This window comes from Platichthys flesus, chromosome 2 (genome assembly GCF_949316205.1).
Source record: "Platichthys flesus chromosome 2, fPlaFle2.1, whole genome shotgun sequence".
NCBI lineage: Eukaryota > Metazoa > Chordata > Actinopteri > Pleuronectiformes > Pleuronectidae > Platichthys > Platichthys flesus.
Window position 1 is genome coordinate 17,086,108 of NC_084946.1, and position 119,569 is coordinate 17,205,676.

General features: G+C 40.7%; 9 protein-coding genes across 12 annotated transcripts in view; 6 read left to right on the forward strand and 3 right to left on the reverse strand.

Annotated features, from left to right (window-relative positions):
* LOC133967225 (myosin heavy chain, fast skeletal muscle-like) overlaps nucleotides 1–460 on the reverse strand; it is a 16,926-nt gene extending 16,466 nt beyond the window's left edge. The window contains exon 1 of the mRNA XM_062402533.1: nucleotides 357–460. The gene's annotated coding sequence lies outside the window, so the exon portion shown is untranslated. The remainder of the gene's footprint in view (nucleotides 1–356) is intronic.
* A 3,057-nt stretch (nucleotides 461–3,517) lies between these two features.
* LOC133967246 (myosin heavy chain, fast skeletal muscle-like) lies at nucleotides 3,518–15,297 on the forward strand. Its single transcript, XM_062402566.1, has 40 exons — nucleotides 3,518–3,638; nucleotides 3,921–4,133; nucleotides 4,397–4,540; nucleotides 5,319–5,475; nucleotides 5,569–5,596; nucleotides 5,692–5,800; nucleotides 5,882–5,974; nucleotides 6,075–6,138; nucleotides 6,225–6,323; nucleotides 6,419–6,522; nucleotides 6,962–7,100; nucleotides 7,233–7,351; nucleotides 7,588–7,737; nucleotides 7,897–8,067; nucleotides 8,164–8,470; nucleotides 8,588–8,658; nucleotides 8,763–8,850; nucleotides 8,936–9,053; nucleotides 9,137–9,260; nucleotides 9,349–9,485; nucleotides 9,595–9,850; nucleotides 9,933–10,175; nucleotides 10,267–10,443; nucleotides 10,523–10,668; nucleotides 10,967–11,057; nucleotides 11,188–11,577; nucleotides 11,664–11,790; nucleotides 11,895–12,013; nucleotides 12,130–12,326; nucleotides 12,409–12,592; nucleotides 12,685–12,850; nucleotides 13,144–13,268; nucleotides 13,352–13,660; nucleotides 13,745–13,948; nucleotides 14,033–14,158; nucleotides 14,252–14,422; nucleotides 14,513–14,617; nucleotides 14,731–14,826; nucleotides 14,911–15,042; nucleotides 15,150–15,297. The coding sequence occupies exons 2-40, from the start codon at nucleotides 3,933–3,935 to the stop codon at nucleotides 15,168–15,170; spliced, it is 5,808 nt and encodes a 1,935-aa protein (XP_062258550.1). The 5' UTR covers nucleotides 3,518–3,638; nucleotides 3,921–3,932; the 3' UTR covers nucleotides 15,171–15,297.
* A 1,407-nt stretch (nucleotides 15,298–16,704) lies between these two features.
* LOC133967252 (testis-expressed protein 264 homolog) lies at nucleotides 16,705–47,558 on the forward strand. Of its 2 annotated transcripts, XR_009924027.1 has the most exons (5): nucleotides 16,705–17,119; nucleotides 23,036–23,257; nucleotides 40,330–40,495; nucleotides 42,555–42,924; nucleotides 45,765–45,884. XR_009924027.1 is itself a non-coding variant. In XM_062402579.1 (4 exons), exons 1-4 carry the CDS (start codon nucleotides 16,865–16,867, stop codon nucleotides 46,043–46,045), a joined length of 924 nt encoding a protein of 307 aa, XP_062258563.1. In that variant the 5' UTR covers nucleotides 16,705–16,864; the 3' UTR covers nucleotides 46,046–47,558. The 2 variants fall into 2 exon arrangements, 1 of the variants encoding a protein (XP_062258563.1); XM_062402579.1 differs by lacking the exon at nucleotides 42,555–42,924 and having other exon boundaries at nucleotides 45,765–47,558.
* Nucleotides 47,559–55,430: 7,872 nt separating this feature from the next.
* Nucleotides 55,431–81,510, forward strand: grm2b (glutamate receptor, metabotropic 2b). Its single transcript, XM_062402598.1, has 6 exons — nucleotides 55,431–55,777; nucleotides 59,415–60,036; nucleotides 73,539–74,376; nucleotides 74,844–75,907; nucleotides 79,004–79,196; nucleotides 80,401–81,510. The coding sequence occupies exons 2-6, from the start codon at nucleotides 59,533–59,535 to the stop codon at nucleotides 80,472–80,474; spliced, it is 2,673 nt and encodes an 890-aa protein (XP_062258582.1). The 5' UTR covers nucleotides 55,431–55,777; nucleotides 59,415–59,532; the 3' UTR covers nucleotides 80,475–81,510.
* Nucleotides 81,511–81,686: 176 nt separating this feature from the next.
* rrp9 (ribosomal RNA processing 9, U3 small nucleolar RNA binding protein) lies at nucleotides 81,687–87,839 on the reverse strand. 2 transcript variants are annotated; one of them, XM_062402610.1, is made up of 15 exons: nucleotides 87,639–87,839; nucleotides 87,394–87,488; nucleotides 87,195–87,307; nucleotides 87,039–87,106; nucleotides 86,760–86,801; nucleotides 86,122–86,248; nucleotides 85,887–86,011; nucleotides 85,680–85,772; nucleotides 85,471–85,571; nucleotides 85,252–85,386; nucleotides 84,445–84,507; nucleotides 84,192–84,349; nucleotides 83,905–83,984; nucleotides 83,710–83,783; nucleotides 81,687–81,834 (listed from the first exon to the last, which is right to left on the reverse strand). In XM_062402610.1, the coding sequence occupies exons 1-15, from the start codon at nucleotides 87,717–87,719 to the stop codon at nucleotides 81,732–81,734; spliced, it is 1,458 nt and encodes a 485-aa protein (XP_062258594.1). In that variant the 5' UTR covers nucleotides 87,720–87,839; the 3' UTR covers nucleotides 81,687–81,731. The 2 variants fall into 2 exon arrangements, with proteins under 2 accessions (XP_062258594.1, XP_062258603.1); XM_062402619.1 differs by having other exon boundaries at nucleotides 84,204–84,349; nucleotides 87,639–87,836.
* A 154-nt stretch (nucleotides 87,840–87,993) lies between these two features.
* Nucleotides 87,994–91,590, forward strand: LOC133967279 (uncharacterized). Of its 2 annotated transcripts, none has more exons than XM_062402640.1 (6): nucleotides 87,994–88,267; nucleotides 88,589–88,758; nucleotides 88,865–89,021; nucleotides 89,935–90,104; nucleotides 90,296–90,524; nucleotides 90,812–91,590. In XM_062402640.1, exons 2-6 carry the CDS (start codon nucleotides 88,603–88,605, stop codon nucleotides 91,012–91,014), a joined length of 915 nt encoding a protein of 304 aa, XP_062258624.1. In that variant the 5' UTR covers nucleotides 87,994–88,267; nucleotides 88,589–88,602; the 3' UTR covers nucleotides 91,015–91,590. The 2 variants fall into 2 exon arrangements, with proteins under 2 accessions (XP_062258624.1, XP_062258616.1); XM_062402632.1 differs by lacking the exon at nucleotides 87,994–88,267 and adding an exon at nucleotides 88,275–88,442.
* A 1,010-nt stretch (nucleotides 91,591–92,600) lies between these two features.
* LOC133973871 (probable G-protein coupled receptor) lies at nucleotides 92,601–97,029 on the forward strand. The gene is made up of 2 exons (XM_062411956.1): nucleotides 92,601–92,799; nucleotides 95,155–97,029. Exon 2 carries the CDS (start codon nucleotides 95,262–95,264, stop codon nucleotides 96,534–96,536), a length of 1,275 nt encoding a protein of 424 aa, XP_062267940.1. The 5' UTR covers nucleotides 92,601–92,799; nucleotides 95,155–95,261; the 3' UTR covers nucleotides 96,537–97,029.
* A 5,129-nt stretch (nucleotides 97,030–102,158) lies between these two features.
* Nucleotides 102,159–105,610, forward strand: cav4a (caveolin 4a). The gene is made up of 3 exons (XM_062402652.1): nucleotides 102,159–102,493; nucleotides 102,679–102,866; nucleotides 103,857–105,610. The coding sequence occupies exons 1-3, from the start codon at nucleotides 102,266–102,268 to the stop codon at nucleotides 104,005–104,007; spliced, it is 567 nt and encodes a 188-aa protein (XP_062258636.1). The 5' UTR covers nucleotides 102,159–102,265; the 3' UTR covers nucleotides 104,008–105,610.
* Nucleotides 105,611–107,390: 1,780 nt separating this feature from the next.
* oxtrb (oxytocin receptor b) lies at nucleotides 107,391–112,366 on the reverse strand. The gene is made up of 2 exons (XM_062411404.1): nucleotides 111,439–112,366; nucleotides 107,391–107,753 (listed from the first exon to the last, which is right to left on the reverse strand). Exons 1-2 carry the CDS (start codon nucleotides 112,364–112,366, stop codon nucleotides 107,491–107,493), a joined length of 1,191 nt encoding a protein of 396 aa, XP_062267388.1. The 3' UTR covers nucleotides 107,391–107,490.
* Between the last annotated feature and the right edge of the window lie 7,203 nt (nucleotides 112,367–119,569).

A 119,569-nucleotide genomic window follows, 5' to 3' on the forward strand; every position in this document is an offset into this window, starting at 1 on the left:
TGGTTATTTCATCCACAATATCTGAATTATTTGTTTTATATTTATTGATTTGATTAGTATTGATTTCCCTGCATTTTGCACGTGTCTCAGTTTTGTATTTAGTGATATTTTCATTCATATATTGAAATGTTTCTAATTCTGATTATTTTTGTCTCCCACAGGTCAGTGGTTCCAACACAGGCAGACAAACAGGTATCTAGTTCTTCACTTCAGTTCGGTGCTTTTCCATTTCTTAATCATTCACAAACTGCATAATGATTTGTAAATTAAATAAACCTTATGCAAATAAAGCCTTCTTGATTGTTTGTGTTGATTTTGAATATCATTTCCAATAACAAATATAACCAGTATCATACCTGCAGGTCAGTTTAACATTTCTGTGATGTTTCCCTCAGTTGATGTGCATTAGCAGATAGTCCTTTTCACTGAGGTCATCTTTCTTCTTCTTCTTCCACTCCCTCTGTAGATCAGCGACAGCATTGGTTAATTGTTTTAGTCAGTTTTTGTTATTGTTAATTGCTTTTATTAATGGGAGCGTGTGTTTTGCTTTTAAACCAATTATTTTATCGTCTACTTAGTCATTAGGAAATGGTTTGTTTACATGAACACTCAACCTATTTTACACAGGGTTTGACAGAAGTTGGAATTTAGGAAGCAAGAAGATAATCCATTTGGAGATGATTTTGAGTTGCATGATGGGAAAAGTACAATAGAACCACGCTGGGGAGTAAGTAGGGGCATCTTGACATATATACACCTTCTCAATATGCATCTTATCGTATCAGTTACCATTGTGAACATAATGCATTTTCAAATTTGAGAAATCTGCAGAACCTGTATAAACAGTTACCACCCATGAGTAACTGCAATAAGTCAAGTGAATGTGCCCACTTGAGGCAGTGTTTGTCAAAGTCATACCTTGCATACTATTGGTTGGGGAATTTTGACGGGGTCATTGCACTAAGACCTAAGAGCGAGAGTGGAAATCTGAGCGCGGAGGATTTACAAGTTCACAGAAGCAGCTGGAGCACAAGACGTTTTTCAACAGCATATCTGAGTGAAGGCAATCGGTTTCATTGTCTACTGTTTCTTAATCAGATAATGATAAAAATGTTAACGAACAGCATTACTGTCAATAAGACACATTTAATTATTATTGACAAAGAACACATATGACACAGTAGTAGTACTAAAATGAAAACAGACACAAACATGTCAACACCTCCAGTAAAAACAGCAGACAAAGTCACATATGTACTAAAACATTTAAAAATTAAAATAAATTGTTTAAATGTGTCATACCATATTTTAAGATGAACTGCGTCTTCCGTCCAATACATGGTCGGATAAAATCCAACAATTCCTCCGTGACCCTGAAGGGGAACAAGCGTACCTTGCTGTTAACCAACCACATTCTATTTAATGCCCGTCATTGTGAGCAGATGGTGTATTATTAGGAGAGCAGAGGAGGATGATGATAGAGAATCTGGTAATATAAGAAGCTTGTTTGCACCTTTTCAACTTGAGGCTCCCTCTGGTGTTTATAAGATGCCGGTGACCCCCCCACCACCAACTTCAGTAAAGGTCCTTACGACCAGCAAGCACTAAACCTCATCAAAAGCTAAACGTTTTCTCTCTCCGAAGTGACAAGTGATACAGTTTAACAGGAGCACACATTAAAATGTTGAAGGGCAGTGTGACAATTTACGACCTAACGCATGAACAGAGCATTTTCAATACAGACGTAAAGGAGGAGCTCATCCTGGAGGTCAAGGACCTAGTCAGTGTGACATTTGCATCATTCCAAACACATTGGCGCTGAAATGTTATAAATATTCGCAGTTATATAATAACCATAACAACATGTCTAGATAGTGTGAATGACACAACATATGATCAGTCTCGAGGAAGAAGTTTAAAGAGTCAGTCCAAAGATGATCAGTATTAACACGTAACTACTAGTGTGGGTTTAGAACCAGTGGGCAACACACAAACCTTCAAGTCGAAAGTTTATCTCTGAAAAAAACACGACAAATATAATACAGAATGCAGAAAGGCATAATTACATTTCACAAATACAATAAAAGTGTTTGTGTCCTTTCAAGGTTAAACATGGATGCTACTGTTATTGTGAATGTATATCCATGTTGTTTGTGGCGAGCCAGTGGACTGGAATGTCCCTCACCTTGGTTTGTTATCCTGAGCACAGTTGTTGCTGCTTGACAAATGAAGAAAGTGACAGACGGAGTTCAAAGGCCATAAAAACACAATAAGCCTCCTGAGCATGTGGCATTTGGCCCGAGGACCGGCACAAGCCTTGTGCTATATTTGAGTTTTGCCCTAATAAGACAGAAGATTTCCAAGCAGGAATCATGTAACCCACACGGTTGCTGAAGACAGAGGCTCATTTTATCATGTTGGTAACCACTTTAGAATTTCTTCTTCCTATTTGATGGGGTAAGAAGAGCCAATAGAAACAGAAGCTAAAGGCGCTCTAAACCCACTGTTCAGGGTGAGGTGACATTCTTGGCAAGAATGGTAAACTTGTCATCTGTGACATCTCCTCACCCTATCTAATGAACAATAAAGCTTCATAAGGAATGTAACGTTAAACATCCTCATATTTTATGTGCATTAAAACAAATCTTTGCAATAAGGGTGAGGAGATTTCTGAAACATTGAGGAAGCGGAGCCGGGGTCCATCACTCAGTCGCTCTACATTTAGGGACGGTCCCCCTCTCCCTTGTGTATGCCTTCAGAGCAATAATAAGAACAGCTGTTGGCACTGTTGTGAGAAATAATCCCTTGGCAATCCCTCCTTTCTTTTCTTTTTTTTTTTAAAGGTCACTGGCACTCAGTTCTTTTCTTTTTTTTTTATAATATCTGACTTGTAAGGAGTGTGAAACACTATATCAGTGACTTTTTGAAGCTTCTCCAAGGCATAGCACAGGGTCACTGCTGTGCAAGAGCACTGTTAAAAAGCTGCATTAGTCACATCTTTGGGCTGTAGGCAATTACTGACTTAAACTTCTGCAAGAACTGAATCGACGCACACATGTCCCTTGTTTAAAAATATGGTATCCACAATCAGAACCACCCTCTCATCAATTTGTCTTTAATTCACAACAATAAAAAATATGTATTATGACAAAAATATGTTCTCATCCTCACATCAGACAACCGATGCTAAAGACATCACAGCATCCTGATGTCCAGGAATACTGGAATATTATACAATATTTCCAAAACCCCTAATTCCCAAAAATTTGGACGTTACTCAACGACCTGGCATGGAAACATCGATAAATTGTGTTATGTTGCACCTAGAGGTCAGAAACTACTGCACAAGCACAATGCCAAGAAACATGACCGAATACAGCATGTGATTGGTCATCACATGTGATAGGCTCTTATCACTCTATATAAACAGAGCCACAAACCACCACAGGGGACAGGCACCCAAAGGTAAGTCTCACATAGTGTGTCACCACATACAATACAATACATGCTTCTTATCAAATATTTGGTTTAAATCGTAGAACTATTACATAAACATGTAACCCTTGTGAGTGATAACCTTTGTGATCATTCTTCTTTTTCTCTGCCAGAAACCCTCTGCTTACCTGGAGTGCTTCAAGGTAACACACAGTTTACCTGAGCTACTGTCCAGGACACTAATAACTTTTACTAATAAGTTTACTTTAGTAACAGTGTACATTTACTAAACTCATAGTACCCTATCAACATCAATGTTTTTTTTTGTACTTTGCCAAGCCTTGTAGCTACCATACCTCTTTATACCAGTTTTAGACCATTGGTAACAACAGTATTATTAGACACTGCAGGCGGCATCAGTAGCGCATCTTTCTATCTACTAGAATTCAAAATAGATGACTTTTGTCTTGTTCCATCACCTGCAGTAAACCGTCAGCATGGGCGACCAGGAAATGCAGTGTTTTGGCCCCGCGGTCATTTACCTGCGGAAGCCAGAGAGAGAGCGGCTTGAAGCTCAGAACACGCCGTTTGATGCTAAATCAGCATACTTTGTGACCGAGCCGGCTGAGATGTACCTCAAGGGTAAACTCATCAAGAAGGAGGGCGGCAAGGTCACAGTGGAGACTCATTGCGGGAAGGTGAGAATGAAAACACTTTAGTTTTGCTTTGCTTTACATGTTGTAGGCTCTGCACTATATTGAGAGGGTGAAAATATGTTTTGAAAAGTAAAAGATAAAAATGAGTTAGAGATAAAATGTCCAAATGAGTTTTCGAAAAAAATGTAATCTAGAATTTGTGATTAGAAGCGAAGAGTTTAAAATCTGATGATTAATTTGACACGACAACAAGAACGCTTGTTGGTAACTAATTTATTGCTGTGCCTCTTCTGTCTCTTTGGCAGACTCTCACTGTAAAAGACACTGAAGTCTTCCCCATGAACCCTCCCAAGTATGATAAGATCGAGGACATGGCCATGATGACCCACCTAAGTGAGCCGTCTGTGCTGTATAACCTCAAAGAGCGTTACGCAGCGTGGATGATCTACGTGAGTTCTTTGGAGAGGGGAGATTACTTTCATATCGTATCCATGCATGCAGAAGTTTCACCAGCCTTTTGTTAACTTAGAAATTGGGATTCAACACAGTTACTGTCACAGCTTTTGTGATTTTGACTGAAGAGCTCATCTTTCCACTGGACGTCTCTCAAAATGTCTCTGGTGTATCCAGATGATGGACTGCCTATTTTAAAGCAACACTATGCAACTTTTTCACCTCCAAATATCAGCTTTGAATTTAGTTGGATGGTTCACTGACTTAGAACAGGCAAAATTATGCTGCTTTCATTCCCACTCCTCACCCTGAATGCAACTTTGGTGAGTGGGTAGGCATGACTAACTGTCTGTAGCAGCTTCAGTTGTCAGACCCAGTAGGTTCAAGAGTGATGATGAACTGCAGATCAGTTAAAAATATGTACAGCTCATTAAAAACCAATGTTCAGCAAAGAAACGTTCAGGAAATCTGAGATAATGAGGAAGAGCCACCGTTGAGGTTTTTTTTCAATTCAATGCAGTCAGATCTTTCTCTCCACATGAAAACCTTGTAATTGCTCGGAACACAGAGCCCCACAGATATAATCACAAATGTGGCTGCAGAGGGCGCTGTTTCTCAATAAGGGTTACATAGAGATGCTTTAAATATCTTTTTGTGATGAGGTCATAGGTAAGCTTTAGGGTGGTTTTTCTCCTGACGCATGCACTTATAAAGAAATATATTCAATGACGATGGGAAGACATGTGTCAGTCAGAATACCGCCTGTCTCCACAGACCTACTCCGGGCTCTTCTGCGTCACTGTGAATCCCTACAAGTGGCTCCCAGTGTATGACTCAGTGGTTGTAGAAGGATACAGAGGAAAGAAGAGGATTGAGGCTCCACCCCACATATTCTCCATATCTGATAATGCCTATCAGTTCATGCTTCAAGGTATTTATGCATTTTTTAATTACTATGTCTCCATAAAAGCTGCTGTACTTACAGTGGAGGAGTAAACTTGTATATTGTTTGGCTATTTTACAGACAGAGAAAACCAGTCAATTCTGATTACGTAAGTGTGAACAGTAGTAAAATAAATTATAAGAAGTGTTTTCTAATGATAATAAATTGATATTTATAATACTTTTTACACATCTTCAAACCCAGCGGAGAATCCGGTGCAGGAAAGACCGTCAACACTAAACGTGTCATCCAGTACTTTGCGACAATCGCAGTGGCTGGAGGAAAAAAAGAACATGCTGCTGGAAAAATGAAGGTTTGAGAAGTCAAACAATATTTGAAATCTAAAATCATGAAAAACTGAGTAAAAAGCCTACCTAATTATTTTTATGTTTAGGGGTCACTGGAAGATCAAATCATTGCCGCAAACCCTCTGTTGGAAGCTTATGGCAATGCCAAGACTGTGAGGAATGACAATTCCTCTCGTTTCGTAAGTGTTTTTCTAATCAAACTTATTGTTTGCTGTTTAGAGACAATGATCATTCAACGAGACAGAATTTAGATTTTAATGTTAACCTGTTTCTGCACAGGGAAAGTTCATCAGAATTCATTTTGGCTCAACTGGAAAGCTGGCTTCAGCTGATATTGAAACATGTAAGGTGAAAATACATATTTTCATTGTGTGGTCAACTTCTTCATGGGTGATGTTCCTTAATTGTTAATAACTTAAACCCACATAGATCTGCTGGAGAAGTCTCGAGTGACGTTCCAGCTGTCTGCTGAGAGGAGCTACCACATCTTCTACCAGCTCATGACGGGTCACAAACCTGAAGTCATAGGTGTGAAATCAACTTTTATTCTTTGTCTTCCTAGAGTGATATTGTATGTGTTCTGATTTATTTTTTATCAACCATTTTTATTTATTTTTCTGCAGAGGCTCTGCTGATCACCACAAATCCATATGACTATCATATGGTCAGTCAGGGTGAAATCTCTGTCAAGAGTATCAATGACATTGAAGAATTCATTGCCACTGATGTAAGGATGACTTTACTATGATTTTCAAATTTACTTCTATAACAAATCAGATTTATGATCACTTAAATGATTCCTGTTTTTATTCCTTACACAAAGTTACCAATTCATTACAGCAATGAATCCTAGTTTTAATAAGCTTTGTAGGTTGTTCTTTTGTCATTGAGGGTTTGATCCCATTAAAAGGTCATGTTTGAGTCTGTTACCGATGCTAGGGGGAGAAAGACATGATAAATCCACATATGTCTTTATTTAGAAAAACTGTAAGTGTGTTCACCTTGGAAGTCCAGATGTGATTTGTGTTATAAGGGATTACATGTACCCTGTGATGTTAGTTTTGACAAAGCTTTGCTAAATATTTGTGGAGGCAGGGGGCAGCAATGAAAGTTTATTCTAAAGAACAACAAAAGCTTTTGTTCCAAACCTTCTCTTTTTATCACAGACTGCCATCGACATCCTGGGTTTCACTTTGGATGAGAAAAACGGTATTTTCAAGCTGACTGGAGCTGTGATGCATCACGGAAACATGAAATTTAAGCAGAAGCAGCGTGAAGAGCAGGCTGAGCCAGACGGCAATGAGGGTAAGAAACCCACACACCATGAGCTTCTATAGTGTAGCACAGGTTTTGATTAGTGAATGAATGAATAGGTACATTGACGACGTAACCTCACTATTATGGATTTTAACCATTACTTGGTGATCTGTTTTTTAGTGGCAGATAAAATCGCCTACCTCATGGGCCTGAACTCTGCTGATTTGCTTAAAGCTCTTTGCTATCCCAGAGTGAAGGTTGGGAACGAGTTTGTGACCAAAGGTCAAACTGTCAATCAGGTAGGTGGAAATAAAAAGGAGGAAAGAGGAGATGAAATTAACTTAGATGTCACAAATATGTTTTTCAAATATCTCGGGTCCTCTTTTATGCTGATGATAGTCTTCTTAATTAATGTTGAGAAAAGCCTCTTATTAAAGTTCTTTAAGCGATATCCCTTGCTTTATCCAATAAAAGCATGTTTTGTTCATTTTAACAGTATAATTCTTAATGTTTTACAATTCTTTTGTAAAATCAGGTCAACAATTCCGTCAGTGCTCTCTGCAAGTCTATCTATGAGAAAATGTTCTTGTGGATGGTCGTCAGAATCAATGAGATGCTGGACACCAAGCAGTCAAGAAGCTCTTTTATCGGTGTCCTGGATATTGCTGGCTTTGAAATCTTTGATGTAAGTCTGTTTGGCTGATGGGACAAAATCTTACGAGGCTTCATTTTAATCATTTTGATCAACATTTTCATATTAAAGTCAAAATGGACCAAATCTAAGATAATTCATATTTTGATATTCATTTTGTTTTACTTTTATTTGACACATTCATCTGTTTAGTACAACAGCTTGGAGCAGCTGTGCATCAACTTCACCAATGAAAAACTGCAACAGTTTTTCAATCACCACATGTTTGTCCTGGAGCAAGAAGAGTACAAGAAAGAAGGAATTGAATGGGAGTTCATTGACTTTGGTATGGATCTGGCCGCCTGCATTGAGCTTATTGAGAAGGTGAGGAACTTGCTTTATATTCACAAATATAAAAAATCTGTCTGATGACTCAAAGGTTTTTTGTTTTAAATAATAATAATAATTTCTTCATTACAGCCAATGGGCATCTTCTCCATCCTTGAAGAGGAGTGCATGTTCCCCAAGGCGTCAGACATGACCTTCAAGAACAAACTGTACGACCAGCATCTTGGTAAAAGCAAATCCTTTGAGAAACCAAAACCTGCCAAAGGCAAAGCTGAGGCCCACTTCTCACTGGGACACTATGCTGGCAATGTTGATTACAATGTCACTGGCTGGTTGGAGAAGAACAAAGACCCCCTGAACGACTCAGTGGTTCAGCTCTACCAGAAGTCTGGAGTCAAACTGCTGGCTCATCTCTACGCATCACACGCCGCATTAGATGGTAAGGATCATGTCTATAAGAACAAATCTGGAGGTGTCCATTTGTCGACAGCTTAAGACAGTCCAAGACAAAATACTTGTTGATGTATATTACTGAAATTCTATTTTCATGTAACAGCTGAAGGTAGTGGTAAAAAAGCCGGGAAGAAGAAGGGTGGGTCTTTTCAGACAGTATCTGCTTTGTTCAGGGTAAGAACCACAATTAACACCCTAAAGACACAAGTGAACAGCAATATGTGAACCATTATATTCCTGAATGCTACTAAAAAGGTTCTTCTTCTTCTGTATTTCAGGAGAATTTGGGGAAGCTAATGACTAACCTGAGGAGCACTCATCCTCATTTTGTACGTTGTTTGATTCCAAATGAATCAAAGACTCCAGGTAATACCACTATCAGGATTAATTTATGCATTTAAAAAGACTCCTGTCACATGTGACACCGAACTGGATTTCACATGTCTTTAAGGTCTTATGGAGAACTTCCTGGTCATCCACCAGCTCAGGTGTAACGGTGTGCTGGAAGGAATCAGGATCTGCAGGAAAGGTTTCCCCAGCAGAATCCAATATGGTGACTTCAAGCAGAGGTGACTACTAATGATAAAAAAAAAAAATTAATTGATTGTCTCATAAGAAATTATTAATTAATGATCAATTTCCCTCAAATAAGATACAAAGTATTGAATGCCAAAGTCATCCCTGAGGGACAGTTCATTGACAACAAGAAGGCTTCAGAGAAACTCTTGGGCTCTATTGACATCGACCAAACTCAGTACAAGTTTGGACACACAAAGGTAATCCATTCATCCGTTAAGGGTGTTTTTATTTACAGCAAACCTGATTCTGAAGAAGAACATCATGTAAATTAATACTATATTACAGGTGTTCTTCAAAGCTGGTCTTCTGGGAACTCTGGAGGAAATGAGAGATGAAAAACTTGCTATTCTGGTCACAATGACTCAGGCGCTCATCAGAGGTTTCCTCATGAGGACAGAGTTTGTCAAGATGTGTGAGCGCAGGTGCTGTTGACATTTTTACTTTTATTACTTAATTTTTTTTGTTACATATTTGTTTGCTGAATATTAAATTAATATTTTAACTTTTTTGAAACTCCTTTGATCTTCCCAGGGAGGCAATTTATGCTATTCAGTACAACATCCGCTCATTCATGAACGTCAAAACCTGGCCATGGATGAAGGTGTACTTCAAGATCAAGCCTCTGCTGAAGAGTGCAGAGACTGAGAAAGAGATGGCCAACATGAAAGAGGACTTTAAAAAGACCAAAGAGGAGCTAGCGAAGGCTCTGGCTAAGAAGAAGGAGCTGGAAGAGAAGATGGTTTCACTGCTGCAGGAGAAGAATGATCTCTTGCTTCAAGTGCAGGCTGTAAGTATGATCACCATACTCTTTGTGTCTCTTTCTAATTAATATCTTCAACAATCCCCTACTTGCTTGATTTTACTTTTAGGAAGGTGAAACCCTCGCAGATGCTGAAGAAAGGTGTGAGGTGCTCATTAAATCAAAGATCCAGCTTGAGGCCAAAGTCAAAGAGACGTCTGAGAGACTGGAGGATGAGGAGGAAATGAATGGTGAGTTGACTGCAAAGAAGAGGAAGCTGGAGGACGAATGCTCCGAGCTGAAGAAAGACATTGACGACTTGGAGCTCACGCTGGCCAAGGTGGAAAAGGAGAAACATGCCACTGAGAACAAGGTGATGGTCATAACTTCAGTCTATTAAACAATGAGCATTTTAGATGCTGTGTAGTTTGATCAAATATTAACAATTTATTAAAACCCTTTAGGTTAAAAACCTGGTGGAGGAAATGACTTCTCAAGATGAGACCATTGTAAAGTTGTCAAAAGAGAAAAAAGCCCTCCAAGAGGCTCATCAGCAGACCCTGGATGATCTGCAGGCAGAGGAAGACAAAGTCAACACTCTGACGAAGGCTAAAGTGAAGCTGGAGCAGCAAGTGGACGATGTGAGTTATAATAACAAACTGGGATTTCAGTCTTCATGAAAAAGAAATAAGAATTAACCCCAATTCTCGCTTAAAACAGCTTGAAGGTTCTCTGGAGCAAGAAAAGAAGCTTCGTATGGACCTTGAACGAGCCAAAAGAAAGCTTGAGGGAGATCTCAAGCTGGCCCAGGAAACCGTCATGGATCTGGAGAACGACAAGCAGCAGGCTGACGAGAAAATAAAGAAGTGAGTGAAATAGCAGTCATGTAAACAGTGAAGTCGTGTTTGACCCAACTAGGTTTGTCTGGAGGTACTGAAGCAATAGTAAAATTCTCCTTTCATCAAAGAGCACAAACTCAGAGTACTTTTTAGATGCTCTTCTACAAATTTAAAGGATACTACTTCATTATGAAAACTGATTTTATCAATGTTTATACGATTAATAGCAAATCATGATCAGAGTCGGTAGAAATCTCATTTCCATGTTGTACAATTTGTTTAACTATTTTTTTCCCCAATGTTTATGAAATGTTTATCTTCACAGGAAGGACTTTGAGACAAGCCAGCTTCTGAGCAAGATTGAGGATGAACAATCTCTTTCCGTTCAGCTTCAGAAGAAGATTAAAGAACTTCAGGTTGACACAGTTTTTCAAAAGCTTCTAACACTGACTGCACCCTGCTGACGTCAGATGGCCCAGGTGTGCTTGACTTGTGGAAAGGATATGAGAATATGGTTGTGCTCATCTGTGTTTTGGAAAATATTAGGCTCGTATTGAGGAGCTGGAGGAGGAGATCGAGGCTGAGAGAGCTGCTCGGGCCAAGGTTGAGAAGCAGAGGTCTGATCTCTCCAGGGAACTTGAAGAGATCAGCGAGAGGCTGGAAGAAGCCGGAGGAGCGACATCTGTTCAAATCGAGATGAACAAGAAGCGCGAGGCCGAGTTTCTGAAGCTGCGTCGTGATCTTGAAGAGTCGACCCTACAGCACGAGGCCACGGCTGCAGCTCTGCGCAAGAAGCAGGCCGACAGCGCGGCGGAGCTGGGAGAGCAGATCGATAACCTCCAGAGAGTCAAACAGAAGCTGGAGAAAGAGAAAAGTGAATACAAGATGGAGATCGACGACCTCAGCACTAACATGGAGGCGGTTGCCAAAGCAAAGGTAAAGTTAAAACCTTAAAACCTCAGCTCTCTCAGAATTAGAAGATGTTGCTTTACCTTATCAACACGTTTTTTTGTTTCTTTAAGGGCAATCTGGAGAAGATGTGTCGTACTCTTGAGGATCAATTGAGTGAGCTGAAGAGCCGAAATGACGAACATGTGCGTCAATTGAATGATATTGGTCTTCAAAGGGCAAGAATGCAAACAGAGAATGGTAGGGGAAAAAATTGTATTGTTTTCTAATGCCAATATGTTTTATTTGTCTTTCAATGGCAAAATTGCATTAGCATCACTGTTTAATTTGCTGTTGCGTCTTAGGTGAATTCAGTCGCCAACTGGAGGAGAAAGAAGCCCTGGTTTCTCAGCTAACACGTAGCAAGCAAGCTTACACCCAGCAGATTGACGAGCTCAAGAGACACATTGAAGAGGAAGTTAAAGTATGTGCACATTAAAAACAGAGTCTCCGGAGATTAGCAGTGTGGCATGACTACATTTTTTTACGTTTCAAGATAGACAAAGAATCTCAATAATAAAAAAATTGTTTTGTTGTCAGGCCAAGAACGCCCTGGCCCATGCTGTGCAGTCATCCCGTCATGACTGCGACCTGCTCAGAGAGCAGTATGAAGAGGAGCAGGAGGCCAAGTGTGAGCTGCAGCGAGGGATGTCCAAGGCCAACAGCGAGGTGGCTCAGTGGAGAAGCAAATACGAGACTGATGCCATTCAGCGCACTGAGGAGCTGGAGGAGGCCAAGTAATGGACAGCCCTGAAGTCACACATGTTTCAACATGTATCCACAAGTTTTCATAAACCAATTTATTATCTATTCTAATAGGAAAAAGCTCGCCCAGCGTCTTCAGGATGCAGAGGAATGCATCGAGGCCGTGAATGCTAAATGTGCCTCTCTGGAAAAGACAAAACAGAGACTGCACGCTGAAGTGGAGGACCTGATGATCGATGTGGAGAGAGCCAACGCTCTGGCTGCTAACCTCGACAAGAAGCAGAGGAACTTTGACAAGGTTAGACTGTTTTACTTCTTCTTAGTGCTATATAATGAAGGACACTGAATTATGTATTGCCGAAAAAACATTGGTCTGTGTCATGCTTTCAGGTTCTTGCAGAGTGGAAGCAGAAGTATGAGGAGAGCCAGGCGGAGCTGGAGGGATCTCTGAAGGAGGCTCGTTCTTTGAGCACAGAGATGTTCAAGCTGAAAAATTCATATGAAGAAACTCTGGATCACCTGGAGACTCTGAAGAGGGAGAACAAGAACCTGCAACGTATGAAACGTTTCTAGAACGTACTTTCCTTTTTACACTAAGGGTATCGAACTTTAGGAAAGCCGTTTCAAATGCTTTGTATAAAAGGAAAGGTTATGAAGAGTGTGCCCCCCAGTGGGTCAACAGGCTTACTGTGTATGGTCTGTGACGTTATATTAACATCATCTGTACAGCAGTATGTTACAGTTTTTGTAACTGAACAAGTGCAGAGTACTGTTTATTTAAATAGAAATATGTATTATATCATTAAGATCACGCTTTCTTAAACAACATATACACTATGTTTCTTACAGAGGAGATCTCGGATTTAACTGAGCAACTTGGTGAGACTGGAAAAACCATTCATGAATTGGATAAAGCCAAAAAGACTGCAGAAATAGAGAAGTCTGAACTCCAAACTGCACTTGAAGAGGCAGAGGTACTGTCGGACAAAATACCCCTTCTAAAAATCTACTTTATTATTGCTAGACCTGTTCAACATAAATTTGTTTTGCGTCCAAGGCTACCCTGGAGCATGAGGAGTCCAAGCTTCTCCGCATGCAGCTGGAGCTCACCCAAGTGAAGAGTGAAATTGACAGGAAACTTGCTGAGAAGGACGAGGAGATCGAGCAGATCAAGAGGAACAGCCAGAGAGTGATGGAGACCATGCAGAGCACTCTGGACGCTGAGATCAGGAGCAGGAACGATGCCCTGAGAATCAAGAAGAAGATGGAGGGAGACCTGAATGAGATGGAGGTTCAGCTGAGCCATGCCAACCGCCAAGCAGCTGAAGCCCAGAAACAGCTGAGAAACTTCCAGGGGCAGCTTAAGGTTTGGTGGAGGGTCAAAGAAAACTGTAAGTGAAGCTCACTTTATTACAACTGCATTGTAAATGTGTTTTTATGATTCATTTAGGATGCACTACTGCACCTTGATGAAGCGATCAGAGGTCAGGAGGAAATGAAGGAGCAGGTGGCCATGGTGGAGCGCAGGAACAACCTGATGCTGGCTGAGATCGAGGAGCTCAGAGCTGCACTGGAGCAGACGGAGAGGAGCCGCAAAGTGGCTGAACAGGAGCTGATTGATGCCAGCGAGCGCGTGGGACTGCTGCACTCTCAGGTAAATAAAGGTTCAAGCAACATGAGACAGATAGCAACCTAAAAATTACGATATACCATATAATGAATAATGTTATCCAATCAGAACACCAGCCTCATCAACACCAAGAAGAAGTTGGAGGCTGACCTCATTCAGATCCAGGGTGAAGTGGAGGATTCTGTTCAGGAAGCAAGAAATGCTGAAGAAAAGGCCAAGAAGGCCATCACTGATGTGAGATATCCCAACATGGGTTTATACAGTGGCCATTTCTCACATTGAAGTTCTCTGACAGTTGAAACAATTTGAAATTCCTCAAAATTTCAGGCAGCGATGATGGCAGAGGAACTGAAGAAGGAGCAAGACACCAGCTCTCATTTGGAGAGGATGAAGAAGAACATGGAGGTGACAGTGAAGGACCTGCAGCACCGCCTGGATGAAGCTGAGAATCTGGCCATGAAGGGCGGCAAGAAGCAGCTCCAGAAACTGGAGGCTAGGGTAAGTGGCACAGAGACATACCAATTCATATTTACTATACAAGAGGTTAACATTTTAACTTTTAAATTATTGAATTGTTCTTCATTCAAGGTTCGTGAACTGGAGGCTGAAGTAGATGCTGAACAGAGGCGCGGTGCTGATGCTATCAAGGGAGTGCGGAAATTTGAGAGAAGAGTAAAGGAACTCAGTTATCAGGTCAACTACAACTTTATACACTAATAATTAAATTACTACAAATACCATAAATCATAATAGTCTGCAGTAATTAAGACAGTTTCATCAAGGTTGTCATTTCTGATTTGCAACAGACTGAGGAGGACAAGAAGAACGTTTCCAGACTTCAGGATCTGGTGGACAAGCTGCAGCTCAAAGTGAAATCCTACAAGCGACAGGCTGAGGAGTCTGTGAGTACACTTAATCCTCATAATGACACGTGTCATGCAAACGTCAGACTGCACATTTTGACTTCACTGTGCCCCATACAACAGGAGGAGCAGGCCAACACCCACCTGTCTAGGTACAGGAAGGTTCAGCACGAGATGGAGGAGGCTCAGGAGCGAGCCGACATCGCTGAGTCTCAGGTCAACAAGCTGAGGGCCAAGAGTCGGGAAATCGTCAAGGTAAAAATCTGACTTTAATAACTTTTTATTTCTGCTCATTTCAGCAAATTTTGATTATCTGGCCAAATGTTTTATATCCCCCCCCCCCCCCCCCCCTCTCATTACAGTCCAAGGATGCAGAGGAGTGAGGAGGAAGTCAATGTCACACAGTAACAAGAAGTCATAAAATATGAGAGTCTTGTTACTCGTTCACTTTAGCATGTAAAGCGTGCTGGCTGTGATATAAAAAAAGCAATAAAAGATAGTGTTGGTGCATCTTTTCTGTCCGTCTAATCATTTTTAAATGACTGATTTACTGTTTAAATATTAAGTTTCCAGGTAATTACACTATGAATCAGTGTGTAACCAAGTACACACAAATAAGTTACAAGGACATGGCACGATGTTATACAGACAATATCTGCTACAAACAATAGATATTTAGATTTTTCATTTTAAATAAACGTAGGAGGATTGTGAAATAACATTTTTAATAAATGTCTATATTGACACCAAGTATAGTTTAGTTTGTAGAACTTAGTGACGTCTAGTGGTGTCAGTCATCATGTTGCAGCTGAATACCCCTCACCTCACCTCACCCTTACAAACATGAAAAAACTCAAAAGGTCTATAGTCTGTCCAGTCTGGGCTACTGTATAAAATCATGGCAGCCTCCAAAGAGAGGACCTGCTCCTCATAATACAAAGTACTTGAAAATAAAGGCCCATTCTGGAGTAAAAAAACAACAACAATTTGTACAATTTATATGAACCACACTAGTGAAAACATCACTAGTATTAGTTTACATTCAATTTCTGCTATTAGATCTCTTTCACCTAAATCTTACACACTGAACCTTTAACTTCTGTGTTTAAATCTGGCACCGGGCAGCTCATCATGTCTTCATGCTCACAGGGGATAAGAAGCTGACATCCAGTGTGTGTGGAGACAGACGTGCAGGTGAAACTGCTGCTGGACCAGATGCCCTGTGATACAGACTCCTCTCCAGAGGGAGGCGCCATCATGAGTTTGATTCAAAGTTAAAAAGACAGAATCAGTGCAGAGCAGGACACAGTATCATTGGCTGAACAACTAGATTGCATATAGTAAAGTAACTGCCTAACCCTTACATACTCTTCATCTTTCATGTCTTCACATTTGACCAGGGCCAAAAATTCCCTCATAATATGTCCCCGACATTTTCCTGCTGCCATCCTGTCTGCAACTTGAAGTGGAAATGAGGACCAACAGATAGCATTGTTTTCCGACATAAGTGTTTTCCTCCATGTTCTCTTCCTGCTCTGACACATCCTCCTTCAAATCACTAGCCGCTTACACATCTTGGAAGATATGATCAAGGGCCTCTTGCACAGTTTGTCTTAACCGGTCTTTTCCCAACACTTTTCACTATTATTTAAATCATTTATAATATATCGTCATCATTTCTTATTGTATTTCACTTAACTATTTTATTTATCATTATCTTATCTATGTTTTGTTTTATGTATTTTGCCATGTATGATATTTGCTATTTGTTGCTTTCATTTCCAGCCAATTGAGTTGAGTCTGCTATATAATTCAACTTGATTTTTAATTGCATGACAGAATTGTATTTTTTTTTTTTAAATAAAAAAAAAAATCAGAACTCCCCCTCCGGTCAGCTTACATGGTACATTCCAGGAAGTCCCGTGTGCAATGTGCGATCTTTGGCGCTTCATCGTTCGGTGAAACAAAAAAAACACTCACAACAAGTGTCCTGTGATAACAACACACCGTCGTGTGTTAAACATGTCGGACAGTGTTGAATGACGGTACGAGCTGCGGTGAGCGAGCTGCTGCCATCATGCCGGACTGGCTCGGTGTGTGTGTGCTGCTCAGCCTGTTGCTCAGTGTCCTCACGGCGGCTGCCTGTGTGCTGTACTCCGGCCTCCTGTCCGACATCACGGTGCTCACCGGCTCCGCGCCCATTAAGAAGATCACGTTCGCGTACAAGTTCACGCAGGGACCGTACAGAGCGTGCGGACCACTTTTAAACGAGTCCAACAGGATCGGACCAAAGCTCTCATCTATTGGAGTTTTTTATGATGACCCTAAAACGGTAAATACCCAGTACACAGCAGCTTTAATTGGTAGCTTATTATAGCGGGCATTTTATCTAACATCGGAACTTTACCCAATTGTTTAACTTTAAAAAATAATAATAAAAAAAAATCAGTAAGAACATGTCATGTAAGGTATTTGGCTGCTAGATGGCGCTGATGGCATTCTTTTAAAACGAGTTTAGATGAACTCCTCGCCTCTCAGCAGGTCAAACCATTTCAGTGGGCAGGGGTGGGCACCCCTTCCAAATGGTCAACTTTATTCTATACAATCTGGCAACCACGTTTGTTTTATTGGCCTCATAAGAATTCCCTGATTTTCTGATTGGTTGGTCATATGGCTGAGTTTCTAAAAACTATTATCTGATTTTAATTTATCTTCATTTGAATTTTCCGTATTGAATTATAATAAGGACCGATCTATCACACCCAGGTCCCCGGGGAAAATAATGCGTTTTTGGTGCTGCCTTCAGGTGCTTTAAAAAACACACAAAAAAAAACTTCACTGAGAACAACCAAGTGAAGAGTCTCCCAGTTTTCCCAGTTTGTCCATTTACAAAAGTCAACTGGGCTGTTGAACTTAACATATTCCCTAGTCTTTGTGGCACGTGTTAAACAATAACAATTAAACAATATAATTGTTACAATTCTTCTTCTTCTTCTTCTTCTTCTTCTTCTTCTTCTTCTTCTTCTTCTTCTTCTCCTCCTCCTCCTCCTCCTCCTCCTCCTCCTCCTCCTCCTCCTCCTCCTCCTCGTTGAATTTCCCATTGTGACCCATCCCTTAAAACTCGGAAACACTCTCAACACTAAGTCCACTGTGTGAAGAAAGGGCCACCTAAAATATCTAATGCTAATTTATTAGGGGGCACCGTATATGAGCAGTCTAGTTCCGGGCCTGGCCATGATGATTTAAATATTTTCATTCATCCCCTAACAAAAGGTTGTTTCTCCCATTCATAGTAATTTAAGCGGTTCGACATGTGTTATTGACAGTCAGTCTTTTTGCTGGTTGTCCTCAGCATGTTTCAGAGCACTTTGGCTCTGACTGATGCTTAGGTTTTCCCCTGAATGTTATCACAGCACATCTGGACAGGGTGTGGTGTGTTTTTTGGATTCAGATGTCACCGTATATTATCCAAGTTCGTGTTGGGGTTATTTATTTAATGTCCTGACATGTAGTCTTACACCAGAGCATGATTTTTTAGTCTATGGGACTGCAGACGTTTCATCCCTTTCAATATATTATCAGTAAAGTATCAAATGTCAATAAATGAAAATATTTTAATCATAGGAATAAACTATGGTTAACCAATAATGACACAGATTTAGTCTGATTTAGTTCATTTTACAGCTTGATGAGAATGTATTCAACAATGTTTTGCAATAACATCCTTGCAGGCTAATCGATATCTACAATCCCAGCCAGATCCATCAACTGCTTATTGTAATTTGCCTGTGTGTTGAGTTGTGGTGCATTTTTTAAATCATCAATAATCAATTTCCCCCATGTGGGATTCATCCTCTGACCGTAAGTTGACTGCCTTGACTTTATATCGAGGGTTTTCACAGCAGCTTCCACATAAGCACATCAGAGATGTCTTAAAGATCAGTGGTACAGGCAAGCTTTGAGCCTTTCCTCGAGTCGGATAGTTGTTGAGGTCTCCTCTACTATCACTCCAGTGCTGCTAACTAAGCTGGATGTCTTCATGAGATGTTTTCCCACCCTCCATCTGTTGCCTGTGAGAACTCATTCATTCCCAAACCTCTGCAGTGTCTTTGAGCAGCAGGAAACAATATCTGCTGGATCTGTTTTCCTGATCCCAAACCCTGCTCTCTCTATGGGGGTCTCCAAACTCACGTGGTGCTGGTTCTTACATTTTAACCCAAGTCTTTTTTAAGTGTTTTTTTCCCAACCAAACCGACGGGATGGAACCAGTACAGTAGCATCTTGAAGCCATTAAGTAGTTTGGAGGTTCGGGTGGAAAATGGGGGCAGATGTGGTCATTAAAAACATGCGTCTGTTACATTGCAAGTTAATAGTGAATGTTGAACACTACATGTCTGTCACAACAAGCTGATGACCTGAAGCCACATGGAATGGAAACTCTTTGATGCTCTAAGAACAAATGCAGCATAGAGTTGGGGTACAAAACTTCCTCTGGAATTTTAATGATGTTATTATCATGACATTTCATTCAAGACAGAACTGTACTCGGTCTAAAAGGGACTGAATATGCTTTGGTCAAATAAGAAAACCCATGACACTGAAACTTCATGTGGCAATTGAGAGATTTTACAAAGTCTGAAAAAATGTTTTGGGGGGTTTTCCAGGTTGATTAAGTTAATTAATTAAAAGGAAACTAGTTTGCAACAGATGATAAAGATTGGTCCATAATTAGGCTAAAATGGCTAAAACATTATCTGAGAATTTTATTAAACCTAAATATGAAGATTTGTATATTTTCTCTTTATTTCTTTATAGACTGATTATCTTTCTGTTTTGGAATATTTGGGGAGAAAAAGCTTATTCACCACAAAAAGTATCAGTTAAAAATTGCATTGCCATTTTACCAGCATAATAATCCATTTCTTTCCTCGCCATGATTACAAATAATTTCCTCCCTTGTCATAACTTTTTATTTTAGCAAAACATTTTTGGGGAATTGACCAGAATCAGAACCAGGCTTTGTTTAGTATTGAGTCGACTATACTGAGACTTTACCTTTTGTCACCATGACTCCACTGCTGTAATTCTCTGAAATGTGCTTGTCATGTGCAGTGTAATTGCGGAAGCGGCATTCAACAGTATTGACTTAAGTGGCGCAGCTTTCTCCTGCCGTAGCCTCATGCACAACAACTTGATGGAATGTAACCAGAGATCAGCGGTGGTATCTTCCCAGCTCCGCTTCAAAACCCTTTTGCTGGGCTCATCCTCTTTTTCCCAAGCCAGCAATTAGTCTGGGAGAGGGTCCTAGTTCCCCTGCGCAGTCACAGCCAAGTCCTGATCTAAGTTAAAATAATTGGCGTAATGATCTCAGCTCATTAGCGCTGGAGCCTCGAGATTCCGTTCATTCCCGGCGTCAGGAGCCCCAGAGTGCTCTCCGATAGCAGGGCTGGTATTTTCTGGCCAAATAGTGAGACCCTGTCCATTGATGTTCGGGATGAGAAAGATTTTTCACAAGTTCAGCTGAAAGAGGAGAAGTGTCAGAATGGCCACATCCTCTGTTCTCTGGGTTCTCACTTTTACCTCCTTTAATCACTTCCTCTGGAGAAACAAAAGACCTCAACCAGGACTTGAGTTGGTCCTGAGGTGGTTGCCATGGATACACGGCTGGAGCAGCTCTGTCTGTTCACAAATCTCTGAGCCCCACTCACTAAACCTCCCCTAGTCGCTTCACAGTTTCAAAGCCACGCAGGATCTTTTTTCATTTATTTTTCTCTAGACACAGTGCGCCCACTTCACCTCAACCCCTGCAGCTTTTTTCTACTTCGCTCCCCCTCCACATCCAGCAAACCGCGGAGGGAGGTAACGTGGGTGGATCATCTGGATTTTCGACAAACTTTATATTCCAAGTAAGCGTTCAGGGTCAGGGTATGTGGTCCCTGAGACAAGGATTGTCTGAATAAAAACCTGGATGACAAGTGGAAGTGTGACTAGCATCCTGTTGTCTTCGGGGACCCATGTTTGGGTCACAGCGTGATGACAGCAGAGGGCACGGAGGCTCGGGGAGGGACCAGTCAGAAAATGCATCTATCAGTTGGAGTGTTAGTCTTTTTGGTGGATGATGAAATAGTAGAAAATCACACTCTCTCTTTCACAAAGGCACAGTAAAACATCTAAAGGGTGAGCTTTACTGTACCTGCAGGCAGATAGGTAATTAGGTGCGTGCTAGTGAAGATAGTTTGCAGAGGCCAGCTCAGTCGATCCGCTACAGAGACTCAAATAAAACGACTCCTTGAGTTGAAGTTGCTTCAGATGAGCTGTTGGGGTAGAGTAGAAACATCAAAAGACAGTACTCTTGTGTCTTGATGAGCCCAGAGAGACAAACCAGAAACCGTGCAGAGGTTTGTTCTGCTGTCAATGCTCCTTTGTTCTGGACTCCTTTAGACACTTGGAGCCTTGTGATGATTAATAAATCCACTTCGCTCAGACTCTGCGCTGTGAGTCTCCACAATGTCAAAAATACCCTCATGTGTAAAGTTTCCCAAATGTACTGAAGATAAGGTCAGGCCATTATCTAGATATTTAAAGCCCAGCCCTATCTTTTATTGAACAAAGGGTTTGATGCGTTATCTTTTTTTGTTTGGCCTGGCTTCACTGAAAACCTCTTTTTGTGACTGCAGAGTGACATAGTGTACTTTTATAATGGGAGATCATGTCTATGTGAGAACCTATTGAATCTGTCCATCATTACCTTCACCAAGCAATCAAATCCTTTTAGTTAAATCTTTGAGACAATTGAAGGCTATTTCACTCTGTTGTATTCTTGTTTCATCAAGTCACTATCCAAAGATATTTAGTTGAAACAGAGAAAAGATGGCCAAGTCATTTTTATCTTTGCCAAGGAGGTTCATTTTTCTTTTGTGTTTGTTTGTCTGTCTAATAATAAGCAGCATTGCATAACAACTACTGGACGGAGTACCATGAGACTTTTGGTCAGGATCAAGGAATTGTGTATCATTTGCTTACCACTGTTTTTTTTACATTTTCATAGATTTCCTAGGGAATCATTCATGGATCTTGATGAAAAAGTAATTAATAATCAAGGAACTAATATCAATTTGGTGCAGCTTGATTGAATTTAAGGGACTGTTGCCTTGTATGACTTATTATCTCTATTGAGTACCACTCTAATCTGTGATTGTTACTTACATGACTTAAACAATGACTCAATTGTCAAATCCGTGTCTGAATAACCTTCTGTCAATAAAAGAATTCAACAATTAATTGTAGCTGAATCTATAAAACAGTCACAGGGTTGACCTTGAATATGTTCCATAGAATCAGAGATCAAAACAATGATTCTGATCAGATTACAAAATAGTCAGAGGTGTAAGAGGGTATTATATCCATAATGATACTGAATCTGCCAAACAAAGCAGAATCTATGCGTGTGTGAAACTTTGTGAGGCGGTTTGCACTGCTCAGTGATTTCCACACTAACCTTGTGTGATGACGAACAGAAGAGGAAACAAGCACTCACAGACTATGCTTGAAGCACAGCATTGATAGATTTATGAACAAATTGGCTTGTTACAGCTTATTTATCTCATGAACCTTCAGCGGTGCTTAGCTCAGCACGGTGGGGAGAAACTCTTGGAAGTCCCAGGAGTATTTATTGGTAAAAAGTATCTCTCTCTTCTTATTTTTAATGGGCACCAGGGTGCTCAGTGTGGAAGAAGGAGCAATAATTGCTGCACAGCCAAATGCTCCAATTAGAGCTTCTATTAATGACCATATTTTCTCTTTAACTTTGACACTTGGTCGACATCACAGAGGATATCAGTTTTTTTAAAGTGTGCTATGCACTCCCATAAAATAACCTTATATTAGACACCCTTATATTTATGATGATGATTCACAGTGATGGGGTTTCGTACAACCAGGTCCAACATTGAACACAAGCAAACATGAAAGAATGTTTATAGATTTTCCGATATAATTTTTATTCCTGGATAGTATTAAGGGTGTTTGGTGTTGTTGTTGGTGCTATATCACAGAATCTGTATAGATATGGCATTTGAAAAGTAAAATGATGAAGACTACTGAGTCTGGGCATCTCTTTCATCTGACATATCTATCAGTCTGTCTTGTTTATATGTGTCATCTTTATATGACCTATCTATCTTTATGAATTATTTATTTTTGTATCTATATTTATTTCTTCATTTGATCCCTCGCCTTGTTCCTGTAGGTGCCTGGACCACAGTGCCGCTGTGCTATCGGCAGTATTCTGAGTGAAGGAGAAAACGAGGCCGACGAGGAGCTTCTGAAGCGCTATGAGACGTCTGGCTTTAATGTTTATTCTTTTCCTGAAGTCACACACGTGGTCACTACCTCGTTACCCCACAGGACGTTTTTCTCTATTCTCCTGAGAGTGTGGAGAGTCTACCCCCGGCTCGGGCTCTACATCAAGGTATTTTGCTTTTTGGACTCTTTGCTGCAGCAACTCTCTCAATCATTTGACGTTACCTCCCCCCAAGGAGTCTATGTTTTCGTCTGCATTTGTTTGTTTGTTAGTAGGGTTATGCCCAAAAATTACTCAGAAGATTTCCATGAAATGTTGTGGAGGGGTGTGGGGCAGGACCCAAGAAAGAAGTGTGGTTTTAGCTCCAGGAATTCTTTTTTTATTTCTTCAATATTGTGAGATAGGGCTTTGTGAAAGTAATTATTTATGACATAGTTATTGATTCAACCTGTTAAAAGGGCAAATCTTGCATTCAGGAAAGTCTGACACAAAAAGTCTCATAACCTAGTAGTTCTAAAATAAAGTAAACAATATATTAAGCAGTAGGGTTCATACGACATATACTATAGAATACAATCACTAACTCAATAGATGTGTCCATGGTTTAGTGATACACTCTACACAGGACTATAACCATGCCTGAACAAATTTTTCTATAGATGTGTATGTGAAATGTTACTAAATCCCTGTGTAAAGGGGAAGGAAAACCTGTATAAACTTCTCTTCATCATAGTAAAACATGCATTACCTTCACACAGCCAGAATCTTTACGACCATCACATTCGGTAAACATCCCATGGGCCCCAGTGTTCCCACAAAGCTTTATGCTAAGGCAGCACACAATCAGAGACTCTCAGTGTTTCTGTATTGACTCAGGTGCTGGCCATTTACAGAATTGTCAGATTTTGAAACAGTAATGATAATTCTTTTTGGGAATGGGAAAAGGTGGGATTATAATGAGTCACTGCCTGCCTGTGTGCTTATTCTAGCGATAGGAAAACGGCTAAGGAAATGTGCGAACGTGTGTGTGTGATGGAATGAATCACTGCTGAGTCTGACGTATATGATCAATATCTAACCTCATGATCATCAAATGCATGCCTGAGTCATACTGTGCATTTTCAGGCTTCGCAAAGTGAAAATGTAATTTGTGAAAAGCTGAGCGCGTCAAATCTTTTCTTCACTCCTTCTTGGCGGCGCCCCCTGGAGGGTTTAGTAGGTGTGTGTGTGTGTTTTGTGTGAGGTACGTTGCAGCAGGAGAAGATTCTCGGCTTTGGAGGAGATGGAGACGTGCAGTGAAGTCGAAGACAAAGTAGAGAACTGACAAGGAAAACATCTTGAGCTTCTTTTACCACTTTATGATGAACAATCTCACTGAGGGCTGCCTGAGGGATGCTGGGAAAGTGAGTCATTGTGATGAGCAGAGAGTTTGGGCAGATATGGTTTCATTATGCAGTGTGCTAAAACAGGTGGCAACACCACAGGTTATCTCAAATCACTCTGCCTCTGCCGGAGGAATGTGTTTGTGTGTCCTGTCTGGCTGCCTCCACCATCTGCTTGGATGCTGTTTAAACGTGGCTGCGCTCCAGAGGCACTTACCCTGTCTGAAAGGTCAGCACACAAAAACCGGCCATCTCTCTCCTTCCACCACAATATGAAATCTTACCGTGATCTTTGTGTGTGCACCTGCTACATATGATTTACTGGATTGTCTGGTTATAGTTAGTTTTCGTAGATGAGGTCGTAGCTAGTAGCTTTGTTAGGTTTACATTGCTACCCAGGTACATGGTCTATTAGCCCATAAATAAATACTTTTGAAAATACAACTTTTTTTCAACTTTTTGGTGGTTAACGCCGGGTTCACACCGGACGCGGAAGCGACGCCAATGCGAGGCGTAAGCGCAGCGCCAATCCTCTGGCTCCCATCCACTCCCATGTTAAACCGCAGCGCTGAACACACCGGACGCTGAAGGGTAGCGTTGTGCCGCGGCGGCCTAGCGCCGTGAAGCGATCGTTTCGGCGTCGAGTCTATTTTTTTCGCTTGACGCGAGCGTATCGCACCAGGAAACACACTGAAAAATGATTTTAAACGATATTGACGACATATTTTATGTGAGATTAATGATCAAATATGCATCCCATACTTTGTATTCACCTTCTGTTGTCCAGGAGTTTTAATTTTACCACTTTTACCGACCACATTATTAAATGTCCCCCTCTGCCCATCCACTACAGCCACACAAGCAGACATAAAGATAAAAAGAGAGAGAGAGGGGGGGTGGGCTACGTATTCTCCACATAGGCTTGAGTGGAGAATACGTAATTTACCCTTGACACCCGACATTTAACGCACCCGACATTTAACGGAGCAAACAGCGGAGAAGTTCTTCAACATATAATTGAAGTGGAGAAGTACAGTGAGTTGTATAATCCTCGGAACATGTTGTATAAAGACAACACTAAAAAGGAAAAGACACATGTTGGGACGCTGTTGCAGTTACTTTTGTAAGTATGTATATGCTTGAGAAAAATTATGAATTGCCGTTTTTACTGCAGGCTGATAACAGCAGCGCTTCGGCGTTGCTACCGCGCCCGGTGTGAACCCGGCATAAGGCCGAAATCTCTAGTGCTTACAGATACACCCTCCCAGTTTGGTGGACAACATATTTGAAGCACCTCTCAATGCAGTGGGATACTATTCAGCAGCCTGGCGGGTCTCATGTGGGTGGATTTTATTTCCTCGTCCATTATTCACTCCTATCTGTATTGATGCTGAGAAGAACCGCTTATGTTCACATCCTGTAGCAAGGCTGACATAAGAAGGCAGAATATGAATAATACAAATTGTCCATCTGCTCTCTGTTTGTCTCAAAACGTGGTTTCCATTAAAACAAGATTGACCTTGGTGAAAAATAATTTGGGAGTTGTGATCTGTGGTTTCTGCCCCTAGACAACACGATCCAGCCCAAGTCATAAAATCCACAAGCGACGTGTTTAGAGGTCAAATAACATCACGCACAGGTTGGACAGTTTCACAGTGCATGTGCGGTTTGCAGCTGTTTCTCCTCTGACTCACAAGAGAAAAGCGAGAAAGGTCCAACGGTATTGCATTAGATATTAAAATATACAGCTGCGTTCTCCAATATCTGCTTAATGGGGATTTTGGTGTCCCACTGTGGTCTTAAACCACAATGTACAACAACCAAGTCAAGTCATTCCGTTTTTTCTTTTTGTAATATCCAGTACCTTGTTATCGCATGTAGATTGATTCTGCTGCTTCCCCTGTATTCACCCACAATGCACCTTTATCTGGTGTTCTCTAAAAGGTACCTGTGATGGCAGAAAACTGAATCCTAAAAATATTACTGAAAACATGTTACACAGGAAATTTGAAAGAGTGATGACAAAATATGTTTTCAATGTGGAGCAAATTAATACAATTTTAATGATTTAAAATGTATTTTTATCAATTTTTACAACATTTAAAAAATTGACATGTCATGCTGCCTTATACATGTGGATTCAAATTATAGGAATTGAAGTGTCAGTGAAAGAACTTGAGGTTAGTTAAAGAAGTTGAGGTGTCAGTTTAAGGAGTTGGTTCAAGTTAAAGTAGTTCAAGTGCCAGTGAAAGGATTTGAAGTCACAGTTTAAGGCGTCAGTTAAAGTTGAGGTGTCAGTAAAAGTAGCTGATGTGTTTGTTAAATGAGTTGAAATGTGAGCTTAGCAGGTCAATTATCAGTGAAATTGAAATGTAAGTAGGAAACGGTGTGTTTGCAGGACCTAAAGTGTGTGTAAGTGTTTCTGGTATCGCTGAAGTGACCTGAAGGGTTTGAGATCGAAGTAGATCAATTGCCAGTTTAAATGAAGAGCTTAAAGGGGCTGAACCATAGTAGAGGACTGTTAAGAGTTCACATCACATTTGAGATCTGTGTGAATGGGCAAATGCTCTGAAAACTCTATTAACAAATTATGAAACCCTACAGCTTTTGATTTTATCGTGAATACTTCATTAGTGCACTGTATATAGTTCAACAACAATATTTAATCTTAATATAGTTCACATTTTACAGAAGCAGCCTAGCCGAACAGCCACCTCCAAATGGCTTTCTTTTTGTGAATAATGCATGCTGTTGATGGCACTTCAAATATCCCAAGTGGTGAGACCTTTTCAAACAAGCTCATCAGCATTTAGCATGCCTGGCTTATTATGGCACAATGATTTCTGTCTGTCACACACTTTGAGGCTCTGCCCCATGGCTAGGCCTGATATTTGCCTACTCAGACCATTGATCGGTCCCGGTGTTTTTTCTTCTGTGCCTCGGCTTTTAACTGGTGGGCTGCATCACGGATACCCTAGTGTCTTGAGACTTGATTCAAGCAAGGGGGCCAGGCCTTCAGACTGCATCGGGAGGATTATATTGCTGACATTCACCGAGATCTAAAGGTTTGTGAAGGGCAGATGATGGAACATTTGTTTGCTGGAGGGCACACAAATTTCTTTGCAGCGCAGAGCTTCTGGGCTGAATATAAAGCTAATTTTCCCTTGTTCATTATAAATGGCAATTTCTCTTATTTTTGTCATGGTAAAGAGATCATGAAGTCGTCCTCAGCACAAAAATCAAGCCTCATTTTTTGGAAGAAAAGGTGCAGCCTCTTGCAAATTCTTATAAGAACCATCTGCAGAGGGCGGGAGTGATGCAGCGCAGTGCACAGATGTTAGACCGCAGGGCCTGTTGAACACATGCAAAACTGTGATGTAAAATCAGAAAGGTCAGAAAAGGTTCATAATCTGGACAGAGTCATGGAGGAGGATGATGGAAGATTTAGAAGGGAAGCCCAATTGTAATTCTATGAAATAATATTTGTATCATTGCATTCATTCATGTTGCCATTGGCACTAAATGCAAACCTCTTAAGTTACTTCTCGTACAGAACTTTTAGTTGCAGTCAAACATCCAGTACTGGAACATTTACTTTGTCTGTTTCAGTTGCAACCAATGACACTAACTAGGTGCACGGATCAGACCATGTGGTTGGGAGGATTATTTTCCATCTGTCAGACTTAAATAGGTTTGGGATTTCTGGGCTTCTGTCTGACAGGACTTCTCAAAGTATATATGGTTTATGTTTTATTTATTGACTTAAAACAAAGCCATGTCTGTTACACACATAGTTGTTTCATTGACCATAATGTTGTTTATTTGAGCCCACAAAAGCCCAAACTCTCCAATAGACTGCAAGTGCAAATTTATAATGCAAGCCTTCATACCCATATTTAATGATATTTCCAATACATTTTAAAGACACCACACTTAGAAGTAAAATCTACCCATTTTATACATTGCTTGGTTGTGAGTAAGAAGGAAGTTATCATCAGTTTCTTACAAATGAGTGTGATTCATCTCACTCATTTGAGCTATAGTTACTAGTAAGGTACAAACTAGCTGGTTAACTTGCCTGGTTCTGAATTATTGCTCAAGGTTTATTTCCAACAAGATGAGACACATTTCCTCTTTATCCCCTCAGTCTCATCTTTCAATGTTGTGGGAACTATTTACATTCACAGCATCACATCTGTTTTCCTCCTTTATCATTTCCAATCTTTCCTGGTGTCTTGCATTACAGAAACGGTGTGTAGTAAAACAATGTGACCAGAATGAGAAATTTAGATTATTACTCTTAATGCAACAATAAGAATAAGATTGGACTTTATAAAGTGCTGCTCAGCTTAAGACTTTATTAACAGGTGTTATTTCTTCCCATTGTAGTCAAATCATTGTCGTCTGTTTTTTTAATCTTAATTTGTTAATCATATTAATGCACAAAACCATTAAATCTCTTTTACCACCAATGTTTCATCACAACCCTACGAGCGATATCACCCCTCGGGAAGCTCTGCGGAGTCAAACGTTCAAACATGACTTTCATCCAGCAGCTGGCGGGAATCTACTGTTAATGTCACATCTACATATGATTGATCTGATTTAAACTTTACTCTCGGTTGCACTGTCGCTCTGAATCAATATCAGGCAGTGGGGTGTGATTGCATTTTGAGCAAAGGTAGATATTTTTAGATATGGTACAAATTGTTTGGTGCCAGTGGCGATCTTATCAATCACTCCAGATGTAAAGATCGAGCCAACGCTTAAAATATGTGTGCTGTCGTGCCTGCTTTGAATATTATTACACTGTTATTGTATATTGTCGAGTTTCATGCTTTGTCCTTCATTGCAGTGTTTGTATAAAGAGAAATTATGCCAGGGAAAACAACAGAAGAAAACGCATAAATAACAACATGTTGTGGAGCTACAGAGACTTAACTAAACTCCTTCAAAATGGAACCCTGGCAGCAAATATTGTGCTGTCTTATTAGCTGCTGGCTGCAGTTGAGCTGGAGCCCTCAGGAAAAGGAACAAATTAAATGTTTCAGATTTGTTTTACAAATATATAGAAAACTGGTTGCAATCAGCAAAACAAAAAGGATCTTACCCTGGATTGTGGAACTTGCTGCTGACACATTTGTGATTGGCTGATTTACCAAAAGACCAACAGTCTTTGCTAAATTGTTCCTATATTAGTTGTTCACATTGCATTTATACAACTACTTTTTTCTGGTCGTACAGCTGCGATGTATGTTCTGCAGTATAATAGAAGAGAAAACACACTTGTTCTTTCGTGCCGGCTAAAGCGTTCAAACAATGTGGTTGTCTCTTTTACAGAGATAGACGAGCAAATTAAATGAATTTGTTGCCGCGTCCTATTGAGGGATTTTCTGAAAAGCAATCCCAGAGGCAATTGTGAACCAGTCAAGTATGAGTCCGACGACAGGCCGGGGGCACCAAACCAAGGTGCAGAGGTTTGAGACTTCAGCGAGCCAACTTAAGAAAATGAGAAAGATAAAGAAGCGGCTTACGACTTAACTGCTTTTATTCAGCTGAGTGACTTTCAAACAGTCCTTGTTCATTTGTCAGGGTTGAATAAGTCCGTGTAAAGACTGTTGTTGCTTGAGTGACACCTGAATTGTTCGCACTGGCAGCAACTGCTGTCACTAATTATGCCTTTGGCCACTTTAAAGCACTTTTCCTCCTCCGGGCTTTCAAATGAAATGTAGACCATGAAAAGGCTGTGAAGATACCATGTTCCATCATCCCCCTCCTCTGTGTGAAGGCAGAGGATTCTGAGAAATGGCCAAAAAAGACTGTTCTGTTTAGGAAACACATATTGTTACAGATGTTTTGTCATTCTTGATAGAATTTGACGAAGCCAAACAGAAAATTGAGAAGAACTGCTGCATTAATATGAGGTGTTCATCAGTTACGATTAGTCAAGGGAAGTAGGAGGAGTGAGGGCAAAGGGCAATGGTGGTGAAGTGAGGGAGTGTTATCCTCCATAATCTTACAGATTACTGTAATTAACACACTCGCTGCAGGAAACCGTCAAATGTCACTGCCGCCTCAGCCACATGTTCTGTGAATACCAGTTTCACTGTTGCAAAGTTTCGCTGCGGAAGAGAATTGCTGCCACGTCAGAAAAAGACAAAAAGGTCAGTTTTATTGTTATAATGATAAAAGTTTTTATACCCTGAGAAATCTTCTTCTATAACAACATAGTATTTGTCTTGCAACATGTTTCATCTGGTGCAAGTTCTATGTAAGAGAATACTGCTGCATATTGATAACTGATAGTACTGTATTGATATCAAACTATGCAAAATATAAGAAGCGTTTTGTCAGACATGCTTCAGTTAAAATGACCAACAAAACTGAAAAGTCATTTCTTGCCTGTCCTTCTATAAGTATATGAAAATGTGTAACTATGCAGGTATACCGACGGTAAAGCATGTTTATTCTTCTTATGAAATCACACACCCTAAGTGGCCTAACTGAAATAAAACATGCCTTGAATTTAGTTCTGAGAGGTTGTCCATAGAGGAGTAATGATTATGCATTTAATCGTCATCAAACTTTCTGTCTACTTCAGCTACTTTTGTCCGTCTAGTAAAGATCCTCAGAGACCAAGATCTTTCTTCATTTTAGAAAACAATGTTTCTTCACATCCAGCACCAATAGCAATGACGTATAAAAAACGTATAAATATAATATTAATGTTAACATAATAGGGCAATCTTCATTGTAATGTTGAGAAGAAGAACATTAGACACATAGAACAATAGTAAACTGTTATTTTTCCTTTGAACAATCTGTCTCTGACAAGATGATTGTGGCCAAATAGACACTTTTGAGAACAACAATTTACTCTAAATAAAATCCTGCGATCCAATGCTGCAGAATGCATTAATTCCACAGTTAATAAGTAGTAATATCTAGTTCTAATCTAATTATCAAGATAATATTTTCGTATAATTTCTCCTACTGAATTTCCCACGGGATTAATAAAGTATCCATCTATCTATCCAGCTTCTCTTCGCAGTCGATACAATATCCAATCGGATCTGGAAGCACCGTGAACTTTACTTTTTTTAGACACAGTCAAATGCTGCAGAAGGTCAATAGTTTTTATTTATTCCCACAGGCTTCACTTACTCACGTTACATGTAAATTTACCACAAACTCAGTAGCTATAGAGCCAAATCACCAGAGACCCAACTAGGAGTAATTTATTTATTTGTTATTAAATATCATTAAAATGAAGGTGCATATTCATTCATTGTTACACTAGGTTTGATATTTTCTCCAACTTAAGTTCTAGTGAGGTAATTTTCACTATCATGATCACATTTATATTAGTAAGGGGTTCAGCTTCAGCAGCATTTCCTCTGATAGTCAGCTCTTCATTTCTCCTTGTGTTGCTACTGTGCTGTACATCCAGCCTGGTTAGTGTGACAGCTGAGGTGTTGCAACCACCATCGGCGAAATTGGCCACTTTAAATGGTATTTATAGAAAGACTTTCTAGTCATGATGACCACTCGAAGGGCTTTACAGTACGGTCTTATATTTATCTAGTCATTAGCACAGTGCATCAGTGCAGCACTGTGTCAATCGCACAGCAGTCGGGCTCTATTTGGGGTTCAGTCTTGCTCAAGGACACTTATTCATGCGGAATGGGGGAACAACTTTTTTATCCCCCCACTATTATTTTTGCTTTAAAGAGCGAATACCTGCACCAATCAAACGCTACGTGCAAAACTAAGCTGGTGCACAGGAGAAATATATAATAAAGTTCACAAATGCTAGCATGGCTTTGTCTTATGTATGTGTGTGATTCAGTTATTCATAAAAATCATGAATTGATAATGAAGATAACTGTTGTTTGCAGCTCTTATTGAAAAAGCAGCAATAGAATAATGGCCTTATGTGCTGAGGAGAACAGGTTTACCAGGATCTCCCTTTTGGATTTAGGACCATTGTAAATTTTGTGGTGAAACTGAACTTCCAGATCAAGGGGAGATTCATGAAAATTCAATTGGTTCCTCTGGATCCTCGTTCACAGGTTTTATTCATGTCAGACTTGACTGAGGTTATTCCCCCTCTACAGTACCGCAGCATGTTTTTCTCCACTCCTCTCGTGTCCAAATGTATGCATTTTATTTGTTATGCTGTCCCAGAGTGCCTCTAGACCTTCCCTCCACCAACGCTTCCAGCTCCACACTGGAGAAAAATGTATTTCTGCTCGAGAGGGAAATTGCAGCAAAATTTGTTAATCCTAAATATCTCGTCTAAAACGGATAACAGGAAAGTGTGCACTTTGTAACACTTCTCGCAATTTAGAACTGACATATTAAATTACTGTGAGTAAAAAAGCTGAAATCTATCACAACTTAAAACGCTGGTCAAACAATACTAACTTGCAGCATTGATGTGGAGACATTTTCTGTTCCATGATACCAAATATTTAATCTTCAATTAATGTCAACACGCAATTATTATCTTTATGAGTAAACTAATATCATATCTCCTAATTGAAGGTCATAGCTAGCATGTGGGAAGGGGTTAATGTAGTGAAATGTGTTTTGGCAAAAATGGTGAACACCAATTGGTGGCACATTGATGCAGTGGTTAGCCCCGTCGCCTCACAAGTGCTTAGGTTTGAATCTGTCTGGGTTTTTCTGTGTGGAGTTTGCATGTCCTCCACACAGGATGTCTGGGGGTTTATTTACGTCATTTCACTTAATACAACTGACAAATGCTTCATACCTTTTTAATATTGTTTTTCTAATTAACATATTGCATCTTTACATAACATTTATCTCAGTCCACTCAGTGTATCTTCATGAACACTATTACAGAATTTCCCACAAATGTGTCACAGTTGCTTTGCTTGTCACCCTTCTCTCCAGTTCCTCTTAAACCAGCTCCTCAGGTCCTGTGCTGTCCGTTCCATCATTTTAAGCCACTGTCTTCTTTTTCTTACTTTGTACTTATCGTTCCAGTTTGTTCGGTACCATAGTTTGATCCAACACAAGCCCTGTACTGAATACGCGTTGTAAGTAATAAACTACAGTTGGGACACCTGGGAATTGTCTGCAACAACTTCAAGGCTTCATTTGCTTCCGTTGCTGCAGGAAAACTATAAACTAACCATTGTGTTATTCCCCAAAGTCGCCTCGTTTCATGTGGAAATGTGTACGTGGGATCTTAATTTGTTTCCAGATATGTAGTTATTACACGATCATGTGGCTTTTAGAGTTTATAATGATCATACCATGAGGGCATTTACTGATCTTGCACTCCAATGTGTTAAGCATATATTACGCATGAGTCTTATATGTGGTGATGCTAAATGAGTTATTCTTCATCATTCCCGTATTTCTCCTTCAGATGTTGACATTCACTCTAGTAGTTTAATGATTGCACACACCCGTTAACTCAAGTCCACTCAATCAAAACCCCAATTAACAGGCTGAGATTAGTCGTCAATCTCTTAAATTACTTTGGCCTTTACACAATTTAGTCAGATGTTCTTTTTATTATTTAACTTGATTAATTCGATAAGAATAAAAAAAAACAGAGTGGACACTAGTACATCCTGGTTCTTTATCTCTTCTTCACCCGTTTCCCACCGCAGAGCGGCTGCAAACACACAGCCAGCGTGAGCGAGTGTGTGCGAGGTGATTAAAGGGCCATGTGTACACACCTGTGTGTATTTGTGCTTGTGGCAGTCCCCTTCAACTAAAACTCATTCCACTCATTTTTGTTGTGTCAGATTGCCTTTCACAATCTTTCACTAGAACAAAGCACCGCAATTACACGTTTTAACTGTGACATGTGAATTAGCTCAATAATTAAACTCACAATAGCGATTAACGGAGCTCCTGCGGCACCTTTTGAACGTCGTCGTCCCACCCCCCACCCCGTGAAGCAGCTTTGGCACGGGCTGATACGTACATTTGAAGCCTGTGAAGACGAGGAAGGTACAGGTGAGGATGATGATGGTTTAGTAGCCTTCTTTTGTGATTCACGACTTCAATCTTCCTTTCAAGTCATGATTGGCTCGGCTTAAAACAAAGCATTATTAAGCAAAGATGGACACCTCCAGCTCTGCCCCTAATGCCAATTGTTTTTCTTGCATTTTCAAACAATTGAATAAAAGAAAGGTGAGGTCATGAGCTGGTGGCCTTTTTTAATGTCTGTTCATAGAATGTTATAAGGTTTTCATGCTAGAGGAGCACAATAACACAGATCCTTCTGCCCTAAAAATATTGTCATGTCTGTGCCGGGGAGAATGAGAAAAAACAACAACCTTGCTCTGACCCTGTAACTCTGGACTGCTTTAAGTGCTCTCCCGGGCCCCCGAGGCCCTGAAACCATCGGGGAAGACTATGGAGAAAATCAAAGAAAAATCAATAAGTACACTATCCACAATCCCCTGCCCTATTACAAAAGCCCACCGAGCACAATTTGTCTCAGCGATTCCACTGCTGGTCTAATTATTGGCCTGCCCTCTGTCCCGCGACTTCTGTTTATAGCAAACAGCGATACTGACCGCACTGTATATCTTGGCTTGAGGCTTGTTATAGGTTGTAGCTTACTGACCAGTGAATGGAGTCAGTGGTAATTATAGGCTCCTCGTGTGGGTGTTGAGATACTAATGATGTCCTCAAGTCTCACAATAAATGTTGACAAAATCATTAAAATCAAGGTCTTTACAGTTAAGAACCTATTAAGTTGGCAAATCGTTATTCTCTGCAGCAGGTCTGGTGTTTTTCGGCTTGTAAGCAATGGTGTAATGTCAAGACACTAATGATTAACAATGTCAACTCACCATTATCACTCATAACCAGATAATGCACAAAAGGATTTAAGCCAGTGATTGTTTATATGCTGCAAATGTTGTTGCATTATCATTTATAATTTGGTACTGTTTATAGCCTGAACAACATATCTAGCACAGGTAACCAAATCACAGTTTCCTGAAGTCTAACCTTACCTCTCCAGATTGTTTGGTATTCTCAGATTAAATGTCCAAAAGCAACAAATCCTTGTGATGGAGGAACTGGCACTACATGTGTTGGTTTCTTTTATTTTCCTGCTTGGAAAACCATTTAAATGATCGATTGTTAATCATTCTAATAAGATGTGTCTGTCCATTTACTTACCATCTTTGTTAAAGAGGTTATGTTTTCACCCCAGTCTGTTTTTTTGTCTGTAGAAACTTGGTGGAATGATGCAGTATGGGTCTGGATTATGGGACACATCCTGGAATTTTTTAGATCACTTTCTTCAACATTGTGAGATGGTTTATTCAATTTTTTTTTTTTACATTTCACTGATTCCCAAGGTAATAATTCAGACATGATAAGGGAACTGATATTTATTAATGTGCAGAATTTGGTGCAGCTTGATTGTATTTAGGGGACTGTTGGGCTTTGAGGGAGGTATGTGATCTCTTGGTGCCCTGCTAGTAAAGTAATAGTTTAACCTCTAGGACACTGCTCATCTTACACAAAAATACACATTATGCACAAGTGCACATCACTTTGCTTGGTGTGGCAATTTATTGTGATGCTTCTGGATCATTTAGTCGCTTCATTGAAGACAATGAAACATTCAAATTTCTCCTCTATAATGTTTTCTGTAGTTCTTGTGCACACATTATTTCATTTGCCTGTCAGCTTAAGTAAGATATTGGGGTCATTGTCTAGTAATAGTTGATGTACTCAACAGCTACGGCAGGTTGTCTTATTTCATGAAGCTTAATGAAAGTCTCTTATTTTCGATGTGCCCTTCTTATTCACTATTTGGAAATCTTCCAGCTCTTGACGCAATACAACAGTGAGAGTGGATCCTTTTCTTGAATATTTATCCATCCAGAATGAATAACCTTTTTATATTAAATTTGTTTCTACTTTCACCCACTTGTCTGTCCATGGTCTGAAAAGTACCTCACCCCTCCGCCTTTCATTAATGATTTTCATAAATCATTCTAAAGCTTTGAGTGCTTATGGAGCTCATGCCTTCTGTTTCCTTGCGAGGAATTAATGTCAGGATCCATTTTCAGTAAATGTTTAGTGTGTAGGCGAAAAAGAAAACAATGGGGAAGAAGAAGACATGAAAAATGACAGTTATAAAAGCAGATGCGCAGATGAAAAACTTTTGTAATTAAGTTTTATTTTGTATTTTAAGGTAACTTTAAGGTAACAGATTGTCAATGAAGCCCGATTTATAAGTGTTCCAAAAAAGTATGGTAAGGAAAGTGAGAATTTTATTTCCATCTTTATATTTGTCAAATCACCATGATTAGTTGTTCTGTCCTACACCCAGTTTTATTTACATTTAGAGAAAGCCCAAGTATGTTTTCAACCTTAAGTGTCTTCTGTCGTCTTGTAGAATCTTCGCGGTCCTGACTCTTTTGCTCTTCACCTTCATAATAGCTGTGGTCTCTAGGGGCATACTGCAGGGGCCCAGTTTTCCCTACTTTCGAGGGAAAACTGGGTTTTCTCATGATGTCTCCATTTCCCACAATAACAATGTCTCGATGACACAAGACCCGAAACAGGACCCCGTCTTTTCTGAAAACATTTACAATTTCTTTCTTTTTTTAATTTATATTCAACAACTGAATCTTCTGCAGCTGTCTGAATCATCACTCCTCAACATGACTTAATCATTCATAGGATGTTTTGAAGCAGACAGATGTGCACTTTCTTTGTCTCTCACTGAACTGTACGCTGTCCCTCTGCAGTCTAGATTAGTATGATAGTTGTGTAACCAGGAAAGAAGCTGTTCTCTGTGTCAGGTCCTTTATTATAATTTTTTAGTTTGGTGTTCCTATTATTTTCTTCTAAGGGTAAATGCAGTGCTCTTAAAACCCATATTACTGTGCTCCCTTGGCAAATAAGGCTTTTATGCTTGGCTCTTTTAAGTATGCCATTAGTCTGTTGAGCCTGCTTCTATTTAGTACAGCTTCTCCAGTGCTGTATTCGCGAGTCCCTCTCCAACACATTCTTGTGCAACTTACAACACCAAGTAGCCAAATGTAAATAAGAGCAAATATAGCTCCGACCAATCAGAATCCATGAGTGGAATATTAACGCTGAACGCGTCTGTGTAGCAATTGTACTGACTGCACGACTCTGCTAAACATCCTCTTTGCATTTTGATAATTTATTGATGGGGGCTGAAATGCCAAGTTAAACGTGTGGGAGCACGTATGTGTGCACATCAATATGCAATATGTAGTCCATGTCTGGCTTCGGCTGATGAGCCAAAGCGAAGCTGATATGCAGATGTTTCTGGAGGAGGAAATTCTCTGATAATTGATGTTGCCAAAATCACTGAAACTTTCCTGCAGACAGCAGCTAGACGAGCGTAGAGAGACAGACGGTGAGAGAGATGATAGGACATAGTTTTTTTATAAGAATTCAGCTGTCTCCTCAAAAGAGTCTACCATATGTGTGTCTGTGTGTATGTGTTCAGACTTTCTGATAATCATATTCTTCATGTTCGGCATAGCTGTTGTTCCACTAAATAGAAACTTCCAGTTTCCACTTAGTTTGAAACCGAATTGTCAGCAAGGACCACGGGGACTCCGCTCTCTCAGGATCTGTCAAGAAACTCTAATAATCCGAACAGTTTAAACTCGTTGAGAGATGGCATGAATTAAATAAAGTCTATTATCGTTCAAGGGTGCGGAGTTAGAGGAAAAAGTGCGAGGTGAGAATGCAGCAATCTTCATAATAACACGATTTTATCCTCAATTTAATGTATAATGCCTATGCCAAAAGCATTTTTGATTAAAGCAACTAGTGCATTTCCTGTTCTTAACCTGCCCGTTTGGAGTGGGCTGGTTGCTTGATCTGTGAGTACACTGGTTGCAGCTTTCTTCCTGAATCTATTAAAGTGACCTGCAGTAATTTATCTGTGAAAAAGTGATGACTGTCTGCACCAGTGCACAAAGAGCTGTTCCCCTGTTCATTCAAAGCTCAACTCAGCAAACGGAAGCCCAAACATGAGAATCACTTGTGAGAACGTGCCTGTTGACGTGAATAAAAACAAAATGTTAAATGTATTGTTTGTTCAAATCGTACCAAACGGTTCTCGGGATATGTGAGCCTCATTTCTGGAGTTATTAGGAAAATATCCTCATATCAAACAACACTAAATTCCTCAGTCTGTGCTCTGATCTGTAGCCTGCATAATATCACAACAGATCATAATCAGTATCTTCTTTACTTAGTCATATTGCATCAAGCAGCAGCAAAACTGTTGCACTTTGGCAGCAGCAAAATGGACATCAACGGGCATCAAACTGAGCAAATTAAAACAAATTTATTATGCATAATTGAATCCATGGATACACTGCACTGCAACAGCAATGTGTTTCTGCTGTTGCACGACATTTAGAATATGCCAAAAGGGGGAATGTAACAGACAGTGGCATTGCATGAGTGGAATAACAAAGCGCGGTGTATGAAAGGTTAATTAGCCCGGAGAAGTGAAGTGGTCGCTGTCACGTGAGACTTCCAGCTTTCTCTAGAGGAGCAGGGGAGCAGCAGTTGGAGCAGTGTGAAGTGTGGAGGCTGCGCATTCATAAAGACAGATCACAGAGATCTGAAATGAGCTGAGCATGGAGGTGTGAAGAGAGAGAGAGCGTGGCCTAGGGGATAGAGCGGGTGCTCTGCAACAAGAAGGTTGCCGGTTCACATCCCACTCTATCCCACCTGCATGCCTAAGTGTCCTTGGCAAGATACTGAACCCCTAGATGGCCCCTCATAAAATGATGAGTGTTCTAAAAATGTAAGTCGCTTTGGATAAAAGCGTCAGCTAAATGACATGTAATGTAATGTAATGTAAAGAGGGGGAAATGATTCATTTGAGTTCAGGCGTGGAGCAGTCAGGTTCCAACCAGGTTCTCACTCAGGATCATGTGTTGTATTGGCAGCGAGTCTGAACTTGTATCCTGTTATGGAGCTTCCTCTGTCCATTACATGTACATGTGTGTCAACTTGCAAGTGTTGAAGGGACTTGTTTTATCTTTGGTAGAGATGTGAGTCAAGCCATTTTCACTTCAGAAAGTTTTCCTTTCACATACGAAGAACACAGCAGGAGATTGTCTGAAACATTCAGCCAAGGGCTGGTGCCTGAGAGGAGCATGCGGGAGGCAGAACATGACGCATTCATTCTGCTGCAGAAATCACATTAGCATTTCAACATTTCAACTTCTGCATCAGCCCCATCACCAAAAGCTCTTGAATCTGTGTCTTTCAAAGTTAAAATCTTCACATTCTACATTACCCGCACCACTTTGTCATCCCGAGATATTTTTTCTCCTCCACTTTGCATCCCTCCATATGTAAAAAAAGAAGAAGTCGTCACTAGGCCCGCATGCTTGCTGTACTCTTTCAGACACTGACATTTCAATAAGGGGCTTGAGGGAAATCTTCTGGAAAATTTCCAGAGCAGGTACAGTTAAAACGGAAAATGGTCTGTATTTATATGGTACTTGAGTCTTGATGAACTCTACAGTTTTGCTATTCACACTCACATTGTACAGTGCCTCTGTGTGCAGCATTTTCTCTATCATACATCACTCATACATTGCCAGGACATACCCTCATTGGGATTCAGTATCTTGTTCAAAGTCACTTATGCATGCAGAAGTGAGACTGGGATCAAACCACTGACCTTCTGGTTAGTCTATGAACTGCTCTGTTTTTTTTCTATCTCTTAATATTACTGAATTGTACAGTTAAATTGCTTTAAAGAATATCTGTACAATCAAGTTATGTTTGTTGTATGTGAACATACTTTTCACTGTCCCCTACTTGCTCTTACAGGAGAGGAGGCTGTGTGCACATCCGTTCCTTGAGATCTACAGGGGGGATCAGATCCAGTTCATGGCCCCCTTGGCCCGGCAGGGAGATTTCTACGTCCCTGAAGCCCGCCGGGTAGAAAGGAGGCTCTCAGAACAAGAGGAATCCCACAGTGATACAGATGTCTCAGGTAAATGACTGCACTGCCTAAGCACATACATGTTTGTTGCAAATCAAAACCCTGTTTAGCTGCTCACGACGACAGGAATAGCTTGTGTTACTCCTGAAATATCTATGTGATGTAATGTCTCATATTCAACACCATCCTTAACTAATGATTACTTTAAAATTACACTTAATTTAAGAAGGTTTTTCAGTATTTTTTCTGATCCAGAACCAGTCATTATGTAGTGATTACCTTTTCCATGCAAAGCAGATCTTGAATTATACTAAAGGTGATAATGGAAACTCACTAATGGGGAATATTGAAAAAACGGTTTGTATCACGAATCTGAATCATAAAATAAAACCTTTCCTAATTATTATGGGACTATAGAAAACATGAATGTTGTCCCAGTCTGGGTCATTTACTGATTTCTGATTTTTTGGGATTTTTGTTTCCGCAGACCAGACAATTTAAATCAAACTGACTTACAGAAATATCACCTTTTATAAAGTTGACTTGAAAACAATCCAGCAGATATGGAGCCGCATTGACATAAATTGTTGTTTTTGGCAACCAAATGACTTTCATTTCAGTGTTTACTCTCGCTCTGCTTATGGTCTCCACCAAGTCCTACGGGAAATATCTGGTTCTCCAGCTGCCAAACGCTTCACTATGTGAACGAGATTTAAAATTGGGAAAAAGTTTGAACTTTTCACAGTTAGTTCAATACAATAAGCTACTTTCTGATGGCCATCGGGAAACTGCATGTTAAAGACACCTCTGCTTTGGCCTCAGCTTTCAGATTTGGTTGTTACCGCTTGGGTTGGACCCAGGGGGGTTGGACCTTGTTACTACTGCTGTTTTGTTTATGAGCAGCCCAGCAGAGGAAAACTGTGACTGACACCTTCGTAGGTGTTAATGAAAAGCCAAGACACAACAGCCTCTAGTGGAAGTGTGGTGACACCCACCAAGGGGTCGTTCACAGCAATATGGAATCCATATGGTTCTCTCACTTTGACTGTAAACAATGCACAAGCACTTCTATACGATTCCACTTGACACTAATTTATACTCATGAGAACTCGTGGAGCAGTGTTTGCAGCATTAAATATTGGATGAAGCGAGTCTGATCATGAGTTCACATGAAGTGTGAAAATAAGCCTGTCTGATGATAACAGCCTCATAGAACCTAATTGCTACCGCTTTGTGACTGGGGCCATGTGGTGTAATTAAATTCATTTCAACAGAGCTAGACCTTAGAATGAATCCAAATATAACCCAGTGGAAACATAAATACTCAAACAATTCAAAAAACAAGACAGATTACAAACGGGACATACTTTTTAAACATGTAGGGGACTAAGAAATGTATATATTGACTATAAAGAGGACTTCAAATTAGAGCCCAACCTTTTTATTCAGTTGTTCCAAACCATTGGCCAATTTGAGCATTTTACGGACATCAGACATACTTTTGCCGACAGGAATTACAGAATAAACGATGCAAAAAAGATCTGCATTTATGTTCTCATTTTACTATTAAAATATATTTTCTCAATTAAATTTCGCATTTATTTATTTATATAAACGGGTGAAAGGAATCTTCCCTAATATTTATATCGCCTTACTGGACATAACCATTTAAGTAAGGTTCTACCTAGACTTATTAGAAAGGTTTCTGATGCATGGAACAGGCTCCACATGTATTTTGTTATTTTATATTCATAAATATTGCTTATTGTTGTCAGCTAGAACAAGTGATATGAAAACATAATTTTGAGCTCCGGGGAACCTGTGATGGGCTTTTTTTCTTTATTTCCTGACATTTTATGAGCCACAGTATTTGTGATTAATATATAATGTGTGCTATGTTGTCAGATATTATAAAAACTGTCTAGGATGCCAGTCAAAAGCAAGTGAGTTTCCACTGTTTGGTGCAGTGGTGGAGGCACTGAGGAGCACATTCTACAATGATTGATTTGTTTCACTGGCATTTGTGTCTTGGTCTGATTTTTAAAATGATGATTTTGAAAAGTCTACCTTGTGTCAACTTCGACAATTGTGTCCAACCTCTCGCATCCAGTGTCCCATCTTTCTTCGGCTCCCATCCACAAGCTGAAAACTTCACACACCTCAGAAGTTCCCCTCTGGATCCACAGGCTCTGGTACAAAGCCGAGAGAAACTGAGAGTGAAGCTGACAAATCCAGAGCTCGTCATGTGTCACGAGCCCAGTGTGCGTTTGGGTGCATGACGGTGAATGATAATGTGACAGATAGCCGTGCTCCTGTCACACTGGGTTGAACTCTGCCAGGTCAGTGGAGCATTCAGTAAACTGGAGGCTTCTTTGTTACTCTGACCCCCAAACCCACCACCGCTGCTCCTTTGCCCACCATACTGAACCTGTCTCATTGAGTGGAATAACGCCCCTCAGCCTCCTCAATCTGTCAAGGAGGTAAGAGGATTTCCATCATGGATACCTATGAAACAAGTTTTCATGTTCAGCTGAGCGTCATATTTCACCCCACACCACTAGAAGGATTTTATAAGATGAAATGAGGCAAAATCCTTTAAATGGAGATGACACACTTATAAGATGTACTCAAACTATATAGAAAAAGTGACACAAAAAAGTGGGACTTTAGCTAAAGGATCTTAATAAATCTTTACAGAAAATATACCAATATTTACCAATTTTATTGTGTCCATCTAATCTTATGGTTAATGTCTCAGCAAAATCTTAATTGAGTCTCTTTCACTTTTTAAATAACACCTTGGTGTGCTCTGATTTTGACCTGAAGGATTTCAGACTGATAATAGTTATTATGTGTAAAGAGTAATAAGCACATTCATTTTTGACACTCTTACGTTCCATCAATGGATCAACTGACAGGCTGATTTGACTACAGATTTGATGCCAGAAGGCAAAACGTAACTGCTCAATCAAATGCAGATACAATTTCCGCTTAAAAAGTGAAGATTTCAAGTCTAATGTAAAGGATTTTTCCTCCCTAATGTCTGATTAGATTAGTTCCCTTGCCTCAGGCGTTCAACCAGCGCAGGAAAAGCCAACGTGAGACCAAACTCGTTGCTTTTTCATACCTCAGTGAGCATATTTTTTAATGTTTTATTTCATTTTTCTCTTTCCTCCATCAATCACATGCAGACAAGGTGGTATTAATTGAATCAGGAACAGCTTGTGGCTACATTCAATTAGTTTTTTTTATTTGAATTTCTACTACATTTTCATTAAGATAACCAGAAATGTGTTCTGTGCAGTACATTGTGCTCAGCACATATTTGTAAACATGTTCTCTACCAATCCGTGACAATCATCCTAGTTCACTTTCTGTCATGTTATAGTTTGGTTTAAATTCTTGTTGTCCACCTGTTGTTCGAGCTCAGTCGTCCCAGTCTCATATTCTCTGTCAACATGAAGTTATTGCTACTGCGATATCTCTCACTGCCCGTCTTTTCTAATATCATATTTTGTGTGACGTGTGACGTAACATGAGCCTTTAGTGAAACAGCACATGGCTAAAATTCCACGTTGAAGTACACAGTTGCTCTTGATACAATTTGTTTTACTTGTGTATATTTTCAGTGTTATTAATGTTCTGTATTATTCGTAAATCGCAATGCAACAACGTTCCCTCTTTTTGCGTTAAGCTTGTTGGAATTCTCTCAGTTGAGCTCAGAAACCATGATCATATCTCGAGTTTTATCTTTCAGTTTCCTACTTGTTGAAGTTTAATAGTGATTTTAAAACAGATTAACACTGCATGATTGACAGCTGAGACTGGCTGGTGATTGGTGGAGCGTGTGGACCGACGTGACCTAGATCAATACTGCAGACAAGTGGCTGGGATGTTTTGGCTTAATCTTTTGACGATGTAGCATAGTGGAGATGCATCATCCATCTTTATATACATTCAATGATTATAGACAGTGCTCGCCTCTAACATGTGACATCTAAAAAACAAGTCTTCAGCCTGTTCAGCCATTCTGTCACCAGCACAAACCTCAGCCATTGTATTTTATCACCTGCAACATGATTGATTTGCCTCTTGGTGGTTCTGTGTCCACTGTTTCATTTGAAACGTCAGTTTTCTCACCATCTGTGTATCATCATCAGTTCTGCACCTAAGGACAGGCTGGATATGTGCAATATGTACGTATTGATTTGTGGAGAGTGTTATGTGCCAACACTGACAAAATTGTGAAGAGACTGGCGCACAAACACACACAAGTTTGTACATCTATCTTGAGGATACTAAGGCATTATACATTCCCGAGCCCCTAACCTAAACCTAATTCTAACCCTAATGCTTAAACCTGAAGTAGCCCATCAAAGGGGGTCAGAAAGTGAGGACCAGCCAAATGTCCTCACTTTCTCAAAATGCCCTTATTCACTGTAGGTTGTATGGTCCTCACAAAGATATGAGTACAAGTACGTACACACACACACACACACACACACACACACACACACACAGTATGATATTGATTATATTTACCTGCAAAGCACACACTCAGAAACACAAAAGAAACAAGTTATTGGGCTCCGTATATAATCCCAATCCAATTAAAGAGCAGAAGACAGGTAGCCTTCCGGATTTTTTAATTAACAACATTTCAGTGTACAAGGTGCTACCGCTCATCTCATAGTTCATTATCGACCAGGAAAATATGTAACACTGACAAGCAGGTTACACTACGTCTGCTCTGTCTTAATCATGAATCAGACCATGTCGGACTGGAATGTGCAAAATGCAAAGAAAATGTGATTTTGTCATTTCTCTGTGGTTTGTAGATTTATGAACATGTCAACAGTATAACAATCATGAATAAAAGCGGCATTGTAAGCAAGTATTAGTCAAATAATTGTTTTTTTTTAAATCAGTCTACTAAAAGCACAAGTTACCTATTTAGTATAAGAGACAGCTTTATTTTGATATCACTGTAGGCCGTTGGTTATCTTGTCTCTTTAACTGATGGTGTGTTTTTATGCCCCTAAAGTATTTTAGTAATCTTTCACATGTGGTCCCATATGAAACATTGACAGCATTTCATTTCAAAAAACTTTTTTCAGGATGAATACTCTGATGTTATCCTGCATGTGTGATAAAAAATGAATAGGACTCTGTGCAGCTCAAATACCACCACCATGCAGATTTTGGTTGAATCACTGCCCTGTATTATTTGGGCAGCGAGTCTTTCCTCATGTGGTGTTTGTTTATATAAGCCCTCTCACCATCTGTCCTCCCCCTCCCTTTTGTTTTATCACTGCTCTAGGTGCAGACTCGAACAGTGAATACAGCTCAGGGAGTGGGGTTCTCCTGTCAGACAGCAGAGAGACGTCCCCAGCGGGCTCCTTGGTCCACTCTGTTGAAGACGGCGATAGAGAGTACAGAGGGAGAAGCTCGAGGGGAACCTCACTGAAAGAGCTGGACGCAGAGCTGGCCGGCAGACGCGAGTCAGAAGAAAGAGAGGCGGGGCTTCGTGAAGACTCTGTCCAGAAGAGCCCGGAGGTTCCCACTCAGCAGTGGTTAGGTGTCGTTGGAGGGGAGGAGTGAAAGTTCAGAGACATATTTGTTAGGGATCATAGAATAAAGGGATTGGGGGAAGCTATTGTTTGTTTGTCTTATTGTATGGAAATCACATGAAAAGACTTAAACCAATTACATGTCGGTCAGTTTCTGCCTTGAAAGACCTGTCTGTCTTAGATGTAAATCCGTTCAAATAAGTAAATTATCTTTCCTCACGTTGCTGAAAGATTCATTTTTTTTAGCAAATTATAGTAAAACGAGTTCTTCTTGGGAAATATTGAATCCACATTTGCTATGATGTTGACTAGTTAGGTAACAGCATCTCATCAATTCAAAACTAGAATGGCAATTAGAGAGCAAATATCTCTGTCACAAGACCTGGATTTATATTTGGATTTCCACCAAATTGCACAAACTCATAAATATCAGTGCCTGACTTTTTTCATCACAATCCATGAATAATTCTCTGAGAGAATGAGGAAAATGTGGAAATACACCCTATCTCACTAACTAACCAGCAAACAAACAAAAGGAAAAAACATGAACTTCTTGGCAGAGGTAATAAACTACAGCGACTACATTCTCCCACAATGGAGATCAATGTTCGAGGAATAATCTTTACAGGCCTTGGCTACACTGACAATTCTATACATCTGCTGTTACTTATTGTCTTTTCATAGGATTTGTTGACAGTAACAAAAAATATGGAGTAATCACCAGACTTAACCTTGAATCTTTGAATGCAACAGCTTCAATGTGGTGTTGACAGAAAACATTATTCAGGTCCTAAGAGTTTCTACAAACCTTTTTTACAGAAGTGTGGCGGTTTGTCAGAATCATAGACCACTGAACTGAGTATTTCTTACCCAAATCCTTTTACTTGAATGTCACAATATTTTATCTGAAATGATGATAGCCATTTTTTTGAAGCATGTCTTTATTTTGCTGGAAAACTTGATGTTTGTTTTATTTTTTAGAGGATTGTTACGTAGATTTAAAAATGTAGAGTTAAATTAATTTCAAGGGAAATTTTTGACTTTTTTACAAAGGATGTTTTTTAAAACAGAGAACTGTTTTAAGCACACAGACCTCACAAAGTGTTCTTCGCTGATTTCATGTGTTTTTTATATTTGTGCGCTTTGTTATGAATATTATAATGTGCATTTTAAATGACTGTTTGTGGCACAAGGTGAATGAATTCATAATTACCTTCTTCTTGGCCACCTCTAAGATTTAGGACATTATTATTATTTTAATTGTGCAGCCAAGACTAGTGGGTTGATCATTAATATTCATTCCACTACGACTGAAAGCAAAGCTCTGACTCTACCTTTGGAACTTGACGTAGAGTCACTCTACATCTAGTCTGTGGTATCTTTGAATTATGCCCCCAAATTGATCCCCAGCTTTTTCATTTTCTGTTTAGAATACTTGATTTAGCTGTTTCTTTGCACAGGCTAAGAAACAGCAATTCTGTTTGCTTGTTTTGCCTCCATCTCTCGTTCCTCTTTGAAATAAATATGGCAGCTTCTACCTCAAAGACCACCTGATGACTTATTGACCCATATCCTTTAACTTCCAACGCACAAGAGATCACACCAAGCTGCTCACGGTGAGCCACGCTCTCATGGAGGATGCAGGCAGCAGAACATGATGTGTATCTGTAAAATTAAGTGAGTTCACAGCCCCTGCTGACCTCATGCATTTATGATTTGTCAGATTAGTATTTTTACTTTTGACCAATATGAAGGATACTGCCTATCACTCTACTCTGGTTGACCTGATGTGACTAGCCATATTCAATTGTCGGATACATCTTACTTTTAATTGGGGTTGAATGCTACAAAATAGATTTATTTCAATACTGTACTTAAGTACATTTCTTAAGAACAGTATTGAAGTACATGTCTGTTCTTTACTTAATTAGATTTAGTCTACTGCATATATTAATAAATATGTCCGAGCCATGATCTTCTGGCACAGCAGCATCATGGTGAAGAAACACCTGAACTAGAGTCAGAAGAGACCACCAGCAATGTTGATGTAGTTGACTGTTGCATCAGGGAATAGAAAAGGATACATTTCCCTCTGTAAAGTATTATGACATAGTAATAAAGTATTTATCCATCAATCCATACATTCTCAAGTACTCTTACTTGAAATACTTGAAGTATATTCCAAAGAAAAGACTTACTTATACTCAAGTAGAAAAATCAGTGTGTTATATTTACTTATTTAGAGTAAACCTTTGTATTATTTGCAATTGGACGTTTGTACTTTTCCATTGCTGGCTTTGAGTGTGGGTCATCTTGCGGAGACTGTACATTCAGACCTGCAGAAAATAACGTATTGTATACAGACTAAAGCTCTTGTGAAGTTTACAAAATAATGGAAGCCTTTTGACAAAGTTCAGATAGAAAACATGTGGCTCTATCCTCATAAACAAAGGCACAACATTCACTTTGGCTCAAGGATGACCTGGTTAGAATGTTGAGGTCAAAGATAAAGGTCACTGTCACCTCTTCTTTTTTTCCTACCTTGTGAACACATCATTTTAAGAGCGCTTTGAGAGAGTCCTTTCAAATTTTGCTCAAGTGTTCACTTACATTCAAGGATGGAATTATTAGATTTGGGTGGTCATAGGTCACTATGGCCTCACAAATCATGTAATTTAGCTCCTGAACATGATGTGTCGACTTTGCCTTTAGGCAATTTCTTTAAATCGAAGATTAATTGATTCGTTTCTCTGGTCAAATTAAAGGTCACAACACTGGTTTGTGTAGGTGTACAACCACAGTGCAGTAGTTATATTTCTACATGTATTTTTTACGAATAAAACAGTTGGGTTTTGGGACATTATTTAAGACCATAAATGAATGGAGATCTATAGATTTCAATGACCTTGCTGACAGTTACTTGGTGAACTCCTGTAAGTTCTTACTCTCTGAGAACAAGCACTTGTTAGAAAACAAGCTAACCAGGAATCACATACAGTCACTTAATCATTAGTTTACCTCAGATTGGAGTTGCCTCCGACTTAATTGGAAGAATGCTGAGCTTTGACCTGACAGATGCTCTACAAATAAGATGATCTATAGCGGCTGTTTGCATTTTTAATCTAAATGCTGATTACTCTAAAGACGGGGCTAAGTTCCCAGAGGATAAAGTTAAACAAGATGGATGGGCTTTGAGAGTGAGAGAGAATTGATGAGATGCTTTCTGCGTGTATGATTCTAAAGGCGAGCTGTGGGCGTACTCTGGTTTCTCTTCTATACACACGCGTGGTAGTAGCTCGCTGAAATCATGCGCATCTGTGAACTATTATTTTTAGGCTACATGTTTTTTTTTCTGCCGTACATTTCAACATTTCACTCTCCAACTTACTTTGCCCTAATGTAGAGGTTTTGATGATCTGGTTCGATGTGGTTTGTTTTCAACCTGTTTGATCATCTGACCATTGCTGTTTTGCTGTGTGCAATTTTTTTATTGAGTACATTATTGTCACCTGTAGATAAGGCAGAACCTGTGAGAAAGGACCAATGCATACCTTGTCTGCCCTCAATATGCCCCAATCAGCCACTGCTTACATCTGTATGTGGTTATTTTCCTACTGTACACTCACATGGGCTCACCCAGACATTCTACCAGGGGTTGGAGGGAGATGTTATGAAAAAAAAATGTGCAGAGCATCTGACTCAGACGTTTGGGTTCTCACAGACAGCCCCTTCAGAATGTTTCAGGAAAACGTCAGGACGTCAGTGCCTATCTGAAAGAATCCCAGTCCCCGCCCCAAAAACTTTTACCACAACAAAAGCCTGTTGTTGTCTTCCTGTTTCTGCAGCACCTCATGTGCACGGACTATTTCACTCTACACCTCCTCTCGAAGGTCAGTGTTAAGCAGCTCATCAAAACTATGAGCTCCTGCCTCCTTTAGTTCCTTCTCAGCCTTTTCAGCTGTGGCTCAGGGGTTAGAGCGGTAGTCCTCTAACCAGACGGTCAGCCGATCGATTGCCCCTTCTCATAGAGAAAGTGCTGCAGGTAGAGGCACTGTATGAATGTGGGTGTGAGTGGATGAATGTTAAACTCTACTGTAAAGTGCTTTGAGTGGTCATCAAGATGCAGACCATTTACCATTTTGTTACATGTGTGAGCTCTGACTCCCACCTCATTAATGTCACTCAGCTGTTTTTCTTTTCGAGAAATGTCTGAAGATCCAGGCCTTTATTCTGAAGATCTAAATTGACTTGCACGGCCTCTACTGCTTTCTCCTTAGCCGCAGACTTCTGCTACTGCAGGTTCTCTCTCCTGGTCCCTGCTGTAAGGTTATTATTAGCCTCTTTGGTGGCAATGTCCAGATGCTCCTGCCGAGCTTCCTCACAGGACCAGTCCTCCCTTAGTTGTTCCTCATGCTTCCCAGGCCTGTTATTTGACGTTCTCCGTGTCTTACAAAGTTCTCATGGTCTGGGCTTCCTTTTCCTCTATGTTATGGAGCCTCAACTTTTCATTCTTTTCCAGCAGCCCTTTCCTGCCCCAAGGTCTCCCTTTCCTGCTGGAGCTGCCGGTACAACCCTGTGCTTATGTTCTACTAAACTCTTTGACTGCCACTTGTTTCTGAGGAGTATAATGTCTTCAGAGATACTGTATTTCATCATGTGGACTGATTTTCTCCATGAGGACAGCGTGGTCTTGCAGAAGGATTCAGTCTTCAGGAGTGTGTGGTGGTATGTTTTCTGAAAATCCATCCATGCATTGTTGAGTCACAATCACCCACGGATACACAGGGGTGAAACAATACCCTGCTTCCAGCTACATTAGCACGCAGGGTCATAAAAGAGAATTATCGTTTAAGCAAGGATGAAGTCTTTGATTGGGAAGTTGAAGCAACGACCTTCTAATTACAGGACGTTTCCTGGGTATTTAACAGACATGCTGTTTAAAGGGACAGTTCACAAGACATTAAAGGTGAGTTGTTATGGTATTTCTGACACTGTTTATCTTATTTGTTGAAATCCTGTTCACGTCCCGATAGCCATCAAATCTTTTCATATACATTTTTTAGTACTTTGAACTCGTAAACCAAATTATATTCAACACCGTTCATTTATGTGTCAGCAGAAATATATAAGTTATCTCAAAACTCATATTTAACATTAACTATTTGCATGCTTGGATACAGAGGATGAGTGATGTGGTTGAAGTGACCCTCACACTTAACCTGAATTCCCCTAATGATACACAGCAGATGTTGTGAAGAAATGGATAAATTAAAGGGATCAGCTGAGGCCGACACGGCCTGAAGGTTCATCCTCTTCTTTCCTGTACGTGAAGCGTTTTCATGTTAATAAGAATATTTAAATATCAACAAAAATAGAGAAACCAAAGAGAGATTTGCGCAGTAAAAAAAAACATGTGATTTTCACAGCTTCATTTACACTTGTTCTGCTTCCTGCCTGCCGACTACCCAGACGCCACCTCTTGCCTCAAAGCTCCGGACATTTTCCAGTTGCTCTGACTGCATCTGACCCTGACAATCTTCTGATCTTGCTCTGATTGTTTCATCATCATTCATTAATGCCAAATGATCAGAAAACTGTGCACAGTGACCACTGGCTTCCAACACACCACTATTTTCACCCCTTTCTTCTCACTTGTCATTAAGCGGCACGCTCCTGTCCAAGCTTTCCTTTCTACCAACATGCCCTCTACTATTGTAGTGTAAACTACCATTTTGGTTTCAGGAGAAAATTGGTCCCTTTGTGTTAGCTGAGGGAATTATGCAACAGGCAGGACCCACACGTCATTTTAATTGCCACTGTATACAGGTTCCTCTTATCCAAATCCCTGACTGCAAAGTAGCTATTGTTAGTCTGGAAATGAAACATTTGAGAATGTTGAAATGGTTTGTTTTGTATGTGTGGGGGTGAGATGAAGGGTGGTGGCGCTGGTGATGGTGCTTTAGTAGGTGAAGGGAACAGAAATGGGTGAGCAGTGAAGCTCAATTCATCCAGAATGAACTTGTTTGTTGCTTCAGGAACACAAAACCGTACTGGTGCAGAAGACCTTTCCTGAACTCCTCTCGCTAATGATGCAACAGGAATGTGGCTGATGTAATATTGTTTATGAGGGCGACCGAAGAAAAAGTGCACAGTTTGGAGCATCAGGAAATGCTGTCTCTGCTAAATGCTCTGCCATCGAAACAAGGTGTTGAGTAGTTAACCTAAATTACCAGTGAGACCATTGAAGGTTCCCACTGCTGACTTCACCACTGTTAAATACTTAATAGGCTGAATCAATACAGTAAGATCCATTTCTTTTGTGTCAAAAACAAGATTTATAGGTTGCGCTGATACAAGACTGTCTCAGAAAATTAGAATATTGTGATAAAGTTCTTTATTTTCTGTAATGCAATTAAAAAAACAAAAATGTCATGCATTCTGGATTCATTACAAATCAACTGAAATATTGCAAGCCTTTTATTCTTTTAATATTGCTGATTATGGCTTACAGCTTAAGAAAACTCAAATATCCTATCTCTAAATATTAGAATATCATGAAAAAGTATACTAGTAGGGTATTCAACTAATCACTTGAATCGTTTAATTAACTCGAAACACCTGCAAGGGTTTCCTGAGCCTTGAAAAACACTCAGCTTGGTTCAGTAAACTAAATCACAAGTATGGGGAAGACTGCTGATCTGACTGCTGTCCAGAGGACCATCATTGACACCCTCCATCAGGAGGGTAAGACACAAAAATAAATTTCTCAAAGAGCAAGCTGTTCACAGAGTGCAGTTTCAAAGCACATCCACAAAAAGTCTGTTGGAAGGGGGAAATGTGGCAGGAAACGCTGCACAACCAAGAGAGATGACCGCAGCCTTAACAGCATTGTGAAGAAGGGTCGCTTCCAGAATTTGGGGGAGTTTCAAAGACAGTGGACTGAAGCTGGAGTCCAGGTATCAAAAGCCACTGTTCACAGACGTGTCCGGGAAATGGGCTACAATAGCCGTATTCCCATGGTCAAGCCACTTCTGAACTCAAGACAACGGAAGAAGCGTCTGACTTGGGCTATGGAAAAGAAGCACTGGACAGTTGCAGAGTGGTCCAAAGTCCTCTTTTCAGACGAAAGCAAGTGTTGTATTTCATTTGGAAGTCAAGGCGCCAGAGTCTGGAGAAAGGCTGGAGAGGAGCAAAATCCAAGTTGCTTGAAATCCAGTGTGAAGTTCCCACAGTCAGTGATGGTTTGGGGAGCCATGTCAGCTGCTGGTGTTGGTCCACTGTGTTTCATCAAGTCCAGAGTAAATGCAGCTGTGTACCAAGAGATTTTAGAGCACTACATGCTTCCGTCTGCTGAAAAGCTCTATGGAGATGAGGATTTCATTTTCCAGCATGATCTGGCACCTGCCCACAGTGCCAAAACCACCAGTAACTGGTGTACTGACCATGGCATTACTGTCCTCGATTGACCTGCCAATTCCCCTGACCTGAACCCCATAGAGAATTTGTGGGGTGTTATGAAGAAGAAGCTGAAAGACACCAGACCCAACAATGCAAATGAGCTAAAGGCCGCTGTGGAAGCATCCTTGGCATCCATAAACCCTAAGCAATGCCACAGGCTGATTGCCTCCATGCCACGCCGCATTGATGCAGTAATCCGTGCAAAAGGATTCCCAACCAAGTACTGAGTGCATTAATGGACATTTTCAAATGTTTGATTTTGTTTTGCTGTTATAAATCTTTTTTTTACTTGGTCTGAGGAAATATTCTAATTTTTTGAGATAGGATTTTTGAGTTTTCTTAAGCTGTAAGCCATAATCAGCAATATTAAAAGAATAAAAGGCTTGCAATATTTCAGTTGATTTGTAATGAATCCAGAATGCATGACATTTTTGTTTTTTTAATTGCATTACAGAAAATAAAGAACTTTATCACAATATTCAAATTTTCTGAGACAGTCCTGTACACATGATGTGATATGGAGAGGCTTGTGGTTAAGAGACTTCTCCATTTTTATGTCTAAAGTCCCATTTTGCCTCGGCAGAATGGCACAGGACACGGTTAAACCACATCCTAACACCTTTATATAGCTGCTGAAAGCAAAGATAAACAATCGTTTAATGGTTATGATTATGATAATGTATTAAAATTAAGCAAACACTAAAATGCACAAATGCAACATAGCAAGACATATTTCTGCATTTGATTCAAACCTGAGCTCAAGTAGGCCCCCATTGTACCTCTAAATATGAGAATAGTGTGTGTGTGTGTGTGTGTGTGTGTGTGTGTGTGTGTGTGTGTGTGTGTGCCCTATGTGTGTGGTCCAGGTCTTAGGTATGTTATGGGGACCTACATCTGTTTTACACGTTATAAGGACTTGACTTCCTATTGGGGACAAAAAGCAGGACCCAATAGAATAAATAATTCATGTTCAAGGTGAAGGTATGTTTTCAGGTTAGGTTTAGGTTAAGGTTAAAGGTAAGTTCAGGTTCAGGCTCGGCGAGAAGTAACTAAGGTTTGAGTCTGCAGGAAATGTGTCATGGAGACCCAAAGATGTGTGTGTGCGTGTGTGTAATTATATCTTTGTGAGGACCATTTTGAGCATAATGTGTATTTAAATGTCAAAATTTGCTTTGGCGGATAGAGAATCAGCTGCAGGTTGGGATTAAGGTATAGAAATGGTTAGGTTATGATAAGGAGCTAAGGGATAATCCAATGACTGTATCACTTAGATAGAAACAATGCTGTGTGTGTGCATTTCAGTGAAAAGCAAAATGTGCAGTACCTCTCCAGCTTGTGAAGAGCTGTGCCACTCAACTGGAGTGTGATTCAGTTTTAATGAGATGGAGGTGAATGAGGAGTTGGCCAGCCTTCATAGAGAGAAACAAAAAAACAACTGATGCATTTCTCTTCTATCATTTTTTTTTTCTAATTTTAGCTGGAGAGAGGCAGCGCCTTGAAAGTCTATTTGTAGGCTAATGATTTCCTCTCACTGTTTTCGGTTTATCGTTAAAAGTTAGACCCACAGCAGCAGCTCCACGGGGGATGCGTAACACAGACAGACCCAGAAGTTGGAGGTAGGGGTTTTGGGATTATTTCATTTATGCACCTTCTTCATTCTTTTTTCCTAAACACGTTGTATCGGTTAAATTAGGACTCATTATTGCTGGAGTTCCATTTCGGATCTGGAAGTTGCAAACCTCATGAAGCAGGTTGGTGGGAGCAGAGCGCAGCACACGCCGTCGACGCGCCCCACTCTTGGCTGCGGAGCGGCACAGAGCGGCCGCATGTGCGCACCAATCCCACCGTGCTACAGCAGGACTCCTCCTCAGCTCTTATTTTGAAGGCGATTAACTTTCTGACGAAACGCGCGAACGAATGCAATGCAATGCAAAAAAAAATACATCTTCCGATATAATTTCATATGAGATTTCACTCTCCTCTTGCCGCTGCTGACACTAACAGAGGATCCTTGGAGCGTCATTCCCGCCGATGCTTTTGGACACATATGAGCATCCGGGCGGTTCAGGCTGTGTCGTATTGTGCACATCAGGGCGGCTGCGGGCACAAGTTGGAGAGTGCGCACACGCGGAGGAGTTTGTCAGACCGGTGCCAGTGCGAGCAACACTTCAGAACCAAGGACAGATCCTGGCAAACATGCTCAAAGTGAACAACATCTGGACCGTGCTCGTCACATGAGGCTCTCCACGTTGGGAAAAGAGACCTGCAGTCATATCCGGCGAGAGACACCCAGTGCTACAACCAGGTAAGAGATCATCTATTTAGTAGTAGGATCTTTTAAAAATGTGCTTTTTCTCTCCACTCTGAAATGACTTTGTCTCTGCATGTTTCTGATGTTTGAAGGTTTTTAATTATTTGTAGCAAAATCCTCTTCATTTGATCCTGCATCCCATAACCTAAATTTAACTGACTATACATGTGTTATTACGGTCACGTATAAGAGCCCCATGTCGGTTTATTCACCATATCACCTGGCATCTCATTTCAATAACCACCAGTTAAATCGAACTGAACTTCTAGTGGTTTACTCTCTTATTGGAAGATCTAACACCTGAGTGTGATTGTCTACTTGCACACATACAGGAGGAATACAGCAAACTTGTGTCCTTCTGGATTCCTCCAGTCTCAATTAAAAATCATTGCATAATCTATCATAGCCTATTACTGGCTCCTTTCAAACCAATCAGAGCGTTAGTTTTCAGACAGTACCCGCAAAATACAACGAGTCGTGCTCTGGGAAGTAATGGGGCTGATTTCAGTTTGTAAGGTTCATGAAAGGGTTTTTGTTTGGAGTGTGCAAAATAATAAAAACACAAAACTGAATCAACCTCACCCTTTGCACGCATCGCATTGTTGTCACTGAATCAGACAGGATGTGATGTAGCAGCGGGATTTCTATTAATGTAAAAGGTGTAAGTTAAAGGAGTCACACCTCTATGACTGTGATGAATGTAATTATCAGGTTATTATTAGATGGTGCAACCCAAGGTGCCCAAAAGCCAAGAGACAATTTGTTTTCTTATTCTCATATAGCCGCACTTTGCCTCTCAGTCTCGCCTTGTGATGAATACAGATCCAGGCGGAATATCAGCGCATTAGAATTCACAGATTAAAGTTTTTGGGGGAGTCAAACAGGCTGACAACCAGATCTGTCTGTGCTATTTTAATAAAATGCTGCACTTGATGTACGGTCAAACAATCAGCGGGCTGCTCGCCACCTCAGAGGCGTCCTAATTCCTTCAGCTGACAAGTCCAGGTGGAGGGATCAACTGTGTCCCTGCTGGAGATGATGCAGTGATGGGACTCATTAGTGCAGTTATGGCAGCTGCAGTTACTTCTTCGCCTGTTTGTCATTAGAGGAAATGAAAGGTCTCGTGCTTTGAACAGCTAGGTTAACTTTAGATTGACGGGAACCAAAGGTCATCATGTATATGCCCCAAGACGTTGATTTGGCGTGTGTCTTCTGGCCGAATGGCTCAGTTATTCAGCTTCATGGGAGAATCTGTTGATGTGCCGAGTGAATAATGACAAGACACTCTGGTGTAAATGATTGTCCCATCTGTGTTAGTCACAGTTTCTGTAAATCCTGTGGGACAAGTGCTATGTTTATAGGCTCTTATCACTCATCGGGCATAATGCTTTACGTGTCGTGGATTATACCAATTTGATGTCATGTCATGTACGTTCAAGTGTCCAGCACAAGTGCAAATGTGCCGATCAGAGGTGATGGCAAAGTCTAAACCCTTCAGGTATTCAAATGATATGTGACCATCATCATGGTGTTAAATAGCACATCAGATCTTAATTGAACTCATTCTCCACTCATGTATATCTTTGTATTTCTCCATCAAGACATGTGCTGTCTGTTATAAGACAGTATGTGCCAGTCGCTGCTTACTCTGCTGTGAGTCATATCACACTCACAAGCTATATGCTGTGTATGGACAATAAGGAATGTTCTCTCAAAGCATCTTTATGCTAATGATGGAGAAATCCTTTCTTGCGCCTGGGCGGGAGTAATGCATTAGCTGCTGGTTCAAAGCTGAGTAAAGCACACTGCCGTTTCTTTTTGAACTCGCCTTTCAGAGGGAATATTGTGCGAAGACAGCTGGGGAGCGAGTGCGATTCGCCTGACTGCTGTGTGCGAGTGTGACAGCCGTTTCCACATCAAGATAGTTTTAATGATATGATCCGGGCCCGATAGAAGCCACTTCACAACTGAGCAGAGAGCTGAGATTTAACGCTCTTGCAAGCTGATAATACTGCCGCCGCTTATAAATCAGCGTTTCCATGTCCACGTTTATTTGCACATCTTAAAGGGGGTTTGGAGGGGCTCTGCTGGACCTCCCATCTCCCTTTGGCCAACTTTTGCATAGGCCCGCCTAATTGGCTGTTCCTTATTGCCCCATTAATTCACACTGTGACCCAGTCATAGCACCTAGGAAAGCCCCCATCTGCTCTAGCCGATGGAGCAATTAGACTCTTAATGTTGAACTCTCCAAGTTACTTTCTCACCTTGGCTCTATTTATAGGATAAATGTGATTCAGGAGTGAACATCTGCACCTATACTTTAGAGAGCAGATGGATTTTACATCGTGACTTCCCACGTTTAAAACGTGTGTAATCCTCTTTGCCGCTGATGGATTCATCAACAGCCTGATGTAGTATTTGAGATCAGAATTCATCTGTCCTTTCCCCTCGTTTCCTCCGTGTTGCCCTTTTGATGCTTTGACTGCTCCTTGAACATCTCAGGCTATTCTTCAAATGGCCCTTCAAAAACATGCTTTCACACCCACACAACACAGCTTTGAAAACAGGAAACACCCAGGTTGATTGAAATGTCTTAAATTTATATTTGGGTCTAGAAGTGACTACAAGTTTTGCAATCAGTGATAAAACTGTGTGACATAATAGGAAAAGTCAGCAACAAACTTCTCAGTGCTTGTTAATGGAGGTGATTTGCAGAATCAACTAAAACAGATTCATGGGGAATTTCTGTTGCAATACGATGCTGCTGTTGGTTACGGTACATTGATAATAATCCTGGGAAGATCCATCGCCTCTGATGAATAAACATGTTTGCTGAACTGGTTTGTATGTGTGATGAATGTGATGAATGACTGTGTGTTGGACGGAGACAGGATTGGTTCCCTCTCTGTGAGACTGAACCGACCCACCACCCTGATCAGACGACTCCCGGTGAGATCTAAATCTGTAACCTTGCCACGATAGGAATATTTATTAGTATACATGTCTGCCCACTTCCCTGCAGTCCAACCCTTTTTTTTTACCCACCATGTTTCCATGGCAACCCCAGCCATTGAGGAGATCCACCATCTAGGTGATATCCCGGTTGTAAGCTTGGAAATTACGTTTCACCCTAGCGGTGCCTTAAATATCCATGAATGTTTGATGTGGTCACTCTTTGGCGATAACTCCGTGTTTATCTTTCAGATAAAGCGGCAGGAGCCACAGAGAGCAGAGTGCGCTGGAAATAATATCTACATCTGTTTTAAAGCATAACTCACCCTCCTGACATAAAATATCTCAGATTTAAAGAGCCTGATGATACTTATGCATAACACCTTTGTAAGATGATAAAAAAATTGATGATGAAACTAAGGGGAACTTATTAAAACTTCCCGTCACCTTCACCTTGATGTGACTGTTTCATACCTTTGATTAACTCACTGGGTAAAAACCTGACAGAGTAATGGCACCAATGAAACCAATTTTAGCGGTCGTCAATAATATGATCGTGTTATTTCCCTGCTGAGTTTTGTTCGCCTCATAGATGCTGTTCAACATCAGCAGATAGATTGTTCACAATGATAGGTCTCATTAATTGGGCAAAATCGTTTTTCTCCTTTCATTCATCCAGGAAATATCAAACATGCCTCATCCGCTGAGAGGCGACTTGAAAGTGATCCCCCTCCAGACTCTGTAAGCCTCTGCTCCTCGCCACCTCAACCAGCTGAACCCCACTACCTGCTCCCGCCATGCTTGTCCTCTGCCCCAGGTCGTTGGCCAACTCAGCCAATTATTGGCCTCTTCACATGCTCCTGCTGGAGCTGCTGATACGAGGAGTCCTGCCCAACATCTCCAGATTGCCTCCCGCAGCCAAACGCGAGATCATCATGGACGGGGACTTGGTGATTGGGGGCTTGTTCCCCGTGCATGAAAAAGGTGATGGGATGGAGGACTGCGGTAAGATCAACAAGGAGAGGGGAATCCAGAGGCTGGAGGCCATGCTGCTGGCACTCGATGAGATTAACTCCAGTGATGACATCCTTCCCGGACTCCGGCTGGGGGCCCACATTCTCGATACCTGCTCGAAGGACACTTACGCTCTGGAGCAGTCCCTAGATTTTGTCAGGGCCTCTCTAACCAAGGCGCAAGATCCAGGCTTCATCTGCCCAGACGGCTCCAGGCCCATCCAGAACGAGGTTCCACTCGCCATCTCCGGGGTCATCGGAGGATCTTACAGCGATGTCTCCATTCAGGTAGATTCAATTAATTTGAACGCACATGTTTTGTGTGTAGTTGCATTTTTGAGCATGTACACTAAATAGCTACGCATGCAGCAATCAATGCAGCATTATTCCAATTGAGTGTTGTAAGATGCAAATTAACCAAATTATAATATACATGTGCTGGAAGTTTATAATGAAGACAAAATACTGATATCAGAATTCAATTTTTGCCATTGATTTACAGATATTTCAGTCCAGTGTCTCTAAGAATCCCATTTTCACTGTATAATAACTGCTGAATATTTGCTTATGCGTATATTCTCTACAAATCAAGGTTGAAAGCAAAGGCAAGTAGCAGTTGGGGTGGTGGATGAGCATCTGACTTTCATACTGGAGCCCAGAGTTCATTAATATTACTCTGTAGCAGTGCTCTGCAAAAACAAATCCTCAACGGTTCTGTTCTGGTTTTTGTCCAAACAGATTTTCAGAAGTGTGGATTCAACAGATAATTCGGGAGGTTGTAGTTTGTGGAGCTGTTCTAGCACATTACTGCACTTCACAGGTGCTTCTATTATTATGTCAACCACATTCATATCAATGAAAAAAAAAAAAATATCCTCTCTGTACAAGACACAATTCAACAGCCTCACAACCGAAAATGGTGTCTTTAAAGCTGTTTAAACCCTAACTGAACATTATAACTCTTAAAGATTGGATCTATTGTCTACAATCATACTCTAACATTAACAAAGTCTTGAAGCTGCTTACCCCAACCATAATTACCCATAACCCCAACCTTAACCACACCATAACATAATCTGCATGTGTCTAACATAAGTATTATTGTTAACAATGGATGTAAACACTATTGGCAAAGACAAAAATCCAATTTTGATAAACTGACCAAGACTGAAAACTCACTGTTGTCTAGTAATATACTGTAGTTGGGATCTCTTGGTTTTTAGTAATGTTTTAACTCAATACTCTCCCACCCTCTGCAAAACCAAATTCATTATGTTTTAATTGGGTATTTAGTCCCTCAAAGCAGTATTTTCACACATATTTCAAGGATTTTGCTACTTTTTAGCAACATGAAGAACTTGTATACTTCAGAGAAAACCCACAACTAATTGACTAAATCATTCATTATTCAATCCTGCATTCATATGCTTAGAGATGGATAAACTTTACTAATCAGCACTCAGACTCACACACACGCACACACACACACACACACACACACACACACACACACACACACACACACACACACACGCACACACATTTACAACGCCAGATGATAGCCAAAAATGCCTTGACTCCACTTTTACTGAGCTGGAGAAGGAACAAACCATTTGAAGCAACAACATTCACAGAGACGTCAATGAGCTACTTCATTTCCACCTTGCAGAGAAAACTGACCTTTCACACACATATGAAATGTTCCCACAGGCGATGAGCATAATTAATTAATTCTGATTGCCTTCACACACCATACTTACCATGATGCACTGGGTGTTAGTCAGAGAAAGTGTGTGGGAAGAATTTGGCTACACTTTCTATAAACTGCACACACACACACAAACACACAGGGTCAACTTGAATTAATTGATTTTATTTATCAATTAAGTTCATTATTAGTCATGAAGTGAGTAGCTGTACCTTATGCTTGGTTTAGTCAGAGACTAAACGTACTTTCAGAACAGTCCAGTGATACAGTTTTCCATACTAAACATATTATCAAATAAATAGTTGGATTATGCCGAAATAGGAGCTGATGTTCTGTCAAATATATGTGAATAGCTAAGGCCAATCATAGTTATATTTCATACATATTTGGTGTTTTTTTTATGATTAGTATTTGTTTTGCTCTAGTAGGATTTTGTCTCTTAAGAACAATGGTGACATTTCTTTACCCAAGTTGTTTTTTTCAATTAGTTTTGACACACACCTCTAATTACACTACTGTTGTGATTGGCTGATAATGTCACTCACCCTGACCTCTAACTTATTTCCCCCAGTTGTAACATCACGCTGAGGGGTTGATAAATTTGGATTGTTCAAATAATAAAATGTTATCACGTCAAAAAGTTTGTGAGAAAGAAGACATTACCAGGTTCATGCTTTAACAGCACCCAGCTCTATAAGGCTGACTGTTTTAATAGATGTTAAAGCTCACTGAAAACAGTAAAGCGCACATGACTTCCACTAAGCATTTCATGAATATTTCATATTTATTACCTGAAAACCAGCTTATGACTAAATCACTATTCACGATCATGCTGCAGTGTTTATGCATTATAATCAGGGTACATACTACTGTGTGGATATGACGTTATAATCCAGTGTCTAGTAGAATAATTCAGTTTCAGATGTTTCAGGTGCATATTGAACATCAGGGTTGATTGAACTTAAGTAAATAATATAAATGTTTTATTTTTATAGAATATTTTGTAACAACACAAGACAAAAGTTAAAAACACAACAGATGCATATTGGCTGAAGCTAAAGCCTATTAATCTCATTACACTATAAAGCTTCTCATGTATTAAAAGTCACCTGAAAGAGAAGTTACTATGTCATTGTCAGACTAATGTACGAAAAACTAGTTACTCTTCAGATAGTTTACACCTGATGATCACAGACTAAGGAGGGTTTCTGACCTTTATAAAACAATCTCCCTCTTCCATCACAGTGTTTTTGAATCTACAAATTCTTCACACAGTTTTATAACCTCCACCGACATCTCACATTTGATAAAGATTCACAAAGGTCGCTCCTTATAACCAAATGCATTAGTAATTCTCACAGCGTTCCCTTTGGGAGAATATAAAATGAATTGGTATTTCATTTGTGCTCAAATTTCTAGACACTTAAAGTAATATATTGGAACCACTTATTCTTTGAATAGGTTGAGTGCTGCAGCACTCTGGGATACCTTTGTTAGTTTGTGCGGAAACACCAGGATACAATCCAACCTTAGATAAGTTATTGCAAGGAGTCTGCAGTGGTGAATGCTCAGTGTCAGCTTGTTGAAGCTGAATGGTGAGTGGCACTGCACAGAGCACAACCACGTCCCCATGCTGGAATCATTAAAAGCCCTTATTAAATGCAGGCCTCCCTCTCTCGGAAAGAGGTGGAGAATATCGAGGGTCCTCTCCTGTAATGTTGAGGATGCTTTGACAAAAGAACAGCATGTTTTTTCAAGATGCATGAAAAGGGCTGTCTGTGTGAAAGAGGCTTCAGCGACCACACAGTCACAGCGATTCAAAAGGAAAGTCTTTTGAGAGTTTTTGCATGAATTTAAATACATACCTCTACTGTCATTATCCTCAAGCGTCTCATTGTAGGCACGTCCAGTTACTGGGCAAGTTAGTGAATGGAGCTGTGAGAGCGGTGAGCAGCCCATGGTGGGATTCTTTATTTTTTGTCTTTGAGAGGTCATTGGTTTAAACAGCCCTTTCAATCCCAGAGAAACACTCACTGTTATAAAACTGTGCCAGCGTTGGTCCCAGGGCAGTTTGAGAGGAGCTGCTTTTCCCATCTCTGGGGTGCATCTCCGTTGGCTGGCTACGAAGTGTCCACCTGCGTGTGGAGGCTGGCGCTGCATGTGACTGGGTCCAAGGACAAGATGTGGGAAAGATAACTGGAGACAAGCCAGTTTCTCCTCAGCCCTAAAAAGGATTCTCTCATAATTAGCCGAGCAGTGTTCATGAGGCTTTTCATCACCATCTTACTCATCCTTTCACATGTTTTTCGTCCTTGTTCTGTATTCTCACAGTTTAATTGTTGGAAAATAGTCTTAAATGCCTTCTCGAAAGTTACCTGTACAGAACCTAGAGCGAACTAAGAGTCATGACTCATTCCTAACAGCCCACGCATTTCACAGCTACGAATTTAACTGGGCATTGTAGAGAAATCATTCTCAGATAGGCCCACACTGTCAGCACAAGTAACATTTAAAGACAATCTGTGTTTTCCTGTATTTTTAAATGTACAAGTCACTATACTGCCACAGCCACACATCATGATAGGTACTCCCAGGCATAATCACAACTTTTCCAGCACAAATACACATTCGTACTGTGCATCCTGAAATTTAATAATTGAACACACACACAGAAAAAGAAAAAAAGTATTATTGCAGCAATACAAAACTGAGATTCTAGTTCAGGAAACTACCTTCTGTAAATGAAACATATAATATGAGATACTCTAACTGTTTTTCATTTCAAATAACGGCTGCTGAGAAGTCTCCTAAAAGGTTCATATACTCAACTCAAAATAAAATCCCACTGAATCCTTCAAGACCATTAGACACACTCGGTCCTGCCTCCGCCACTCAGCTGGGAAGGTCCTCATAAATTTGAGGTTGTGAGAGGTTATATATGTTCTTCTGCCATATTGTATATTGATCTTAAATATTTTGGGTTTGCACTGGTTTGTGAAGTCTGCAGAGGAAGTGAGGAGGGCTCCGACTTTATTGTGTGTCCGTCCCCACGGAGTGCAACGGGTGAAAGAAGAGAAAAAACCTGCTCTGGTGTTAACTTCACAAGGTTCCTGTTTATCATGTGATAATAAAGCTGAACTCCCCTCAACTCTCCCCTCCTCCTCCTCCTCCTTCTCCTCCTCCTCCTCCTCCTCTTCCTCTTCCTCTTCCTCTTCCTCTTCCTCTTCTTTGCTGTGTAACTGTTATTTCTGAACTGTAAATTTTAGCATATTCACAGAACATAGCTTGGCTCCTTAATTAGCACAGCCGAATGTCATTCACTGTTTTTTCATTTCAAATGATGGCTGCTGAGAAGTCTCCTAAAAGGTTCATATACTCAAACTTGTACTTCAAAAATAAAATCCCACTGAATCCTTCAAGACCATTAGACAAACTATGTCCCGCCTCCGCCGCTCAGCTGGGAAGGTCCTCATAAATTTGAGATCGTGAGAGGTTATATCTGTTCTTCTGCAATATTGTATATTGTTGTTCAATATTTTGGGTTTGCGCTGGTTTGTGAAGTCTGCAGAGGAAGTGAGGAGGGCTCTGACTTTATTGTGTGTCCGTCCCCACGGAGTGCAACGGGTGAAAGAAGAGAAAAAACCTGCTTTGGTGTTAACTTCACAAGGTTCCTGTTTATCATGTGATAATAAAGCTGAACTCCCCTCAACTCTCCCCTCCTCCTCCTCCTCCTCCTTCTCCTCCTTCTCCTTCTCCTCCTGCTCGCTGTGAAACTGTTATTTCTGAACTGTAAATTTTAGCACATTCGCAGAACATAGCTTTGCTCCTTAATTAGCACAGCCGAATGTCATTCACATTGAAGGGAAACGTTGTACCGAGAAGAAGGCTGGGTAACGGCAGGACCCACACGGTCAGTATTGCGTTGGTATTGATTTCCAGACGCACTTCTCCTCAGCTCGTCTGTCTGGGAGCTGTTGTGTTTTTTCAGACGCTATGACAGGAATATATGATCAGTCTTTGCTCAGAAATCTCTGGCTGTTTTTTAGGATGCTGCTCAAAATTGTGCAACAGAACCGCTGCTCTCTAGACTCAACAACAGTCAAACTTACTGGTCTGATTGAGTTTATTTCAAGAGCACTACAGGCTAGAGGTTAAGTTCAAAGCCTAAAATAAAGAGTAAAATTTTTCTCTGATGTGTCTCTGTACTTAGAAGTATCTCCAAACGTTTATGTTCTGGTGAGTGTGTTTTTTCTGGTGGAAAAGGTTCCAGTTTAATTTTGAAGAGCTGCATCTCTGCACACGGGCGTTGCGAAAGAGTAGTCCTAACAGGTAATTGCTTGTGGCCCCAGAGCTAGGAGGGGGCCCCTGAGAACATCTGATTACTTAAGTCTACAGCAACAACTATTTTGTAAGAGCCACTTAAATTCTGTCATCGCCTATGCGCAGGAAACTGCAACGACTCAGACAACCAACAGTCACAACTCTCTCCCAGGGGTTTGGTTCGGTTCGATGCAGGGGGCCCCTAGGTCCCTTGAGCCTGGGGCCCCTAGGTACCTTGAAGGGCTCATAATAATACAATAATAACTAATGTTAGTGGATCAACACAGGTTTCTTTATGTCATTGCATTATCTGTTATGCAAACACTAATAGTAAATGGGATCATTCATAAAATGGTTTGTATTTATATAGTGCTTTTCTAGCCTTGATCCCCCCTCTGACATGTATGCATGCAGTATAGGTTCTTACATTAAGCTTAACTGTTATCATCTGCTGCTTTCAGCAACTCATCATTTGTGTAGGCCTTTGTTCTCTCTCAGTATTCGTGTTTGTTTGTTTGTTTGTGTGTTTGAGTGAGTGTTTTATGTCTGAGGTGTGGATGTTTGTTCCTTAGGTGGGTGGGAGTCTGCACATGCAGAAGTCATGAGGCACACCGAGTTTGCTTGTAAAGAAATGGAATATATAAATTAATCTCCATGCCTCCATAAAACAATACTTCACATGAGATCAAATCAAAAGACTGAAACCACACCAAAATACAGGAAAAACACCTTGTACCAGTATCTTCTGTATCTGTATCAACCTTTGTCCCAGAAGTTATATTTAAACCTTACAAAACAGTTTTTACCAATATCTTGTCATAATAAAAACAAGATAATAAAACCCGGATTATGTTTAGAGTAAAATCTTTTTAAATGAATGAATGAAGCTCTACATGATCTGTGTACTGCATCTAAGTGACGAGGAGGTGGTTGGTGTGGGTTGACATCCTAAATCCCATCTGTTCTCAGGTCTGTGTAACAAAATCATTTTGGATAAGGTGAGAGAAAGATGGTGTTTCATGTCACAGTGGATGTTTCCTGTTAAAAAACAAGACGATATATAAACTTAATACTGAGAGAACAGAGAAAATTGTTAGCAAACATTTTATTCAGCATTGACATTCTTTTCCTCATTCTTAGACAAAGTAATCTATTCTGCATTATCTTTCCCTCAAATTATATTTGTTATCGTAAATTAGTTGACCAATATAAAACTCTATGATACTCAGTGGAGAGATTACTCCTGCAAAGGCACAGTCACAGTCCCACACGTTTATATTTACTTGCTTCTGAGTTTTATTTGTATCTGCACCAAATTGCACAGACAGATAAATATCCTTTCCCCCAAGATCCATAAATTCTTCTCTGAGAAATCTTTATATGTTAAAAAAAGGAGTAATACAAATCCTGGATCTGCCCCCTGATCAGGATCCAAATCATGGCTTCTGCCCTTGGTCATATCTCACACCTCCACCAAATTTCATGGGAACTGGTGTATGTAGTTTTTGTATAATCCTAGAGTATAGAGGTGATGAACCATAGTGAGAAAAAAAATTATCAAGCTGGAACTGTACAGCTCTTTTTATGCAAATGTAACATTATCGTTCAAAGTATTTTATACATGATAAATATTTTGAACATGTTGAACATGATAAAGATTCAAGCAGCAGTTACATGTTCTGTGAGCAGTGCAATTGCTGGGCAATGATTTGAGGAAAAATACGCTGTATATAGAATGAATGGCTTTAACATTTATCTTCCCATGAAATTACACCTCTTTAGAATCCAAGCTGCTTTTAACAAATACAAAAATACACATCTGTGGGACCGATGGGTAGCTGATCAAACGGAAGTATAATAAAATGGCACAGGCTATCAGAAGCGCTGCTCCACTATTGCTATGATTTTTTTTTCTTCTCTGGCTGAGGATATAAACAAAAAAATATCAAGAATAACTTGGAGCGGAGAGATCAGGTGGGAAAAAGAAAACAAATGCAAAAGAGCAAATGTGTCAGAGATGCAGAGCTCTGCAAAGATGTGCCAGTTTCCAATTTGGAGAGAGAAAAGAACACAGGGCTCATATTCCTGGGGTTATCTCAAATTATCTGGGAGATAGTAACCTGTGGATATGCATAGAAAATATAGTGTTTGTTTGACAGTAAACCACACCGCGCCTGTGCTGTTTCAGCCATTTCTCCACAATCCACTATAGGGACACATTTATCCTTGATGCTGTTCCCCCTCACATGTTTGTTTGCATCAAACCTCAGTTGGCTGCATATGTTAAGACTAGAGGAGTGCATTCCTTATGAAATCCCATTTAAATTCACTAGATCATGATTTCGATTTGGATATGCACCAATTGAAACACACACATAAATAACAGTCCCTTAAACCTGTCTTGTTTTTTTCACCGAGCCCCATGAATAATTCTCTGAGATATCCTTATGTTGAAAATCTCCCTATGGCACAACGTTAAAGAAAGTGAGAAAATAAATCTATCCGCCCCCTCTTCCCAGACCCATTCCACATCCTTCCACCAAGTTTCATGGTTCATCAGTAGTTTATAAATAATCCTGCTAATTTACAATATGACAAACACAAATATAACCTCCTTGGCTGAGATAATAACGGAACACATGAAATGCCTTCCATTCCTGCCTTATATCACAATAATTACTTTGAAATGATCGTATTATTTTTACTATGATGTAATCATAACAAAATTATTCGGAGATCTTAATTTGAACTGATGCCACTTTACGTAGAAAGATTAAAACTTTTTTTGATTTGGAATTATTTTTTAATACCCTGGGTCGCCCTTTATCGGGATGTTTATTATTTCCCTCCTCGCTGCATTATTGTGTGATTTTCTTTTTATGTAAGTTATTTCTTATCTGCACAAATGGAACAAGCTTATTTCCAAAATTGGACCGAACCCAAGCTTGGCACGGATTAGTTGGCTTCTGTTTGGACAACATCTGTGCCTGTGAGAGATCGTGTTATTTCTGACACACAATGCTTTGTTTAGAATTTAACCACTGGTGTGTTTGTTTAAAGAACATCCAGAATAAGAATATGATCAATAAACACAAAACTGTTCACACCATAGTAAGTTAAGTGTAGATTTTACTGTTTATTTGTCTTATTTTTGTCGTTTGAATACATTATATTAAACCCAGCAGCCATGTGCACTGGATATATTCCCCATTGTGTTTCTGGTGCTTCCCTGGTGAACGGCTAAACCACTGCACTGAGGTTCATTCTCTGTGTCATCTACTGTATCTTCTATAGGCCTCAGCTTCACATGGACCCTGGGGAAATACAAATGGACTTTCCATGTAAAGAAACATCATGACAGACACATGAGTAAGAGACCATGCCCACGTTCCAGCTGTCTCCTGTCTTTCATCTGTGCATCTGTTCTGGTAAAAGGACGCTGGCTAGAAATCCCATAATGCCTTTGCACAGGATGTATCTTATACACATCTTATCAAACCTCAACCACAAACTATAGGCTACAGTAGAATTTGATTCATGAGCATTAAGGTGATGATCTAATGATCTTTAAAGTTGAATCTGCCGCAAACCTTGTTGTGTATTTATTATTCTACAAACCAATTGTTAAAACACATTGAATTAATGTTTCAAATCTATATATTACAATCTATAATAGTAATACAAATTAAACAATATTTTTATATTCACTTTGTAGATACCCATTTGTCAGAATAGTTGAGACACAAAAAGCTTGACAGTATTCCCAGAAAAATACTTAGTCCTCTATGACTCTTTGTCTTGACATAATATGAAGTACGGTATTAGTCTCTGTCTAACATATGACTGCACTGACTCCATTGTACAGCATTATTACTTCCTGTAATACAGCAAAATACTGTGACTGGATTAGGTTTTAAGTAGCTTTGAAATGTATTTTCTAAAACAATAAAATATACAATGTGCTAATGTATCACCATAATATATTCAATTTAACCTGCTGAGTGTGATGTTTATGAGGTCATTCGTCTGATTATGGCAATTCTTTGCATATTAAAGTCGCTTTAACTTGTCGCCAAACCAAAAATAGGCTCATTTGGTTTCAGCATGAAAGCCTACTCCAATCAGATCACGTCATACAGCGAGGCTGTGGTGTACCTATTCGTCTATGATGTATTATTTTATGTGACATTTGGGGCCTCTTGGATTTTAACTATGAAAGGAATCTCGTTTTTAAATTTTTTTGCTGCAGTCGACACAAGCTAAAGAATAGTATGTTTTTTCACAAGAGACAGGTGAGGGTAGAGTCTAAAGTTATAGGTATGTATTGGTTAAGATTAAACTTAATGGAAGTCTGGAATAAAATAGTATCAGCGACGCACCTGTGCAGAGACGGGACTTAATGAAGAAATGAAAATTCAGGTTTCATGCGAGCGTCATGCGTTGAGATCAAATTTCCAGCCTGGTTTTCCTTAGCCGGCGCAGTGGGTGTTGTCTCGACTGACTCGTCGGTGGAGAGAGTGCGAGGGGAACACCACATGAGGATGAACAGACGGTTACTGTCACACACTCCAGTGCTGTCCTGAACGCTGCGCTGTCAGGCAGCTCCACGAATCTATTGATGAAGACCAAGCGGCTGTCTGAAAACCATGGAAGAGGAAACCACCTTATTAACATGCCAGTGTTAGCGGCTGACTCAGTGTCAGTCAGGCAGGCAGGTTAACCTTGCTGAATACAAAAACTGCATATATCCCGGGCAACATGAATGAATTAGAGGCTCTTATCAGGCTTCCCTGTGCATTAATAACAGACATCACATCTCTCTGTGGTTAATTTGATGTGACCTCTGCCCTATATATATCACAAGAAACACGGGAGAGGACTACTGTTGGCCGCAGTGCGCTTGTCTAAATACATCATATTTACTGTATTCATCCCCTCAAGAGCTTGTAGTGTGCCTGCGTGCTCCTGTCCTAGGGGTGTTTTAACTAACGGAGGTTAAGCACATGGCCACTGGCAGTTCAGGGTTAATGTCATTAATTTCCGTCCCCATCCGTCTATTGGTATAGTAATGTATATGCTTAGATATTTTTTACTTATATGAAGACTGCCCATAGTGATGAAAATATGTTTTTGTACTCCCATGATCAGAGCGGCTGTGCTGTCTTTCATGTTAAGAGTATTAGAACCATGTTGAGCTGTGTCTGATTGGATCTTGAGAAACTGGGAAACCCCTTCGAATAACAAGCAGACATAACAAAGGATCATCTTACAGTCGAACAAAGTGACAATTTCCTACAAGTCTGTGTGATTCCTACTTGCACAAGCTTTTCAAATTCTTGATAATGTTGTGTTGATGTGCCAAAAGATTTGTGATACTAAAGTTGACCTAACGACGAACAGGCCGATCTTCTGATGTTACCCACCGTGGAATCATGACATTATTCTCATGAGCCTTTTCTATCCACTTGGAGAAATTGTAGTAATTTACTCTCAATCTGCTCATGATACATCCTATGGATGATGTCATTTTTTATATTATTTATGACTCTGACTGGTTTTTGAGGCTGGCAGAGGGGAATCACCATTGTTTGTGTAAATGTCTGTAGAAAGAAAAATCATGTCAGTCCATCCAATAGGCTGATGGTGGTGAAGCGTCCAGCATTTCCATCCCTCCAGCCTCGCTGCTAGTCAAGGCTAAAAAAAGACTGCTGAGTGACATGACGGGCTCCACTGAGGAAACGTATAGTACAAACACGGAATATGTGTAACTCTAATTTGTGATGAGACGTGAAGGATCGGTTTCTCTGTAAAAGTTCTAATGGGTTGTAATGAGTGAGTAATAAGGGAGAATTGTACTGTAACTAAGACTTAGTGTGAAAGCGGAATGTTCCAGTTATATCCGTTGGGATGCCAGGGTTTGGAAAAGCCTCCAGGCATACAATGATGCCTGAGGAAGGAGGGAGTCATACTGAAGCTCATGGGTGTTCAATAATTAACACTGCATCTCAAGAGGAATCCTGCAAACTGACAACTTTTCCCCAGCTCTCTGTCGTAGGTCACTGTGTGGGGAGAATAGCTGCTGTGATTTCATGATGCGTCCAACATGGACAGTTTTCAGTCAGAAATGATCACCCCAGGTTGAACTCGGCCCGAGCCATCAGCCCTGCAAGCCAATCGATATATTTGTCTGCATATGTGGGCGTCGTAACTTGTGGAAGAATCTGCCTTGAGACTCGAGTGACTTGACTGAATGGCCTTAACGTGAGAAAACAGCAAAATGCCCTGATAAAATTCTCACTCTCTGTGCCATTGTTGTTATCTGACATTATCTGTGAGGGGGATTGCAGCTCTGGCTTCTGCTGCTGCTGCTGCTGCTGCTGCTGATGTGGATCCCTGACAGAGTAAACAGGTTGAGATAGAGGAACATTGAATTTGTTGCTGTTTCCGCTGCCAGGCTCTGTCACAGAGCTGAAGCCCGTCTCACAGGAGCTGTGCGCCTGAATAGCTCCACTTCAAATGGATATCTATAAGTTAAAAAAAGCAGAACGACTCAAAGATGCATTATTTTGTTGAAAAAGTAAACTGACAAACTTTTATCACGGTTATAGGACATAACAGGATGAAATTCATAAAAATGTAAGTTCTACAAGTATCGCCTGCCACAAAGCACTGCCACCTGATGTATACCTTTGGCCTGTTTGAATGCCAATTACAAACATTTTACCCAATAGCTTGTATGTGCTATCTGGTTAGAGGTAGGAGACAGGGTTGGGAGTTACGTTGGGGTTAAAACGTAGCACTCAATAGGGGCAACAGCATGCAGGGATCATGAACCGGAAAAAAAACACTGAAAAAGTCCCTCATTAAAACAATAATTGATTTGTAAAATTTCCATCCAAATAAATAAATAATAGATGGAGCAGAGGGTGCTTCAATTCTTATAAAAAATATATAAAAAATTCTTATACTTAACTGAAGAGGATTAGGCTTGCTCATATGCAATAGTAAATGATAATATAAAATGCATATATTTAAGATAAGTGTTAAACTATGTACAAAATCCAGAGTTATGGTTTGGCTAGGTGTTACACCCTCACACAGTCCGCCCGTGTCTTGCAGTGTGCAGGCTGACCCTTCTGGACAAGAGTTGCATACACTAAGCGAATGATATGAACCAAATTGCCTAACCCCCCCCCCCCCCCCCCCAACCCCCCTACAATGAGGGGATCCGTGTGGGGCTTTTTGTTATCATGGTTTGGGTCACTGTAAATCAATAAGGTTGATCTGAGTAATCCCCTCTTTCCTGAGGTGGAACATTTCTATCTTGACGGAAGCGGTCTTTTCTGGGATGACTTTGCCCCCGATCCAGAGGGCACGAGGGGTCGCTAGCTGGTTTGATGAGCATCAATAGCATGTGAATCATTTGTTCTAACCTTTTGGACCAAGGCATTTGACAGCACGCTCCTGCGCGCCAGATCACCAAATAAGCAAAAAGGTTTCACGGGAACGATGTTTCATCCCTTCAGTAGAAGAGGCATTGAAACTATTCTCGGAACAACACCTTACACAGATACTGTATATTGTCCTAATTGAACTTATTTTGAAAGTGCAAGAATCTTTACAAAGACAATTATTTAAATAATGCTCAGGTTATTCTTGTAAACAGAACAGATGTCATACCGTGTCTTCAGAGATATATTGAGGTATTTACTAAATCTTTCGAAGTATGAGATTAAATCTACGTCTTCCTCTTGTTATCCAGGTTGCGAACCTTCTGCGGCTGTTCCAGATCCCACAGATCAGCTATGCTTCCACCAGCGCAAAGCTCAGTGACAAATCCCGCTACGACTACTTCGCCCGCACCGTCCCCCCTGATTTCTACCAGGCCAAAGCCATGGTTGAGATCCTGCGTTACTTCAACTGGACCTACGTCTCAACCGTAGCCTCAGAGGGTGACTACGGTGAGACTGGCATTGATGCCTTCCAGCAGGAGGCCCGCACTCGGCAGATCTGCATCGCCACTTCGGCCAAGGTGAGTCGCTCCATGAACCGCCAGGGCTATGACAATGTGATCCGGTCCCTGCAGCAAAAGTCCAACGCCAAAGTAGTCATCCTGTTCACCCGCAGTGAAGACGCTCGCGAGCTGCTGGTGGCTGCCACTCGCATGAATGTCACCTTCACCTGGGTGGCCAGTGATGGATGGGGAGCGCAGGAGAGTGTGGTGAGGGGCAGCGAAGGCGCAGCAGATGGTGCTTTCACCATTGAACTGGCCTCCTATACAATCAGGGAGTTTGAGGATTACTTCACCAAGCTGAACCCGTACACCAACACAAGGAACCCGTGGTTTAAAGAGTTCTGGGAGCACCACTTTGGCTGCAGCCTCCAGGAGCACGGCTGCAGTGAACACAGCCTGCGAGACGGAAATTTTGAGCAGGAGTCCAAGATCATGTTTGTGGTAAATGCTGTCTACGCCATGGCCTATGCTCTGCACAACATGAGGCAAGCTGTATGCTCCAACACATCCAAGGTCTGTGACGCCATGAAACCAGGTAACGGCAAAAGGTTCTACAAGGAATTCATCCTGAAGACCAAGTTTGAAGGTAGGAACAAGAACTCAAGGAGACAGAAGTAAATGCCTGTTCTCTCTCTGCCATTTGTCATGTTAGATGATCTTTATATAGCTAAATGGGATTACATTATTTAAGTAGATTAAATGCAGAGCAAATGTAAGCTACAAATGAGCATGAAACTGGATTAAGACTTCAAATGCCTTCTACATTGAAAAAGGGGTTTGTAATTATTCAATTAGGAAAAGATATTCCAAGAGGATCCAGGGGGATTGTTCAGAACTATAACTATAATATCTTGATAAATGAATATCCAGATTTAGTTGATCAGAAATAGCAAGAACTTGAGAGATTTGACAGATTTTCACTAACTCACATAACTCATTTAGATTATTATATGCCTTTTATACGGTATATATTGTATATATTGATTTCCTTGTAGAGGTTATAGCTGTAATAGTTGAGAAGCCTAATGTTGCTGTGTTTTTGCCTCCTGTCAGCTCCGTTCAGACCTGTAGACACAGACAATATGGTGCGCTTCAACCTGGTCGGTGACAGCATCAGCCGCTACAACATCTTTCATTACCACAAGGAGGATGGTAAGTTCACCTACCGGAAGGTTGGCTACTGGGACCATAACCTGACCCTGAACACCACCATGGTGCCCTGGCGTGGTCTCGTACCGCCCACCTCCCAGTGCAGCGACCCCTGCAAGAAGAATGAAATAAAGAGCATGCAGCCCGGAGATGTGTGCTGCTGGATCTGTATCTCCTGTCAGCCCTACCAGTACCTGCAGGATGAGTTCACCTGTGCTGACTGCAGCTCCGGTCAGTGGCCTCTGGGTAACTTGACTGGTTGCTACTATCTGCCCGAGGAGTACATCCGCTGGGAGGATGCCTGGGCCATTGGGCCTGTTTCCATCTCCTGCCTTGGTATACTGTGCACTCTGTCAGTAGTGGTCCTGTTCTTCAAGCACAATGACACACCCGTGGTTAAGGCAAGCGGACGTGAACTCTCCTATATCCTGCTGCTGGGAGTGTTGATGTGCTACAGCATGACCTTCATCTATATCGCCAAACCTTCTACTGCGGTTTGCACTTTACGTCGTCTCGGCCTGGGCACCTCGTTCGCAGTGTGTTACTCCGCCCTACTAACCAAAACCAACCGCATTGCTCGCATCTTCAGTGGGGTGAAGGATGGAGCCCAGCGGCCGCGCTTAATCAGCCCGGGCTCCCAGGTAGCAATCTGCGGCGTTCTTATTTCCTGCCAGCTGCTTGTAGCCGTCATCTGGTTGCTGGTGGAGGTGCCAGGGGTTCGGAAAGAGGTGGGCCCTGAGAGGAGAGACGTGGTCACCCTCAAGTGCAACAGCAGGGACTCCAGCATGCTCATGTCCCTCACCTACAACTGCATCCTCATCATCCTCTGCACCGTCTACGCCTTCAAGACACGGAAATGCCCGGAAAACTTCAATGAGGCCAAGTTCATAGGCTTCACCATGTACACCACCTGCATCATCTGGCTGGCGTTTCAGCCCATCTTCTATGTCACTGCCAGTGACTACAGGGTAACTATGTCTGAAATAGTTTCTTCTGAAGTCAGTCGAGTATTCATAATTTATATTTCTAGAAACTGCACAAGCCCAGTGCTGTGGAATAATGTAAACAAGGTTATAAATTACTTTCCCTTACGTGTAAAAGAAAAAGGTGTCACTTTCACATTCCATTTGATCACTGTCACCAAGACTCATGAAAGAAAGAGTTTTCCTTTCATGTGGCATGAAGGATCTTTCAAGACGAGAACAAAGATTCGGGGGACGGACAAGGACTCAAAATACAGATGAAAACAATGAGTGTCAAGCTGATTCACTGAATTACAGCATTACTAAATGTTTTAGAAAATCTATTTTTTTAAAACCTTAACCATTCAAACCATACAATATCAGGACCTGTAGTAAAAATAACTGTGAGCAAGGCTCACAGCTGCATGAGCGCCGGCTTGTTAGTTGGCTCTGCTCCTCTAAAAGTCAGATGAAATATGACATCACTGCCGCCACAAGGGGATAAAGTCTTACAGTTTGTGGTCGTTACACGAATGGGTAAAGGCGAAATGTAACCTGCTTCACACTAATGAAAACGAATTAATGGGATGAATAGCAGAACTGTTACCAGACTCGTTTGTGAAGCTGCAGCAGGAAAAACAAATTTAATATATGTATAGCTGCAAGGATGAATGAATTTGTTTGTCCGTGCAGCGCAAAGTATGAAAAAATAAGACTAACAGACCAGCTGACAGACCATGTAAGTTATGAGTGCCGGTGCCTTGGGCAAACTCAAGGCTACTGCCACAGCATTCGACCAGGGTGTGCAACGAGGCCTTTGTTGTGCGAACAGATGGGGGGGGTTTGTGGTCTAGGTTCATACGAGCTTCATATCATCATGGGGTACCTCAGGCTTTTTCACGTCTGCTGCGAATAGCCTTCCTGGCACCCAGACCACGAACCGAAAAAAATTACTGCCCGTACCTTTTCTGTGTCCGAATTATATGAGAGTTCAGAAAAGGATGAATGCCGCTGAAGATTTTTGGATATCGATTCTGATGCAGGAGAGAACGAGAGGTTTGGCAGCACAAGAGACACCTTGATACTCCGGTTCTGTTGGACACCAGTGATAATAGGAGTGGGCTCAGTTGCCATGTTTCAAATTAGTGTTAGATAGCACAGACTTACTCTAATGAGGGACCAGCTTTGTTGCCGAGTGAATTCATGGACACGGACGTGTTCAGAAAGAAAAAGGGTAAATTACGTTACATCCTAATTCCTTTTATTACTATAAAGTAAATATTATCTAGTAAATTCCTCTGATATCACACTATACACTGTTTAATAATTCACTCCTACTTTTACTGTTAAATATAATCTCAAAGAGTAGCTGCGTGAATAGTGTGTGAAGTGAATTCTAAAATACCATCTATTCAAATGAGAAGGTAAATATCTGTTTAAAGGCTTAAGTGATATCAAGTTAATAATAAAAAGTGTAACCTCATTCTCTTTGCCGTAAGTGTTAGAGTAAGAACACAGTAGGCTCCAGTGCCACAGCATGTCCGATTAGTGCTTAATAATTATTTGTGTAACAAGCTGTTAAATGGAAATGGCTGCTAGAAAGACATTCTGCAGCTGAAAGAGATAAGGAGCTGCAGACAGAAGACAATTGAAGTCATATTAGCCGCAGTCCTGCTGGTGTTTTCATTACTTCTCTTTGAAGTTAAAATGTGTGCGCTCTTCTCATATTTCTGCACTGCTGCCGTAGTGATGTATGTTTAGGAGGGATTACACTTCATGCTGTGGTTCTGCAAATAGAAGTTGCTGGACTGCAGGGGTAACCAGTGGGGTGGGAGGAGGAAGATGACCCCAGCAGTCAGCTCACATTAGCAGCTGAAATGTGACTAACAAGACCCGGACTATCAAGGACTACCAGCTGTGCTTACCCCCACATTCCTCTTCTTCTTCACATTCTCATATTCATGCTCACAATACACAATTAGAATAGCTAACACACGTAATTGAAAAAGGAAATGCGGTCGATAATGTTATAATAATGACGATGTTCTGTGGTGCGACTGCATTATAATCGCGGAAAAATCTATGTTTGTATATATAGAACTGAAGACTGCAGGAAAGTTCTGTTTATTAATGATGAACTGAAAGATAATCATCATGCAACTCTGATGTTGTTGTATCTTTCGGCTCATTGTTTTGGTTGATTTGGTTCACACACATTCAGCTGCAGCCGGCAGTGAGAAAACTCATTGTGACATTTTCTGCATAGCAACAAATGGCAGGCAGAACAGGAGCAGTTGCATTTGCGACTTGCTTTTCAAAAAATTGTAAATGCAAGTTGGTCACTTATGCATTTATAAATAATCCATTGTTTGTTACTAAATAGACTCAATAAATAAACTCTAAAAGTTAAACGAATAGGTCTATGTTGGTTCACAGTGGGTTTCTGCTGCTCTTCAGCCAAAGCCACATCAGAATTATTCACATTCATGATTACAAAACTGAACTAGAACAACCATAATATCTGCAATGACATTTGACCAGAATGAAGAAACCAAATCAAAGTTGAAGTTAAAAAATGTACCAACAAAATACCGTTGATTTTTCATTCCTGGTTTTTTGGTGAACTTGAAGTTTGTGACTCCCAAACGTAGTCGAGAAATAAGGAAGGAGGAGTAGGAGTATTCCTCTGGGTTTGAAAAATTTCTGTCGCATTTTTTTTTAAGCTCAAACTGTCTTTTTCATATTGTTCAACTAATGATGCAAAACTCAAAGCCATTGTTTCACTAATGAGAAGCTTCAGATTGTGAAAACTTCTAGGAAGAGAATTATTTCAATGATTTATCTCTCACAAAATAGTTGCTGTAGATTCATGTACCAAATCCTAAACCTCTCCAGATGTGGGAGTCACCAGAGCAGAAGAGAGCTGTGTGTGAACTGGTTTGATAAAAACAAGGCTCCAGCCGAGCAACAGGTGTGTTTGTGTGGGTGGAGCGGGGCGAACGAGGCCTTTGAAGAAACTTTATTAACTCCTTTGAAGAGATAAGACAACAGTCCGAGTTCAGACTGACACATTCATCCTCACCCACTCGTCTCCCCTCCCAGGTGCAGACCACCACCATGTGCATCTCCGTCAGTCTGAGTGGGTCCGTGGTTCTCGGCTGCCTCTTCACCCCCAAGATCCACATCATCCTGTTCCAGCCGCAGAAAAATGTGACCACACTCAGAGCCACAGCCAACCGCTTCAGCGCCACAGTGTCCGCCTCTGCCTCGGCCCCCAGCTCCAGCTACTCTAAAGGTAGCCACAAGCCCCAGCTATGCAGTTGTAGTGGGTAGGCCGAAGGTACTGGCCTGGGGGCCCCCAGCTGAGAGCCGGGCCCCCCCGAGAACGGTTGATTATGGTTTCAGGTCGGTGTGGTCGTGTTTGCTTTGATGTAGGTGCAAGAGGCAAAAAGGACCTGGACCATAGAAATCTTCGTGATGTGTCAAAAGTTATTTTTCTCAAAAATGTAGCTGCAACCTGATACCTAGCAGCAGTTTAGGTTTCAAAAACCGATATGAGATATGTCATATCCGTGCAATCAACAGGAGAATTGCAACCACTTGAAATATTATGAACTCTGTAAAAAAAAAAGAAAAAAAGTTAGAGCTGAACAGTATTGCCACATGTTGCAGAAGTCTGAGTTGTTTTGTTTTTCAAATAATTGAAAAATAAATACAGGCAATGAAACGTGAAAAAGGAAACTTGACAATATTGAAAGTTTTTGTTTCTGCTTGTTTCTCTGGTTTTGCGTCACCCCGGCCAAGCAATTAAAATCCAGTCATTATGCTTCTTTTAAAGCGAGAGGAGAGCAAGTTTTATCGATAGCTCATTAAGAAACTGACAAATAATTCATGATCTGTTTGAATAAACACACACAGGTTTACACAGTGCACTCAGTGTGGCATTTCTTTATTTCAGAGCTAGATGAGCCCATTATATAAATACTGCAGTTACAGCTCTGCATTCAAAATGATACTTGGACAAATGTACAAAATCTTTTCAGCAAAATATTCTTTATCAGTATAGTATTTGCTGTGTGAAAATATGTTCCCTGTGGTTGTTGAATTGTTATATATTATACTGGATCACTGTTACTGGCACATTCATTACTGCATATTTTAATCTATAACAATATGTCATTTTGTATAAAACTATTTTCTGTGCTTAAATCAGCAAAGTAACTTGTAACTCAGGTTCCAAATTAATATCGTGGACTGAAAATATTTCCCTTTCAATGTTTTGCAGTTGTTTAGAGTAAATTAAAAATATCTTATTCAAAAAAAATAACTAAATTATAGTATTTGAGAAGATGAACTTAGTTAATCTCAGCATAGACTTTCAAAGACAATGAGTGACCATTGATTTTGCTCGTAGCCTTTATCTCTGGTTTACAGTTCTGTTTCCAAACCCAAGTGGAAGAACTCGCTCCTGGATGACACTGCTATTTCCATTCCCCCAGGATCAGCCTCTAACTACGTGCCAGCCGTTTGCAACGGGCGCGAGGTGGTGGACTCGACGACGTCCTCTTTGTGAGAAAGGTTTCCTCTCTAAACACGAGAGAGCATCCCGCCATCAGTCATCCCTTCATCAAACAGGGCCGTGACCGAACATCCAACATGCTGCGGACAGATAACTCTGTAAGGGGGTCGGGCTGACTGACTGGCCAGGGTAACTCCTAACTGTGAAAGCTAAATGATGTTCCTTCAGCGAGCAGTATGTATGAAATGTAAAAGCCTTTTTTGTATAGATTGAATATGCTGTGAAATCTTTGGTTTACAGGTAGATGTGATGAAATGCACTGTGCCTTGTCCTACAGAGTCTTGTTGTCAAATGGGTGGTTGTGAAGCAATAGTGATACACAAAACATGAAGCTGTTCTTATCTTGTCCTTAAGAGTGCTGTGAATCTATCCAGATGTTGTTAGACATTGACAAAAAAAAAGAAAAATGCTATGAAATACATTTCTGTTAAACAAAATATGTGACTAACCTTAGTGAACGTGTTGAAAAACTAGGCAACTACACAATATAAAGGACATGTGTTAATGTAGACTGGTGTGACAGTGTGTGCTTTATTGTAATTTATGTAAATAAAATGTTTTTTTTAATATTAAAGGATTAAACATCGCAGTGTCTGGGTTCACTCTTGCAATTATTGTAACTACCTAAGTGTAATGCTGCTAATTAGATAATTCGTTTTTTGTACTATGGGATTTATGTTTTCCTCTTTAAAAACAAAATAACTTACTTTTAAATGGGGGGGGGATCTAAAATGTTTTTTTGCAGGTGCATGATTGTAAATTTTTCTCTAGGTGCTTAATGTTGGTGCCCAAATCTCAACTCATTAGTAAGAAATTATAAATGTACAGTCCTTCTGAAAAGTATCCAAATACCTGGACTTCATCGATACTGATGGAAGTTTCCTGACATTAAATTGCAATAACCATCTGTATAGACACCACCCACGGCCTGGTCTGTTAAATATACATTACCTGAATCTGAAGCCCTTCAACATGTTTGACTGTCAAAGTGGAAAATATGGATTTTCCCTCCTAACAATTCTGTAATGTACATGATATTATTAAATGAATGAAAATGTGTTCAAAAAACCATCGTATGTATTAGTGAAACGGAGAGTGAAGCTTCTGACAAGGCCCCAGAAGACACCTGCAGGGAAACTAAGAAAGTGCAAATGCAAAATTGAACAGGCTTTAATATCGGTTGGATAAACAGACTTGAAACGTGAGTAGTTTTTAAACTTTTAATTTACAAAAAGGCACATAACTATTGGACTATTCAGCTGTTTTGGCTTCCTCTGGATTTGGAGGCTTTCTTTTCAGAGGAATAACATAGATCCCATTCTTGGCATCTTTTAGTCTCCACCATCGGCCCAACCTGAACAGAGACAGAAACTGAGAATCAGACGTATTCACACCAAACTGACTACATGTGAAGATTCGAAACAGACCCTTAAAAGGGATCAAAGTTTGTTTCATGACCCCACTCTCTTTTACAGACTGAAGTTTCGAACTATGACATAGACATCAGACGATGTCAAAAGTAAACACTTGTGTTTAACCCTCATCCTGTCGAGTCTCAAGCCTTTACACAGATCAGTTGTGCGACAAGAAAAGAATCAATGTCAAATCAGACATCAGAGGAAATATAACCTAATGTTCAAAATACTGTGCAAGATCACAAATAGAAACTCTCACAGAAATGATCAGTGTCACCAAGGAGGTGATGTTTTACCCCTGTCTGTTTGTTTAGTTTAATCAGCAAGATAACCCAATTTGGATTTCTAGGAAACTTGGAGGAAGGATGGGACAACGACCAAGAACGAACACATTACATTTGGCCGCGGACCTGGGACTGATTCTAATCACTGCAATTACAATTTTCAGATAAGGCATTTATGGCCATTTTCACCAGTTTCTTAGGAAATACTGCATGGGTCTTGATTTCAAAATTATATCTGGAGGACTGATATATGAGTGTGTGCAAATGTGGTGCAGATCCAAATAAAAGTCTATATATTGTGAACTTAAAAAGTGGTTTCATAGGGTGCTATGATGTTATCAGATGCTGTATGGTAACAAATAGGGCTAAAACCGTGTAACAGTTCAACAGTTTATATTATGTAATAGTGTAAGAACTATGTCAAACATGGCAGATTTGGATTTCAGGGGGCCTGTTGGGCCTTGGCGGGCGTATGTGCTCTACTGAAGCCAAACTTATATTTGACTGTCAGGTTTGGAGGTAGGCCCGAGGAGACTGGCGGTTTGAATTCCTATTACAGAGGGAAATTACTAACTTTATCCTTCAGGATACGTCTAGAATGTTCACTCTGATATCAATTACAGTGCTTTAATAACTTTAGGAAGCAGAAAACCCCTCATAACAAACAAAATCTGCAAATCTAATTACAGCAACATTTATGAGTCGTTAAAATTCAAATTAAGGTCAGATTCATGGAGACGTGTTTGAATTTATTCATCAAATTAGAGGATAAACTTTCCTTAAAGGTGACTGATGTTGTCACACTCAGGGTAAGTGAGTATGAAATATATGTAAATGTGTAGCATGAAATATACTGACATATGAGTTCAGCAACATGACCACACTGCTCTGGCATATACATTTATTTAGTCTGAAGCCAGTCGGTTCTGTGCTGACTCTTTCTTGAATGATGTTTGTTTGACAGAATTGAGAGAAGAAGATTATTTTCAAATCATTCCTCCATCCATCATCTATACCACTTGTCCTCCTACTGGTCACAGGGGGGTGGGGGGGTGGAGCCAATCCCAGTTGACAATGCGGTCGCCTGCCCATCGCAGCACAACCATTCACTCTCAAATCCACACCTATGGCCAATTTAGAGTCTCAGATAACCTAACCTCAATCTGCAAGTCTTTGGATTGGTTTGGAGATTGTCTCTCTGAGAAAATCCATCCAAACATGAGGAGAACATGCAAACTGAACCCAGAAAGATTGCGGCAAAACCGGGATTAAGAACCAGGAGGCAACAGTGTTTACCACTGCACCATAGTGCTGCCATATTCTCAATTCAGGAAATTAAAATATATTACAATCCAAAGAAAAGCTCACTAATTTTACCCAGTGTAAATAACTACAGCGTTTGAGTCTCTCCAACTGATCAACACTGCCATCCAGTGGACATCACCGACAGTGAGCCTGGGATAACGTTGATAAGCTGAGAGCAACTTTAAAGACAGTTACTATGGAAACATGACCATTAAGTTCAGTTACCTGTGCTCCTGTCCAACTCCTGCCACCAAGAACTGACCAGAGCTCGAAAACTTCAGACTGTTGACAAAACCAGACTGGGAACAAGAGCAGACAGAGAAACAAAATGAGACATTTTGAAAATGCAGCTGATGTGGAAAACACATCTTACGTAAACATGAGCATTTCAACAAAGGAGAGGAGGAGGTGGGGGCTTACCACTGGTACAGTGAAGAGACGCTCTAGCCCACGGTAATTCTGGCCACACTTCCAGAGCTGCACATGTGAGTTGTGTGAACCTGTACAGAAAAAAACATTGTTACTAAAAGACAGCATGACACATGAAACAACTGTCACATTTACAAGTATGTACTAGTATGACACTAAAATAAGTAAATATATTAATTATGTTGATTAAGTTTTATTAAAGAAATAATGAGAAGTTATTTGAAAGCATCCTGGACATTTTGATGTGTTATTAAAAAGCTTGTGAAGAGGACTCTCACAGCCACAGGCACCTGAGGCGGCGGTGTCCGAGTTGTGAAGCGCCGCCACTGAAGAGACCCAATGAGGCTGCTGCAGCCCCGCGTCACCATGGCAACCGTGCGCCTTCTTCACAGTGCTGAGAGGCTTCTTCTTGTTGACACTCCAAAGAGACACAGAGCTGAGGTTGTGCATGGAAAATTGAGAAAGGGCAACATGAGTGGATCTGTAAGCACGGTGAGGTCACAGACAATTAAACTGCAGCTCGCGTCTTACCCATCATCAGCTCCTGTGATCATGTGCTCCTCGTTTATCAGCTGGATGCAGTCGATTGAGCCCCTGTAGGTGGACAGAGTAATAAAGATGTCAGTCTGTGGGTATCGTATGAGTGTCAGAAGTATCAGTTAGTCACAACGGACCAATGCAGAGAGAATTATTGATATGGTACAAGATATTAAATAGACACTGAAGACACCTCATGACTTTTACCACCAAGGAGGTTCTGTTTTAATCGGAGTTTATTCGTATCAGGAGCCGGATACAGAGTTTGTTTTCACTTTCTTTAAAACGTTGCGAGATTGTTTTTTTTTTTTAAATGTTTTGTTGATTTCTAAGAGAATAATTCATGGAGCATAAAGTTTTAAAAGATCTGGCATATTTAGGGGACTGATATTTACGTGCGTCTGCATTTGATGCAGATAGATCTATTGACTTTAATTGTGGTTTCCTGAGGGGACTGTTGGGTCTCTGCGGAGGCTTGTGCTCTACTAACTGCAATTCTAATAACAGTTTGTCTCTCTGGCCTGTGATGGAACCATGAGCAGAATAAATACTAGGGGCCTAAAAATCTGCATTACCAAAGGGTGTTTTTGTGAACTACTTCAGAAGAGGCGGAGATCTTCATTTAAAAAGAAATTCCCGAAGAATTGATCAAGTCTGTTGTGAACCTTCACTGATTTAAGATCCTTTTTTTTTTACCATTTACAAACCTACCAGTACGTTAAACAAATGTAAACTGGTTCCTCGCTGGTTTAAACAAGTGTGACTCAGAAGCACAAGCAACAGACAAAGAGAGAGACTCACTCGTGGCCATGGAAAACAAGCTGGGATTCCTCAGCTATCTTCCACACCCTCACGGTGCGGTCCCGTCCTCCTGTGGTCACACAGCGCTCACGGCTCAAACAGTCCAGTCCTGTGATAGTATCCTGATGCCCAAAGCTACAGAGAACCACAATTACAGTTACTTTCACACAATCAAGAGGAAATGCGAGTTTTAGCAGAGATTAATTATTAGTTACTCACAGAGTCTCCACATACGCATTCTCATCCACGTTCCAGACCTTGACTGAGCGATCATGAGATGCGCTGTACAGATCATGAGATCCCTTCCTGAAAGACAGACCCTGAGAAGAAAGAGGCAGTTTATGATTGACAGATAAACCCCAGATAGAAGATAAAAAAAAAACATTGTAAATATTGTTAAATGGATGAGAGAGGGAAGGAAAGCTTACCGACACAGGGCCTTTGTGTCCTGTGAATTTATAAAGATGTTTACAGGTCTCTGCCTCCCAGATCATGATCAGTTTGTTCATGTCTCCAGTCGCCTGAAAAGATGGAGATAGTTGTTGGTAATACAATATGAGGAAGCTCTTGGCTAGTGGTTAAATATGGAGGTTTTTCCAAAACCGACAAAAGCAGAATATATTGACTGAACTCACCAAGTATTTTCCATCTGATGATATGGACATGCAGAGGATGTGGGCTGTGTGTCCAACATGCCGATCCTCCGTACCCTTCCTTCCACCGGGTATCGTGTGCAGTTTCTTCCCGCTCTCCACATCCCCTTTAGATGTATGAAAAAGGAAACTGAAACTTGCACTCCTAAACAAACTATAAGCTTTGGCAACTATGCGTTTCATAAAATGGCTTCATAGGATTTCATCATATACTAACATTTAATGATGGAGCAGTCTTTGGCAGCAGAGAAGATGCACTTGTCATCAGGGGAGATGACCAGACAAGTAACTGGAAGTTTGTGTCCTCTTAACAAACGGATCTCTGAAGCATCTGGTTGTACGAGCTAAAACAGAAAGAGGGAAAAATCAAATATAAAATGCCATTTGTTTTTAAACAGTTTTATACCCAGGTACCATAACCGAGACTAGGAATGTCACGAGAACCGATACTTCGGTACCAAAGCATGTGTGTGTACATTGCATTTGCAGCCAGTGAATTATACATGATAACTCAAATCTCACAATTTTCCCACATGCCACTATTCTGTTTTATAATGTTAATATTACATGTTACATTACTTGTAAGTTGCTTTTGTCCAAAGCGAGGGGTTCAGTATCTTGCCAAGGACACGTCGGCATGATGGGAGAGAGTGGGGTTTGAACCGGCAACCTTCTTGTTTGAGAACCACCACTCTAACCACTAGGCCACACAGCCCTTAGTCTTACTTTATATTTATCCCCTGAAGGCTACATAGCCACTTTTGTGTTTTGTATGTTCCAATATTGTTAATAAAGGAGTGTGTGTTGAAGTCAATGGGACATCCCTGACGCAGACATTGAAATTCATGTACTTACATCTTTGGCAATAAATCGCTGAAGTTTTCCTTTCTGTTCAAGCTGAGGAGAAACACATGCACACAAAGATAAATAACACAGACCTGTGAATGATCTTAAACATTAAATCCAAGATCAATGACGAAGAGGAGTTTAAAACTACAACCTTCACTCTGGAACATAAATCATGCTATATACTTTAAAGAAACAATCTGACATTTAGCGTGTTGTTGACTGATGTGAAATCATTTGGCCATATCGGCCAGCCCTAAATCAAATGTACTGGTTTGTCCCACTTACCACTTCTTCTTCGAGTCTTCCTGCGACCAGATCCGTCTCAAAGTCTTCTGCTTCTGCTTTATTTTCATCTGATAACGACAGACATCACACAATAAACCAACGCCTGTACGGACTACGCCGTCAGACCTGACTGCCACATGGAAGACACGAGTTTACCTGCTTCCTTCAGCTGTTCCAGGTACAGTTTGGCTAACCTCAGCTTCTTCTCCTGTGGAGTCTCCCCATAGTCGTTCTCCTCGACGACGGGTCTCTTCCTGGACCCGATGGGGCTGAGCACAAGGACACAACAAGTTCATAACAGCTAGGGAGCAATAATGAATTCGTGTCTATAATAAAACACATGAGGAAAATTCACCCTTCATTTTCAGAGTCGCTGGAAATCTCCTCGTTGTATCTGGCGTTGGTTTTTTTCTCTCGCAGTTTGTTCTTCGCCCCGGGATCTCCATCAGCCTGCAGCAGGAGAACACACCGGTGTTACAGTTTTATACGAACAATAAGTGAGCGCTAAAAAAAACTGTGTAAAACGTGTTTGAGCGACAGGTTACATCCGGCGAGTCAAACTGCAAGCTAGCTCCCTTGCTAACAGTTGTGCTAACTTACTTTTCGTTTCGGCGCGGCTATAAGTTTCCCCTTTCTTGTTGATTTGGGTTTGTCTTTCGACTTTATAAAAAAAGACGACATATTAAAACGAGGCGTCTCAAACTAGACCACTTTGCTCCACAAGTCAACACAGCTCTGAACCCACATGGGTACAGGCCAACCAAACTAGGAAGCGCAACCCTGCTTCATCTCAGGCGCTGATAGGCTGCTGGAAACGGTATCTCACCGTTGTCCCTCCTTTTGGTCAAACTGTGCGTTTTCATTGGTTTAACTTATCATTTTCCCTCAGCAGGAAACTGTACTTGGTAAAATTCTTCCCCCGGGGAATAAGTTTCCGAAAATTAGTTCCGCACACAATTGTAAAAAATCTAAACACGGTCATAATACAAACATGTGCATCCTCCGTGGTGAGAGATAATCTCAACATTCAGCATTTCACGCATATTCAACCGCAAATGATTTGCGTGGATGTTTTAATTGAGCGGTAATTGGAGGAGGATCCATGTAGTGTACTACTGCAGTAGTACTACTACTTCCTCTACTACGCAGTATTTTTTCGTTTACTGCGCTGGCTTTGTCCTCAGTGAGTGTCTTCACCGTTTCTCCCTGAGGTGGAGCCGAGCTGCCAGGTGAGCCTCCTCTCGACCCCACGCAGTGATAGTGTGTCGGTAATGTGTTGGAGGACAGGTTGTGTCCCTCGTTGTCGGCAGCTGGAGGCTCGGGAGTCCGGAGGCTTGGGGGGTTTGGATGCGATAGGAACTAACTTTTCATCCTTGTCTCTCACGGATAAGTTTAAGATAAATCGTGAGTAAAAGAGAGAAGTGGAAAAAAGTTGAGCCCAAAAGTTTGATTTCAACCTGTGCAGGGGGAAAAAAGATGTCTGAGGAGTCAGCTGACCACCCATCTCCTGTCTCCACATCGCTTTTCACTTTGCACGTTTCTTCTTTAAGAGTTCTCCATCCTCATGCCACCCAAGCGAGGCGCAGGCACGAGCCAAGCACAGCTGCCCATGAAGATGATAAAGGTCTGTCCAGATGTTGCGGAGTTTGGCTGTGGTCCAGAGGTGGAGAAGTATGGGCTGCCCGAGGAGTCCAGCTACTCCCCCTTCCACAGCAACGAGGTGGGGGTCTGTTAGTGTGTCAGTGAGCACATCAGCCTCGCCATCTTCATTTCAAGTGTTGATCTGAACTCAAGTGTTGATCTGAACTGTTGTTACCGTGTTGCAGACCGAGAACATTGAGTTTGACGAGGAACACATCTCAAGTCCGGGTATCAGAACTGACACCATCAGTCTCCTCATGAAGATCGAGCAGCTGCAGGCTCAACTCAAATATGAACGCAGATGTAGAATCCTGGCCGAGAGGGAGCTGAGGGAGATGAAAGGTGGGAACGGATGGTTTATTAATTTATCAATTAATGTACAAAAAAAAACATCATTCAAAACTCTATATAAAAGATGTGTGTAAATATATATATATATAAATATAAATGTCTGTTGAAGCCACACAGTTGGTGACTCATTTAGATCACAGCTTTCTTCCATCATCAAATTCAACTTTATTGTCTGTGTACAGGACATAGATGGTCGTTTCTGTGTGATACACACGTAGTACACAAGTAGATGGAACATGGTGTCATCTCTGTCATACTTTTGTAAATGTGGGAGATATAATGACACAAAGACAAGGTTGTATTCCGTCAATAAACATATAGTACACATGTTGCATTGTCAAGGTCGAAGCCTTTTGAAATGAAAAAAACTTTGTTTGTACAAATTAAAGTTAGAACTTTAATTCAGAAAGTACAGTGTAGTTTGATGCTAGTTAATTAACTTCCAATTAAATAAATAATAAATAAAATAATGTATTTATAGTGCATTAATTAACATAATTATTAAATCAATCATCCAATAATCAATGAATGGATATTAACATGGATTTAAATGTTTTTTTTCTTTCACAGACTATTTATTTCCATTCATATCTCTTCGAATTCTCCTAAAATTTCCATCTCACATAGTTTGAGCCTAAAATATGAATATCTAAATATGTGGCCCAATCAAATCCATTTAGTTTTTCTCCACCAAAGTAACGAGATGTAGAGACGGTTTTCAAATGAACATCTGGACTGTGTGACACCAGATGTTTTGACCGACTTGTGGTTGCTCTGCAGAACTTGGATTTATGATCTCATCATTCCTAAAGCAGCTCAGAGCTTAGACTGTAAACATACACTGTAAGGATTTAAAGAAGAATAACCAGCGTCAACATTTCTAATCTGTCTCAACACTTTGCAGAAATGAACACTCTCATGATGCAGATGAGGCACACGGCACATGAACTGCGAGTCACCCTGGATCATGTTCTTCAAGGAGGCGAAGCAGGAGTTGAACCTCAGAACTCTCAAGATGAATCCATCTCTTTCCTGGCTGAGCCTGAGATGAGGGCAGTTCATAACATCCCAGAGGTCAGAGGTCATATATTCCTCATGCTCTTATACAATTTTGAGAGGATTCAACTTGTTCACTGTCTGTGCTTCAGTTTGAAGATGTTTTTATGATCAGATTCACCAACAGCAGACCACATGATAAAAGGGATGGAGTCCAGACAGCTGTTTTGTTATATGTGGAACAAATTTTTTCTTTGTTTTTCCCTCAGGACGACAACAGCTTTCTATTTCTCGCTGAGAATCTCAGAGTACCAAAAAACCTTTATGAGCGCATCGCAGAGATCGCGGACTACAAAAAATACACGTCAGCGCTGCTGATGATACTTTTCGACAGAGAAACGTTGGCCACGCACTCTCTGCAGGGCCGGAGGAACACCTTCACTGGAGATGATTGTCACAAGGCTCAGCTACCACCGGAGATCCTGAGGAATATAATTGGTAAGTTACAGAACATTTGGTCATCACTGGCTCAGTTCAGATCTGATTTTAACATCCTGCGATCCGATCACTCCGATCAGAGGTGGTCTGGGGTTTATGAGGGCCATATCCTTTTTTTGCTGTGTAAGCAAAGCGGGAAAAAGAGGAACTTAAAACGGACGGCCTGTGATTGGTTCTCTCAGGACGGATGTTAATACCCGGTCTGAACAGGATCATTAAATAGTAAGCGCACAGTGCTGCTCGTTATATTTGATGTTGATTCAACAAAATAATGTTTCTTTTTCCAGAGCATGTGGCCGTCAAGTTCGGTGTTGACGGCAGCCAAATAAAGACTGCGATACGCACAAAGTTGAATAACGAGGACAAACTGTTAAAGAAGAGGATGGGTTTGAGTAAAGCTGAAAACAAAGTGATGATCGATCAAAGCTTTTGCCAAGATGCGTCACTCCTGCCTGAAAATGAACCAATGAGAAGTGACTCTCAGTTATAGCATTTCAAGTATGTCTTTATTTGTGGGTTTGCTGGTTTTCGTGTCTGGTAGAAACGTGTGACAGGTTATCTTTGTTAATCCACTAGTTTATTCAGTAATGGAATCTAGTCTTTGTTGTCAATTGGTTTTTAACTATTAGTTTTTTTCCGCTCAGAATTTTTAATTTTTTTACTTTGACAGTTGTTCTTGTTGGTTGTACTGTATGTTCAAAAAGTGTGAAGGTTAGTGCGGTGACCAAATTAAGTCATTGGACGGCACTATAAAATATAATGTGGAATCGACAATAAAACGTTATTTCAGTTGCGGTAGTACGTGGCTGTGTCTAGATAAGTCGAGCACATTTATTCAGCCGTTGTTTGTTAATGTAGGAACTGTTTGAAATGATAGAGATCTCGTTTGTACCTTGTTCTTTACAAATTGTGCAATGCATCAAGTGATCCTGTTTTTGAACAATAACTTTTGTAGTTTTAGAATACGCCAGAAGTGATCTTCCTGCTTCCACAACGTCTACTACTCTACTTCTCTGTTTGTTGTGCTTCACCATGTAAGGGCCAATAAACCTTTGGAACACTTGAATCCCTCCGTCGGTGTGGTGTGTTCCATCAGGAATATACTTTTACTTATACTGCGACCAGCAGATGTCACTGCTACGCTCTGTTTACACTAGTAACTGTATATAAAGGTTTACACGCCCTGCAAGGATTCATCCAAGGATTTATCCCACTTCCTAAAGGATGCAATTGATGTAAAGTGAAACTTTTTATGGAATAGGATCCACACCATCTGACAGTCACAGCCACACACTGACTGACGTAAGATAGAGTGAGAGCAAGTGTGTTTGTTGTAATTCTTGCTATGTCTTAAAAGTCCAGTGTGTAAGATTTAGGTGAAAGGGATCCATTGGTTTTCACTAGTGTTTCATCAAAATTGTACGAATTGTTGTTTTCTTTACCCTAGAATGGGCCCTTTATATATAAATACTTTATATTTACATCAGGAGTGGGTTCCCTCTACGGAGGACGACATGTTTATTACCGTACATCCGACTAAACAAACTAAACACCTTTTGAGTTTTTATGAGAACTGAAGGCTTCAACAGGTTCTCTGTCAAGTTTGGAAGAGGAGGGTGAGGTGAGGGGTGTTCAGCTGCAACATGCAATTTCACCACTAGATGTCACTACATTCTACACACTGAATTTAAGGCATAAGCACTGACCTTATCAGGGCCAGTGGAGCTCATGGGGACCAAAGCTCGGTTTATTATTATTTATTTAAATCCATATGCTAAAGATTCATAATGAATATGATTGCGAGTGGGTTTGTGTCTGTCTGTGTTTGTGTGTGAGTGTGGGGGGGGGGGGGGGGCAGATTGACAGTCATCTCTTTTGAAAGATGCAATGTGAACAATCATCAACCACTGGCTCCTCCCCCTCCCTTCTTGCAAACCAGCTGTTCTGTCTCAGTGAACCCGCAGCACATCACCTCTCTCTCTCTCCCTCCCTCTCTCTCTCTCTCTGTCAGTCCCAGCTCGCCCTGGGGTCTCTTTTCAAGCTTCATTTGTCTGATTCTTTGGGGGAAAAATTGCAGTTTTCATCAGAAGTTGCAACAGGACGACTCAGTTCCTGAGAGAGCTCTTTCAAGTGGATCAGCACTTTCTCCAGAGCTGGAGGCAAAGCCTGAGGACTGGCCCCTGAGGATTCACAACGAGTCACCGCAAAGCTTCGGAAGGACTCAGAGGAAAAGTTTGTTTTGGTGGAGCTGCAGCCAAAATGTAAGAGGTACTTGGTAAGTTTTTTAATTCTTGCTAAGACAGAGTTGAGTTAGTGGTCGTGTAGAGACAAACGGATTTCTTTTTACAGTTATATCAAACTTACTTTGAAGAAGAAACACTGACATGAAGATAGATTGGTTTGTGATACTGTAATGAGAGTACATGAATATTCTTCTGAGTGTATCAAGGGACCACTGTGCATTGCAAACCTCTGCAAAGTCCTGCAATATTACGATGGGGTGAGATTTTGACCTCTAATGAACTTGCAGACGTTTAGTCCGTGTAGTTAACACAGACACAAAAATATTTAGAAACACTCAGAGGGAGCTAATGATATTAATAACCTGTCGTATCTGAAAACAATGATCACTATTAACAGCTGTTAACCTTTACAGCATCAGGAATAACAAAGCCAAACCTCATATAGTTACTCATTCTGTTAGTGGACAGAACAGGGCCTATATACCTGTTATAGAAATGTGCTGGAACACATGCAATATGTTTTTTTTCTGTAAGACTCTGTTTATATATATTGGATTAATACAATTTGCATTGTTATTTTCAGTTCAGTTCTATATACATATATACATTTATAAAATTATATATTTTTTTGTCTTTGATATTAAAAAAATAATGGTAATCAATTGATATACATAAATGCAACAAAACTGGTTGATAGCATAACTTGAAAAATCATCACAAAGTCTATCTAACTTTCTAAAATGTAAGGAACAACGACAAAGGTTCAATGCACTGCATGTTTTTCTCATGAATTAATAATAAGAGGAGATTAAATAAATAAATAGACTGGCTGAGAATGATCATCCCCTCAGAAGCAGAACGTGGATGGAGCATATGCTGAGGCTGAGGCTGAAAAACGGTGAAAACGAGGACACCCTTACATAACGTGCCTGGAATTGTACATGTTGTTGTTGGGGATCAATCTGAGAGCAAATGTTTGGCATGCCAATAGCTGTCCACCAGAGAAGATTACAGCAGGGGACAGGGAGCATCAGTGGATCACTGGCCCATGTATTGAGGACACAGCATCTTCCACAGTCGTTCATGTGAAACCTGATTATGTGTAGACAGGAAAGAAAGTGTACAAATGAGGCTGTTACATTCTGCACAGTGTCTAAACATACAGTAAGCACATGTATTCAGTCAGAGCTGTTTTTCATGAGAAAGCGCACAATGACTCGGGGTCAGACCTCGGCGGGTGGGATGTTTCCTCTTTGATGGTGCGATGCAGGGTGACTCTGAACACATACTAATCAATGTGGCCGACTCCCTGCAGCTGGGCTAAAACAAGCACACTCATTATCTTTCATTTCAAAAGGACAGGGACGGACAGAGGAGAGACGGCGTGTCCTCCATGAATTATTCCTATTGATCAAGTCGCTCGCGCTAAACAGACACAGACACACAGAGAGAGAGAGAGAGAGAGAGAGCATTCCCCTCTAAAATATCCCCTCAAATACTGAGAACAGTTATTGATTAACCGCCCAACACCTACAAGGTATATGCGTGTACTGTGTGTGTGGTTATGATAATGCAGTGAGGATCTGTGGATGTCTGGTAGGAGGAAAGATTATGAATAAAACTAATTTCTGCGAGTAATTAGTTAAGATAGATCTGGTCATGTTTAGTGCAATAAACCAACAGTGATGTCTTGTCTGGAGGAGCTTTGTCTGTCCTGATGATGTCATTGCGTTGTTTTATTCTGCCTCAGATGGCCACTGCTTGCGACTCGCTGGTGAACATTGACGAGCATTGAGCGACCAAAAAGAGAGCGAATGGAGATTGTCTATTGGTCATATATCGACTCCAAACCGTGGTCTCTATATGAAGATGGATGAAGTCTCCTCCTCCTCCCACGATCCAGAAATGAAGCCGAAATATCCCAGTTACGAACTTTTCCGTCTCACATATTTAGAGCCACAGTCTGCAGTAGCGATCAGGGGATGACAAGGAACACATTTGTTTCTTTGATAAAATAATATTGGAGATTGTACTTTGACTTTTTAGTTTTAGCCACACCCCCTCCACTAACATGGAGGAGTCAGGATTTCTTACCTTTACTGCAGCCGGCCACCGGGTGGTAATTGTGGCTCTTAACTTTCTCTGCTCTAAATTAAATATAATGTCGCTCTGTATCCAGGACACTAAACAGTCCCATGAGCCTTTGCATGTTTGCCGTCCAATCACAGTGACCGTCTCACTGATCGCTACAATACCTCAGTGCTGTGTTCACAGCTTCTTTCCCTAAAGAGACACTAAAAACCTGCCAATGCAATTAACCCAGTTGAACATGAGTTTCCACAAATGTTGAATATCCTGTGTTAATGGATTTTATTTTCTCTTCACAGGAGCGAAGTTGGTTTCATTCGATGTCTAAAGGATTCTGTGGCCTCATCACTGAACAAGGGGGGAGTCTGCAGAACAGGTGTGCACTTTGAAAGCTTTATTATGAATCATGGAGGAAAACAGTTCATTCCTGAACCCTGCTTACAATGACAGCACCTCCGCATGGGCACCAGTGCCCTCAGCACCCAGCAGACACCTGGGCACCCTTCCCAACCCGCGCTTCAAGGACCTGACAGGGATATTTTTCATGGTGACCATGAATGTTCTGGCACTTCTGGCCAACACTGCTGTTCTGGTTGTTGTCATCAAAGCCCCTCATCTCAGGAAATTCGCCTTTGTTTGTCACCTGTGTGCCGTTGACCTGCTCTGTGCCATCTTGCTCATGCCTCTCGGGATTGTGTCGAGCTCTCCGTACTTTGCTGGCGTGGTGTTCACTATGCTGGAGTGTCAGGTGTACGTGTTCCTCAATGTGATCCTCATAGCTGCCTCTATCTTGACCATCACGGCCATCAGCGTTGAGCGTTACTACTACATCGTGCACCCTATGCGCTACGAGGTGAAGATGACGCTGAAGCTGACTGCGGCTGTCATGGTGATGGTGTGGGTGACCTCTGCCGTGCTGGGCCTGTCCACTGTGTTTGGGTGGCCGTCCAATGGCGGCCTGAGCACCATCAGTGCTGCACACTGCTCGCTGCACTGGAGCCACAGTGATCACAGACGGATCTTCTCTGTGCTCTTCAGTGTCACATGTTTCTGTCTGCCAGCTGTTGTGATCTTTGCTGTCTACTGTAACGTGTACAAGGTTGCACGTGTGGCCGCCCGCCAGCATGGACCTCTGCCCTCCTGGACAGCTAATCAACTGAAGCTTCGCTCTGACTCAATAAACAGCCAGACTACCATCATCACAACCCGGAACACCCCACGCAGGATGATGCGTGACCGTCCCTTTGGCGGTGGTAAAGCTGCTCTGACTCTGGTGCTAATCGTTGGTCAGTTTCTGATCTGCTGGCTGCCTTACTTTGCCTTCCACCTCCACCTGACGCTACATGCAACCCCCATCATCCCCGAGGACCTGGAGGAGACAGTTATCTGGCTGGCCTATTCCTCCTTTGCTATTAATCCATTTTTTTATGGGCTTCTTAATCGTCAGATCAGGGAGGAGCTTTGTAAGCTGCGGCGCTGCTACGCGGCCCGGCCCGTGGATCTGGCTTTGTCCAGCCACGACGGCTCAGGCCCCGAGAACTTCCTGCAGTTCCTCCACAGGACCAGCTGCACGTTGGAGACACGAGCAAGCTTTGCCACACCCAGTCCCAGGAACACTCTGGATCAAACTGGGCAGACTGGATTCAGGATACCGGGGCAGATCCCAGAAGAGTTTGGTTAGATATATATATCTACCTCACTGTTGTGCCACAGGGTTAATAGAAACGATAAGCTCAGATACAGCACCAAGAAATAATCACAGTTTTTTTTTCTTTTATACTTGGCACTTTGATATCTTTATCTAAAGATGGCTCCCAGTGAAATAATGGGCAGATTACTTATTGTTACAGTTTATGGGTAAAATAAGAAGTTATATATTTACTGATCTAATAAGGGACACTTTATTTTCACTACTGAAGCAATGTGCTGTTTATCTGCAATCAGTAGATCTATTTCAATAAAAGTCATCACATTATACTCGAACAGTGAATAAAGACAATATTGACACATCTGAGTATTTGTCAAAAATGAGCAGTGACTTTCTCTTACATTATGGTGACCTCTTACTTTTGTACAAATAAACCACTTATGTTCCCTATACAAGTAGATAGTAATTCAATGCTGACATGTTGTATTTATGTGACAAGGATTTCTGTAAACCGTATTTATTGTACTCAGAGAAGTGACACATCACTATTTGTTCAAGAATTTGTTTTTAAATGTGAAAATAAACAATTTAAATCATTTAATCTGACTGTACATCATCAGCAGGTAATACACTGTGAAAAAAGACAAAAATATACTGTGTTGCCCAGTCAATCATTTAAATGTTTTCACTTTCATTATTATTATTATTATTATTATTTACAGTTTTAAAGCTCTAAAGTCTAAACAAAACAAAGAATCGCCTTCCACTTAAAAGTCTGTCACATGTCCAGTCTAATAATTGTTTCCCATCAGTGTATGAACACTATAGAAAACCTGTATCATCATATCTACATGTGCATCCTGATTCTGTCTCTGCATAGACGAGCTGTGGTTTTCTGGTTCCTGACCTCCATGTCCATTTGTGACTAAGACAGAGCCCGCTTAGCCCAGGATTATATATAAGGAGAAAATACCATTTCATAACAGCTCAAATGCTTGTATTTAATACCCTCTTCATATATGAACACTGGCAGATTAACCACATTTCCATCCATCTATCTATAAATATGATTTACTTGTCAAATTCTGATGCAGTCCTGTATAGTATGCTCTTGTTGAAGTGAGTTAATCATTATTATTCTGTGCAGATCGCTGGAGACACGTTGATGGCATGTTTTTAATGTTTATGTGCTGGATGTGTTGAAGGAAGAGGCGGCTCAGATTAAAGGATAACATCGGATAGACACGCTGATAACTGGGGACAAATGAGAAGCGCACGCCGAGCTAAATTTACATAAACCCTGTGAACGCCATCCAGAGACACAAATCAGTCAACACATAAACAGATTAGAAATGTGTTAAACAATTAAAAAAAACTTGCTGATAAGTAGCTCTGATGCAGCTTGTCACAGTCAGTAGAGACAGAATACACACACACACGCACACACACACACACACACACACACACACACACACACACACACACACACACACACACAGTAATTTATTGACGTCCAGATATGTTAAAAGCAAGATAACACTGTGCCATTTTATGGTGTCTGGCCATAGACTCAGTTGTGTAAGTGCTGCAGAGAAGCAGTGCAGCTATTATCAAAGCCAACATAATAAAACACAGCTTGGAACAAGCACAAATGAATGATGACACTTCAATCCCGGTTTGTTGTGCACATATTACATATCATCAGGTCATCGTCATCGCCACAGTCGTATAAAGAAGAAGCTTTAAAACTATGGATCATTTATAGGAGATATTTTTCAGGGCTGATTTCATGTCGCTGAATAAATGTAAAGCCCCTATGCATAATTGAATTGTTCTTTTAAATATATATTTCTTTTTTATGCATTTTTGCCTTTATTGAGAAGACAGTGCATGTGTGAAAAAGGTAGAAAGCGAAAAGGAGGAAGGCATTGATTCAGGCCTTGTTTATATTTTGGAAATGGATAGTAATAATTTGTAATAGTTTTTATTCTATACTTATTAGACATTAATGTGAAACTCATGATGTGCTCCTAATTGTTCAAATAGACACATTTTTATTTCAACTCCTGATGAGATACAAAAGTTGGCAAAGATACAGATTAAATCAAGATTTATCTTTTGATATTTTGCCAGCATCATATGTTGTGAGATTAAGAGTTTATAAGGAAGTGTCACAAAATTTGAAATCCATATTTTGTACCTCAGCTCAAAAATAAACCCCCCAAAACTCGATATATATCAGTCGGTGAGAAATTGGCGATACGGTTGATGCAAATACACTTCAAAGAGGCTGACTGCTCGTTTCATCAGCCCGCCTCCAGAGTGTGTGACTCACTTTAATGAATGTTTGAGTCTGAGCCGTCTTCTTGAGCTGCTAATTAAAGTGAAAGACCCCCCAGCTCAGGGGCCATTTCTATTAAATCAAGACAATCACATCGAGCGTCCGCCTCTTCTGCAAATCATATTCACCGTGGATCAAACACACGTCGGCTCTCTATAGAAAATGAGGATTCAGGCATTGAACTGAGCCGAGGGTGTTTTTTTCTAACTCTGCTGAAGCGAGTACATTGGCTGTTTCCTGCTGCTGCTGCTGCTGCTGCTGCTGCACAGGCAGCGATAATGAGAGGAGCTCTCCTCAGGAATCAAAGGGAGAAGGTGTCCTCAGACCTGCACGTACACATTTAACGTGACAACCGAACCTCACAAGGGTCACACGGCACAACCTCACATCCTGTTCACTCAGCTCCCGCAAACTAATTAAGGAGCCGAAGCCGGGATGTTCATGTCACAGGCTCCCGGCTGAGAAATGGTCGAGCACATGACCATGTCAGACTCATTCTGTAAATGTATCTTTTATTCTGCTGTGGATTTAGACGGGGACAGCAGAGATGAGTGATCGCATTGTTAACTGGACATGACAGATAATCTGTCTGACCTATTGTACTGAAAACAGCTGGACAGACCGACAGTCTGACATCCCTTATCCTGCTTATAAGCTGCGGCTGTGGCTGCTGCTGCTGCTGCTGGTGGTGGTGGTGCTGCTGCTGCTGGTGGTGGTGGTGCTGCTGCTGGTGGAAACAGAGGGGATGGACTGCGGTTGCAACACTGGTTAAAAACACATTTCCACTGTCTGATGTGAATTTATAGATCTTTGGTATGAGGAATCAGCTCTCACCTCTTTCAGCCTGCAAAAGTGAAATGAATTGAAGTGATGCATGTCACATGCACAGGCTGGAATGGCACTGAGTAGAGTTCATACCTCCGCCAAGGCCAAACAGTCTCCTTATGAAGGTCAGTGTCATTTTGCTGGATCTGAATTTTCATTTGGATCTGCACACACGCATGAATATCAGTTTGTTTTAACATTAACATCCATGAATCTCTCTTTGAGGAATCCACAAAAGAATATGGAAAAACATCACAACTAACAATGTTAAAGAAGGTGAAACAAAATGACCTGCCCCATCCCTTGATCCGCAGCCACACCAAAATGTTATGGGTCCTTCTCGGGTCACGCCTCATCCCTCCGAGATTAGTTTTCAGGGAATAACACCCTACATAATATGTTAAATGCATTACTATAGTTGTATAACAACCAGCATTATGCCAGATGAAATAGCCAACCAGCGTTGTCTTATAATGTATATATAGTTTTAATTGAGTATTTTAGATCAAATATTATCCTAGATCTCTTTTGTGTTTTCAAATGGCTGTAGACAGTAGAAAGATTTTTCCAAAGCGTGGCTGTGTGGAAACACTGTGCTGACTGTTTCACAAAACAATAACGGAAAATTCTGGGGGGAAAATTCCCTGGGTTTGATAACACCCTCAACATGTGACGTCTTGAGATAAGCGTGAAGGTGATGATCCGCTGGAACATTTGTGTTTCTCCTCCTCTTCTCCACTCACCCTCTCTGCTGACCTCACCTGTGCAGACAGGGACTCAAACAAAGCCCATCTGCCGGGCTGTGCAGTCCATTAGCATACCCTCGTCTCCTGCACCAACACAGGAACCTCTCATCGATGCACCGTGTCCTTTCTCTGTCTTCATCCACCAGGCAGGAGTGATCATTGCCATGGAGACTGTGCCTCGGTCATTGTGTAGAGTTAAATTGGTTTAGACTAAACTCTGAACTGATGCACTGCTTGTTGGTAGAAATGTATTCACTGAATGCTATCATGCATTTCTTTTGACTCATATCAATTATAATTGATTACTTTTTATTGGAGCATGAGTCAAACTCTTGGATTAACAGCTCTTAAAACCTATTCAAGCCAAAGGTCTCATGCTTTTATGCAACATTGATGCCTCTTAATAAATTAACTTCTTTATTTACCTAATTTTTACCAGATTATCACATTAGCAGCTGCTGCACGGGGTCATTGTTTGGTGACGCCGATGATGAGGAGTGTGACATGGCTTTCTGTGGCGAAGGTCAGGTGAGTAGCTGAGAAAAGTGTGATCATGTCTAACTCTGTGGATTCAAACCTGGACTATTATTAGCACTGAGCGTGTCGGGTTAATGGGTCCGAAGGTCGAACAAGGTGAAAGTGTTTTCCCTTAAGAGCTTGTTGCGAAAGGTGTTTTACACCAAACAGAGTGCGAAGTCCTGACGACACTTTTCACAGTATCCGGACCTAAAGAGGAGGGTATCGGGATGATTCAGTCAATTTCCTGTTGCTTCTGCACTGGGATTGATGGTGACAGAGCAAACCAAGGCGGTGATGCATCCTTACACCCACAATTAACAGCTTTCCAGTAAACCATTATCTCAGCCCTGTTTTAGATTAGATTTGATGCTCCCAAACGCTTTAAAACAAATCATATATATACGATAACAAGAGATAGATTGTGTCTGTCCCATACTACGTAAAAAGGTTTTATGACATTTAGGGTTTTATTTCTCCTGGCATCTGAGGTGCAGAGAAGATTTGATTTCAGTAACGGAGCACTGCAGTGTCCTATTATTATGAGATTTTTCCATAAGAGTACAAACTAAAGAAAATATCGTAATAAAGATGTGTTTTAAAGTGATAAAGCTGCATCTGCAGAATTATTGTCTCCACCAAGGAGATGATGTTTTCACCTCTGTCCTTTTGTTTGTTTCTTGTTTTTTTTTTTCAACGAAACTCAATGGAAGGATGATTTAATTTAGGTCTACAAATTTCCAATATCCCATATCTATGAGTTTGTGAAATGCAAGGAAACTGATGAGCCTCAGTGATTTGGGCTCTGTTGAGTGCCAGTCTAGATTTTTGAGGAGATTCATTTTAAGAGTTCATTTCATTTCTATCATAGGCCAGAGGGGGGCAGGAGAGTCTTGCATCCCGACTCCTTCTCTGACAACAGGCAGCTATTTAACTGCAAGAAAGACTTGAAAATGAATGGAATGAATGAACAATAAAATTCCAATCAATGAAATCAACAAGGCAATAACGCTTAAATCTCTTAATAGCTAAATATTCCGAGTGGAACTGATATGTCTGTGTGATGACATTCCCTGTAGCTTGCATCAGTGTGTACACTGGGTCATCTCCATGCTCACAGTATTTATATCCCCCCTCCTTCTTGTCATCCCACAGCACAGGAAAATGATCCTCACTCTGCAAATACCATCCAGGGCACCGTAACATTCCCAATATAACCCTGGTGCATGCAGCCAGCCGTGGAGTCCGACCAGCGGCCTCAGTGTGAGCTTGTTGGTGCAGACACGGACATCCACTGTGCTTTTCTTGGAGAGTTGTCTGCTTCGCATGTTCGGATGGATTCCAGGGTGAAAGGGGAAGACTCAGAGGAAGTGGAGATTGACTTGGAGGACTCGAGTGACTCTGAAGACTTTGATAATGGGGAGGAACCTCAGATGCTGTGGAGGGCATATCCTGCTCATGAGGAAGAGGACAGCATTCATACTTCTACGCTCGTGGAAATCAGCGACACCAAGCCTCTGATTAACGTCAGGGACCCCCGAGGCATCAATGACTGCCTCAAGGTGATGCATTCCTCTGCAGAGACTTTGATTTGTCAACACTATTGACGCTTGATTCCAAATGTTGAGAAGCAGGAAGCGGATTTTCTCATTACACTGCCCTCCAGTGGATATGTGTTCAATGTTTAAAGGTGAATCATCGTCTTCACCTGTGCGGCTTCAGCATCACTTTATCTCTGTGTCTCCAGGTAACGTTTGAGGATGTGATTGCTGAGCCAGTGTCCTTGCGCAGTGGCGACAGAGTTTGGATCTGGAGCCACGCCCTGTTTGAGGTGTGCAGGGTTTGGATCTACAGGGTCGTCACTGTGCTGCTGGCCATTCCCATGTCGGTGATCTCTGGCCTCCTCTTTGCCATCCTCAGCTGTTTCCACATCTGGTAGGTTCAGATCCACCTGCCTTCCGGAATGAATATTATATATAGTATTAACATGACAACAAACCCTGTGTTGTGTCTAACCACAGCAATAGTTTGACTTTCATTGGCCAAAGAACCTCCATCAAAACATGTATGGTCTATGCAGCCTCAACTCCCAAATATTCAACATTTGATAAAGAATTTGAAATAATATCTGAAAAAAATAATCACATGAGAAACATTTTATAAAATAGTTGAGTAGATCTTTTATTATGAAAATTAAACTTCAAAATGTCCTTTTGCAAAAGCCATTGATGTAATGTAGATGCATTGTGGGAAATCCATAATCCATAAGTGTTTTAAATCACTTGGCACTTAAAACAGAATATTTCTACCACATCCTATGAAAGTGCAATAGTGAGTCACTGAAGAACTCCTTTGACTGCACTGGTTTTCACTGGCTGGCTATCGGAGGAAACACAATACTAACAACGGGACACCTTAATAAGAGAGGAGGGGTAAAAAATAGCTTTTCGATTTAACAAAAGATATTTAAGAAACTATGGTTAAACAATCATCTTTGAACATCTGGAAGCTAAAATATAAAGAAGTGAGAAGTTGAAAATAGATATTTTCTGTTGTCTATAAAAAGAAACTGTGGCTGTAAAGAAACAAGAAGGAAAGAGGTACATAATAACACACACTGTGTATTCATTCATTTACTTAACTGCAGGAATATATAGAGGCAGAGACCTCATTCATAATAAAGCCTAGGAAGACAAAAGACAACAGGAAAATACAAATAACCAACAGCAACATTTACCAACTAGCCAAAATATAAAGCCATAAGAATATATACAGCAAGTACAATGTTATTAAAAGCAAACACATCAATTGAAACAATTGAATCAACTAAAACAAGAGCAGCTGGAGGTAAAATAAGATGAGATAAAAAACAAAAATACTTGAATCTGACATTTTTCTGTATGATTGTGTTTCTTCCTATAACAGGATGGTGAGTCCCTGTGTCCAGTGTGCTCGTATCGGCACCCGCTGGCTGCAGAGCCTATGGAGCATCGTGCTGGGCATCATTGTGCGTCCCTTGTTCACGAGCGCTGGGAGATGCTGCGCAGGCTTCAGCATCCACCTGGCCGAAGAATGAGACGCACGAGTGGGCATTTGATTCTTTACTACGTTATTCATACAGGACATGAGATTTTATGAAGGACATATAATCTCAGAGCGTGATTGAAAAGAGGACGTGAGTTAATATCCCACGATACAAACTGAGTTACACAATAACTTCTGTTACAGTGGCTGAGATTTTTGTTAAGCATGCAGCACTTTTAATGTGTTAATTGAATGTACTTCGATCATTTTGTTACAACCTTTTGGTTTGGTGTTATATTTTCCTGCATTTTTAGAGTTTAACTCAAGAAGCAAGAACTATCAGGACATCGCTTTGATTAAAGAAGTCACTCATTTTAAACCTAGAATAGAAAAGAAGAACCAGTTATAATAAATGTGTTTTTTCTGGGAAGAAATGACAACAAGAGACATTTTTTACAGTTTGAAATGAGATGAGCTCTGAATACTTCATCATTAATTAACGTGGATTAAATTGAATGAAGCTAATAAGATGAAGCTAATGTATGAATAATATGAAAGATGATGACCTATAGGACAGGACGTGTGATTACCTATCTGTGCAACAGTTTTCAGTATTGAAAACACACATTCTTGTATTGTATATAGGTTCATAGGCTATGCTGTTTTATATGGCTCCGGCTGAAAAGTATGGCTCCTTCTTATAGAGCAGTGTGAAATGCAGCATGAGCCTGTTTCCCTCTGTGTGAAATGCTTTGTCACAGACACAGTGTGAGTTGTCACATTTGCCTTAAAGAATGGACTTCTCGTGTGTGTGTGTGTGTGTGTGTGTATGTGTGTGTGTGTGTGTGTGTGTGTATACTTGATGTACCCTCTATTTGAGGAAGCTGTCAGCTGCTCAAGTCCTGGCGGCGACCCAGGACTGGAATAACACTGAGTGGCGTTCCAGTTCACACACACTGCCACTCCCTGCCCCCATGTGGCTCTGAGAGCAGCCAACACATCCCCAGACCCTCACCGTGTGTGTATGGCTAGTGAAATCCCCCCAACTCTCTGTGCAGGGACATAATTGAGAAGAAATTCTCAACTTTGGAGACTTTTTTTATTTTTTATAATGAAATGTTTAAAAGTTTTGATCCGAAGCGGTCTCAAATAATTCTGGCCCAACAGCTGCCAAGCACAACACGTTGTACAGCTATTAAGCTTTCAACGAAATTTCTAAACATTAAAAGCTCTTCTTTACCAAGCTATGAAAAGTTGTTTTCTTTTATTGTCAACAGATGCTTTGGTTCAAGAGTATTTCATGGGTGAATTTAACCTTTAGAGACAAGTCGTGGCGGTGTAAGAAACTCTCTGGGGGGCTTTTCAGTTAGAATCTTCGCTATGTGACTCAGGGGGTAAAGAGGGTGGTCCACCAAGCAGAAGGCTTGTGGTTTCAAATAACCCTTGATGGCTGTGCCAGCGTGTGAATGGTTTGATAGAAAAGACGCTGTGTAGAGAAGTGATTTATGAATGTGTGGGTGAATGTGACTATTACTGGAAAGTGTTTTGAGTGGACTGGAACATTTGTTTTATAAATCCAGACCATTTGCCATTTCACCATAATTCAACCATTAAAAGGTTTGTTCTTCTAAAGGAAAGTATGAAATCTCTGCTGCTGCGGATTTCTGCCACCACCCTTATATAACAGACATAACTGGACTTTGTAAATGACACTGAAAGCACAAAAAAAAATCACATTCACGAACCCCAGTATTTATGTTTGCCTCCTGAACAATTTTTTTTAACTTTACTGCCCGGCCTGACTCTTTCAGCCTCCATAACCAAACACAGTCTCTCTACAGGCTCCAGTTCGACTTTGAGGACGTGATCCCAGAGCCAGCTGTCGCTCACAGAGTGGACAGGGTTTGGAAAGCCAGCTACACCACCTAACTGCTTTCATGGCTCCGGTTTGCTTGTGTGCCACATCTGGGCAGTCGTGCCCGGTGTTACATCACGTGCCTGTGTCTGGGTCGAATCCACTCGCTGGTCATACGCACCTCCATTGGCTCGCCGTGAGGGAATGGGGCATGAACAGAAAGATAGAAGCTGAAGATTTTTATTTCTTGAAATTCTTTTGAAATAGTTTTCAGGATTTTTTTTCAATTTCCACCTTATCAACTTTATATACATAAACTATTTTACAGAAATATGAGATATATATTCTTTCTCCATTATAATGATGCTAATCTCTCCCACATTAGGTGACTATGATTGAAACTGCATGTATGAATGTATTCTCATCCTCCATCTTCAAACTTCACGTATGCTACTCCATAAGGTCTAATTTGAATCCTTTGCCAGGATAAACAAAGTCAAAGAATATTATAAAACACTCTTAATGGGGTAAGAGTGCACATTATATGATTATGACAGTGAAACTCTCAATATGTTGAGTATTAAACGGTTGGGCACATCATATGGAATCGTGAAGCTGGAGACACTGAGCAGAAAGATAAGACTGTTGGTTGGAGTAATCATTGTGGCCACTAGAGGGAATCCTATTCACAGCTTGGTCTCGAACTGGGTTCAGTGTAATAAGAAGCTTAGGTTCATGCGCACTGAGAAATCAGAGATGGATTTGATCAAAACAATGACGTGCAGACACACATGAAAAGCACTGGAAATTATTTACAAAAGGAATTTCGTGGTACAAACACTGTTTGATCTGTGACACAAGAAAGTCTGCTGATGATATTGAAACCATGCAGTCTGCTGCTTAATGTAAAATCTATTCTTATTGATTTGTCTTGGTCTATTATTTTCTTGAGTTGTTGCAGTGAACATTTTTGCATGAAGCCAAACTTTGAAAGTGAATTTTTTTCCTCGCAGATTTCTTAATCCATTCAACATTTTCATTTAACCACACACATGATAGAATAACGTGAGTATAAAATACTTGCACACAAAATGATGTGGCATTAAAGTTCAAACTATCACAACTTGAAATTATGTATTTGCACTGAGCGACAAGATATTCAAATGCAGTTAAACACTCTGTAAAAGAGTCTCTTTGTACAATATGTGACCATCGCTTATCTTTCAAGGTCAAGTCTGGACAACATCAAGACTTTAAGCTTAGACACTGAAGGACAACAACTTGTGTTTGTTTACACAGAAAATAACTCTTATGTGTAAGAGAAACACTGTATATGCAGGACAGGGAGTTCAAAAGGAAAGCGGTGTTTTGCAAAAGCAGAGGGCATCATTCCTTGGCGATTTAAACTGATGCCAGATGTAGCCTGTGTGTAGAAGCCTTCCTTCACATCACAGTTTGGTCAGAGATGTTGTTCTGCTCTCTGTTATCTCCGGGTGCAGGGAATGGTCTCTGGAGACGAGGGTTGCATTGCCTATTTACCCCAGTTTCAAGCATCTGAAAACAAACGCGCTGCAATGGCCACCACCACAGCAGCGCAGCAGATAATTGGATATGGGAACGGCATGATTGCCTCACTACTCAACAGCAGCTTGGATGCTTGGATGGCGTTCAGCTGGCTTTTCAATGTCCCGGCCCCCCTGTGCTGGACGTGTGCGTGAGGCTCCGCTGGCTGCTGGTGTTCTTGATGACGTAAGTGGAGCCGTTCCTCTTGTGCCTGCCGGGTTGATCGAAGCCACAGGAGGAGTCTGCCAGGTGCCGTCGACAGCAGCAGGAGAAGCACTGCACCAGGTCGTGGAACAGGTGACCGGCAAAGAACATGTAGATCCAGGGGTTGCAGCAGCTGTTGAGACTGGCCAGCAACATGGCGATGATAAAGGCCATGTCTAGAGAAAGAGACAGAGAGAAAACACAGACCTGATATCGATACATGTCCATTCTAACAGTGCAAATAAATGCATCTGAGTGGGTCGGATTGGGCAGAGTTTAGATGAACATCTGATGATATGTTTTCTTGTCAAACCCAGAAGTTTGACTGCAGGTTACCCTTACACATTATGTCTCAATCATCTCCTTACTTTCAAAACCTTCTTAAACAAATCAGTGAACCACTGGTTTATGTTACAATTGTTTAAACTATTATCACTATTAAAACTTCACATTTTTCCAACTTAGAGCAGACAGGACATTTGGAAATGAAGGGCTTTATCGGTTTAGTTGTTTTCATTGGATTATTCATTAAAACGTTATGTAATATTCTCAGTCACTGTTAGTGACCTACAATTTGTCAAGGGGTGCACTCTGGCTTTCACCAAATGAATGCTGGGATGGGTTCCAACCCCTTTCTACACAAAATATAATTTCAGAAAGGGAGTGAATGGGTGGATCTGCAAGCAATGATAAAGAAGCATGTTTTCCCCAATTGCAGTAAGAAAGTAATCACCTGATGGGCTGAATTTCAAACTCTCAAACTGCCATTTTAAGTGTTTGAGTCATTGCAGGAGTCACTGACATTGTGGAGATATGTGTTGTATTGGTATTTGTGTTTTTTTTTTTATATAAAAATGCATTAAAAACACTTCCAAGGTTCCAGAGGTTAAAATGTAATAACTTTTCATGAAATCCATCATCCGGTCAAACTTTCAACATATACAATACTTTGGTTTATCATGAAAAGCTAAGCCACCAGGATGACTGTTGGGTCTTCATTGTGACTGTGATGAAGTGTGTAAGCGAAATTAAAAAGCGACTAGAAGCCACACGCTCTGTTGTGTTAATTTACCTGCAATTGTCCAAGATGAAGTCAAGATGAGATGACACAGATTGTGCAAAGTTTAAACAATCCATTTCATCTCATATAAATCAGTCTCTTTCCAGGGCAGCTGCCCAGAAACATTTAATTTCTAGGAAAATTCCGACAGTTGATGGATGCCATACAAATAGGATTTTAAGTAACTTGAATAGTAGCTTGACACACATGATAAACTGGCTTCAATTAGAATGGGCTGTACTGAGTGAAAAAAACTACGTTATTATATCACATTAATCTATTTGATTAAATGACCAATTGTTGGAGCTTCGGATCACGAAGAATCCCGACATGTAGGAATGGTGGAAAGTGGAAGAACTCCACTTTCTTTTTCCCGATCTTTGATGTGAGGGGAGAGATTTAGTCCACATTGTCTTCTTCTCCTCTGTGGTCAAAATGCTGACCTGTTTTATTCATGCCGTTCTGACTCGCTATAGCTTTATTTTGGGAGATGTGGTGTGTACAGTGTCAACTAAATGACCTGTCAAGACCTGTTCAACAGATAAGTTAAACACAAGAAATCATTCAGTGCAGGAAGTGCAGGGTCACAGAGGATACAGTCCTCATCTGGCAAATTACCAAACCATAAGAGCATATTCTTATTTAATCCTGCTGCTCTTCACTTTGAGGACATTCATCACTCTCTGCTTGATATGAAAGGAAAAACACTATTGTTGACCCCTTGTCTGCAATATCATGATGGACAGAACCACTACCTTCACACTGAAGCTGAAAATAGAAAGGAGTCAATAACGGCTTTTAACTGCACTGCCATCACACATTTTATTGAGAGTGCAGGCTCTATCCAAGACTATTCGGTGATGAAAAGTTAATCAAACACTGCATAAGTGCTCAAAGTCAGTTCCTGCTTCATTATGTGTGGATCCTCTGCAGGCGGTTCAGGGCAGTAAAGATATGACAGGAAGTTCATGCCTGAGAAAGTGCTCAAGGTGTTTACACGAGCGACAGCAAACTCATCATTACGCCACATTACGTCAGAGGGTGCAATAAATCCGTAAGCATGTCGGTGGGAAATGACTTGTTTGCACTAGATGATTTATATTTAATCTGCCAGTAAGCAGTTCATGAATCTGCCCAAAAATATGTTGAAATATTTCAAATTGATTGCACCTGTCCTCCTCCCCTCTCTGTTTCTCTCTCCCATGCACATGTGTAAACCACACTTATACCATAATCAGTACAGCAATTTTTTCTTAGAATTTAATTATTTTACATTTTATGCGATTAATGTTCTATGTTAATCGGTTATTACTGTCAGTAATAAAGTTGGCTCCTGAACTGTAGACTATGCAGCATCTTTACTCGATTCACTAAATTCGGGGTGATCACTTGAATGTCGTTTGCGATTTCAACCAACCAAATCTGCATCCGAACGCAACGGTGCAGTATTTCACTATTTATACGAAGAGATATTATCAATATCAGTTATATGCACCTCAGTGTGTGCACAAGTGAACACACACACACACACACACCCACACACACACAGGAACATACTTTGTAGAGAAGAGTTTTCTAGTACTATCTGGCAAATCTCCTGCGCCCCAGACACGCTGCAGGCCACTAACAGCTTCCTTTAAGCAAACACACCTGCTTTTAAAGAGAATGGAAGATGAGTCTCTGATTGGTTTATTGCGTGTTACACCCATGATTAATCAAGAGACTAAGTGCAACCCATTTGAACCATGAACCTGACGCTGCTATATATTCCACCATTTACTAACATTAGTGTATTTGAACGCAGCCTTAATGCACTTACGACTTGCACTCGAAACCTTGCACTTACATCCTAAACATCAAGCCCTTTATGTCAGCCCTGTGAGAGACTACCACCCATTTCATAGTTAAAATGGATACGGAAAGGATAAATGGTAATATCGCAGTGACTGAGTCCATCCATCTGAATCATATGGGGGACCCTGTGATTACATTATCCTTTGGGGTCTGTAATTTACATTTTTCATTTTCATGGTTTTAATGGGCTTGTTTTCCTTATTTCCTGCAAAGCCATTTTAAAGAAAATATTAAAAGAGGAGGATGATTGCACAGGCATAATGTGACCGAGGCTATCAGCTCGGTGAATGCTCGGAATGAACGTTCATGCAATTTCCCTCAGAAAGCGCCACTAACAATGCATGGGTCATCTCTGCTGTGCTACCCTTGTTCCCTTAAATGGCAAACTCAGATGATAAGAGCGGTGCATCAGAGCAAACTCTGCAGTTAAAGGAAAATTATACAAACCACCACAGGGAACACAGAGAGAGAGAGAGAGAAACTCTTTGATGCTGTGGTCCATTTACTGTCCCAGTGGCTCTGGGGACTTTCTGTCAACTGATAACCACTAGAAGGGACACTCCCATTATTCTGTGTTCACTTTGTAGTTGGCGAACGGTTAAACACTGTTGAGTTGTCGTGGAAGATAACTGGACTTTCTCATGGAGCCGAGCTCAGGCATACTGTACAGTGGAGGAATGACATTTGTGTTCTATTGTTGGACCAAAAAATGGTGTTTCATAACATCATAGACAATAAACTCACCAATATAAATCTTGCATAAAGATGATGCTCAACCTAAAGTGACCCTGAGTGTTTTGCACACTGTAAAAGAGGAGTCATATCTGCAAAGAGCCGTAAATGTGATACTGAAGTTATACATCAGCAAGGAAGCTGCTTTTGGCGAATCAGGATTATAAACCCAACTCCACCACCTGTGCGTAAAGGGAAACTGCTTGTGCCTTTACCTTCTCTTGGTGCAGCGGGATCCCAGGCAGACCACATCTGGACGAAGAAGAAGGGGGTCCAGCACACGATGTAGGCAAGCACCACGACAAACGTCATTTTCACTGTGCGAATCTTTGCTTTCGAGATGAGCCTCACGCTGCTCACGCGAGAGAGCGGGTGCGCGCTTTTGGAGGCCTTGGCTGAGGCGAGGGTCAGGAAGTGATCCCTCCTAGTTTTTAAATTGAAATTTTGCCATATTTTGAAACATATTAACCCGTAGCAGACGCTCAAAATAGCCACTGGGAGGATGTAAATGCTGAGACTCATCCATGTGATGTACGCTTTGGCCCCCCACGGCTGCACGAAGTCCCCCCAGCAGTCGTACACACCGTCCCCGACCTCCTGCAGAGAGAAGATGTAAGCTTGCGGAGCGCTGAACACCAGGCTGAGGGTCCACGAGGCGAGCACGCAGAAGCGATCCTTCCCCTTGTGCACGGAGCGCAGCGGCAGGCAGATGGCAACGCACCTGTCGACGGACATCAGGACCAACATGTAGGTGGACGCAAACATACCCACGACCTGGAGGTATTTAACCACCCTGCACAGCAGATCCGGCCCGTAGAAACGAAACGTGATGTCCCAAATGAGCTGCGGTAGGACCTGAAAGACCGCGACGACGAGGTCAGCGATGCTCAGGTGCTTCATGAAGTAATACATTCGAGACTGGCTGTGCTTGGTGGTGTAGATCGCCCACAGGACGCACAGGTTCCCGGTCAGAGCGAGCACAAGCACCAGCACCAGGACGGTAACCTCCACTTTGGCCACTTCTTCGTTTCGTTTCAAAGGATTCACTGTGTTGTTCCCCACATGGCTTTCGTTTCCACGACTCGAGATAATCCACGAAACATTATGCGCCCAACTCTCCTGCTCGCGTAAAAGCTCCTCCATCGTGCGTAAACGCGCCAATCCGGCGCAGACAGCGGTCACATCACAAACCCAGGTCCAGGGCTGCTTTCCAGAGCATAAGCTCGGGTCTGTCCTGTTTTCTGCCAAATCACCCTGTTAAAGTTGGTTGTGTGAGCTGCCTTTTAATTTAAATTAAAGTAAAATCCAAAAGTTGGTGCTGTGTTCTGTATAGAGAAACAACATGTCACGAACATCCATTCAATTCATTGGAAACATATGAAGCCTTTAAACTATTAAAACACAAAGAAATGTAATATCAAATCAAGGTATTCTGTACAAAAGAAGCTTACCTCCAGTAAAACTCTCTGCCCTGTTAGTTTGGGGTGTCGGAGCAGCTCATCGCTGCGTCCTGTCTGATGTGTGGGTTGCGTGGTTTGCTGAAGCTCTGTCACTAACCTCCTCCCCTCATCTGCTCAGAGTGAATGTCTGTGATGAGCGTGTCTCCTTATAAACCCCCTGTCTCTCCTTGCCCTTGCACATTGAAATGCCTCTCATCTTTTGGACTTATACCTATATCATATTATATTATGTCATTCTAAGTCAAGCAGAATTTTGTTCTTTTATTTTCAAACGAGAAATATGGAAAATGTTGTAGCTGTCAGTATTGGTTGAATACAATATGTCTAAGAAGACTGATGATGTTCATGTTCACCCTTGCTCAGATATAATTACAGGTGATATTAAAGAAATCATAATTAAAAAGTTTGAGAGATACAATTTCTGATCAAACAAGTAAAGAAAAATGGGCTTGCGTGAGTGACTGCAATATTTGTGTCCAAACAAAACCAAATCAAACATCTGTCAAAATAACGAACCCCTCAGGCCATTTTCAATTCTCAACGTTGTTTCCCAGAGGTCACAAGAGAAGGATTCCTCACAAATTAACTCAAATATAAACACAAAAATAATCTCCATTTTCATCTCAGTCCAACAATAATCTAAATTAATCATTTTGTTTTTAATGTCTGCCTCAGGCTGTCAGTGTATCTTGTTTTGCACTAATTTGACAACTAGAACAGAAAAACAAACCTTTTCTTTGCACGACATTTCACAAATACACACAAGTTATGTGAAGTAATCTTTTTAAATATCAGTTATTAAAAAAACTGTCGATCATCTGTAACAAGGATCAACCCTATTTTCGTGCACTTGGATATTATTCACATTTTTTGCAGCCACAAACCGGATGGACTGTTTTGCTTTATATATCGAGCAGAATGATTTACTGCCTTCAACCATAACACAAACATGTGAACTCCACGTGTTCGGTTTGAAACCCTTTGTCCATTGGATGTGTTTGACACATTGAGTTGAGCGGCTGCAGCTGGTGTATTGTCAGTCATTTGTTCAGCTGAGAGTTGAGATACAATCTGACCAGACATGTTGGCAGATAAATGGGTCACCATTTCCCTCCTTTCCCGACAAATGATAATATACCTGCAGTTTCCAAGGTAACTGGCTCGGGGTCGGGATGCTGCAGGAGGAAGAAGCTCCCGGAGGCCGGAAGATTCTTATGAGAGGAGAAATGTGAGTAATCCAGGATTTGTGAGGCAAAATGACAAAAAAAAAAAAAAACATATCTCAAAGTAAAGAGCTGCTGCAGGTGAAGTGTAACTGATCCAGGAATTGTTTTGAAAACAATCCCAAAGGTGAACAATATTTACTTTCATCAGTTGGCCTTTCAGTAACTCAAAGCAGGATCACGCACACACACACACACACACACACACACACACACACACACCTTCTGCTCTGACGAATGATGTCTTATTTTCCTGAATCAATATTGAAAGGTTAGAACTGAGAACTGACATATGGAAGTTCTCCATGATGAAATCAGACATCTGTCATCAATATACCCTTCGACATATCATGACATTTTGTTGAAAAGGTTTCAAATGCAAGTTTTCAAAGAAGGTTGCTGCTCTTTTGTTTTCCAACTCAATTTTTTTTCTATATGACAATGAACTATTTGGATTCCAGGATCATTTTGGTTATTTTTTGGCGAAATTTCTCTGACAAGAGCCCAAATACAAGAACATTGACAAAGGCACCCTCACAATTGACATATGTTTATTGATAATTGCTCAGAAATTATTACAGAAGGGTTCAAGCTTTCAAATTAAATTCTTGAACATACATATTATTATTAAAACACAATGGCAACAACAAAACTACAGTATAAATCTACAGTATAATCCATAGCTAATTTGCATTAGCAGACCTGTGTCTCTCTGTGTGTGTGTGTGTGTGTGTGTGTGTGTGTGTGTGTGTGTGTGGTTTCTTCATATAAATAAATAGGCTAAGCAACTCCACTCTGGCAAAAAATGTTTTTCATATTTAATATTGTTTCTTTCCTAATTGGGCTCAGATGAGAACACAACTACAGAAAACTGTTCCAAAGTGCCTGAACTTAAGTAGGACGATATGTAAACATCTTCCCATAATGCATGAAGCCGGGACATGCATGGAAAACCAGAGAAGGTAGAGGAGTCCTCCAGGAAAAGATGTGGTTGGTTATATTGAACTATTTTGACTTCAAAGCCTCAAAACATTTACTGTGTTTATGTCTATCGGCCAAATTAAAGTAATCAATCATAAATCATGGCTAAATGCACGTCAGAGATTATGCCATGAACTTGATGAATATTTTCTAAACAACCCAATCTATGCAGAACAACCCTCTCATGTTATACTTCACATTAGCAGCTTGACCGACACTGGAGAATTTATCCAACAGCTTTAATCTGCAATATGCTTTATTGTCATTAACAGGTTGTGGCATGTTATGTAAACTTACTGCAAAGATGGTTTTATTTATGAAACCGCAACATAAGCATCTGAAATAATATTTACGAAACAATGATGAGGACTCGCATAGTATTAAATCAAATGAGGCAGTTCAATGAGAGAAGCTGAAAACCGGGAAACACAGAGAAAATATCTTGATAATGTTATTTGTTTTAGCTCCTGGGTCCTTTCACATTAAGGTTTGCTGTTCAGCAGAGATATTGTTTTCGAAAAAGATCTCACGTAATGACCTGCTCAGTGTTCTGGAGTTTCAGGGGTAAAAAGCATAGCAGTCAAAGTGAACTCTTGTCCAGACTTAATAAAACATCAGAAAAAACAGAAGATGTCTCCATACTGGTCGTGTGGTGTCATCCAAGTGTACGCAAGCCCCGCCATTCACATTTGACCCGAAAACGAGGTTATTTACACCGTGTTCTAAGAGTACACTACCGGAAGTAGCGATGCTAGCAAACATAGCGATGCTAGTGGACGTATGCGAACGCACACCCATATCGATAATTCAAATTTTCTTGATATTTAATACTAACGCTCTGTAGATTTGAGGTGGTTGTAGTATGTTTCCAGTTTACCTCGAAATGTGTCTTTTAAATTAATTTAAACAGAGCTGTACAACAACCAGACAGATCATCCAAACCAGTATACAGTTCAAATGTTGTAACATAACATAACAATCAGTTTAGTTAATAAATGCAATTGATCTTTGAAAGAACTTTCTTTAGCGTTCTAATCAAAAGGGAAAACAATACGTTACATCTTCAGTCCAATCTGATTCAGTATTATTTGGGAACTTATTACATTTGAGGCTCTGTTGCACTTTTTGCTTTTGGCTGCCTGAGGCCATGCTCCATGCGTTGTAAAGCCCTTCTCCATATTGGTTGTGTAACAGAAAATTGCCACATTTCACAGCCCTCTGTGCCCCACTGCACCTCCGACGCATCCTGCATGGCTCAGCCCATCTGGTGTGATTTAATGTGTGGTAGAGTCTGCTCGACTTTATACCGGATAATTCCACCCTTTATGTACGGATATCAGTGTTTCATATTAAAAGAAAAACATGTTTCAGTGTCTAGCAGAATTCATATTATTTGTCACATAACTATAAATTGTTCCAAATGAGCTTTTCTGCCCCAAAATAGTGTCACATGCAGATGGACCGTCTTCCCCTCATCGTTTTAAGTACCATCATTTTATAGAATTATAAATTAATCTATTTCAGTTCTCATTTCCTGTTTCTCTCTGTGCTTCCCTGCACTCAGTCTGTTATCCTCTCTAACTACTGTGTGATGATGTGATCTTATCTAAATGATTACAGTGGCGATACAGTATGTCAGCATGGCTCTAAATGGATTACAGTTTATTGAGACTCTGAGCCTGACACACTCTTTGCTTGAACAGTGCTTCCATAAGACCTATACTCTTTCATTAAACATTATAAATATTTCATTACCCAGATTATTTTAGTCTTTTTACATACTGGACCTTGGCGGGGGAAACAAACAGCGATATGCAAATTTCTGAACGTAAAGTTGCGGCAACGTTGGACTTTTAAAAAAATTAGGTTTTTATAACCGGGAGGAATTGTGCGTCAGAAATCTAAACTGAAATTCCCTTTTTTAGTAACCCCATGCAGGTCTGTGGAAGTGTTTAACAAATTGTGCCCAATTTAATCTCATTCCATCTCACTTCACAAGACGCAACCTTGGAAGTATAATTTTACGTCAAGTCAAATTGACCTGAAATAAACAAAGAGAGGGATTTTGGAGCTGCACTTGTGGTCGAGCGTAGACGGCACAGGAAACCAATTACAGTATTTTGTAAACTTTCCAAACACTTAAAGGGAAAAAACCTTCAGGAACTCACGGCCCCTTTTTTCTATTAAATGTTTCCAGGTGAAAGAATCGTTGTACCTGTTATTGAAACCACAGAATGGTGAGTGCACAGACAACCCACCCTTTTACAGAGGCACATCGCTGAGAGGTGGCAACGTGCATGCGAACCCTCTACTCGGATGCGAGTCATTGATTTTCCATGAACTGAGCTGCAGATGTTACAGATGAGTTGTAAGCCATCCTCCGGGAGTAAAGCCCGAGGCTGCGGTGGCATACAATACACTGCTGTCTCTCTGGATTCTCTGTGGAGCTGGCTTCCATCGAGCGTCTTTAAACTGTGTCCACATGCTGGGGGAGTAGCTGAAACTGTTGGCTGAAAAACTAAATGATTATTATTATATTCATCCAAATAGCAGCACACCTTCAAGCTTTTTTTGTTTTGGTTTCTTTAAAGTCACAAAAGTGCAGACAGTTATCTTTTGTGAAACTTTGGTAGCTCAGTTTAACAAAGCTTCTTTGTTGGGGTCGCACTAGCTCTCAACAGGAATCCTGCTGTTTCTTTGGCTCACACCAGTCACGGTTTCATCGATCCCATCTGAAATAAACACTACAAAGGAAAATCATTCTGTAACTGACAACCAGACAAACCCCCCTAAAAACCACTGAGCATCAAAGAGATGCGAAACAAGGCACGGACTGTGTCAGGGGACTTTGTTTGGTTACGGCTGAAAATATGAAAAGTTTATAAAATCTTTACTGTAATTATACCAGATAATACATGTTTGTAATTAATAACAGAAATTATTATCAATGATTTCAAATATGAAGGATGATGAAGGATCCAGTTGTTGTGGATTAGATTTAATCATTTTACATTCATTACAGTTAAACACTTTAATGGAGGATATTAAGACACAATCCTAGACAGATGGTGTGTATGAAATTATCATATTTATAGAAGGATATCGAGTACTAGATTGTGTAATACAATTCACAATGTACTGCACACAATAGCTGTCATAAATCAGCGGCTATCTTCTTTTGTGTTTTTGACAGTGGTCTTTCAAGACTCTGCCATCTGTGTATCTTCGTTGGGTTGATTTGCCATCCACTTACATGGAGGATTTTGAACCTATACTGCTGCCAGCCACCAGGTGGCGATTGAGAGGCTGTGGCTTCACTTTTAGGGTCGTTTATCTTTATCTGCAGTCAATGGTCAGGAAGCTATGATATAAAAACCATCGCTAACCAAATGTCATCCAAGCTAATCTTTGTCATATTTTTGTATTTATTACTTTTTTATTGCAGGTTTTGTGGAAATCACACATAAACTTCTTAAATCGGAGCAAACGTTTTATTTTTATTAAAAAACACTCACCAGGAAGAAACATGTTATGGGGAAAGGGTTTCAGAGGGAGCGCTTGTTTTGCTTGGCAGTGTTTACACAAACCAATGCGTTAGTCACGCTAACATGATTTAGCCTTGCATGTGATGTCTGACCCCCCCCACCACCCCACACATGCTTCAGGTTAGGGGCGAGAGACCGACCACTGGTTTATACCTTTGTGAGTGCACAGACACCTCAGGGCAGCTGTGAACACACCCGTTTGTTATCCTTCTGGTGCAGGGACCCTCATGCGCTCGGACGCTCCCCCGCAGCAGGGCGCCCCCCGTGCTTACATCAGCGAGTCAAACGTCTGTCACAACACGCAGACGTGATTTTGAAATACACTGACAAACTGATGGCGCATGTGGAAGTGACAACTTTATGTGTGGTCGGAAGTTTGGCACTAGATCCGATTTCTCTGTCCCTGCACTGGAGAGCCTTCCTTGTGACTTCATCTGTTTCATGTAAAGGAGTGTGTGTGAAACACAGAGCAGGGAAATACATGGGAAAATATTGTCCCATGCAAAATTTGTACTGGCGTGCTAATGTATTTCATCTGTGTTGCTATTAGTAGAGGTACAGTATGAGTAAAAACACATGAAACATATTCTGAAACATCATGTTGTGAGGCGTTGAACATGACGGGAATGTGGCTGTGATTTCTAACGCAGATGAAGATTAATATTTGCAGATCAATTCATACACCAATCAGCTACAACATTAAAATCAGTTACCGGTTAAAAGGCTTCCAGTTCCCTTGATCAGAAATGGTCACTTCAATTCTTTCAGTTTTACAATAAAGAATAACTAGAGGAGGCACTGGAATAAATGTTTATGATTGGATTCACAATAAACTGTATGAGGTTGTTAAGAAACTAACTTGTAATGCTCACAATAAAACTTCACAAGCTCTCTTTTTTATTTAAATTGTAGAGATGACCCATGTTTTTGGGGCCGATGCCAATATCGTAAAAATGTTCGATAAGGATATATTGGTCAATATATATATGAATGGCCTGGAATATTTTTATTAAAAATGTCAATATTTTATTAAGAGAAGAAACAGAAATGCACATATTTTTTATTGACTGTGAGAGACTGATGTTATTGATCAACCTATAGATTGGTCAGGTTCCTATTTATATAAAATGCAGGACT

Excerpts from the sequence above, each read along its gene's own strand:
- LOC133967279 (XM_062402632.1), top strand. The coding sequence starts at position 88,310 with ATGTGTTGGAGGACAGGTTGTGTCCCTCGTTGTCGGCAGCTGGAGGCT. Across the intron at positions 88,443-88,588 it reads GGATAAGTTTAAGATAAATC|AGTTCTCCATCCTCATGCCA; the intron begins GTGAGTAAAAGA and ends TTCTTCTTTAAG. Across the intron at positions 88,759-88,864 it reads CCCCCTTCCACAGCAACGAG|ACCGAGAACATTGAGTTTGA; the intron begins GTGGGGGTCTGT and ends ACCGTGTTGCAG.
- LOC133967246 (XM_062402566.1), top strand. The coding sequence starts at position 3,933 with ATGGGCGACCAGGAAATGCAGTGTTTTGGCCCCGCGGTCATTTACCTG. Across the intron at positions 4,541-5,318 it reads ACGCAGCGTGGATGATCTAC|ACCTACTCCGGGCTCTTCTG; the intron begins GTGAGTTCTTTG and ends CTGTCTCCACAG. Across the intron at positions 9,851-9,932 it reads TCTTGCTTCAAGTGCAGGCT|GAAGGTGAAACCCTCGCAGA; the intron begins GTAAGTATGATC and ends TTTTACTTTTAG.
- rrp9 (XM_062402610.1), bottom strand. The coding sequence starts at position 87,719 with ATGTCGTCTTTTTTTATAAAGTCGAAAGACAAACCCAAATCAACAAGA. Across the intron at positions 86,249-86,759 it reads AGCGATTTATTGCCAAAGAT|CTCGTACAACCAGATGCTTC; the intron begins GTAAGTACATGA and ends TTTCTGTTTTAG. Across the intron at positions 84,350-84,444 it reads ATCACAGGAGCTGATGATGG|CTCTGTGTCTCTTTGGAGTG; the intron begins GTAAGACGCGAG and ends GCACAACCTCAG.
- grm2b (XM_062402598.1), top strand. The coding sequence starts at position 59,533 with ATGCTTGTCCTCTGCCCCAGGTCGTTGGCCAACTCAGCCAATTATTGG. Across the intron at positions 60,037-73,538 it reads ACAGCGATGTCTCCATTCAG|GTTGCGAACCTTCTGCGGCT; the intron begins GTAGATTCAATT and ends CTTGTTATCCAG. Across the intron at positions 75,908-79,003 it reads TCACTGCCAGTGACTACAGG|GTGCAGACCACCACCATGTG; the intron begins GTAACTATGTCT and ends CTCCCCTCCCAG.
- cav4a (XM_062402652.1), top strand. The coding sequence starts at position 102,266 with ATGGATTCCAGGGTGAAAGGGGAAGACTCAGAGGAAGTGGAGATTGAC. Across the intron at positions 102,494-102,678 it reads GCATCAATGACTGCCTCAAG|GTAACGTTTGAGGATGTGAT; the intron begins GTGATGCATTCC and ends CTGTGTCTCCAG. Across the intron at positions 102,867-103,856 it reads CTCAGCTGTTTCCACATCTG|GATGGTGAGTCCCTGTGTCC; the intron begins GTAGGTTCAGAT and ends TTCCTATAACAG.
- LOC133967252 (XM_062402579.1), top strand. The coding sequence starts at position 16,865 with ATGCCGGACTGGCTCGGTGTGTGTGTGCTGCTCAGCCTGTTGCTCAGT. Across the intron at positions 23,258-40,329 it reads GGCTCGGGCTCTACATCAAG|GAGAGGAGGCTGTGTGCACA; the intron begins GTATTTTGCTTT and ends TTGCTCTTACAG. Across the intron at positions 40,496-45,764 it reads CAGTGATACAGATGTCTCAG|GTGCAGACTCGAACAGTGAA; the intron begins GTAAATGACTGC and ends TCACTGCTCTAG.
- oxtrb (XM_062411404.1), bottom strand. The coding sequence starts at position 112,366 with ATGGAGGAGCTTTTACGCGAGCAGGAGAGTTGGGCGCATAATGTTTCG. Across the intron at positions 107,754-111,438 it reads TCCCGCTGCACCAAGAGAAG|ACATGGCCTTTATCATCGCC; the intron begins GTAAAGGCACAA and ends CTCTTTCTCTAG.
- LOC133973871 (XM_062411956.1), top strand. The coding sequence starts at position 95,262 with ATGGAGGAAAACAGTTCATTCCTGAACCCTGCTTACAATGACAGCACC.